Below are 105,166 nucleotides of genomic sequence, written 5' to 3'. Positions count from 1 at the left end.
CCTAGTTTTTGATCCCAGATGACCCATATTCGAACTCGACTGCGATGACTGGTATCACACTGACACAAGTATATAGGTCATATAATTATTTTTTTGGTTATGATGGTAGAGGAAAAAACCAGGTGCCTAACCAGGATGTCTTCCTCCATGAAAGAATTCTATAACCAAAGTGAAATTTTGAACCCACAGCAGTGGGAGGCAGTGATAAACCTACAGCACTGGGGGGCAGTGATATGGAGCAAGGGACTATTTCACAATTGAGGTCAGCACTAATTACATCGAAGTTCAACCCGAAGTATTGAACATACTTGCTTTTATCCTGTTTTTTCACCCACCAACTCTTCCCTTCTGCATAACAATGTGTACACTACACATATATACAATGTACATAGCTTAGGGGCCTCAAGTTTCATTTTTCACCCTTCTTTTACACACAATATGGTTCCTGGGCAGACTGAATTGCTTAGGGAGCTTGGCTGCATTCACTTGTTTTAATGACCATATCTGTATCAGTACTGAAAATTCACCATAACTGTAGTAGACACCTCACCTTAACTATTTTTAGACTAGTGATTCTATGATCACCATTGCAACTCATTACCATTTCTCTTAATTAGTGTGAAGCAAAGACATATACAACAGAACTGCAGGTTCACATCAAATAAACCAGATTTAATATCTCCTAGACTTCTGTAGCAAAAGTATAGGTTAGATTTCATGGACCATGATTACTGTCAAAATATATTTCAATATATGCCCACAACAGCAAATTACATAAGACTTAATATTCTACTTACTGAGTAGACTACTTGTCCATTTTCTTGATTTCAACTCATTCAAGGGCCATAACTCCTTAGTGACAAACTCCTTACAAACTTGGCCAAGATGATAATTATGCCCATAATGGTTCTGACCATGTTTAATGATCACTGGATAAAAACTGCTTATCAAATGAAGCAGATACTGTCAATTTTCACAATTTTAAGTCTAACAGCTAAACAAGAGCCATAACTGAAGAGTGAAAGGGTCTACCCAACTGGTTGTTGAACTTGTCTGAGATATGATGCCCATAAACGATTAGACCAAGTTTGGTGCACACTAAGAACTTAGAGAGCGGACACTGTCAGAATTTACAATTTTGAGTAATTCAAGGGCCATAATTCCAGAAAGACTTAGAGGATCCAGCTAATAATCAAACATATCGGAAGTATTATGCCCATAAACATTGTGACAGATTTTGTTTAACATTGAACAAGAACTACTCAAGTGAGAAACGAAAACTTTTGTGGCCACCATTTGTGTGCCACTGTATGTATTCTATTCACAGGCATATAACAAGAGCTGTCCGTAAGACAGTGTGCTCGACTTTTCTCAGTACTTGACTCTGAATTAGAGCTTTGCCAGTAAACTTTAAACCAAAAATTCTCAGTTAAAAAGGGGCATAACTCTGTCAAAATTCAAATTTGCCTGTCACAGCCTCAGCTGCAGGCCTCCCTAAGAATAAACTTTGTTTGTGTGAAGAAGCCATCCAACTAGTTTATAGAATATAAATTCCTACGAGTGTCTGTTAGCTGACTGGCTTCCTCACATGAATGAACTATACACATAAAGGCTCAACATTTTCAGGCAACTTGTTCTAGTATATATATGACAGGGCTTGATACATTCTGTACTTTTGGTCTAAACACAGCAAGCATTGAAAAGAAGTTAAAACTATATGGTGTGATGAGATAGGAGTTTCCTGCATACAAAATCAATTGTCTTGACTGTAGTCACTAATAGATAAGTAAATACCATAAACGACATATTAAGTATGTCTTGATAAAATCTTGTTAGAAATTTCGAGGTATTACAAGTGTGGCATTGCTGCAGGAGAAAAAATTCAACTGAAAGCATTTTTCCAATGACAAAATCTTTAATATTCAGTACAGAATAGTGTACTTATTTCATTTTAAAAGTTCAATCACACTAAAATCTGCTACTCAACAACAAAAAGAGTCAAAATTATACATACTTCTAAGAAACAAACCCATATTTACAAAAATATATAACAACTTCCTTTAAAGAAAATAAACATTTTCCTCAAAGAAACTTTCGTAAAATAAACTAAATACTGTAAAATCATCCTTTCCTTTGGGGTAAGAATATTCATAGACTTTAGGTAAGTATTTTCTTAGATTTCGTGGTTGTGTCAATGTATGTATATATACTCCACCCACAGTCAACTGATGAGAAAAGTTTTTTTTTGACAAGTGCTACCTTCCATATGAAAATATTAAATAATAAGAATGTAAATCGGGTAAATTCTAAAGTTTCAGTAAGCTACCATAACAACAGTTGTAAAATTCATGGTAAAATAAATCCTGTTAAAAAAAAAAAGAAAAAAAAAAAAAGAGTCTTAGCCTTTAGCCTGCTGGCGGCAAGTGATACTGCCTTTGTGACCAATGCAGACCAAGATCAGCCTGCACAGACATGCAGGCTGATCATGGTCTGCACTATTCGCTATTCAGTCAGTAAATTTTCATTGAACACCCCTTCACATAATAAATGGTACTGCCAAAATTGAAAGATGGACAAGTTCATTATAGAAATTTAGCAGGGTAAGGGTTAAAATTTGCTAAAATTATAACAAAAATAATACATCTTATAGTGTAAAGCTAGCTAGCTGCACAAATTTCCAAAATAAGCAACTTAGTAAGTTTCATAAAAGTTTTATCTAAACATACCAGTAGATACTTAACATTTCACTAAAATAAAAGATTAAGAACAGTTCTGATTCATCAACTGATGGCAAAAATAACCAAGTGATGTGATATTTGCTCAACATGACTTACACAATTAAAAAAACTTGTATTTCCAGTACTGTAAACAGGGTTGGCATAAAAGCGGGAAATACTAGTTTTTACCAGGACAGCGGGAAATACAGGAAAATAGTGGGAAATACAAAAAAGTGGGTAATAGTGGGGAAAAGTCAACATCTCATTGTATGAGCAGAGACTTAAACAAATGTAATTCAGTTAACATGAAATATTTCTCTAAATTAAAAACAAATAATATAAATATTCTTTTTAAGCACTAAATGTACTAAAATCAAGTCCTAAACTTTTATTTCAAATGTTTTTTTTTTCTTTTTTGTTTACCAAAAATGCCTATTACTATTAAGAATCAGAGCATCACATTGAGATTTCAAGATTTCAAGATTTTATTTGTCATAATCAGTTACCTGTACAATGTATAGGTAATCTATTAGCCTGAAGCTGTATTTGTCTGACTGGTAATACAATGCTTAATCTAGCTTCAGCTCTGCTGATTTCTAACCATGGTCACTAATCGTGGTCTGACGGTATCTCACTCATATCACATAACCAGTTAGATTTTGTAAGTGAAAGGGTAAACATGAAGAGGTTCAAGCCAAATTGCAAATTTATTGAATTAATTTATATTAAAAAGTAAATTTTCATGCCAAAAATTTTCAAATATTGAGTATTTCCCACTATTTCCCACTTTTGTGAAATTTGGATCATTTCACGGGACAGGAATTACCGGGAAATACCTGTGGTAATTGCCGCCCCCGGGAAATACTTGCCAACCCTGACTGTAAATACCAGTCATAGTAAGTTCTAACGTTAATACGACTCCATTTGGAGATCAAACTCAAAATGCCACATTGCTCAATTATCAATACTTAATTTCAATCCAACCAGTCAAAAGACAAAGATTTCAGACTGATCTCCAAATTCAGTTTTACAACCCTGGACCTTGAACTCAGTATGTTTCTGTAGCTCTGGTCTACAAATAACTGAGGTCTAGTATCACATTCTCTCAGTCTGTAGTTTTGCTGAATTGAGCTGTTTCAGGTAACATATATAGCATACTTCTTTAATATCTGGTGTTTCTGATATATTACAAGTACAACAAAGAATTGAAAGAGGAAATTTTCAGCTGTCTAGTGATGCCAGAGTTAGTCAGGGTTTTCATTTAGAAAAAAAGAGTTACAAGTGGAAAGTATCATAGATTACTTTGTCTTTTATGTGCAGTATTTCATCAATTTAAGTCTTATTGTATACACTCTGTTTGGTGTAAATGATATAACTTCTTTAACAAGAGTGGCAAACTGTCTCAATATAACACAGCATATCACTTTTCACTTTTAAAATACTTTCATGAGCAGATTTCTCAATTTGAACTATTTCAAGAACCCTAACTCCAGAGCATAAAAGATTATCAACCTGTTTATCAAACCTAGCAAAATAATATGCTCATAAATATTCTGACCAAGTTTGAACACAGTCAATTTTCGCAATATCAAGCAACTAAAGGGCCGCACCTAAAAAACCTGTTACCTCTGGGACAATCTAGCTTATTTTCATTCTATGCCGTGATATTATGCCCTTAAACATTATGACCAAATTGGGTGAATATTGGTTAAGAACTGCTCCAGTTACTATGGCAGTGGACAACTTCAGTGGATGCTCTGTCCCACAGTAGGTGCCGATTACAAACACATTTATAAATAAAAATTACACTTTAAAGCGTGTTGATGGTAACACTGAATGTTTGTTTGTTAGCTTCAAAATCAATTCTTAAAGTTAACTGTATCGAGCATCATCACTCCAAGACAACTTCCTGTGCTTATAACACAGATAGATAGCTCATATGTAGTATGTACTGGCAGTTTTACAAGTCTGTATTCAAACAGAATGAGATTATTAGGGTAATTCTGGACAGCATACAAGTTTCAAAAACAACTTTACAATACATAAAAATTTCAACAATATACATTGTACTACTTTCTGAAAATGTCAATTATACAACAACAGAAAAATAACTCAAGATTAATATCTCTAATTAGTAAGACCATTCACTACCAAACTCAATACTGCATCCCGGTATAATCTGAATAAAGTATTTTTCAACTACAATGTGTCGGTAGGATGTCACAAAGGGTGTACCCCCACTGGTACATTTGTCACAAATAAGGGGCAATAATTCAAATGTTTGCAGTCTTAAGAGGGAATAGCCTCAACAAATATTTTTAATAAAGGATTCATTATTCCTGACCGTTTTTGAGCTTATGAACTATGAGCATCACAAACAAAAATTCCGTTATTTTGGCTATTTCAGGAGATAAGAACTCTGTACTTAGTGCTAAAATCACAAGATTGCCCAGTGTGCAAGGTCACATCATGATAAAGACTCGAACAAGGTTTAATGAATTTACATCAAATACTTTTTCAGCTATGTGGGTCACAAAGTGAAAATGTGCATTTTTACTATTTCAGGGGCCATAACTCTGGAAAAAGGGGACCCGAGCCAGACGGAAAATTAGGAGGTGTGCAATTCATATGATAATAAAGACTCGTGCAAGGTCTCATCAATTTGTATGAAATACTTTTTGAGCTAGGTGAGTCACAAGGTGAAAATGTGCACTTTTTACTATTTCAGCGGCCGTAACTCTGGAAATAGGGGTAGGAGCCAGACGAAAACTAGGAGGTGTATAAGTTCATATCATGATAAAGACTCATGAATGCAAGGTTTCATCAATTTATATTAAAAACTCATGCAAAATTCATCAATTTTTATCAAATGCTTTTTGAGCTAGGCGCATCACAAACATTTTTCAGATGGACACAGACAAGACCAAATCTATAAGCAGTATTAAGCACCCCTCCACTGACTGGTGTGGGTACAAAAATTCAACTTCAGAAGTTTATTAATTCTACATATCTTTCTAATAAATCGCAATGCTGGAAACAAAGAAATGGAAACTGGGCAATTTATCACCGGTTTGACTTTTCATCTGCTCATAAACAAGTTTGCTATCACCTTGTCTGACAAAGTTTTGACGTCCAGGTGTTGTGCTTTGTGTTTTTTAGTGGGCAGTTAAAGCCTACTAGACATATCAATGTATTACACTAAGATTTGTTACAATTATTCCATCTTTTAGCTCTCTAAATAAGAAATCTAAGTAAAGCTCAGAAAAGCTTTTAGAATGAATCTGAGAAAAGTTTGACAGCTGGTAATTAATAATATATATCATATGAAATGTTATTAAAGGTTCCATTCCTGATCTACTAAAAATCACTAGTTTCACCACAATGATTTCACTCGATTGTGAACCTTTAATTAATTATTCTAAAAGCTATATTTTGTGAAAGTGTATTTCTCGTTCCTCTTCATGGCGCTAGGATCTTCTGAATTTCACATGCTTGGACAGCTGTCTTGTCATGCTTCAGCTTTGCTGTCACAATATTTAGCACTAGATATCAATTATCACAGATTATCTCCCTTGTTCAATCAGCCTCGTCCATTTCTGAGTCTTCGTAATCACTATCTTCTTGTTCAACAACTTCAACATTCTCATTAAAAAGTTCCCGTCTCAGTTCAACAACTCTAGAAGCCTGCAATGCAGATCAACTCATCATATAAATATAAACAATTGACAATAATGGATGACATTTTTTACTTGCTTAACTCATCTCAATAGTATCCATCATGCCAATGTTTGAAAAGTTAAACTTAAACAGTAATTGCCATGTGTAATGGTAGTTTTAAAAATTAAGTTTATTATTTTAATTCATCAGTCCCAAGAAAATAAGAATTTGGTAACAGCTAGCTTCCATCGATTGTTGCATAGAAACTGCTACTAATTATTTGTCGAATTTGCGATCATGTTTTTCCTGGGATTAAAGAATTATAAATATATACTTCTGTTTCCTGTGACTTACCATGTACAACAAGAAAAATAAGACTTCTAACAAACTTTTGAAATCTTCTCCCATTTTTAAAGATAAAATATAGTCTCCTCTTTGTAAATACAATTCGTAGTATTCATATTGATTACCGGACCTCTAGCCAGCCCTGTACAGGTCGTCTATTACCGGACCTCAAGACTCTGGGTCTGGTTATTTACTTATTTGACCCCTAGCCACTAGCTGCCTTATTTAATTTTACGTGTAGTATGTTTAGTCATATGCTTTCAATAACACAAAAAGCTACGTGAATGTCATGCGAATAACAAAAATTAATCTATGACAGTCATGCAGATAATGAAAATCACTGGCAAAACAGTAATGCGGACTGCCTCGGCCTAAATTGAAACGAAAAGTAAGTTTTTGTGTTACCAAAAATTACCGATTTTTCATATTTTTTATTATGATATATATGCACATGGAATTAAAATTGACAAAAATTGTATTTTACCTTTTTATTTGCATATTCATAGTACATGTTCCTCAATCCCTCAACAACTGCTAGTCTAAGGCGGAGTTTGTATCGAAACACTCTGTGATTGTTCTTTTTAGCACAGTTGTATCTTTTGTGAATGCTTTCCATTTTCCTGTTTAGTAAGTTTATTTGATTACATGCTTTTCTGAACCTAATTTCAGTCTGCTGTAATTCAGTTTTCATATCCGTGAGGCTCTCATTTTCCTGGCCCTGGGTCGGCCGTGTGCTTGTACTTGTCGAACGTGTGACGCGTCTTTCACTGCGTCTAGTCGCCATTTTGTCCGTTAGAAATGAAGATATAACAGTAAAGTTTCCGTTGGGATATCTATATCGCACGATCTTCTTTTGATTTTGTTATTTAGACACGAACTTGCTTCAGGACAAATTCAATCCGCCTTGTTGATCTTCACCTTGCTTATTTAATTGACTACTACCCCGCTTTCCCGATTGTTTGATAGTCACCGCACATTCATCGAAGGCAGGGAACCAAAATGACAGTCACACGTGACTTATCATGTTTTAGAGGAGCACAAAGGGGTGTGAATTACACATACATAGGTCTTAAGTGGTTCAATTCATTCCTTTTTAGGACAATCTAGATAAAAAGATAAAATGAAAACAACGTGCCAAACATTTTCGGGTGTGATGATAAAAATCTTATTAAAAGAGAAGTGTCAACTTTTTTCTTTAAAGTATTATTTGCAATACAACATGGTTTATCTAGCTATATATAGGGATATAGCTGTACATAGTTGAGTTAATAAAATTCTTCCTAATTCATGTAATTACAAAGTAAAACTTTTTGTGATCGGGGTGGTTGAGGCAGGATCCGCGGGTTGAGGTCATAAAATGAATAAAATGGTATTTAAAATAGTTGATTTTGCTGATTTGTTTTTAATTCTAACAAAAAAGATTAATTATTGATGCGTGATTAATTAATTAATTAATTAATTAATACGGGCCGTTTCGTGAGATAACCTTTACAGGCTTATTAATTAGTGGCATGCTTTTATAATTATCAAGTAATAAATAGTTTCTTCATCAAATTCTGCGTTATATAGGAAATTGGGAAGATACCCACTATCAGTAAAAGTATTTATTAGTGTCAACCCTACTGAAAGGGACAGCCAATTTGGCTTATGAGACACCTATATACATACATTGTACAGCATCACTTCCCGATTCCTATTTTTTAACGCCAGAGGCACCAGGCAGGTAGGCAATCAGTAACCATTATTTAACTAGCTAGCTCTTCAGTAACAAGACCCGCCTCTGACAGGGCTCGAACTTTCGGCCTCCCAATTGTGGAGCAGGTGCCTTATCCATTAGACCACCGCAGCTCGGTATATATATGTCTTACTATCATATATATAGTAAGACAGGTTAGATCTGAAAGTTATATGCTGAAAAGAATAGTAACTGTAATTTATCAAGCACTTTAAACGTCTTAAGATATTATGCTGACAATGATAATGCTAGCGCTATATGTTATGGATTTATTACAAAACTTTCATGAGGAATGAAGTATGGATAATTTCGTCTTCCATAAATATTAATATGTTTGTGCCTGATTTCGCACTAGACTTATAGACATGTAAAAGTAAAGTAAAGTGTTTGTTTTATTATAGTGTCACCTCTACTGAAAGGGCCAGCCAGTTTGGCTTATGAGACTCCTATACATACATTGAACAGCCTTACTTCCCGATTCCTACTTTTTAATGCCAGGCACCAGGCAGGTAGGCAATCGGTAACCATTATTTAACTAGCTGGCGACTTACCAACCGGTCTCTCTTCAGTAACAAGACCCACCTCTGACAGGGCTCCAGAACCTTCGACCTCCTGATTGCGGGCAGGTGCCTTATCCATTAGGCCACCGCAGCTCATGTATATAAAATTACGTTTCCTTCACACCAGCTATTGAAATTGGTCGACACAGAAATATAGACAGAAACGATAGAAAATGTACACTTTGTCAAAGCATCGGCCTTGAACCTGAGATGAGTATCATTTTGTTTTAATATGTCCAATGTGTGCCTTATTAAGAGCACAAAATATTCCTAGATATTACCACCGGCACCCAAATACATAGAAGAAGTTTAGTCTACTGTAGATGATATGTATATTTTATAGTAAGACTATCATATTTTATATGTACATGGTAGTAAAAGGATGTTATGAATCTGACATCTTATATCAGATTTGATTTGACAGGATGAATTTCTTTTAAATCACTTTAGAAGTACTATTTTAGTTGTTTTTAGCTTGACTCATCAAAGGAAGAAATAAATGAAAGTCTAAGAGAGGCGGTTGATATTTTCATCTAACGTTGGCGTTGGTTCTGCATTTTGTTGATATCAACTTTAAGAAATATGTCTTTGAAACTTAAGGAGGTAGGTTACCTTGTTACAAGGGTAAATTCAAATTAGTTGAACCGCAGCATCTTTTTGTATTTTGTGTAATATGAAGTTTTAACTGCTAAAATCTCAGTTTCGTTTGTCTCTGTCCCTTCAAGTTCAATTTTTATCCAGGTTTTAAGAACATGACCCTCCAAAGGTATTTCATATTGAAAGAAGAAGGAAAATACGGATATTTAACACTTTTCAGTGTATTTTAGTTTCATTTATATCCGTAGATATCAGCATAATCGCTAATTTTACTAGTATGCGCGTTAGCTTTCTAATATAAGCTTAAAATGTATATGTCGCGGGGCTCGTGTTTCCATGGTAACGCATTTTCTCTCATTTTTAAACAACTATGTATAAAATAGGGGTTTTCGACGGCTTCAGTGCCATTCTGTTAATGACCAACATGGAATATTTGGGTAATATTATCAGCAAAATACCAAGCACTATACATGGTACCCTATTTTTCTTAAAGTTTAAAGTAACCATGGCAACTGAGATGTTTAAAATGGCTCATATCTTGCTTTTTGTCGTAATTTTCTATAAAATAATATTGAATAAGATTATCTTTCTAGTTGATGTAGCTTTAAAACATATTATTTCTAACGTAAGTTATATTTTCGTGTTATCTGCATTTATTCAAACAAATTTCTAAGCTTAGAATACTTACAGCAGTACCCCTCGTCTGGCATTTTTCATGAAAAAATCGTTCAGCATGCTACTATTATTCTCATGGATATTGTTGAAATGAAAATAAAAAGCTGAAGCTGTGTTTCTTAAATAGACTAGTGTCAACGCTTTTGAATTTTACATTTAGATACATAGGTCACGGGCTTCGTTTCCATGGTAACATCAATTCAATTCAAGAAACCACAATTTTCTACTGATATTTGAACAATTTTAGATCTTAGTTTTAGTATATAAGTAACAAATTATCAACGGAACCTGAAAAATAGGTATTACAAATCAAACTGCTAGATTTTTTATTTGAAAATGGCCGTAACAAGTAACCTCTCACCGAACTATATTCCAAATAACATTGGTTACCATCATCCATTTTCTTACATTCCGCATAACATTTCAGTATAACTACATAAAAGAAGCAAACTATTGATTATTATTCAGAGTAAAAGACTCATAAAAAATATTTCAGCAAATAATGGTTATTTGAAAATAGTTTGAATAAAGAAAATGCACAGAATTACGTACTTTCAAGATAAAAGCTATAAATTTTGCGCGGTAACTGACACGTAACGTCATGACGTCAATGACGTCATTTTAAGGCATCATTGTTTTGAAGCGTTTCTGCGGCAATTTATTCATTATTTCTGCATTATTAAACAACAAAGCGTCAGATCGAAGACAGGTCTATGATTTGTTTTAGGAATAATGAATATACAAACACATTTAGTTTGTCGTAAACGTCGTCGTAAATCGTCACGTTAGCTTCCGGTTGGACATGCGCACATACAAATATGAAGGTAACCTACCTCCTTAATGCTAGTGAACCATCACTAAATGAGTAAGCAGACCATTAGGACCATAATCCTTCCATACAATTCGACAAAATTATGGCCTTTTATGTGTACTTAATGTGTCAGTCACACTACACCGTATAGCGTTAACGCACGCCAAACGAATAGAAAAATTGCGGCAGAAAGTTATCCGGTGACGAAAGGCATCCCCTGCTGCTGCTCGGTGCTCTCGCGATCGGTGTATGGGGCGCATAAAACGCACAATGACCGCAAGATTAACGCACACATATATATAGGACGAACAACGTTCAATTAACGGATATCACAGTAACGGACTTGTACCGCGTATAACGTAAGCGCAACGCATAAGAAACTGACCAAACGTTCTTGTCAGTTCTCGTCCGTTGAATATACGTTACATCCGTTGCATGTCCGGTAGTAGTCCGGCAGTGAATCAGGTCCACCGGAAAAGAACGGATGCGAACCGAACAAGAACGGATGCGAACCGGACAAGTACAGAATAGGGAACGCACGATTAACGAACAAAACTCATATCAGCGCATTGCTACCGTACATCTAACGGATAACTTGTCCGGTGATGTACGTTCTAAATTTTGAACATGCTCAAAACCTTCAACCGGATGGAATGAACGTCGCCGGACAAGTAGCGCAGGCGCCGCATGAGAAGCGGAAAAGAAACGCATGCGAACGGACAGGAACGGATTGTAGGGATAACGCATGTTTTTTCGTGTTATAACGTCTGCAGAATCCCGAGGGATTGGTTGGTGCCCTAGCCCGTTTGGGCGAGGGTACCAACGTATCCCGAGGGATTCTGCAAATGTTATAACACGAAATGAACATGCGCTAACGCTGTTCTAGCATAAAAGCGTAAAAACTGATAAATGAATACAACGTCACTCAATGTCATTAAATTTCCACGAAATGCGCGGGAATGTCTGAGTTGTTTTTTTACGTTGACGTCATTTCGTTTTGAATTATCCGTTTTGGGGCCGAATGACGTTTATGAACATTCTAGCATAAAACTGCTGTTCTTGTCTCTTTTCGGGGGTGTTTTAACAGGAGAGAAAACGTGTGTTAACAGAGAGATTCTCGCGCTCGCGTGCTGTTATAACACCTTTTTATATATGCGTTCCGTGGCAAAGCGGAAACGTCATTCGGCCCCAAAACGGATAATTCAAAACGAAATGACGTCAACGTAAAAAATAACTCAGACATTCCCGCGCGTTTCATGGAAATTTAATGACGCTGAAAGACATTGTATTCATTTATCAGTTTTTACGCGTTTTATGCTAGAATAGCGTTAAGGCATGTTCATTTCGTGTTATAACATTTGCAGAATCCCTCGGGATACGTTGGTACCCTCGCCCTATCGGGCTCGGGCACCAACAAATCCCTCGGGATTCTGCAGATGTTATAACACGAAAAAACATGCGTTATCCCTACATTTTGTTATACGTAGGTCGTCCGTTAACGCTATACGGTGTAAAACGTCACATCAATCTTCTTGAATACCCTAGAAGCAATAGTTTTGATTTTTACAAGCAAAGCCAAGGTAGCGCCTCTCGGATCTCGATTTATAAATACCTTTTTCCAGTTGTCAAGAAATTGATCGGTTCACAACATATTTTTTATTTTATTTTATTTTGTAAAATGTTTTAGAAATAAAATGACCTATAGGCCTATAGTATAAATAACAGCTATATTAAATAAAGTAAGCTATGCTTACCCGTCTCTTGTAATTCTGTTAAGAATGGCATATGTATTTTAATAAGATTTTATTATGTTTTATTTGACATACATAAAGAAACTATTGAATTGAATTGAATATGTTAAAATTCACTCAATTGTTAAAATGCTGCAAATGTTAAAGTGTTGAATAAATCGGCTTTGTTGTGTAAAAAAAGTCTTTAAGCTAAGATCAAATGAAGTGAATTCATTGCAATAGATTATATATCTTTTGCCTGCATAAGTTTATTGTTATTATTTGGTATTATTTATTACATTACTGCGTGCATGTATGATTTTATTTGTATGTTACGATGAACTGTAAATGTTCAAGTTAGATATAATAAAATGTCTGTTCCGTTCTGTTCTGTTCTGTTATATACGGCAAATCAAATTCCACCATATTTTACAAATGAATGTTATTTGTATTGTCATGGCATTGTCACACTCGTGACACTTGTTAATCTTCAGTCGAATTCTTTAAGTATTGTACTTGCAGGTTTCAACATGATTACTGTCAGATTCAAAATACACAAAATAATCAGCTTCTAAAGAACGCCACTTTGAACTATTAAAAGTCGAAATTTAGAAAACTGAAACAGTCCATTTTATAAAAAGGAGATAGTTTTGTTGTGTTTCTGTAATATTTGTTTCCGTATGAAAACATACACATACAATAATAAGCTCAATGGTGAAAAAAATATGTCGATTTAAATTCAGACAGGTAATGTCAAACAGGTTATTGCAGTAAAACGTCTGATTTGGCTATATTTTACTGGTTCTGCATGTTTTGTTGTTGTTGTTTTTTTCTCACTAAAGCCGATGTATTTATTGACATATATTGTTAACTTATTGCAGGAATTGTCTTAAGTGCTATTAATAACTTATTCCGAAATCGCAAAGCTTTTATTAAACGCTTACAAATGAAAGAAAAGTGGAATTATGCGCATTTTTCAAGTAAATATCTCAGAATTTTCAAATTTCATAAATCTTAACTAATACATTTGTTTTTCTAAGTCTTCTAAAATGTAAAAAACTAACCCTAAAAAGCTTAATCCCCTGTTAAAAGTTTCGAACAACTGGCCCCTGGACACGATTGATTCTGTCTTTGAAACCAGTGTAGATCATCAGCAGTCTGGGTCCAGTTGTTCGAAACTTTAACAGGCGATTAAGCTAACGGTTGATTAACATTTAGAGTTATATTTCGGCATTTCAGATGACTTTGAAAAACAAATGTATGAGGTAAGAATTATGAACAATGAAAACTCTTTACAATAAAATAAAAACATCATACCTGTGTTTCTCACCAAGTCTAGTACGTATTTTTAATCAAATTTAACCGCACTCTTCGCTATTTAGTCGGTGTCTTTTGATAAGCACCCCTTTCAAACAGTTAATGGTACTGTTTAATTGAAGATGGACAAATTCATTATAGATATAGAATTTAGCAGGGTTAGGGTTAAATAAAGTTGCGAAATATCTTTATGCTCACCATAATGTGTGACACAATACCTGCCACAGCTGAAATGCATGCTTTATACCTGAACATAAATAAAGGTCATTATTCCTGAATCAAATGATCGATTACCCTGGGAATCTTTGGTTCTTTGCTTCATTAAGGACATATTTTGACAGTTATTTCTAAACTTCTATGAAGTTGTCAAACTGAAAGGGCGCAATAAAACTGACTACAGCCGGACAAGGATGCTGCACTGTATTTACCTTAAAATGCAAAATTATCTTTACACAATTTAACAAATGAAATGTTTGCCCTATAATCAAGGAAACTGACAAATGTAAGATGGCACTGGCAGGGAGCTTAAACTTGCATACAAGTATCATTTAATCTTCTTACTTGCGACTATAACCATTTTTAAGCAGGTGTTAGTATCAAAATGGCTTTCATAAGAATGAGAAATTCTCTTCCAACGCACCCAAATATTGAACTTAACGCTTTTAAAGGTCTAACAAACTACAAAAGAAGAAAACGCAGCTAAGCAAAAGGCTTAAGGACGCTCGGTTTAATGAAGCCCCACATGCTTTTAAAAGCGGAATCCTGTTGAATAGAAACATTGAGTGGGCTTCGTGCATCCAAAGGATTAGAAAATATAGGCGGATTTACAATGCTATCGGTTGCTAAGATTTTTACCGGATCTTTTTATTTTAATGCGCATGCGCTCTTTACGTGTGACAAAAACTTTTACAAAACAACTACGAAACATCGTTTCTGGTGACCCGGAACCTTGAATATATTATGTATAAGTCTAGATAAAATCACACTTGCAACAATAATGTGAAATTAGGAAAGATGTAATTAAAAGATGCAAGACTTCCTTGTTTATAAATTTAGTTGGTGCTAAGCTTAAAACTGACACTGACACAGCAGACTATGTTGCTATTATTTGAAACTGAGTATACATAAAATTGCTTTTCTTTCTATCTAAATCGTTCCTATTCGATTCGTTACTTCTACTGACATTTTACTGAAACGCAGATATGTAGGTGTGGAGATGGGACAACATATGCTTTGCCTCTTCATATTTGGGCCTCGACATTTCTATCATTAAGAAAAAGAAAACATCAGTGAGTTCAGTTACAGGCAGTACAATGCTACTGTAACTGTCACAAAACAACAACATGTTAAAGGTAATTTTTACGTGTTAAAAGTGGTATAATGTAACACAGTCTCGCAAACTTTAAAAAACAAAATATAATTTAGATTTAGGTGGAATGAGCCCAAGTTGAACATAAAGGATTCCGTTTTGACATTCTGTTAAATACAGAATTCAGTATATTCCCGATTCAATGCGTGTTTTACGTTTTTCATATTTCTGTGACTATTTTCTGCCAACAACCTTCAAACACTTTCGAAAATTGGAGCAATCCTAGATTCAAACTAAAATGTCTCCATAGGACACGGATGTCCCTACTATGTACTGTTACTTTATAATTTGAATGTCCATGCAAAAAAAAAGAGTTATAGAGCGGACAGTAAAAACAAGAGCTGTCTGATGACAGCGCGCTCGACTATTGAAAGGCTTGTCAATAAAATAGATTTTATAAATAGTACTGTTACAACTGTGACACAGCACCAAGATCTAACTACTCCTTTAAATATGATGAAACTGATATAGTTTTTGTTTGAAAATGTATACCGTATTTTAAGAAACAATGACGAAGTGGCTTTCCGTAGACTATAAGGATCTTACATGCCTGCCTGTGTAAGGCGGGGTTATCCCTACCCGAGGGACAGTGTGGAATGGAAAACCGAGCGTTAGCGAGGTTTTTTATCCATGCTGTCCCGAGGGTAGGGAAAACAGCTGTCTTACACAGGCAGACATGTTAGATCATTTTTCTTGCCTATCATGTTCAAAATAGATCGTGGAGACAAATAGGTTTGGGTATTTCCTGACATTATTTATAAAGTTTATGACGTCACAGTGGTACCAGTACTATGTGACGTCACCTTAGTGCACGCTATTTTAGACAAGGTTTTTCCCTAGGGAAAGACAGGAATATCTATCCCCGGTGCGTGCTCGGATAAATGTATACTTTCCCCGCTAGGTAGGCAAGAATATAAGGATCTTACATGCCTGCCTGTGTAAGACGGGGGTTTCCGTACCCGAGGGACGTGCTGGGAATTTGTCTAAAATAGCGTGCACTAAGGTGACGTCACATAGTACTGGTACCACTGTGACGACGTCATAAACTTTATAAATAATGTCAGGAAATACCCAAACCTATTTGTCTCCACGATCTATTTTGAACATGATAGGCAAGAAAAATGATCTAACATGTCTGCCTGTGTAAGACAGCTGTTTTCCCTACCCTCGGGACAGCATGGATAAAAAACCTCGCTAACGCTCGGTTTTCCCTTCCACACTGTCCCTCGGGTAGGGAAAACCCCGTCTTACACAGGCAGGCATGTAAGATCCTTATAGTCTACGGAAAGCCACTTCGTCATTGTTTCTTAAAATACGGTATACATTTTCAGACAAAAACTATAGACCTCCATATATGTAGAGTTTCATTGTTTATTAAAGTCTCATCAAAGTAGGTCTACACAAATCATGTTAAAATCCTATATAAATACATGTACTTTTTAGTAAAGTTATAAGAGACTACTAAAACATAATATAATACTATCACAGTTTTCAATAATTATAACACATTTAAAATAATAATAATTCAAATTAAAATCCACTTTAGGCCTACATATATATACATATATGTATACATGCATGCATACATACTTATGTATTTATACATATTAACCCAGAATTAGAATTACAAGAGGGATTTGGTATGTAATAAATATTACACAAAATGTAGGCCTACTACATGTTACAGATATGTACATGTATATGTAAGAAATAAACTAATTCAAATCATTTGAAAAAATGAAAAAAGTACAGGTTATCAAATTGTCTGACATCAGTCTGACATTGCCTTTTCATACACAATAAAACAAATCTCAAACATTTTCCGTTTGTTGCATACGCCATAAGGCTGTACGGCAAAATGAGCCGAACGCTATACCACTATTAACGATATTCCACAAATTCCTATTACCGATGAAAATTAATAGTCAACAGTATACAAACATTATTATTTTTCAGAAAAGTATCTTATCTCATGTTGAATAAAGAATTCTAATATGCTTTTCTCTGTTAAAACACTCTTACGCTAAAATGACGTCACGTTAACGTGCGGTGACGTCAATGTTTTTGTTGCGACCAAGAAAGAACGCTACTATATATTTAAGGTATTGTTTTGATCAGTTGTTTATTTAAGAAATAGTTCATAGCAAAAGAGTGCTTTAACACTTTTTATACACTCGGGCTGTAATACGTCGTACAAATAATTTTACTCGGGCTGTGCCCTCGTTAAATTATTACGCCCGACGTATAACCGCCCATCGTGTAAAACACTCTTTTGCTATGAATTATTTCTTAAATAAACAACTGATCAAAACAATACTTTAAATCCTTGTCAGTTTTCTGGATAATTGACATCTTTATTTTTATACCATTGAATGATAAAATATGAGCTTCACTCCATAATTGTCTGGGAAAATGCCAGAATCTGAAATGGAATTAAACAACTTACAAAACACAGGAACATGAGTTGTGATTCATTCATAATATCATCAAAAATTTGAGAAAACTTAAGATGACATATTATTATATTTTTTTAGCATTTTTATTGCTTTTTCATTTTCATGTTCTAAGACATGGGAGTAAAGCTCCTCGACCTGTTTAACAATTTTATCCAGAACCATATTCTCAAAGAGACCTTCGTGGCCAAGTGCTTAAGGTCACTAAAATAAGATAAGATAACAACTTTATTTTCTGAAGGTTACATACTAAGTGTACAAATACAAATATTATTCAACTTATTTCCAGTATGGCCTTCAATTAAGTTCATATACATTCATACATTTACACAATCATACAGTCAATTTATAATCAAACATTTAACAAAAATACACATACATGTATCAGAATTACTTAAATGTTTCTTCGACAGCCACGTCTCAAATTACAGAAGTCTTTAAAAAAACATAATATACACAAATTATAAGTATAACAGTACATGTTTTTAAAAGAAGTCTAGAATTTGATTGTCACAATCCCCGCACACGGGAATTTGAAACTCGCCAGGTTTTACATTAAAATACATATGTAACAATACGTACATGTATATAACAGAAAAGTTGCCATAATTTGTAACCGCATATTAAAGTTAGATAAAGTTATCCAAACAATAACTGACTGTGATTGACTCTTATCCATGCGAGTTGGAAACCTCGCTCCAGGTGTATAATTCATTCTCCTTTCCATGAAGGCATCCAACTGGCTTACGGAAGGTCGGTGGTTCTACCTAGATCGGCGGCCCGTGTTTCCACCATTGTAAAAGCTGGAAAAGTTGACTTTGACATAAACTTGGTCGATGTGACTCGAAACTCGTGTGAAACGTACAAACAAACAAATCCATCTACACTTAAATAAAATGCTAAAATACTTCACTAGAAATGGTATGAATAATGGTCATTTTTTATATAAGAACAGTATTTTTAAGGACATCCAATGTCCATCCTTTCACAAAAATATTTTATTTCTAGATTTTTTACTTTAAACGTATAAAATCCTCTTCAGATGTGTTTAATTTAGCTAATTGTATGTTTTCATAAGTAGTATATGATTGTTCATATTTTCATATATGAAATTTGGGTTTAGTAAGGCCTCTACGTTTTAACAAATGGGTCATTTAATGGTATATATATTTCATTGATTTCTCTTTTATTTCTCTAATTATTTATTATACTATCAATGCCTGATGGCACATTCGTTGTTTTAAATTTTTATCGCAAACAGGGTACGCCTACTTCTCCAGAAATAATTTTTCGTTGTTCATGCGAAATGAACGACAGAAAGGATCGGCAATTCATGTTTAATTTGCCGATCCTATTCTGTCGTTCATTTCGCATGAACACCGAAAAAATAGTTTCATTTCTTATATTTACATAATATTTCCTTTCCATTTTTAAACAAGATAATATTATCAATTGCACATATTTTGTGGCATTTAACATTAAAATCTGCTTCCCGGCCATTCTGTTCAACACACAGAATAACTGCGACGTCATCTAAGGAACATTCTCCCTGACTATACGCGGACGTCGTCAAAACAGCGGTCGGTCATCACTAAGCAGCGGTGACGTAAATTTAGCGCCTTTCCTTTTGCTGTTCATATGAAATGAACGTCATAATGTTCACTGGAAAAGAATAGGGCGAATGTAAATATAGAGCATTATACGCCTTTTGTGTGTTTCAGTTAAATACATCTATATGCTAAGTACTATCATCAACTATCATCTACAATGACAGTAGGGTCGAAGCGACGGATGTGACTTTTCAATACATTTCGGAGCATCATTGTAACGATTTAATCTGCTTATTTCTCTTTCATTTGCAATAACATCGCCAGTAACCAAATTCATGAAAGCAGTTGCTTCGAAAACTGCATTACCCGGAACCGTTTCAAACGTTATTTGATAATGCACTATTTCCGGAAGTAAGGTATCGCTAAGATCTGGAACACGACCATCAACATCTCGACTTTTCTTGAACCGCAATACATGTCTATCAGTTTCAAAAGAAACAGATTTAATAATCTTCCGGAGTGACAACAGATGGCAAAAAGAAGTAAACCCTCGCAAAATATTGTTGATGCGTGATATAATTGTCTTCACTGAAGATAGGACGTCTGGATCGGAAACGGAAACAACTTTCGATTTCAGACATGCGCACCAATGTGTCTCAATTGCAGCGTCGGCGCACGTCCTGTCTTTTGGTATCGGTGAAAACAAAGAATATACTGTTCTATTAATTTCAGATTTGGTGCTTGATTCGCCGATTATATCCAAGAGAGTTTCGTGTATATCTGATGGTACAACAAGTCGTTTTGTGTTGTTTAGAAAAGTTTTAAACTTGGTAGGGAATTTTGTTTGGAAAGCTGGAGGAACAAATACACCAAAATACGGCATTCTTTCTTCTAATTTACCCTGCTCGGTCATGCGAATAGATCCATACCGTGTACCATGATCACTCATAACTATAAGAAATGTTTTATCAAGAATGTTTTTACCTCTAAGATATTCAAGGAACGCGACATTTTCTTCGTCTGAGAGTATTGCAGGATTATTATTGCTATGAGTGTATTCGGAGAAAAATCCAAAAGTAAAGAAGTTTTTGTCGCTGTTAGTATCTAGCCCTTCTTTAAGCCAGTCGAGGTAAACCTGGTGTCTTGTTCTAGAACCTAAGCAATATCTGTTAAAATGAGGATAAATAGGAGCGGCTGCAAGATAAAACGGGCGCATGTAATGATTAACGGGCTGATCCTTGAATCCCAGCATCCTAAAATTGAATGTGCCGATATCTGCAAGGTCCTCTGCCCATTGTGTTACGTAGCCTTTCTTTTCGTACTGTTTCCAAACAAAATCTAACAATTCATCAACATGTCTTGCCCCCGACTTCCCTCTTCTCACTTCCGGTATTTCTGTTTCCCGTTTCCCCGTTAACAAGGGCAATAACGCTTGCGTGGTACCATCTCCTACAATGTTGTAACCTTCAAGCAGGGAACCACCCAGTATCTCCGTAAAATATGTATGAGTCTTTGGAAGCAAACGCATAAACATTTGTCGAGAGAGTGAGTCAAAACCAAAAATTAATACATTGTATCTATCGGAAGTTGGTGTAACTTCCGGTAGTATTCTGTTTGTTGTTGGTGCTATGCATGCATGGATGTTTGCATATTTATTTCCATCTGCAGATTTACACGAAACTTTGAATGCATCAGAGACAAGTGCGCTTCCATTCAGCATAGGTACGATGGGTTTTAAAGTTCTAAATGTGTCATTTGAGTTCACTATTGGTACGTATGCACATGTTATCTCTCCATATTTATCCACTGCACGCCTCGAAATGTAAAATTTACCACTTCCGGTGTATACCCAATCCGTGTCCTCGGTGCATTTGACTGGTTCCACCTTTTCAAAATAAGTTTCGAATTCTTTACTCCATAGCGGCAAATTTGGATGAACACATGCCTGAAATTTGGAACCTATTAAACTCCTCATGTACTCCCCTTTAACCTTGACCTTTGAAGCATAAAGATACTTTTGCATAAAACTGGGTTTTCTGGTTCCGTGACGCGTATGGAATGTGATGAATATGTTTATTGCAACATAAATGAGAATGGTACCTATCACAAATAGAGCAATACAGCGCCTCTTATGCGTTTTCACTAAATATCTCATCATCTTTAAACTGTTGTGTGGTTATCTCCTTATCTGAAAAACAAAAGAAAAATAAGTGAGAACACTCAAGTAAAACACTTGTTATGAAAATACGTATATGGACTGCAAATGTTTGTAGATAGGTTTATAGACAGATTCGTGAATATGAAAAAATACTGTTTTCCGCCCCACCCCACCCATACGCAACCTGGATGTAGAAGAAACAGTAAATTGACATAAAATACAACGGTTAATGGGGCTTTGAAACCGTACTTACAAAGGATGATGCGTCAATTATTTTCAGGCGATACAATGTACATGTACATAGTAAAATGAAAAAGATGCGAACAGTTAGGTTCACGAATTTACAAAGATGATGCGTCAATTATTTTCAGGCGATACAATGTACTTAGTAAAATGAAAAAGATGCGAAAAATTAGGTGCACGAACTGCTGAATTTGATACAAAAAAAAAACAGCTTACTCAAATACCTATTAAATATATGTATCCATTTAAATCTCTTTTCTAAAATTCATCTTTTCTTAAGGACGGAGAGAATTCTAAGAACAACAGAGATATTGATTACAGTGGTCCTACAGTATTCAATGCATGCAGTTTCCCAATCGATGATTCTCTCTTGTCAGAGTTTTCGTGGAAAAACATCTCGATGCGTTACCATGGAAACTAATCTTAAACGTTAGAAAACGTATTATATCCCTTTTTTCCATTGCGTGCTTTTGGCAATACTACCACTATATTTGATACGCTTTCCATTCAAAAGAACAATTAAATTTTCGATTTGTCATAAGAATATTAGATTTATATTTAGTGAGTGGGAGCGGTCCAATCACTATTACTTAATTGAAAAAGTTAGACCAATGTGTCAAGAATGGAATAACTTGCCGAATCAGTAGGTATGGTAGCAACAAGACCCCATGCTCCGACATAATTCTGCTCTCCATATTAACACGATTAAATTAATTCGCAAGAAACCGGTTACCCAAAGTCGTCACTGTATACCAGACATTTAAAACAACAAATGTCCAAAACAACCAGCCTGCCATCTTGTATGGTCCATCTCCGACGAAGAAAAGCTCCACTGTATTATAATTACTCTGTTTTACATCGATCGGCACGACCTTTTCTAGTGTCACTGGTCTTCCTTCAATGATATCGCCAATTTCTACCGTCTCTGGATTTATCTAATAGCTCAAACGTATTACTCAACTTTTCTACACCTTTTTTATTTTTAAAAACGCGTATGAAGCTTTATCGCTCGTTGTTTCTAAAAATTCGTTTACTATGTGTGATGTGCTATTAATATTCCCGCGTTTTGTCACGACAAATCGCCTGCAATAGTTGCAAATCTTTTATCACGACAATTGCCATATCTTCACATTGTGCACGATTAAAACTGTATTCATTTCCTGTCAGACAGGTTTGTACGCATTCATTTTTATACAGTTGATACTACCTCGCTCTATGTCTATGGTTTTTTTTTGTTGTTTTTTTAATTTCAGCAATACAGTTACATTTCCTATGATGATGGCACATGTACTGCAATATAATTACTTTTCATTTCAACAGAAAAACTTGACAAGTTTGCCATATTTCTCACGTTTTTAGTTATTCAGACAAAAAGCTGTGGCTTTTTTTCGGGCGTTGCACTTATTTTTCATAAATGAGTAGATTGTATGTATATGTGTGAACATTCCTTATACTGAAACTTGTTACAATGTGAACGAAATACGACGACTGCATGCTTCTTCTTCCCTGTTGGTGAAACATAGTCAGCACTTTACCTGGTACCCCGTCATTTCCTTGATTACCAGCTGATTGCTGAAGGGTATCTCCTTTGCTCGTTCAGTATGATTTCTGTGTTTTTAGGCGTTATCCCTGCAATTGATATGCAATTTATTTGTACATACTTATATGAGATACCATAAATAAGATGTAGAATGAACTAGGTATTTATTTAGCTGAACCATATCGCTATTCGCATGTCAGAATAGCAACAGCATTTACAACAACACACTGACATGAGGCAGAATGACCTATATATAATATGTATGTAAAGCGTATTATGTATAGACACATACCCCGAACAATTTTACTATTAAAATATTTGTGCTAAACGACTTTTGTCTAACGCGACCAGCGACCGCTGATTTTCGGCAAAATTGACTGACCTTTTTTGGTTAAGCGACCGCTAAAATTTAACTATGTCCATATTAAATCATCTTTACATCAAACACTGCCGCCGATTAATTATGAGAACGTGTTGACACGTAATCCTCGATTGAAAAAGGTGAGAAATGTAAGTAACATCTGATGGAATCCCGCAATCACTGCATAATTATTAGCAAGAGACCGATATGACCAATCAAATTCGTCGTTGTTTTTAAGGTCCGCCCATTTTTTTTCCAATAATAACTTGACCTTGATAAATAAGGAAAATCGCATATCGTGTTATACATGTATTGTAAGCTGTCCTGTGTGTAATTGATTGATCTTGAATATGTCTAAACGGAAAGTTAACGTTGGATGATAGAGCTCGTGTGTTGGAATTAAGTAAGAACAAAAGTGCTCATAAATTGGCTGAAGAAATGGGCGTCGGAAAACCCAGATCAAAACATTCTGATACGGAAAGCAGATTCAGGTGATCGTAAACGTGCGAGGAGAGTAACTAACTGTTCAAGAGGATGTAAACAATTTGGTATATGAGTGGTTTAAGGACGTGACTGCTAGGAGAATGCCCGTGTCTGGGCCTATCTTGTGCACTCGAGCTCTTCAGTTCGCGAATGTTCTTGGGGACATTAACTTTAAGGCATCGACGGGATGGCTTGCTTCGTTCTTGAAACGTAATAACATTCTGTGAAATTCAGCTGATTTTACCGAAGTAAAACACACACTTTATTACATTTTAAAGTTTTATTGATGTATGTAAATATTTCATGCATATGTTAATCTTTATTATGAAACACTTGCATAAAATGAAGAGAATTTCAAACTATTAAATTGATATGAATAACATGTATTTTATCTGCATCCTTACCCAATGTGTCTCTTACATACACCACGTGAAAACTTAAGTCCAATTTATTTTGCCCAATTTCCGTACTTTGTCCTAAGAGACCGTTGTCTTAAGAGACCACTTTTTGCCTGTCCCTTGGGTGGTCTCTTAACACAAGATTGACTGTATATTCACAAAATATGAATATTTTCTATCCTGCCAAGTTCCAAACATAGCCCATCCATCATCACTAAAATCTGTAAGAAGATAGAAAAGCAACCAAGCTACAACAAGAGTCTAACTAAACGTGCACTTCCTCTCACGTCCCATAGAACCGGCTTAAGCGGAATTTTATTACAAAGAGTGAGTGAACTCCATCATAACAAAAGCACTAAAGAACCTAAAAATTCATTGGGTTAGTTAATGTACGGGGAGGCATTTTTTACGATCGCCACACGGCACTTTAAAACTAATGATATGGTAGTTATAAAGTCTATAAGAAGATCCTCTGGAAGCATAGAACATATTCAAGCAAAATAATAGTATATTACGTGTCAGCTGGACGGCGAGGATAGAACCGGGGCCAGAACGAATGACAGCTGGACGGCTGGGATAGAACGAAAAGACCATAACAAGTCAGTGTTATAAAGCAGACACAGAATTATAAAGTCATCGGCTGATCACTACCTACATCCCTGAAATGTGTTCTCCGTATTGCGTCCATAAAGTAGAGATTCCTTCGGGTGTAGAAAATATGGAGCAAACATATGCGCTTTAAAGATGACCTGCAAGAGGCCTAAGTGGCCGTGTTGCTTTGAACACGTGCCTTTCAGCCGCCGTGTGTTTGAAATGAAACTTTGCTCGAGTTGTAGAATTCTTTCAAGTGAGAAAGCCATCCAGCTGGCTTACGGAAGGTCGGTGGACCTATCAAAGAACCTGCCTATGCCGGTAATAATGCTTCCCGGCCTCCAACATTAAACATTGTGCTGATTTGACTAATTATAACAGAAGCCGCTATACTATTCCTGTATCTTAATCTTTTATTTCTGTATCAAATTTTTTGTGATAACTGTATACGAAATAACTAGAAAATAAGAGACAGACAGATCAGTACATTTGTTTGATGAAACAAAAATTGTTTTGAGAAAATTACGCCAGCAACAAAAGCTGGTAGAGAAGGCAGTGCCCTCGACTATTTCTATGCTCCATCGTGAAATAGGGCATATCAGAGGCATCTAGAACTATCACTGGAATCATCAATACCTTTAGTGCAAAAGTAATATAAACAAAAAGTTTGAATCAAATCGATTTAGTAATAGGAGACACAGCAGATTGGAAGTGCGTACAAATTAACCTAAAATTTAAAGTGAAATAATTTTGAATATTTCAGCCCGAGTTAAGAACTTTGTGCCGTGTAACGGCAATGATTATAAATGAAAACTATTTAAAGTTCAGATCAAATCCATTCGGTAGTAACATATAGAAATGAATTCATTCGTCATGAAAATGTGTAAAAACAATAATTGGATATTGTGAGTAACAAGGGGGCATAATTTATGAAATATTGGCACCAGACCTTGTGCCGTATGGTACGGATGATGATTATGTAGAATGTTATTTAGATCTGTTTGTAAAACACGTATGACCCAAATGATGGATCGTCCCATTTTCAGACCCGGGATCACTATAACCTTGACCTTCGACCTATTAACCACCCAAAAAGGGTCATCAGCTTTATAAGCCCAATCATGTAATGAAGGTTGAAGATGCTGGATGAAGGCGATCTCAATTTATTGAATGGAAACTGTTTTTAAGGGTCAAGCCCGTGACCTTGACCTTGACTTACTAATTTACTTCATAAGCCTAATCGTGCTTTACAGTTTGAAGATTCTTGGACAAATGGTTCTCAAATTATTGAGGGGAAACTCTTTTTAATGTTCAGGTCCCTGTGACCTTTTACTTTTGACCCAAGAATATAGGGGTCATTTACTTCATCAGCCAAATCATGATATAAAGTTTGAAGGTTCTAGGTCAGTTGGTTCTCAGTTATTAGGTGGAAAAGTTTTGAAGGTTTAGGTGCCTGTAACCTTGACATTGACCCCCAAAATGGGGTCATCTTTTTTCTAAACACAATCATGTTTTCATGTTTGAAGGTTCAAGTTATTTGGCAGAAACCGTTTCCAAGGTTCCGACCTATGACCATGACCTTGACCTTTGACATGAAAATAATTATGAAAATCTTCCAAGTGGTTTATAACACAAAGTAAAGACGTTACTTGACCTTTGACTCCAAGTGTCTCCTTTACCTTGGACCAAGTGACCTGGGTTGTGTGCTCTGCATATCCTTTTGACAAGATAAATATTTGATACTACAAAATGTATGAAAATCTTCCAGTTGGTTTCGATTTTATGGAGCTCATACAGAGTTAAGCTATTTGTCTTTTGACCTGTAAGTGTGACCTTGACCTTGGACCTAGAGACTGGGGTTTGCACTCTGCATGTTGTCTTGGTGAGTTTTTTTTAATTTTATGACTGAAGCAAGTTTAATGAAAATTTTCCAAGCAGTAGAGATGAGAGGACACACCAGACATGGATGGACAAGCTTGAATCCAATATAGTTGTATCTGGGGAATAGTAACTGAGATAAAGTGGAAGTGCACCAAAACATGGGGGTGCCAGCAGCAAGGTATGCAAGATAGCTCTGTTTATACTTCCTATAATAAGACACCGTTTGCTCTTCAGTCAGTAAAATTTTCCGTGAACACCTCTTCGAATAATAAATGGTATTGCACAAAGTGAGTGATAGACCAGTCCATTTTAGAAATTTAGCATGGTAAAGGTTAACCCAGGTGATCTTATAGGAGTTTCATGAGAATTAGATCATGTAAAGAAAGGAAAAACTATAAATGCAGCTTAATATATTTATTGATAAAATATACATCTCATTCTGACCTACAAATATGGGTGTAACACTGAAACATTTAAGTTTACAGATTATCATTAATCATTATTAATAACAAACACAACAATCTAAATCTCAAAAATTCGGCAAACATGTAATATAAGGTTTCCGTCATTCAAATTTACAGTTCCAACAATTACATGTTTCACAACAACTATTGTTTCTTTTTTCTAATACGATGATACAGTAGTTAGTTTATCTCACTATAAACACCATGCATGATTGCGAAAATCTCCAGCAGGACCTATATAAATTAGAACTGTAAAAAAAGACCTGGTCCTTAGAGTTTAATCTGATAAGTAATTAGGAAATCAAACGAGCACCGCCTGTGGGTGCCAGTGCTGGGCAATATGCAAGAAAAGAGCTATAGTTCTTGACCTTCTAGCTCATCTTAACTGATGACAATAAATGTTTGAAGTTTCAAAGCTGTAAGTATTCAAAACTAGAAATACATTCTGCATGCCCACAGGCAGAATGCTGAGCCTGCCAGCACCTTTGGCCTCCAAGTGTGACCTTGACCTTAGACCTAGGGACTTGGTTCTTGAGCATGGCACTCCCTCTCATAATGGTGAATATTCATGCCAAGTTACATCAAAATCCCACCATGCATGAAGAAGAAATGCTCCGGACAAACTTCAATATGACCTCCAACTGTGACCTTGACCTTTGAGATAGGAACATGGGATTTGCACATGACACTCCTCCTTACTGAGGTAAACATTCATGCCAAATATAAACAAGATTGGTCCTTGCATGTCAAAGTTATGGTCCGGACAAACTTCAATTTGACCTTTGACCTCCAACTGTGACCTTGACCTTTGAGATAGAACAATGGGGTTTGCACACGACACTTCTTCTCATTAAGGTAAACATTCATGCCAAATATAAACAAGATTGGTCCAAGGTCCAGACAAAATTGGGCGTCCGCACATACACCGACCCGCCAAGTGACGACTATATCGAGCTCAATGCAAGCGGGCTCGACAAAAAGTGAACTTAATAAAAAAGAAAAGCAACCCATAATTCTGATAAAATGCAAGAGAGAGCTATGGTTCTTGACCTACTCACTAATATAATGATAACAAGAGATCACAGAGTGATCTTGGCGCCCAACATTGAGCCATTTTGAATGTTCCAAATTTCAAGACTAGCTCAAGGTCAAAATCAAGGTCAAATTTCATTTTGGTACACAACACTGTGCATGTGGTCCATGCATGTGGTCCAAATTTGAAAGCTGTAGCTTGAGAAATGTGAAAGTAGGTCACTAGATTAATTTCAAGGACAAAGTTCATTTCGGTATACAAAACTATGCATGCGCTTCAAATTTGGAGGCTGTAGCTCGAGAAATGTGAAAGTAGGTACTAGGTAAAATCAATGTCAATCAATTCAGAACACAAAAATATGCATGTGGTCCAAATTTGAAGCCTGTAGCTTCAGAAATGTTAATATAGTCACTAGGTCAAAATCAAGGTCAAATTTCATTTCGGAACACCAAACTATGCCTGTGGTCTAAATATGAAGCCTGTACCTTCAAAAATGTGAAAATAGGTCACTAGGTCAATGTCAAGGCCAAAGTATTTTTTTCGGTACACAAAACTATGCATGTGGTCCAAATTTGAAGGCTGTGGCTTGAGAAATGTGAAAGTAGGCCACTAGGTCAAAGGGGGGGGGGGGGTCCCAGTTAAGTGTCTGCGCAAAATGTTTTTTGATTTTCTTTATATTTTATGACAATATACCTACATGTATTAAGTTTCATTCACAAGTGTTACTGTTATCCGTTTTGACTTACTTTTAAAGAAATTCACATTTAAAGTGGGTGGGGTAATTTGACATGTAACCAGCCAGGAACACAATTTCCGTTGTTTTTTTTGAAAATGGTTCAAACTTTTTACCTGGAACTTTCATAATAAAATAACTATGCAATGGACATTTACACAACATGTTGCGTTTTAAATTGTCTTGAATACCTTTTCAACACAGAGCCACAAAGTGGCCTGATCAAATTTACTGATTTTCAATGGACAAACTTCACCAAAAATCTAAAACATTTTTTATTAGTTGAGCTATTCAGGTGTTATTTTCAGCAGATATTGTAAGCTAAATAAACATTAAAATGACAGTATATCAGTACACTCTTTTTAATACTGGAAGGGTGGTACATTCTCAAACAGGGAAAAGTGGGTGGGGTAAATAAACATTCGAAGCAACACTATTATTGGAACAAAAATTCTGCAGTTGTTAAGAAATGGCCTCAGATTGTCTACTACCCTCTTAATTGTATTAAATACAGCCATGGGTGATAAACTTAAACACAAATTTGTCCACAATATACATGTGTGTCATGGAAAAAAGCATAGACCTTGAACATGAAATGTAGACAAACAAAATTAACCCTGAAAGCTCAAGATACTTAACAAACAAAAAGTTTTGCCTGAGGCAGCATATTATTAGGAATGGTATTGTTAAAGTTGAGATTAAATTTTCTGCATTTGTTATTTCAATGTAGTTTAGAATATACATGGATATAGGTCTTCTAACTGGTAACTTTTACATTTACATTTTAAAGTTTTATTGATGTATGTAAATATTTCATGCATATGTTAATCTTTATTATGAAACACTTGCATAAAATGAAGAGAATTTCAAACTATTAAATTGATATGAATAACATGTATTTTATCTGCATCCTTACCCAATGTGTCTCTTACATACACCACGTGAAAACTTAAGTCCAATTTATTTTGCCCAATTTCCGTACTTTGTCCTAAGAGACCGTTGTCTTAAGAGACCACTTTTTGCCTGTCCCTTGGGTGGTCTCTTAACACAAGATTGACTGTATATTCACAAAATATGAATATTTTCTATCCTGCCAAGTTCCAAACATAGCCCATCCATCATCACTAAAATCTGTAAGAAGATAGAAAAGCAACCAAGCTACAACAAGAGTCTAACTAAACGTGCACTTCCTCTCACGTCCCATAGAACCGGCTTAAGCGGAATTTTATTACAAAGAGTGAGTGAACTCCATCATAACAAAAGCACTAAAGAACCTAAAAATTCATTGGGTTAGTTAATGTACGGGGAGGCATTTTTTACGATCGCCACACGGCACTTTAAAACTAATGATATGGTAGTTATAAAGTCTATAAGAAGATCCTCTGGAAGCATAGAACATATTCAAGCAAAATAATAGTATATTACGTGTCAGCTGGACGGCGAGGATAGAACCGGGGCCAGAACGAATGACAGCTGGACGGCTGGGATAGAACGAAAAGACCATAACAAGTCAGTGTTATAAAGCAGACACAGAATTATAAAGTCATCGGCTGATCACTACCTACATCCCTGAAATGTGTTCTCCGTATTGCGTCCATAAAGTAGAGATTCCTTCGGGTGTAGAAAATATGGAGCAAACATATGCGCTTTAAAGATGACCTGCAAGAGGCCTAAGTGGCCGTGTTGCTTTGAACACGTGCCTTTCAGCCGCCGTGTGTTTGAAATGAAACTTTGCTCGAGTTGTAGAATTCTTTCAAGTGAGAAAGCCATCCAGCTGGCTTACGGAAGGTCGGTGGACCTATCAAAGAACCTGCCTATGCCGGTAATAATGCTTCCCGGCCTCCAACATTAAACATTGTGCTGATTTGACTAATTATAACAGAAGCCGCTATACTATTCCTGTATCTTAATCTTTTATTTCTGTATCAAATGTTTGTGATAACTGTATACGAAATAACTAGAAAATAAGAGACAGACAGATCAGTACATTTGTTTGATGAAACAAAAATTGTTTTGAGAAAATTACGCCAGCAACAAAAGCTGGTAGAGAAGGCAGTGCCCTCGACTATTTCTATGCTCCATCGTGAAATAGGGCATATCAGAGGCATCTAGAACTATCACTGGAATCATCAATACCTTTAGTGCAAAAGTAATATAAACAAAAAGTTTGAATCAAATCGATTTAGTAATAGGAGACACAGCAGATTGGAAGTGCGTACAAATTAACCTAAAATTTAAAGTGAAATAATTTTGAATATTTCAGCCCGAGTTAAGAACTTTGTGCCGTGTAACGGCAATGATTATAAATGAAAACTATTTAAAGTTCAGATCAAATCCATTCGGTAGTAACATATAGAAATGAATTCATTCGTCATGAAAATGTGTAAAAACAATAATTGGATATTGTGAGTAACAAGGGGGCATAATTTATGAAATATTGGCACCAGACCTTGTGCCGTATGGTACGGATGATGATTATGTAGAATGTTATTTAGATCTGTTTGTAAAACACGTATGACCCAAATGATGGATCGTCCCATTTTCAGACCCGGGATCACTATAACCTTGACCTTCGACCTATTAACCACCCAAAAAGGGTCATCAGCTTTATAAGCCCAATCATGTAATGAAGGTTGAAGATGCTGGATGAAGGCGATCTCAATTTATTGAATGGAAACTGTTTTTAAGGGTCAAGCCCGTGACCTTGACCTTTGACTTACTAATTTACTTCATAAGCCTAATCGTGCTTTACAGTTTGAAGATTCTTGGACAAATGGTTCTCAAATTATTGAGGGGAAACTCTTTTTAATGTTCAGGTCCCTGTGACCTTGACTTTTGACCTAAGAATATAGGGGTCATTTACTTCATCAGCCAAATCATGATATAAAGTTTGAAGGTTCTAGGTCAGTTGGTTCTCAAGTTATTAGGTGGAAAAGTTTTGAAGGTTTAGGTGCCTGTAACCTTGACATTGACCCCCAAAATGGGGTCATCTTTTTTCTAAACACAATCATGTTTTCATGTTTGAAGGTTCAAGTTATTTGGCAGAAACCGTTTCCAAGGTTCCGACCTATGACCATGACCTTGACCTTTGACATGAAAATAATTATGAAAATCTTCCAAGTGGTTTATAACACAAAGTAAAGACGTTACTTGACCTTTGACTCCAAGTGTCTCCTTTACCTTGGACCAAGTGACCTGGGTTGTGTGCTCTGCATATCCTTTTGACAAGATAAATATTTGATACTACAAAATGTATGAAAATCTTCCAGTTGGTTTCGATTTTATGGAGCTCATACAGAGTTAAGCTATTTGTCTTTTGACCTGTAAGTGTGACCTTGACCTTGGACCTAGAGACTGGGGTTTGCACTCTGCATGTTGTCTTGGTGAGCTTTTTTAATTTTATGACTGAAGCAAGTTTAATGAAAATTTTCCAAGCAGTAGAGATGAGAGGACACACCAGACATGGATGGACAAGCTTGAATCCAATATAGTTGTATCTGGGGGAATAGTAACTGAGATAAAGTGGAAGTGCACCAAAACATGGGGGTGCCAGCAGCAAGGTATGCAAGATAGCTCTGTTTATACTTCCTATAATAAGACACCGTTTGCTCTTCAGTCAGTAAAATTTTCCGTGAACACCTCTTCGAATAATAAATGGTATTGCACAAAGTGAGTGATAGACCAGTCCATTTTAGAAATTTAGCATGGTAAAGGTTAACCCAGGTGATCTTATAGGAGTTTCATGAGAATTAGATCATGTAAAGAAAGGAAAAACTATAAATGCAGCTTAATATATTTATTGATAAAATATACATCTCATTCTGACCTACAAATATGGGTGTAACACTGAAACATTTAAGTTTACAGATTATCATTAATCATTATTAATAACAAACACAACAATCTAAATCTCAAAAATTCGGCAAACATGTAATATAAGGTTTCCGTCATTCAAATTTACAGTTCCAACAATTACATGTTTCACAACAACTATTGTTTCTTTTTTCTAATACGATGATACAGTAGTTAGTTTATCTCACTATAAACACCATGCATGATTGCGAAAATCTCCAGCAGGACCTATATAAATTAGAACTGTGAAAAAAGACCTGGTCCTTAGAGTTTAATCCTGATAAGTAATTAGGAAATCAAACGAGCACCGCCTGTGGGTGCCAGTGCTGGGCAATATGCAAGAAAAGAGCTATAGTTCTTGACCTTCTAGCTCATCTTAACTGATGACAATAAATGTTTGAAGTTTCAAAGCTGTAAGTATTCAAAACTAGAAATACATTCTGCATGCCCACAGGCAGAATGCTGAGCCTGCCAGCACCTTTGGCCTCCAAGTGTGACCTTGACCTTAGACCTAGGGACTTGGTTCTTGAGCATGGCACTCCCTCTCATAATGGTGAATATTCATGCCAAGTTACATCAAAATCCCACCATGCATGAAGAAGAAATGCTCCGGACAAACTTCAATATGACCTCCAACTGTGACCTTGACCTTTGAGATAGGAACATGGGATTTGCACATGACACTCCTCCTTACTGAGGTAAACATTCATGCCAAATATAAACAAGATTGGTCCTTGCATGTCAAAGTTATGGTCCGGACAACTTCAATTTGACCTTTGACCTCCAACTGTGACCTTGACCTTTGAGATAGAACAATGGGGTTTGCACACGACACTTCTTCTCATTAAGGTAAACATTCATGCCAAATATAAACAAGATTGGTCCAAGGTCCAGACAAAATTGGGCGTCCGCACATACACCGACCCGCCAAGTGACGACTATATCGAGCTCACCGCAAGCGGGCTCGACAAAAAGTGAACTTAATAATAAAAAATAAAAAAAAACTCTCCCCATAATTCTGACAAAATGCAAGAGAGAGCTATGGTTCTTGACCTACTCACTAATATAATGATAACAAGAGATCACAGAGTGATCTTGGCGCCCAACATTGAGCCATTTTTGAATGTTCCAAATTTCAAGACTAGCTCAAGGTCAAAATCAAGGTCAAATTTCATTTTGGTACACAACACTGTGCATGTGGTCCATGCATGTGGTCCAAATTTGAAAGCTGTAGCTTGAGAAATGTGAAAGTAGGTCACTAGATTAATTTCAAGGACAAAGTTCATTTCGGTATACAAAACTATGCATGCGCTTCAAATTTGGAGGCTGTAGCTCGAGAAATGTGAAAGTAGGTACTAGGTAAAAATCAATGTCAATCAATTCAGAACACAAAAATATGCATGTGGTCCAAATTTGAAGCCTGTAGCTTCAGAAATGTTAATATAGTCACTAGGTCAAAATCAAGGTCAAATTTCATTTCGGAACACCAAACTATGCCTGTGGTCTAAATATGAAGCCTGTACCTTCAAAAATGTGAAAATAGGTCACTAGGTCAATGTCAAGGCCAAAGTATTTTTTTCGGTACACAAAACTATGCATGTGGTCCAAATTTGAAGGCTGTGGCTTGAGAAATGTGAAAGTAGGCCACTAGGTCAAAGGGGGGGGGGGGGTCCCAGTTAAGTGTCTGCGCAAAATGTTTTTTGATTTTCTTTATATTTTATGACAATATACCTACATGTATTAAGTTTCATTCACAAGTGTTACTGTTATCCGTTTTGACTTACTTTTAAAGAAATTCACATTTAAAGTGGGTGGGGTAATTTGACATGTAACCAGCCAGGAACACAATTTCCGTTGTTTTTTTTGAAAATGGTTCAAACTTTTTACCTGGAACTTTCATAATAAAATAACTATGCAATGGACATTTACACAACATGTTGCGTTTTAAATTGTCTTGAATACCTTTTCAACACAGAGCCACAAAGTGGCCTGATCAAATTTACTGATTTTCAATGGACAAACTTCACCAAAAATCTAAAACATTTTTTATTAGTTGAGCTATTCAGGTGTTATTTTCAGCAGATATTGTAAGCTAAATAAACATTAAAATGACAGTATATCAGTACACTCTTTTTAATACTGGAAGGGTGGTACATTCTCAAACAGGGAAAAAGTGGGTGGGGTAAATAAACATTCGAAGCAACACTATTATTGGAACAAAAATTCTGCAGTTGTTAAGAAATGGCCTCAGATTGTCTACTACCCTCTTAATTGTATTAAATACAGCCATGGGTGATAAACTTAAACACAAATTTGTCCACAATATACATGTGTGTCATGGAAAAAAGCATAGACCTTGAACATGAAATGTAGACAAACAAAATTAACCCTGAAAGCTCAAGATACTTAACAAACAAAAAGTTTTGCCTGAGGCAGCATATTATTAGGAATGGTATTGTTAAAGTTGAGATTAAATTTTCTGCATTTGTTATTTCAATGTAGTTTAGAATATACATGGATATAGGTCTTCTAACTGGTAACTTTGACAGTCTCTTTTAGGTAGCCTTAGTGCTGGTAGTTTTAATATTCTATCTGGTTTGTCAATAGCAGCATATAATACAGTACAGGCACTGCTGTCAGTGGTCATTTACCTGAATGTACATAACACATTGATCGTTAATTTCTAGACAGAAACATAAATCTTCAAGTACTTTTGTTATAGAAGGAACAAATACTTATACATGTAATTGCATTAAATGTACTTTGACACTGTTAGTTCTAAGAAGGAACCCATCAAGTAAGTTCAAGGAAGGAACAAACACATTATCTACACTTGTTCCAAAGCAGGAACATACAGCAATCTAGGTATTGTTAGTTCCAGGTAGGGACATATACCAGTTGCACTCAATAAGCCACTATAAGTTCCAGAAAGTGTATCACCCAAGGCTGTATTTAACAAGAGCTCGTCGAACACAAAATGCCCCCCTTGATGCATTTAGTAATTGCACAAGGAACAGAAATTATATGCTCACTGTAAACAAAAGTTCTACCATTCTGGTTTAATCTGACCTTGACCTTTAACCTATTAACCTAACAAGAGATTACAGAGTGATCTTGGCACCATCCACTGAGCCATTTTTGAAGGTTCCAAATTTCAAAACTAGCTCAAGGTCAAAATCAAGGTCAAATTTCATTTCGGTACAAAACAATGTGTATGTGGTCCAAATTTGAAAGCTGTAGTTTGAGAAATGTGAAAGTAGGTCACTAGATCAATGTCAAGGTCAAAGTTCATTTCGGTAGACAGAACTATGCATGTGCTTCAAATTTGGAGGCTGTAGCTTGAGAAATGTGAAAGTAGGTAATAGGTAAAAATCAATGTCAAATTTCAATTCAGAACACAAAAATATGCATGCGGTCCAAATTTGAAGCCTATAGCTTCAGAAATGTGAAAGTAGGTCACTAGGTCAATTTCAAGATCAAAGTTCATTTCGGTACACAAAAGTATGCATGTGGTTCAAATTTGAAGGCTGCATCTTGAGAAATGTGAAAGTAGGTCACTAGGTCAAAATCAAGGTCAAATTTTATTTCGGAACACAAAACTATGCAAGTGGTCCGAATTTGAAGCCTGTACCTTCAGAAATGTGAAAGTAGGTCACTAGGTCAATCTCAAGATCAAGGTTCATTTCAGTACACAAAAACTATGCTTGCGGTTCAAATTTGAAGGCTGTAGCTTGAGAAATGTGAAAGTAGGTCACTAGGTCAAAATCAAGGTCAAATATTATTTTGGAACAAAAACCTATGCATGTGGTCTTAATTTGAAGCCTGTACCTTCAAAAATGTGAAAGTAGGTCACTAGGTCAATAACAAGGTGAAAGTTTGTTTCAGCACACAAACCTATGCATGTGGTCCAAATTTCAAGGCTGTAGCTACAAAATGTGAAAGTAGGTCACTAGGTCAAGATCAAGGTCAACTCATGTCAAGGTTCATCTTGCCACTCAAAACTATACATGTGGTCCAAATCTGAATGATGTAAGTTATGGACATGAAGATTCTAAGTTTTTCCCTATATAAGTCTATATGAACCATGTGGCCCCTGGGACGGGGCCATATTTGACCCTAGAGGGATAATTTGAACAAACTTGGTTAAGAACCACTAGATGATGCTACATTACAAAATATATAAGCCATAGTCTTTGTGGTTTGGACAAGAAGATTTTCAAAGTTTTTCCCTATATAAGTCTATGTGAACCATGGGCGGAGCCATGTGACCCCCAGGGCGGAACCCTAGGGGAATAATTTGAACAACCTTAGTAGAGGACTACTAGATGATGTCATATACAAAATATCAAAGCCCTAGGCCCTGTGGTTATGGACAAGAGGTTTTTCAAAAAATTTTCCTATATAAGTCTATATAAACCATGTGACCCCCAGGGTGGGGCCATATTTGACCCCAGGGAAATAATCTGAACAATTTTGGTAGTGGACCACTAGATTTTGCTACATACCAAATATCAAAGCCCTAGGCCCTATGGTTTTGGACAAGAAGATCAGAAACCGTTTAACTGTTCCTGGCCGATGTGACATTGACCTTTTACCTAATGACCTCAAAATCAATAGGGGTCATCTGCTGGTCATGGCTAACCTAACTATCGATTTTCCTGACACTAGGCCCAAGCGTTCTTAATTTATTGCCCTGAAACCATTTTACTGTTCCTGGTCACTGTGACCTTGACCTTTGACATACTGAACTCAAAATCAATAGGGGTCATCTGCTGGTCATGACCAACCTCCCTATCAATTTTCATGACCCTAGGCCTAAGCGTTCTTGAGTTATCATCCGGAAACCGCTTCACTGTTCAGGGTCACTGTGACCTTGACCTTTAATATACTGACCTCAAAATCAATAGGGGTCATCTGCTGGTCATGACCAACCTCCCCATCAACTTTCATGATCCTAGGCCCAAGTGTTCTTGAGTTATCATCCGGAAACCGGTTAACTATTCAGGGTCACTGTGACCTTGACCTTTGACATACAGACCTCAAAATCAATAGGGGTCATCTGCTGGTGATGACCAACCTCCCTATCAACTTTCATGATCCTAGGCCCAAGCGTTCTTGAGTTATCATCCGGAAACGGATTGGTCTACATTCCGACCGACATCTGCAAAACAATATACCCCTCCTTCTTCGAAGGGGGGCATAATAAAACTAGAATGTGTCTGTAGGACACATAGTGTGTCCCCACTGGTACATTTGTCACAAATAAGGGGCAATAATTCAATGATTCATGTTTGCAGGTTTTAGGGGATATAGCCTCAACAAACATTTTATACAAAGGGTTCATTATTCTAGGCCATATACCTCTTGAGCTATGAGCATCACAAACAAAACATCCACTATTTTGGCTATTTCAAGGGCCATAACTCTGTAATAAGCGCTAAGGTTCTCAAGAAGAATGCCAAGTGTGCAAGGTCACATCATAATCAAGACTCATGCAGTGCTTCATGAATTTACATCAAACTTTCTGAGCTAGGCACGTCATTAGGTGAAAATGTGCATTTTGAACCATTTCAGGGGCCATAACTCCAGAAATAGGGGACAGAGTCAGACGACAAATAGGAGGTGCACAAGTTCATATCATGATAAAGACTCATGCATGGTTTCATCAATTTATATGAAATACTTTCTGAGCTAGGCGCACATGGTGAAAATGTGCATTATGACTATTTCAGGGACCATAACTCTAGAAATAGGGGGCGGAGTCAGGGGAAAAGTAGGAGATGCTCAAGTTCATATCAGGAGAATGATTCATGCAAGGTTTCATCAATTTATATGAAATACTTTTGCGCTATCCACATCACAACGTGAAAATGTGCATTTTTGACTATTTCAGGGGCCAAAACTCTGGAAAAAGGGTGTAGAGACCGTAGAAAAATAAATGATGCGCAAGTTCATATCATGGTTAAGATTCATGCAAGGTTTCATCAATCTATATCAAATACTTTCTGAGCTAGGCGTGTCACAAGGTGAAAATATGTGTTTTTGGCTATGTCAGGGGCCATAACTCTGGAAATAAGGGACAGAGCCAGACAAAAAATAGAAGGTACGCAAGTACATATCATGACAAAGACTATTTTATCAATTTATATCAAATACTTTTTGAGCTAGGTGCGTCAAGAACTTCGGGCGACGGACTGACGCTCAGACAAGACCAAATCCATGTGCCTCCACCACTCATAGGGGCATAATTAAGATAGTAGCAGATAATCTGAGGCCATTTCTTGAACTGCAAAGTTCTTATTCCTATAGCTGTGTTGCTTCGAATGTTTAGCTTCGCATGTTTATTTACCCCACCCACTTTTCCCTAGTTTGAGAGTGTACCACTCTTCCAATATTAATTAGAGTGTACTGATAAATTGTCATTTTAATGTTTATTTAGCTTACAATATCTGCTGAAAATAACACCTGAATATCTCCACTAATAAAATATGTTTTAGATTTTTGGTGAAGTTCGTCCATTGAAAATCAGTAAATTTTGATTAGGCCACTTTGTGGTTCTGTGTTGAAAAAAGTATTCAAGACAATTTAAAATGTTGTGTAAATGTCCATTGCATAGTTATTTTATCACGAAAGTTCCAGGTAAAAAGTTTGAACCATTTTTAAAAAAGCGGCATAGATTGTGTTCCTGGCTGGTTACATGTCAAATTACCTCACCCACTTTAAATGTGAATTTCTATAAAAGTAAGTCAAAACTGATAACAGTAACACTTGTGAATGAAACTTTATACATGTAGGTATATTGTCATAAAATATAAAGAAAATCAAAAAACATTTTGCGCAGACACCTAACTGGGACCTCCCCCCCTTTTCATTTCTGAACACAGAACTATGTATGTGGTCCAAATTTCAAGCCTGTACCTTCAAAAATGTGACAGTAGGTCTCTAGGTCAATGTCAAGGTCAAAGTTTTTTTTTGGTGCACAAAACTATGCATGTGGTCCAAATTTGAAGGCTGTAGCTACAGTAATGTGAAAGTAGGTCAAAATCAAGGTCAACTCATGTCAAGGTTCATCTTGCCACTCAAAACTATACATGTGGTCCAAATTTGAATGTTGTAGGTTATTGGCAAGAAGATTTTAAAAACTTTTCCCTATATAAGTCTATATGAACCATGTGACACCCAGGGCGGGGCCATATTTGACCCTAGGGGGATAATTTGAACAAACTTGGTAGAGAATCACTAGATGTTGCTACATTACAAATATCAAAGCCCTAGGCTTTGTGGTTTGGACAAGAAGATTTTCAAAGTTTTTCCCTATACAAGTCTATGTAAACCATGTGACCCCCAGGGCGGGGCCATATTTGACCATAGGGGAATAATTTGAACAATCTTAGTAAAAGACCACTAGATGATGCTACATACTAAATATCAAAGCCCTAGGCTATGTGGTTTTGGACAAGAAGATTTTCAAAGTTTTTCCCTATACAAATCTATATGTAAATTATAAAAATAAACAAAGGGCCATAACTCACTCAAAAATTGTTAAATCAGTCTGATTTTCAGGGGGACACAACTAGGGTACCAATACATTATTCTGACAAAGTTTGGTCAAAATCTCCCCAGTAGTTTCTGAGGAGATGCGATAACGAGAAATTGTAAACGGACGGACGCACGTCCGACCGAAATGAAAGAGAGGGCCGTTTCTTTTGTTAATTTCTTTTGTTTGAATAGGGGGCCCTGACCCTTTAATCTATTGTTAACGGATTGAATCTATTGTTCTCTTTACTGTTAGATGGCCCTCTCTTTCATTTCAGTTGCCCAGACAGACTGTCTGACCACGGACGCAGAGTGATTTGAATAGCCGACCATCTGATGATGGTGGGCTAATAAACATGTCTACAAAGTTTCAAAGCTATAGCTCTTAGAGAATTCAAGAAAAGTGGACCTAATTAAAAAGGAATTAAAATTTTGTAAGAACATAAGGGGCCATAATTCTGATAAAATGCATATAAGACTTATGGCTCTTGGCCTACATACTCAACTAATGATGAACAAGTCTGCAAAGTTTCAAAGCCAGTGTTCTTATAGTATTCAAGTAAAGTGGACTAAAATAAAAATTTTAACCAAGAAATTAAAACTTTCTAAGTATAAAAGGGCCATAATTCCTACAAAATGCATGTTAGAGCTATGGTTCTTGGTCTACCTATTCATCTAATAATGATAAAAAGTGTGCAAAGTTTCAAAATCTGTAGCTCTGATAGTTTTTAGGAATAAGTGAACCTAAACAAAAATTTTAACCAAGAAAATCAAATTCTTGAAGTACCAAATGGGCCATAATTCTGGCAAAATGCTTATCAGAGTTATGGGTTTTGGCCTATGTATGCTTTCTCTATCCAACAAAGAGGACAAGCTTAGTAGCAGAGTTACTTAAAAATTGTAGAAATATGTTTTTTAATAGATCTATGTTTTACAAAATTGTCCAATCGCATAAAACGTAATGAACTGAAGAACATAATTATTTCCTTTTTTTCTGAGAAAATATATCTGCGTTCCAATTATATGAATAAAACAAGATGACCATGATGGTCCTGAATCGCTCACCTCTTCCCACATGACCCAGTTTTAAGTATGACGTCGTTTTTTCTATTATTTGACATAGTGACCTAGTTTTTGAGCTCATGTGACCCAGTTTTGAACTTGACCTAGATATTATCAAGATAAAAATTCTGACCAATTTTCATGAAGATTCATTGAAAAATATGGTCTCTAGAGAGGTCACAAGGTTTTTCTATTATTTGACCTATTGACCTAGTTTTCGAAGGTACGTGATTCTGTTTTGAACTTTACCTAGATATCATCAAGGTGAACATTCTCACTAATTTTCATGAAGATCTCATGAAAAATATGGCCTCTAGAGAGGTCAAAAGATTTTAATAATTTTAGACCTACTGACTTAGTTTTTGTCCGCAGCTGACCCAGTTTCAAACTTGACCTAGATATCATCAAGATGAACATTCAGACCAACTTTCATACAGATCCCATGAAAAGTATGGCCTCTAGAGAGGTCACAAGGTTTTTTTATAATTTGACCTACTGACCTAGTTTTTTAAGGCACGTGACCTAGTTTCAAATCTGACCTAGATATCATCAAGGTGAACATTCTGACCAATTTTTATGGAGATCCATTCACAAGTATGGCCTCTAGAGAGGTCACAAGGTTTTTCTATTTTTAGACCTACTGACCTAGTTTTTGACCGCACATGACCCTGTTTCGAAATTGACCTAGATATCATCAAGATGAACATTCAGACCAATTTTCATACAGATCCCATGAAAAATATGGCCTTCAGAGAGGTCACAAGGTTTTTCTATTATTTGACCTACTGACCTAGTTTTTGACGGCACGTGACCCAGTTTCAAACTTGACCTAGATATCATCAAGGTGAACGTTCTGACCAATTTTCATGAAGATCTTGTGAAATATATGGCCTCTAGAGAGGTCACAAGGTTTTTCTATTTTTAGACCTACTGACCTAGTTTTTGAAGGCACGTGACCCAGTTTCGAACTTGACCTAGATATCATCAAGGAGAACATTCTGACCAATTTTCATGAAGATCTTTTAAATATATGGCCTCTAGAGAGGTCACAAGGTTTTTCTATTTTTAGACCTACTGACCTAGTTTTTGATGGCACGTGACCCAGTTTCGAACTTGACCTAGATATCATCAAGATGAACATTCTGACCAACTTTCATAAAGATCCCATGAAAAATGTGACCTCTAGAGTGGTCACAAGCAAAAGTTTACGGACGCACGCACGCACTGGCGGACGACGGACACCACGCGATCACAAAAGCTCACCTTGTCACTTTGTGTCAGGTGAGCTAAAAAAAGCGGGCACATCTTCAACAGTGAAAATTTGGCAATAATGAATAATTATCAAACATGTCTTTCATTCTTTTTAAACAGCATTGAAATATTTTATCAGATGTTTCACAAACTAAATTCTTTAACAGTTTAACTTAGTAAGTTATTTGCATAATTTATTATATTATTTAAAGATCAAACATTCTTAAAAGCACACCATTCACACTTTGAAAAATCTCTGCTACTTTGTCAGCATAAAAACTGGTAACTAGGCATTGAGGACATTCATTCTAACTGGTACACTTTAACAAGAGCTGTCACAGGAGACAGCGCGCTCGACTATTTCAATGCTGGATGGTGAAACTGGGCACATCTGAGAGTTGGAGCTGTCACTACCGTGTTTAATGACTCCAGTAAGAATGAAGATATTGGACAATAGCTTGAGTCCGTGTCAAAAGTATTAAGTAATAAGAGAAATAAAGAACATTAAATAAGTATAATTCTAAGCAAAAAGGGGGATAATTCATGAAATATTGGTGCAAGAGTGTTTTTTACACCTTGTGTCATATGATGTGGGTGATAAGGCAGAACAACTATTTTAAGTTTGAATCAAATTCGTATAGTAATAACTGAGATAGAGTAAAAGAGTGCATCACAACTTAAACCTGAAATTCTAAGTAAACAAGGGGGGGGGGGGGGGGGGGGGAATGAATCATGAAATATTGGTGCAAGAGTTACGAACCTTGTGTCATATGATGTGACTGATGATGTTGAATAACTATTTCAAGTTAAAATCAAATCCATTTAGTAATAACTGAGACAAGAGATCACAGAGTGATCTTGGCGCCCACCAATCTGCCATTTTTGAGTGTTCCAAATTTCAAGACTTATTGACTAGCTCAAGGTCAAATTTCATTTCCGTACACAACACTGTGCATGTGGTCCAAATTCGAAAGCTGTAGCTTGAGAAATGTGAAAGTAGGTCACTAGATCAATTTCAAGGACAAAGTTCTTTGTACACAAAACTATGCATGTGCATCAAGTTTGAAGGCTGTAGTTTGAGAAATTTGAAAGTAGGTCACTAGGTCAATCTTAAGGTCAAAGTTTATTTCGGTACACAAAACTATGCAAGTGGTCCAAATTTGAAGGCTGTAGCTTGAGAAATGTGAAAGTAGGTCACTAGGTCAAAATCAAGGTCATATTACACTTCAAAACACAAATCTATGCATGTGGTCCAAATTTAAAGCCTGTACCTTGAAAAATGTGAAAGTAGGTCACTAGGTCAATGTCAAGGTCATAGTTTGTTTTGGTACACAATCCTATGCATGTGGTCTAAATTTGAAGCCTGTAGCTACAGAAATGTGAAAGTAGGTCACTAGGTCAATCTTAAGGTCAAAGTTCATTTCGGTACACAAAACTATGCAAGTGTTCCAAATTTGAAGGCTGTAGCTCGAGAAATGTGAAAGTAGGTCACTAGGTCAAAATCAAGGTCAAATTTTATTTGGGAATACAGAACTATGCATGTGGTCCAAATTTAAAGCCTGTACCTTCAAAAATGTGAAAGTATGTCACTAGGTCAATGTAAAGGTCAAAGTTTGTTTCGGTACACAAAACTATGCATGTGGTCCAAATTTGAAGGCTGTAGCTACAGAAATGTGAAAGTAGGTCACTAGGTCAAAATCAAGGTCAACTCATGTCAAGGTTCATCTTGCCACTCAAAACTATACATGTGGTCCAAATTTGAATGTTGTAGGTTATTGACGAGAAAATTTTAAAAGCTTTTCCCTATATAAGTCTATATGAACCATGTGACACCCAGGGCGGGGCCATATTTGACCCTAGGGGGAAAATTTGAACAAACTTGGTAGAGAACCACTAGATGATGCTACATTACAAATGCCAAAGCCCTAGGCTTTGTGGTTTGGACAAGAAGATTTTCAAAGTTTTTCCCTATATAAATCTATGTAAACCATGTGACCCCCAGGGCGGGGCCATATTTGACCCTAGGGGGATAATTTGAACAATCTCAATAGAAGACCACTAGATAATGTCACATACAAAATATCAAAGCCCTAGGCCCTGTGGATCTGAACAAGAGGTTTTTCAAAGTTTTTCCCTATATAAGTCTATATAAACCATGTGACCCCCGGGGCGGGGCCATATTAGACCCCAGGGAAATAATTTGAATCATCTTGGTACAGGACCACTAGATGATGCTTCATACCAAATATCAAAGCCCTAGGCTCTGTGCTTTTGGAGGAGAAGATTTTCAAAGTTTTTCCCTTATATAAAGCTATGTAAATTATAGAAATAAATAAAGGGCCATAACTCACTAAAAATTGTTGAACCAGTCTGATTTTTAGGGGGACACAACTAGGGTACCAATACATCATTGTGACAAAGTTTAGTCAAAATTCCCCATGGTAGTTTCTGAGGAGAAGCGATAACGAGAAATTGTTAACGGACGGAAGAACGACAGACCACGGACGTAGAGTGATTTGAATAGCCCACCATCTGATGATGGTGGGCTTATAAAGTGAAAGAAGTGCATCAAAATTTTAACCTGAAATTCTAAGTAAAAGGGGGCATAATTCATGAAATATTGGTACCAGAGTTATGGACCTTGAGTCATATGATGTGGCTGTTAAGGTGGAACAACTATTTTAAGTTTGAATCAAATCTATTTAGTATTAACTGAGACAGATTGAAAGTGCATCAAAACTTTAACCTGAAATTCTAAGTAAAAAGGGGAATAATTCATGAAATATTGATGCAAGAGTTATGGCCCTTGTGTCATATGATGTGAGCGATAATGTTGAATAACTATTTTAAGTTTGAATCAAATCCATTTAGTAATAACTGAGATAAGAGTGAAAGTGCATCAAAACTTTAACCTGAAATTCTAAGTAAAAAGGGGAGATAATTCATGAAATATTGGTCTGAGAGTTATGGTCCTTATACCATATGATGTGGGTGATGATGAGGAATAACTATTTTAAGTTTGAAACAAATTCATCAAGTAATTACAGAGATAAAGTGAAAGTGCATCAAAACTTCAACCCAAGTGAGGACGCGGAAGGACGTCGATGCCAGGTCGAGTAGGACAGCTCTCCATACTTCATATAGTCAAGCTAAAAATGTAAGCTTAGTACATTGTACTTTTCATAGAAAATGTTTCTAATAATTTATAAACACTTGAGAACTAAACAGGGGAGCCCCTGGGTGGGTAATCTTCAGCTGCCCTTCCTACGCTGCAATGCTGGCTTCAACATACTTGCAGACTGAAGATTTTTAAAATATAGAACTTTCAAAGATTCTTCAAAAACATTTTTTTGAATATACAAAAAACGTATTTTATTGAAAGTGTCGAGATTTATGACATGTAAGTTTTCAGGTAAGATTTTACACTCTGTCTGCATACAGGACATTGCTTTAGTGGTTTTCCACATGGTTCACATGAAATGAAATGTCCACATGGTGTGAAGGTGATCTCAATGTCCAGCTCCATACAGATCTTACATAGTCTTTGATCCTTCAACTGCTGATATTCGTCTTCTATTGAAGAAGCACCTGAAAATAAACAATTACCCCACCATTGTCACCTAAGAACAGTCTGAATATTTAACAAGGACCTGTCAAATTCATATTCACACACTACTCATAAAGATTATAAATCAAGGGTAAAGACTCTTTTAAACAAGAGTGCCAGACTGTCACAAAATACGCCCGTCTAAATATTTAGTTACCTATCATAAAAAGATTTCGAGTAATTCAAGGGCCATAATCCAAGTCTGGTGAAGATCGGATGAAAACTGTTCGACATAGAGGGCGGACAAGGATAAATTCGCAGATTTCGAGTAAAACAAGGGCCATAATCCAATAGTGCCCAGGGCAATTTGGCTGGTTATTGAACTTGGCAGAGATATTATGCCCACAAACATTGTTAGCAAGTTTGGTGAAGATCGGATGAGAACTGTTAGACTTCAGACTTTCGGACGCCGACCGTCCACCCGCCGCGGGTGTTCACATAATTATAAATATGCCCCGCTTTTTCAGACAGGTGTATCAAACAAGAGGACCATGATGGTCCTGAATCGCTCACCTCTTCCCACATGACCCAGTTTTGAGTATGACGTCGTTTTTTCTATTATTTGACATAGTGACCTAGTTTTTGAGCTCATGTGACCCAGTTTTGAACTTGACCTAGATATTATCAAGATAAAAATGCTGACCAATTTTCATGAAGATCCATTGAAAAATATGGTCTCTAGAGAGGTCACCAGGTTTTTCTATTATTTGATCTATTGACCTAGTTTTCGAAGGTACATGACCCTGTTTTGACCTTTACCTAGATATCATCAAGGTGAACATTCTCACTAATTTTCATGAAGATTTCATGAAAAATATGGCCTCTAGAGAGGTCACAAGGTTTTTCTATTTTTATACCTACTGGCCTAGTTTTTGACTGCACGTGACCCAGTTTCTAAACTGACCTAGATATCATCAAGGTGAACATTCAGATCAATTTTTATAAAGATCCATTGAAAAATATGGCCTCTAGAGAGGTCAAAAGATTTCATAATTTTAGACCTACTGACCTAGTTTTTGACCGCAGTTGACCCAATTTCAAACTTGACCTAGATATCATCAAGATGAACACTCAGACCAACTTTCATACAGATCCCATGAAAAGTATGGCCTCTAGAGAGGTCACAAGGTTTTTTTATTATCTGACCTACTGACCTAGTTTTTTCGGCACATGACCCACTTTCAAACATGACCTAGATATCATCAAGGTGAACATTCTGACCAATTTTCATGAAGATCCATTCAAGGGTATGGCCTCTAGAGAGGTCACAAGGTTTTTCTATTTCAAGACCTACTGACCTAGTTTTTGATCGCAGTTGACCCAGTTTCAAACCTGACCTAGATATCATCAAAATGAACATTCAGACCAACTTTCATACAGATCCCATGAAAAATATGGCCTCTAGAGAGGTTACAAGGTTTTTTCATTATTTGACCTACTGACCTACTTTTTGTGGGCACGTAACCCACTTTCAAACTTGACCTAGATATCATCAAGATGAACATTCTGACCAATTTTTATGGAGATCCATTCACAAGTATGGCCTCTAGAGAGGTCACAAGGTTTTTCTATTTTTAGACCTACTGACCTAGTTTTTGACCGCACATGACCCTGTTTCAAACTTGACCTAGATATCATCAAGATGAACATTCAGACCAACTTTCATACAGATCCCACGAAAAATATGGCCTTTAGAGAGGTCATAAGGTTTTTCTATTATTTGACCTACTGACCTAGGTTTTGAAGGCACGTGAACCATTTTCGAACCTGACCTAGATATCATCAAGATGAACATTCAGACCAACTTTTATATAGATCCCATGAAAAATATGGCCTCTAGAGAGGTCACATGGTTTTTCTATTATTTGACCTACTGACCTAGTTTTTGAAGGCACGTGACCCACTTTCGAACTTGAACTAGATATCATCAAGGTGAACACTCTGACCAATTTTCATGAAGATCTCATGAAATATATGGCCTCTAGAGAGGTCACAAGGTTTTTCTATTTTTAGACCTACTGACCTAGTTTTTGAACGCACGTGACCCAGTTTCGAAATTGACCTAGATATCATCAAGATGAACATTCAGACCAACTTTCATACAGATCCCATAAAAAATATGGCCTCTAGAGAGGTCACAAGGTTTTTCTATTATTTGACCTACTGACCTAGTTTTTGAAGGCAAGTGACTCAGTTTCGAACTTGACCTAGATATCATCAAGATGAACATTCTGACCAATTTTCATGAAGATCTTGTGAAATATATGGCCTCTAGAGAGGTCACAAGGTTTTTCTATTTTTAGACCTGCTGACCTAGTTTTTGAAGGGACGTGACCCAGTTTCGAACTTGACCTAGATATCACCAAGGTGAACGTTCTGACCAATTTTCATGAAGATCTTGTGAAATATATGGCCTCTAGAGAGGTCACAAGGTTTTTCTATTTTTAGACCTACTGACCTAGTTTTTGATGGCACGTGACCCAGTTTCGAACTTGACCTAGATATCATCAAGATGAACATTCTGACCAATTTTCATGAAGATCTTGTGAAATATATGGCCTCTAGAGAGGTCACAAGGTTTTTCTATTTTTAGACCTGCTGACCTAGTTTTTGAAGGGACGTGACCCAGTTTCGAACTTGACCTAGATATCATCAAGATGAACATTCTGACCAACTTTCATAAAGATCCCACAAAAAATGTGACCTCTAGAGTGGTCACAAGCAAAAGTTTACGGACGCACGGACGGACGACGGACACCGCACGATCACAAAAGCTCACCTTGTCACTTTGTGACAGGTGAGCTAAAAATAAGATTTAAGGTATCACAAACCAAAGAGAAATTCAAATTAGATACGGCTGATTTAACTGTAAAATATAAGTTAAGGAAATGAGGACATATTCCCAATATTTACATGAAGTTGGAACATTCTTTCCATGTTTTGAGGTCTGAGAACACCCAGCAGCTCCTGTTTGACTGGAGATATCCTTGGAAACAGTTTCCTGCTGGCACCTTTCTCTTTCTACAGCATCTATTAGTTCATTCAAATCTGTCATTTCAGCTCCTGCAAAACAATATATATGACAGGATCTCTGAGATAAATGTGGACAATACTTATGAACAAACAAGAGCTTTTTGTAAAACACATAAGCCCAAAATACCTTAACAAGAGGGCCATGATGGCCATATGGTGCTCGCCTGAGTCTAGTTGCTTGCTTGAACATATTTCTTTGCTAAAGCTTCAAAAACAAAACAAGAGGGTCATGATGACCCTGAATCGCTCACCTGAGTAACATGAGCCACACGTTTATAATGGCAAACTGATGCTAAAATATTAGAAAGTAGTTCAGTAGGTCACATTCATGGTCACTGAAAGTCAGTTTTAAGATCCGTGTGCAAAACTGTACATGTCATCCAAATTTCAAGGCTGTATTTTAAAAAACAAGGAAGTAGGTCAGAAGGTCAAGGTCACAGTCAAGTGACCCCTAATTGCTTGGGGTCATCAGGTAATTATAATTAAATAGTCAAGGAAATATGATCTCATAATTTTTGAAGTTTTAATATTCCTATATACTTCATATACATGTATTACAATGCTGGGGTATGGTTGTTTAATGGAGTGTCACTAAGTCTTGATTCAGCATGGAACACAACACACCAACGGGAAATTATTTATATTTATTTATTTTAAAATCTGTCTCCTTTGCTTTAGAAATTTTGTACTTGTGTTTTAACTTTAAGTTCAGTCATATTTAACAATTATCACACTAATTAAAATTTGTATTTGTATTCATATAGTACTTTTATCCTGGCCTACTCTATGACCTTATTTCCAGTCTTCGACAGAATACTGCAAAATGTCCTTTCGTGAGCATTTGACCCGACTGGCTTCACAAAGACTATGAAAGACACTGCTTCCACAGGTATTGCAGTAGAACTTCCTCTGTCTGTATTCTGAGGGTCCATTTCCTCTTTCCACAACATCTAATATGTTACTGCACTGTTTTGATAAAAGGTTTTCCATGTCTTCTTTTGCAGCCAAATACATGATTTCAAGGGTTTTCACAGAGTCTATGAGTTTTTTATTTTCCTGTGTAAGTTGATCAATTTGTGTGTTGATTTCCTTTTGTCTGTTTATGAATATATCCTTTGGTGCACTATGTTGTTTCATTAAGTTAAGAGTTTTTTGGTCCCATATTTGCTAATTCTGCATTGTCTATGTTGTAGAAGGGCATGAGAGAGCACATTGCTGATTTTAAAATGTCTACTCGCTCTTCTTGTGATGACTTGTTTTGTCCTGAAATGAAAACTTGATGAGGCTTCATAAAGTTTTTAAGTTGACTTACTTGTGGTTTTGTTTGTATTTTCACAGAGCCTGTATTATAGCAGTATGTTGCATAATGTCCGTATCCTCTGCAGATAGAGCAGATTCTGGTCAATGCCTTACAAAATGGATTATTTCCATGGTCACTTCCACTTCTTCTACATTCTTGATTGACACGTTCTAGCTGTGTTGATGAAAATGGAATATTCCATGGTAGTCTTCTGGAAGTCAGATTCTGTGATTTTAAAATTCTCTTAATTTTCGTGTTTGTTGGGGAATACTCGCTTATTTGCTGTTGAGGCATTAAGATCGTTGCAACAGCTAAAAAGTGTTGCACCCTGTTTCTATCACCAAACTTAAACAACGCTGGGTTATGATTGTTTAATGGAGTGTCACTAAGTCTTGATTCAGCATGGAACACAACACACCAACGGGAAATTATTTATATTTTATTTCAAAATCTGTCACTAAGTTTTACTAACAATATATAGCAAGTCTAACAGTTATCAGAGTAACAATATTATTTTATGCAAGTGTATCCAAATTTTAAGTATATTTATTTTTGAGAATATATCCAGATGTACATCACAAAGTTTGATCACTAAGTCCAGTCTTGTTCTTTTTTTGTCTATGATTTTGCCAAGCTTTTATACAGAAGATATAGCTTGAAGGCTGTCACAAAGTTTGATCACTAAGTCCAGTCTTGTTCTTACCTCCCAGTGATCTATGAAAACAATATCTTACCTCCCTGTGTCCTATGTGAACAATATTTTTCCTCCCTGTGTTCTATGTGAACAATATCTTATCTCCCTGTGTTCTATGTGAACAATATCGTACCTCCCTGTGTTCTATGTAAACAATATCTTACCTCCCTGTGTTCTATGTGAACAATTTCTTATCTCCCTTTTATCTAATAAGTATGTGAACAATACCTTACCTCCCTGTGATCTGTGAACAATATCTCACCTCCCTGTGTTCTATGTGAACAATAGCTTACCTCCCTGTGTTCTATGTGAACAATAGCTTACCTCCCTGTGTTCTATGTGAACAATAGCTTACCTCCCTGTGTTCTATGTGAACAATTTCTTCCCTCCCTGTGTTTATGTGAACAATATCTTACCTCCCTGTGCTTTATGTGAACAATATCTTGCCTCCCTGTGATCTATGTGAACAATATCTTATCACCCTGTGTTCTATGTGAACAATATCTTTCCTTCGTGTTCTACATGTATGTAAACAATATCTTATCTCCCTGTGATCTATGAAAACAATATCTTACCTCCCTGTGTTCTATGTAAACTATATCTTACCTCCCAGTGATTTATGAAAACAATACCTTACCTCCCTGTGTTCTATGTGAACAATATTTTTCCTCCCTGTGTTCTATGTGAACAATATCTTACCTCCCTGTGCTCTATGTGAACAATATCTTACCAACCTGTGTTCTATGTGAACAATTTCTTATCTCCCTGTGTTCTATGTGAACAATAGCTTACCTCCCTGTGTTCTATGTGAACAATATCTTACCTCCCTGTGTTCTATGTGAATAATAGCTTACCCCCTGTGTTCTTTGTGAACAATATCTTACCTCCCTGTGATCTGTGAACAATATCTCACCTCCCTGTGTTCTATGTGAACAATATCGTACCTCCCTGTGTTCTATGTGAACAATAGCTTACCTCCATGTGTTCTATGTGAACAATAACTTACCTCACTGTGTTCTATGTGAACAATATCTTACCTTCCCATGTTCTATGTGAACAATAGCTTACCTCACTGTGTATTCTGTGAACAATACCTTACCTCCCCGTGCTCTATGTGAACAATAGCTTATCTCCCTGTGTTCTATATGAACAATATCTTCCCTCCCTGTGTTCTATGTGAACAATAGCTTACCTCCCTGTGTTCTTTGTGAACAATATCTTGCCTCCCTGTGATCTATGTGAACAATATCTTATCACCCTGTGTTCTATGTAAACAATATCTTTCCTCCGTGTTCTACATGTATGTAAACAATATCTTATCTCCCTGTGATCTATGAAAACAATATCTTACCTCCCTGTGTTCTATGTAAACTATATCTTACCTACCAGTGATTTATGAAAACAATACCTTACCTCCCTGTGTTCTATGTGAACATAATTTTTCCTCCCTGTGTTCTATGTGAACAATATCTTATCTCCCTGTGTTCTATGTGAACAATATCTTACCTCCCTGTGTTCTATGTAAACAATATCTTACCTCCCTGTGATCTATGAAAACAATATCTTACCTCTCTGTGTTCTATGTGAACAATATTTTTCCTCCCTGTGTTCTTTGTAAACAATATCTTACCTCCATGTGATCTATGTGAACAATATCTTACCTCCCTGTGATCTATATGAACAGTATCTTACCTCAATGTGATCTATATGAACAATATCTTACCCCCATGTGATCTATGTGCACAATATATTACCTCCCTGTGATCTATGTGAACAATATCTTACCTCCATGTGATCTATGTGAACAATATCTTACCTCCCTGTGATCTGTGAAAACACTTTCTTACCTTTCTGTGTTTTATGTGAGCAATATATTTCCTCCCAAACAATATCATACCTCCATGTGATTTCTTTCCTCGCTATGATCTACGTTAAGAATATCTTACCTCCCTGTGCTCTATGTTGCAGTACAACAGTGTTCACAAGCTTTTTATCATACCCCATGCTTAACACTTGCTTTATTTTCTCAGAACTGAAATATCAATTTGAAGAACACTAATTAAGGGTTTACACATAGATCACAAAAATCCTAATATACACAACTGCCGAATAGAAAAAAACCTTCTCATATTCATTTTAGAAAGGAAACCATGCTGGCATGCTTATTCAAGTACCATTGCTTGTTTTAAGTCAAAGTGAAAGCTACCAAGGCCAATATTTAATTCTCGAAGCTAAAACATATCTTAGTCAAACAATACTTTAATTTTTGTCAAAGTTTTTTTCAGTTACCCCAAAACAACATATTATCATTCATCTAAAACATCAAATAATATTTTTCTTGATCTTTGATGGATGGAGCTTGCATTAAAACTGTCTTGTTGTTATGGTGTATTTTTGTGCCAAGCAGTCCTGGGATAAACATAGCAAGTGTTGGTAATCAGTTTTTATTGATTATATTTGTAAAGAATATCACTGTATCAGACATATTTATGATTACATGTAATCCTATTATAACTGATTACATCAGAAATCAAAGGTAACCATGCCTACTTACTGACTACATTTCTATTATGTTCATCATTTCTTACATGTTCAAAAAATGTAACCAGCTAATATAAACTTTGCAAAAATGTTTTTCCTTTTTAACTCTGCTATGAAGTATATGGACAGTTATCCTACTTGCCCTGCTGTCAGCATCTGCTTGGTTAAAGTTTTGATTCAATTTTTCTTTATCTTTGTTATTACTTAATGGACTTGCTTCCAACCACATGACACTGGTAACCACACTTTCTGTCACTGAATGGTCATATATTACTTGCTGATTAAGTAAACTTTTATTGTACCTTTTTCTTTAAGGCATAAAAAATAGAAAAAATAACTTTGGTGGAAATAGAAATAGCAAAATCGGGCATTCGATTATACAAAAAGATGAATATAAATGGGCTGCAATCAGATCTTACAGGGTACTTAAGTCAGATTGTTGCCACGATGTTACAGACAAAATTTGGTATAATTCTGACCAGTAATCTCAGAGGAGAGGATATTTATGTAACTTGTGGATGATGGACACTGGATTACTATCTACATAATGTATACTAATAGCTTTCAGTTCTGATGAGCTAAAAATGCTCTTAATGTATAGGTGCTGTTTTATCAGATGTTATTAAGCTTATAATAAACATGTTTAACTGGGAAATTAAACTACACTGGTCTTTTCAGTAGGGCTGTGTTTTATGTACTGACAATATGGTAAGGTCAATGACCTATCACATAACTTTGGAAGACAATAACAACAGTTAAAAGCACACTCCAAATGTTTACAAAGACATTATCAACATCTGAGAGTAAGAAATCTAAAACAAAATATTTTTTTGTCTTGAAGTTTAGGATACCAGGCCCTTAACTTCTAGATGTTTGCCCCTTACCAAGACAAACTCTTAAGTGAAGTTTGATGGTAAAATGGGCAGTAGTTCAGAAGATATAGTGGTATTGAGAAGATTTCTATAAAACCTGATGCCAAAAGCTTGCTGAGTACAATGACCCTCCTTATTCTTCAAATTGCCAAGCTAAAACAGAAGTAAAAATCCCAAGATAATTGAAAATACAAACATGAGGGTCAAGATGACCCTGAATCGCTCACCTGAGTAATATGAGCCAAATGTTTCAAACGGCAAACTGACGCTAAAATATTAGAAAGTAGGTCAGTAGGTCACATTCATGGTCACTGAAAGACAGTTTTAAGATTGGTGTGCAAAACTGTACATGTCATCCAAATTTCAAGACTGTATCTTAAACAAGAGGGCCATGAAGGCCCTGTATCACTCACTTGACCTATTGATCTAAAGATCATCAAGATAGTTTCATTATGATATGGTCATAAATGTGGCCTCTAAAGTGTTAACTAACTTTTCCTTTGATTTGATCTGGTGACCTAGTTTTTGAACCCACATGACCCAGATTCGAACTTGGCCTAAAGATCATCAAGATTAACATTCTGACTAAGTTTCATGAAGATACAGTCATAAATGTGTCCTCTAGAGTGTTAACAATCTTTTCCTTTGATTTGACCTGGTGACCTAGTTTTTGACCCCACATGACCCAGATTCGAACTTGACCTTAGAAGATCAAGATTAACATTCTGACCAAGTTTCATGAAGATACAGTCATAAATGTGGCCTCTACAGTGTTAACAAGCTTTTCCTTTGATTTGACTCGGTGAGCTAGTTTTTGACCCCGGATGACCAAATATCGAACTCGTCCAAGATTTTATTAAGGGTAACATTCTGACCAAGTTTCATGAAAATTGGGCCAAAACTGTGAACTCTAGAGTGTTAACAAGCTTTTCCCATAGTTTTTGACCCCACCTGACCCAGATCTGAGCATGACCTATAGATCATCATGATTAACATTCTGACCAAGTTTCATTAAGATATGGTCATAAATGTGGCCTCTAGAGTGTTAACTAGCTTTTCCTTTGATTTGACCTGGTGATCTAGTTTTTGACCCTACATGACCCAGATTCAAACTGGACTTTGAGATCATCATGAGTAACATTCTGACCAAGATTCATGAAGATACAGTCATAAACCTTTACAGTGTTAACAAGCTGTTCCTTTGATTTGACCTGGTGACCTAGTTTTTGACCCCAGATGACCCAATATCGTTTTCATCCAAGATTTTATTGAGGGTAACATTCTGACCAAGTTTCATTAATATTGGACCAAAATTGTGACCTCTAGAGTGTTAACAAGCTTTTCCTTTGATTTGACCTGGTGACCTAGTTTTTTAACCCCAGATGACCCAATATCAAATTTGTCCAAGATTTTACTGAGGGTAACATTCTGACCAAGTTTCATTAAGACTGGGCCAAAATTGTGACCTCTAGAGTGTTAATAAACTTTTCCTTTCATTTGACCTGGTGACCTAGTTTTTGACCCCAGATGACCCAATATCGAACTCGTCCAAGATTTTTATAAGGGTAACATTCTTACCAAGTTTCATTAAGATTAGGTCAAAATTGTGACCTCTAGAGTGTTAACAAATTGTTGACGACGGACGACTGACACAGGGCGATCACAAAAGCTCACCTTGAGCACTTTGTGCTCAGGTGAGGTAAAAACAAGAGTGCCAGAATGTCTCAATAAAAGCCCGTCATAGCTAATTACTTTACAACAGTACCTGCATTTGCAAATGGAATTTTAATTCTGTGGTTGTGTTGTAAATCTTGGAGAGCATCATTTTGAAATGACTGAATTGGAAATGAATTACTATCATCTGATCATATGGTTCAATTTTTAATAATTCAAGAGCCATAACTATAAAGACACTGACCCAAAGTAAAAGTGGTCTCGAATTTTCCCTACGGCCAATAATAAACAAGAGGGCCATGAAGGCCATGTATCGCCCACCTGACCTAGGAATCATCAAGATTAACATTCTGACCAAATTTCATTAAGATATGGTCATACATGTGGCCTCTAGAGTGTTAACTACCTTTTTCTTTGATTTGACCTGGTGACCTAGTTTTTAAACCTACATGACCCAGATTCAAACTGGACCTTCAGATCATCAAGATTAAAATTCTGACCAAGTTTCATGAAGATACAGTCATAAATGTGGCCTCTACAGTGTTAACAAGCTTTTCCTTTGATTTGACCTGGTGACTTAGTTTTTGATCCCAGATGACCCAATATCGAACTTGTCCAAGATTTTATTGAGGGTAACATTCTGACCAAGTTTCATTAAGATTGGGCCAAAACTGTGACCTCTAGAGTGTTAACTAGCTTTTTCTTTGATTTGACCCGGTGACCTAGTTTTTGACCCAATCAGACCCAGATTCAAACTTGACCTAAAGATAATCAAGATTAACATTCTGACTAAGTTTCATGAAGATACAGTCATAAATGTGGCCTCTAGAGTGTTAACAAGCTTTTCCTTTGATTTGACCTAGTGACCTAGTTTTTGACCCCAGATGACCCAATATTGAACTCATCCAAGATTTTATTGAGGGTAACATTCTGACCAAGTTTCATTAAGATTGGGCCAAAATTGTGACCTCTTGAGTGTTAACAAGCTTTTCCTTTGATTTGACCTGGTGACCTAGTTTTTGACCCCGGATGACCAAATATCGAACTCGTCCAAGATTTTATTGAGGGTAACATTCTGACCAAGTTTCATGAAAATTGGGCCAAAACTGTGAACTCTAGAGTGTTAACAAGCTTTTCCTTTGATTTGACCTGGTGACCTAGTTTTTGACCCCAGATGACCCAATATCAAACTCGTCCACGATTTTATTGAGGGTAACATTCTGACCAAGTTTCATTAAGATTGGGCCAAAATTGTGACCTCTAGAGTGTTAACAGTCAAATTGTTGATGACGGTGGACAGGGTGTGTGTGTGGTGTTGGTGACAGGATACTAAAGGGCAAAAAACTAAACGAAAGACAAGAGGGCAATGATGGCCCTACATCGCTCACCTGAGTTTAGTTGCTTGCTTGAACAGTTAAAAGTTTCTACTAAATAAATGTGTAAACCATTTGGACAAACTTGATAAAGATCCATGACAGGACACTACTGACCAAGTTTTGTGTAATTCTAACCAGATTTTTCGAGATAAGCATTGAAATCTGTATGAAAAATTATACATTCGGCACAAATTTCTTTGCTAAAGCTTCAAAAACAAAAAGGTAGGTGAGTAGGTCATGGTAAAGATAATTCAGGATAACTACTGAAATCTGTACGAACAAGGCAATCGGTAACACCGATGGATGCTCCCCGAAGCAAATATCAGAAAAGAAGGCCATGATGGCCCTATATCGCTCACCTGTTACCATTGCATTTGAGGACAAGAAGGTCCTCAGAAAAAATATCTAAGTCCAAAGGACAGGAACAACAAAGGGAAGAAATTTAACCAAAAAGAAAAAAAAAATCTTATAAGGTATAGATATGTCAAAATACACCTAAAAATTGGAGGTACCATCCATGTTGTACCACAGAAACGTGGTCCGTTTTTTCCCTACGGCCAATAATAAAAAAGTTACTAAAAATAAGCTATTTATAGTAACGTAAAAGGGAAGTAATAACAAGAGGGCCATGATGACCCTATATCGCTCACCTGTTATCATTGCACTTGAGGACAAGAAGGTCCTCAGAAAAAATATCTAAGTCCAAAGGACAGGAACAACAAAGGGAAGAAATTTAACCAAAAAAAAAATCTTACAAGGTATAGATATGTTAAAATACACCTAAAAATTGGAGGTACCATCCATGTTGTACCACAGACAACTGGTCTCGTGTTTTCCCTACGGCCAATAATAAAAAAGTTACTAAAAATAAGTTATTTATAGTAACGTAAAAGGGAAGTAATAAAAAAAACAAGCAAATTCGATGAATTGGTATCCCCCGCCGAAAGGGTTTGTGGTGAGGAATGGCAAAAAGATATATCCGGCAAAAAGTTAAGGATGTTAATAAGAAGCAAATAATTTCATTAGTCAAAATCAATTTAACAGAAAACAAATGTTTAATTAAAGAGTACATAATAAATGTATGATACTTTGATCCTGACTAAAGAATTTATTTTGAATGGGATATGCTTACTGTAATAAGCTTAGCTTTTAAAATTAAATGCAGTTAATTGAAATGTGAGCTTGAAGTTTAATTGGAATGAAATATTGTCTTTGAGTGGTTTGGCACCAGGTGTTGCTGTTTTACATGTACATTTGAACTTAAAAGATCAGATGTCCTTAAAAGAACACAGGTAAGATATCTTGAACATGGCTGAGGGCAAGGTTTGTGCAGTCACAACTTAACATGTTGAAGGTTTGAACATTTAAAAAAAAAAAAAAAAAAAGGAATGGAAATATATATATCTATATATAGATATATGTATATATTTATTTTTTAGGGGGGGGGGGGGGGGTGCAGGGGAACGGGAGAGGAAACAAAATTTCACATGCTGATTATAAATATTGATTGAAAATTAAAAATGAAAAAAAAAAGGTAAAAGGGTGAAGTTGGAGGGTGGGGGGGGGGGGGGTCAGAGGATGCATGATCTAAGGGCCATAACTCTGGTGTTACTTGGGCAATCTGTCTGAAACTTGATGGGCCCCATAACCTCATAGTGGTGAACATGTATATGAAGTTTGTTTGAAAAAAATCTAAAATAAGGAATGAATTTTTTTTTGGGGGGGGGGGGGGGAGGTGTCGGGGGATAGGGGGGGAGGTGTGTGATCAAGCTAAGGGGTTGACAGGTGTGGGGTACACAACTTCACATGTTTACAATAAATGTTCATGGAAAAGAATGAAAGAAATTTAATGAAATTCTACCAAATGGTAAGTTTGTTATGTACAAATATGTGGATTTTTATACAATTAAAGGGCAATAACTCTTAATTTATAAATAAATCCAAATGAAATTGTGTGTACACAACCACATTATGGTGATCTAAATTCTGTTTAAGTTTCAAAGTTCTAGGTCAAATATATCAAAAGTTATGATGCAGAAATTGCTATATTTATAGTACCCTATATAGTTAACACTAGAAACTTCTAAGGGCCATAACTCTGGTGTTACTTGGGCAATCTGACTGAAACTTGACGGGCCGCAAGAACTCATTGTGGTGAACATGTATATGATGTTTTAAATAAATATTCCCAACCATTTCCTAGATATGGCTCCGGACGGACGGACGGACGGAAAGACGGAAGGACGGACGGAAAGACGGACGGACGGACGGACAACGCCAAAACTACATCCCTCCGACTTTTGTCGGGGGATAAAAAATATTGTAAGTGGACAAAAGAAGGATCTACCAAATAAATCTGTTGACATAAATGAAATTTCAGATCAGTATCTTCATTAGTTATGGAGATATAACAATTTTAATTTGAAATAAAGGGAGGTAATTTGACATAAAATCAGTCCATAGTTACCTACCCTGATTGTCTCAGTCCAACTAATAACAATAATGAAATTTCAAATAAGTCCTGTAAGTACTTACTGATATAAATCCATTTTGATTACAATCAGGGGAGGTAATCAGATATAAAATAACAGGAACCTATGATTGGATCTGATTTGTCATGGAATCCAAGATTTATTGTTGTTGAAGATATTTTGGAAGTTTGTATCAAATAAAACCATAAATGAAGTCTCTATATGGCTGCAAAAGCCAAAATAGCCAATTTTGGACCTTTAAGGGGCCATAACTCTGGAACCCATGATGGAAACTGGCCAGTTGAGGAAAGGAAGCAAGATCTTGTGGTGATACAAGTTGTGTGCAAGTTTTGTTAAAATCAAATCATAAATGAAGCTGCTATTGTGCAGACAAGGTCAAAATAGCTAATTTTGGCCCTATCAGGGGCCATAACTCTGGAACCCATAAAGGGATCTGGCCAGTTCAAGAAAGGAACCGAGATTTTATGGTGGTACAAGTTGTGTGCAAGTTTGATAAAAATCAAATCATTAATAAAGCTGCTATTGTGCAGACAAGGTCTAAATAGCTAATTTTGGCCCTTTCAGGGGCCATAACTCTGGAACCCATAATGGGATCTGGCCAGTTCAAGAAAGGAACCGTGATCTTATGGTGATACAAGTTGTGTGCAAGTTTGGTTAAAATAAAATCATAAATGAAACCACTATGGTGCAGACAAGAAATTGTTGACGCACGCACGGACGGACAACGGACGAAGGGTGATCACAAAAGCTCACCTTGTCACTATGTGACAGGTGAGCTAAAAAAAAAATATATTGTAAGTGAACAAAAGAAGGATCTGCCAAATAAATCTGTTGACATAAATGAAATTTCAGATCAGTATCTTCATTAGTTATGGAGATATACCCATTTTAATTTGAAATAAAGGGAGGTAATTTGATATAAAATCAGTCCATAGTTATCTACCCTGATTGTCTCAGTCCAACTTATAACAATAATGAAATTTCAAATAAGTCCTATTTAAGTACTTACTGAAATAAATCCATTTTGATTACAATCAGGGGAGGTAATCAGATATAAAATAACTCTGGAACCTATGATTGGATCTGATTTGTCATGGAATCCAAGATTTATTGTTGTTGAAGATATTTTGGAAGTTTGTATCAAATAAAACCATAAATGAAGTCTCTATATGGCTGCAAAAGCCGAAATAGCCAATTTTAGACCTTTAAGGGGCCATAACTCTGGAATCCATGATGGAATCTGGCCAGTTGAAGAAAGGAAGCAAGATCTTGTGGTGATACAAGTTGTATGCAAGTTTGGTTAAAATCAAATCATAAATGAAGCTGCTATTGTGCAGACAAGGTCAAAATAGCTAATTCTGGCCCTTTCATGGGCCATCACTCTGGAACCCATGATGGAATCTGGCCAATTGAAGAAAGGAAGCAAGATCTTGTGGTGATACAAGTTGTGTGCAAGTTTGGTTAAAATCAAATCATAAATGAAGCTGCTATTGTGCAGACAAGGTCAAAACAGCTATGTCTGGCCCTTTCAGGGGCCATCACTCTGGAACCCATAAAGGAATCTCGCCAGTTCAAGAAAGGAACCAAGATCTTATGGTGATACAAGTTGTGTGCAAGTTTGGTTAAAATCAAATCATAAATGAAGCTGCTATTGTGTAGACAAGGTGAAAATAGCTAATTCTGGCCATTTCAGGGGCCACAGCTCTGGAATCCATAATGGAATCTGGCCAGTTCAAGAAAGGAATCAAGATCTTATGGTGATACAAGTTGTGTGCCAGTTTGGTAAAAATCAAATCATAAATAAAGTTGCTATTGTGCAGAGAAGGCCAAAACAGCTAATTTTGGCCCTTTCAGGGGCCATAACTCTGGAACCCATAATGGGATCTGGCCAGTTCAAGAAAGAAATCGTGATCTTATGGTGATACAAGTTGTGTGAAAGTTTGATTAAAATAAAATCATAAATGAAACCACTATCGTGCAGACAAGAAATTGTTGACGCACGGACGGACGACGGACGAAGGGTGATCACAAAAGCTCACCTTGTCACTATGTGACAGGTGAGCTAAAAAGAGGGGCAATTCAAGAACAGGGTCATATAGAGTAATGGTTCTTAGTTACTGCACTTCCTCTCAAAGACCTTGTCAAATGATAAATGTGTCAAGTAAAAAGTCAATTCTTTAATATATAGTTTTCAAGAAGTTATTCTCCAGATAATCTTTTATTCATAAGGAAGATAATAGAAACAGGGTGACCTAGAGTTATTGTTTATACATACTGCACTCTCCTCTCAATCTATAAGAATTTAAAGTTTGAAGAAAGTATCTCTTATAGTTAAGGAGAGATGCTCTGGACAAACTTTTTAACACAAAGGAAGGTAATCAAAAATGAGACCAGCTAGAGTTATGGTTCTTAGTTACTGCACTTCCTCTCATTGCCCTTTATAAATGTGTGAAGTATTGAGTCAATCATTTAAATACGTTTCAAGTAATACACTGGAAAAAGTTTTCATACATAAAGGTGGATAATTCAAAAACAGGGTTAGCTAGAGTTATTGTTCTTTGACAATGCACTCTTTCTCACTGATTTCAATCAATATGTAAAGTATTAAGTTAATCCCTCAAATTTTATTTATTTTATTTTGTTGGGTTTAACGGTGCACAGACACAATTATAGGTCATATGGCGACTTTCCAGCTTTGATGGTGGAGGAAGACTCCTCAAATACATTTCAAGTTATGTTCTGAACAGCTTTTTCACGTAAGGGGAGATAATTCGAAAACTGGGTCAGCTTGACTTATGTTTCTTTGACACTGCACATCCTCTAACTGACCTCTATCTACATGTAACAAGAATTTATAACAGAGTTACCAACCTCCCCCACCTAAGGACATTTTTCACAAAACATACTGCATGCCAATACAGCATCTTGGCATGAACAAACAAGAGGACCATGATGGTCCTGAATCGCTCACCTCTTCCCACATGACCCAGTTTTGAGTATGACGTCGTTTTTTCTATTATTTGACATAGTGACCTAGTTTTTGAGCTCATGTGACCCAGTTTTGAAGTTGACCTAGATATTATCAAGATAAAAATTCTGACCAATTTTCATTAAGATCCATTGAAAAATATGGTCTCTAGAGAGGTCACAAGGTTTGTCTATTATTTGACCTATTGGCCTAGTTTTGAAGGTATGTGACCCTGTTTTGAACTTTACCTAGATATCATCAAGGTGAACATTCTCACTAATTTTCATGAAGATCTCATGAAAAATATGGCCTCTAGAGAGGTCACAAGGTTTTTCTATTTTTATACCTACTGGCCTAGTTTTTGACCGCACGACCCAGTTTCGAAATGACCTAGATATCATCAAGGTGAACATTCAGATCAATTTTCATGAAGATCCATTGAAAAATATGGCCTCTAGAGAGGTCAAAAGATTTTTCTAATTTTAGACCTACTGACCTAGTTTTTGACCGCAGTTGACCCAGTTTCAAACCTGACCTAGATATCATCAAGATGAACATTCAGACCAAATTTCATACAGATCCCATGAAAAGGATGGCCTCTAGAGAGGTCACAAGGTTTTTTTTATTATCTAACCTACTGACCTAGTTTTTTATGGCACGTGACCCAGTTTCAAATTTGAACTAGATATCATCAAGGTGAACATTCTGACCAATTTTCATGAAGATCCATTCAAGGGTATGGCCTCTAGAGAGGTCACAAGGTTTTTCTATTTCAAGACCTACTGACCTAGTTTTGGATCGCAGTTGACCCAGTTTCAAACTTGACCTATATATCATCAAGATAAATATTCAGACCAACATTCATACAGATCCCATGAAAAATATGGCCTCTAGAGAGGTCACAACGTTTTTTCATTATTTGACCTACTGACCTACTTTTTGATGGCACGTAACCCACTTTCGAACTTGACCTAGATATCATCAAGCTAAACATTCTGATTAATTTTTATGGAGATCCATTCACAAGTATGGCCTCTAGAGAGGTCACAAGGTTTTTCTATTTTTAGACCTACTGACCTAGTTTTTGACCGCACATGACCCTGTTTTGAACCTGACCTAGATATCATCAAGATGAACATTCAGACCAACTTTCATACAGATCCCATGAAAAATATGGCCTTTAGAGAGATCACAAGGTTTTTCTATTATTTGACCTACTGACCTAGTTTTTGAGGGCATGTGACCCACTTTTAAACTTGTCCTAGATATCATCAAGATGAACATTCAGACCAACTTTCATACAGATCCCATGAAAAATATGGCCTCTAGAGAGGTCACAAGGTTTTTCTATTATTTGACCTACTGACCTAGTTTCTGATGGCACGTGACCCACTTTCGAACTTGACCTAGATATCATTAAGGTGAACATTCTGACCAATTTTCATGAAGGTCTCATGAAATATATGGCCTCTAGAGAGGTCACAAGGTTTTTCTATTTTTAGACCTACTGACCTTGTTTTTGACCGCACGTGACCCAGTTTCGAACTTGACCTAGATATCATCAAGATGAACATTCAGACCAATTGTCATAAAGATCCCATGAAAAATATGGCCTTTAGAGAGGTCACAAGGTTTTTCTATTATTTGACCTATTGACCTAGTTTTTGATGGCATGTGACCCAGTTTCGAACTTGACTTAGATATCATTAAGGTGAACATTCTGACCAATTTTCATGAAGATCTTGTGAAATATATGGCCTCTAGAGAGGTTACAAGGTTTTTCTATTTTTAGACCTACTGACCTAGTTTTTGATGGCACGTGACCCAGTTTCGACACTGACCTAGATAACATCAAGGTGAACATTCTGACCAATTTTCATGAAGATCTTGTGAAATATATGGCCTCTAGAGAGGTCACAAGGTTTTTCTATTTTTAGACCTACTGACCTAGTTTTTGACGGCACGTGACCCAGTTTCGAACTTGACCTAGATATCATCAAGATGAACATTCTGACCAACTTTCATAAAGATCCCATGAAAAATGTGACCTCTAGAATGGTCACAAGCAAAAGTTTACGGATGGACGGACGCACGGACGGACCACGGACGCCGCACGATCACAAAAGCTCACCTTGTCACTTTGTGACAGGTGAGCTAAAAATGTGACCTCTAGAGTGGTCACAAGCAAAAGTTTACGGACGCACGCATGGACGACGGACGATGCGCGATCACAAAAGCTCACCTTGTCACTTTGTGACAGGTGAGCTAAAAATAACAAGAGTGTCAGGATGTCACAATATACGCCCGTCATGTAGATGTTACAGTAAAACATATTCTGTATAAGTTTGGTAGACAGTAAGCCAAAACAATGATATATCCAATTCTAACAACCAGTTTAAAAAGTTTCAAGAATAAGCTATTTATAGTAGCAACAAAGGGAAGTAAGTTTTGTTTTTCTAAGACCACAAAAAAAACTCTTTACCAGAAAGAGATACCTTAAAATACACCTTAAACTTGAAATTAAGTAACATCTATGTTGTACCACAGAAAAGTAGTCTTGATTTTTCCCTACGGTCAATTATAAAAAAGTTACAATTTAAGTTATTTATAGTCACAACAAAAGGAAGTTAATCTTGAAAAAAAATATTCTAAGTCCACACAATAATCCTTACAACAGAAAAGTGGTCTCGATTTTTCCCTACGGCCAGTAATAAAACGGTTACAATATAAGCTATTTATAGTACCAACAAAGGGAAGTAATTCTAAATTAGGGACCTGGTTCTTGCGCATGACAATCCGTCTCATGATGGTGAACAATTGTGCCAAGTTACATCAAAATATCTCCATGCATGAAATAGAAATGCTCCGGAAAAAGTCATTCTTGTATCTGATATTTGACCTCTTAGTGTGACCTTGACCTTAGAGCTAGGGGTCTTGATCTTGCGCATGACACGTCGTCTCTGTCACAAATTGACATACGGGCCTTATTTTATATGTATTGTAAATGCAGGTATTGCATCATCTTTTTGTAAATTTTTGAGTTATTGAGGTAAATGTCAGGATGATTTATTAAATTTTTCAGACTTTTGTAAATTATTTCGAAAGAGGAATCTAAAATGTTTCGTTTATATAAGATGTAAAATTTGTACTGAAATTTGTAACATGATATTTATAAAGTACTTTGTTTCAAAAACTTATGTCAACATTTCGTTATTATGGAACGCCATTACTGCATTGTATTGTTATGTATAAATCTATATGGCAAGTCTAGTACCATGTATCTAATATATTGTAATTTGTAATTGTGTGCCAGTCTATAGCACATCTAATTAATGTCCGTTGTAGTGTATGGCATTTGATATTATATGGATGCCAACTATCATATAACGTTTGATTTATATTGAATTTTGTTAATTTGTAGTTGTAAATAATAGCTGCAGTTTATCATGTCCGTATCTATAATGTTTCATCATATACTTTTCATATCTTTTTCATACTTTAACTTTAGTCTTTTAAGTAAGTAATCTTTGTAATAATGGAAGTAATAAGTGACGTATTTTAATCATGTGACGTTTGAACTTAGTAGCACATATATTTTGTATAAGTAGCACGTATTATTTATGGGAGCCTACGGAGGTATGGTGTACCCAAAGGAGCAGTTTTATGCCCTGATTTATTTGTTTTGCTATGGTGCTTACCATATGTTATATATTTTAGCTTCTTCCGCCAGACGATTTTTCCTGGTGATGTCATAACCCGGAAGTACAATGCCCAAGGTTCACTTGTCTTCACTCGCCTGGATGTGATATTCCCAGTGCAGAGCTTTCGTCCCATGGTTGTGCCGTAAACCGCAAAGACGATGATTTTTGTTATCCTCTGAAGTCAGCTCAGGGATGCAATCACCTACCACCATAGGGAGCCAATACGGAATTAACGTATTCACGGTTTAAAGGGACTGGATTTTGAGATATGTTTTGTTTGTGCTACTTAAAGTTCACAATTACATTAAAGACCTGTGTCACGTCAGATTAGAATGGACTATAAGAACTTTTGTATCTAGAGATACTGAACTTTTTTTTTTTCTTTCTTATAATCAGTTTTTTCTTTTCTTTTCATATCTATTCATTGTTAATAATCATCTTATGTAAATAAATTTGTAAATATTGTAAAGGGTGTTGATTTGTTCTGATGGTTACTGTCGCCGGTACGGCCTTTCCTGTCACAGTCTCATTATGGGGAACATTTGTACCAAGTAATTTCAAAATCCCTTGATGAATGGCAGTTATGAACCGGACACGAAACAGAACCTGTTAATCTTTGACCTCTAAGTGTAACCTTGACCTTGGAGCTAGGGGTCTGGGTCTTGTGCATGACATGTCCTCTCAATATGGTGAACATTTGTACCAAGTAATTTCAAAATCCCTTCATGGATGGCAGAGTTATGGACTGGACACAAAACAGACCCTGTTAACCTTTGACCTCTAAGTGTGACCTTGACCTTGGAGATAGGGGTCTGGGTCTTGTGCATGACATGTCCTCTCAATATGGTGAACATTTATGTCAAATTATTTCAAAATTCCTTGATGGATGGAAGAGTTATGGACCGGACACGAAGTGTAACGGACGGAAGGAAGGACAGAAGGACGCAGCCTATTTCTAAATCCCCATTTTTCTTCGAAAAAGGCGGGACATAAAAACAAGGACAAATATCAAACAGGGACTGCCATGTTCCAAAAACGCAGCCTCCCCAAAACGAAACCCACAGCAAGCAGACATGCACACTACAAACACACTCACACACTCGCATACAAGTATAAAGTCAATCCCTTTCATAGGTTTGCACTCAGTCAGACCCCGGAGAAACGTTTTATATAAAGGGAGGTAATTCAAAAACGGGGTAAGCTAGAGTTACAGGTCTTGGTTACTGATCTTCCTTTCAATAACCTCTATATTTCCGTAAAGAACCAAGTCATTCCTTCTTATAGTTTTCAAGTTATGCTCTGGACAACCATTTTTTCACATAAGGGGATATAATTCAACAAGAGTGCAAGAATGTCGCAATATATGCCCGTCGCAGCAAATTAGCAAATAGCACCTGTATTTGCAAATGGAATCTTCAATTTTGCAATTGTTTAGTAATTATTGTAATTCTTTTGTTTTTCTAAGTCCACAAAAAAACTCCTTACCAAGTAGAGATACCTTAAAATACACCTAAAATCTGAAAGTAACAACTATGTTGTACCACAGAAAAGTGGTCTTGGTTTTTTCCTACGGTCAAAGTTACAATATAGGTTATTTATAACTAAGGGAAGTTAAAAAAAAAAAAAAAAAAAAAAAAAAAAATCAAAAAAAATTTTTGTAAGTCCACACAAAAATCCTTACCCGGTAGAGAAAGGTCAAAATACACCTCAACACTGGATGTTATATGCATGTTGTACTACAGAAAAGTGGTCTTGATTTTTCCCTACAACTAGTAATGAAAAAGTTGCAATATGAGCTATCTATAGTAACAACAAAGGGAAGTAATTCTAAAGAAGGGACCTGCGCATGACACTCCATCTCATGATGGTGTACAATTGTGCCAAGTAACATCAAAATCCCTCTATGCATGAAGAAGATATGGTTCGGACAAAGTTTTCATTCTTGTATACTTTGACCTTTTCGTGTGACCTTGACCTTAGATCTAGGGACCTGGTTCTTGCGCATGACACTCCGTCTCATGATGGTAAACAAATGTGCCAAGTTCCATCAAAATCCCTCCATGCATAAAGAAGAAATGCTCCGGACAAAGTTTTCATTCTTGTATCCTTTGACCTCAAAGTGTGACCTTGACCTTAGACCTACGGACCTGGTTCTTGCGCATGACATTCCGTCTCATGATGGTGAACAATTGTGCCAAGTTAAATCAAAATCCCTCCATACATGAAGAAGAAATGCTCCGGACAAAGTCTGTGGGTGCCGCCCGCCCGTCAGGGGCATTCCCATAATACGTCCCGTTTTTCAAACGTGCATATAAAAACAAATATATCTACTGGAACATAAGACAAAGTATTGCATGAATATTGGGAGCAAATGTTCACTCCAACAACTGACAGTTGCAGTGGCAATACAGAAGTCCCCTACCGGTGAAATAAATTGTGACCTTGACCTTTGACCATGGGTCAACCATGGCACATGTGGCCAACACATAGTCTAATTATGGGGAACATTTTTAAATTAAACAAGAGTGCCAGAATGTCACAATATACGCCCATCACAGCAAGTTTCTTTACTCTAGCACCTGTATTTGCAAATGGAATTTTACTTTTGTGGTTGTTTAGTAATCATTTAAGTCATTTGTTTTCCTAAGTCCACAAAAAAACTCCTTACCAGGAAGAGATACCTTAAAATACACCTAAAATTTGAAAGTAACATCTATGTTGTACCACAGAAAAGTGGTGTTGTTTTTTCCCTACGGTCAATTATAAAAAAATTACAATATAAGTTATTTACAGTAACAACTAAGGGAAGATAACCTTAAAAAAAAAAAAATCCATAAAAAAATTGTTAGTCCACACAAAAATCTTTACCAGGTAGAGATTGGTCAAAATACACCTCATAATTGGATGCAGCATGCATGTTGTACTACAGAAAAATGGTCTCGATTTTTCCCTACGACTAGTAATGAAAAAGTTACAATATAAGCTATTTATAGTAACAACAAAGGGAAGTAATTCTAAACAAAGGAACTGCGCATGACACTTCCTCTCATGATGGTGTATAATTGTGCCAAGTTACATCCAAATCCCTCCATGCATGAAGAAGAAATACTTCGGACAGTAATTCTTGTATCTGACCTTTGGCCTCTAAGTGTGACCTTGACCTTTGACCTAGGGACCTGGTTCTTGCGCAAGATACTCCGCCTCATGGTGGTGAATATTTGTGCAAAGTTATATCAAAATCTCTCTATGCATGAAGAAGAAATGCTCCGGACAAGGTTTTCATTCTTGTATCCTTTGACCTCTAAGTGTGACCTTGACCTTAGACCTAGGGACCTGGTTCTTGCGCATGACACTCCGCCTCGTAGTGGTGAACATTTGTGCCAAGTTATATCGAAATCCCTCCATGCATGAAGAAGATATGCTCCGGACAAAGTCATTCTTGAATTTGACCTTTGACCTCTAAGTGTGACCTTGACCTTAGAACTAGGGACCTGGTTTTTGCGCATGACACTCCGTCTCATGATGGTGAACAACTGTGCCAAGTTTCATCAAAATCCCTTCATGCATGTAGAAGATATGCTCCGGACAAAGTCTGTGGACGCCGCCCGCCCGCCCGCCAGGGGCGTTCCCATAATACGTCCCGTTTTTCAAACGGGCGTAAAAAACGGGCATATAAAAATGGAGTCAGCTAGAGTTATGGTTCTTGTCACTGCACTTCCTCTTGTTGACCTCTACCATTATTGTATCAAGTCAATCCCTTTCATAATTTTGGACTTAGGCTCTGGACAAGCTTTTTACAACAAGGCAGTCTGGGAGACAGTTATATCCCCCGCCGCTGTTAAGGATAGTGAATTGGTTTATGGTATTGTGTGGAAGCATTGACGTTGTTAAGTATATTTCATAGTCCATATATGACGACATCAATGAATTTTAAAATCCTTCAAGGGGTTTAGGAGATAACGAGTAGACACAAAATGCAAAGCCCAAACCCTGACCTTGAGCCAACATAGCTGACTCATGTCTTCTGCACATCTCCTTGATGAGGTGATCGTTTGAACCAAGTTTCATGAAAATCCTTCAAGGGGTTTAGGAGATATACAGCTCAAACCTTTGACCTTGAGTTATGACCTTGACTTTGAGCTGACATGGCTGACTCGTGAGTTCTGCTCATCGTCTTGATGAGGTGATCATTTGACCCAAGTTTCATGAAAATCCTTTAAGGGATTTAGTAGATAAAGAGCACACTTAACAAGTTGCAACATGTCCAGAACACGACAGCTTGCATCATCACTAAGACGTCCCTGAAGGAGATCCATTGGTTGCCAGTGAAATACAGGGTGACCCACATCTTCAAGGCTTTACACAATCAGTCCCCTGCCTATATAAGCGATATGATAGAAGTGTATAAACCGGTCAGAAACCTAAGATCACAAGACACGCTGTCACTGGTTATGCCAAAAACTAAAACCACGATGTATGGCAATCGCAGCTTTTAGTTCACTGCTCCAAAGCTTTGGAACTCCTTTCCCATCAAGATCAGGGCAGCTCACCTGCTAGCTGCTTTCAAAAGCCTGTTAAAAACCACTTTTTTGTACAACATTTCGTTAACTGACCCATACATTTTTTTTTCTGTTCATAAAACAGCGTAAAACAGTATTTTATCCTAGGGTCACTTAAATACTTCTAAATATGCATGTATATTTGTCTTGTTTTATCTATATGTTTAACATTCATGATTTTTTTCAATGTGGAATGCATTTTTTGTTTGTGTTGATCTGAGCGTATTTGTTTGCATTGTTTGCAATTTACTCTGTAAGCACTTTTGAACGTGTACATGTGCATGAAAAGAGTGCTATATAAATGTAGTATAATAATAATAATAATAACAGTAGAGAGCAGACATAAAATTGGAGGCTCAAATCTTTTGACCTTGAGTTGTGACCTTGACCTTGACCTTGAGCCGACATGGCTGACTCTGCATATCGTCTTGATGAGGTGATCATTTCACCAAAGTTTCATGAAAATCCTTCAAGGGCTTTAGGAGATACAGACCAGACACAAAATGAAAGGCTCAAAACTTTGACCTTGAGCGGACTGGGCTGACTCATGAGTTTTGCACATCGTCCTGATGAGGTAATCATTTGACCCAAGTTTCATGAAAATCCTTACAGATGGAAGCACAGGTGGAGACCATTCTTCGTGGCGGGGGATTAAAAAGTGAGATATTTTTTAACAAGAGGACCATGATGGTCCTGAATTGCTCACCTCTTCCCACATGACCCAGTTTTGAGTATGACGTCGTTTTTCCTATTACTTGACATAGTGACCTAGTTTTTGATCTCATGTGACCCAGTTTTGAACTTGACCTAGATATTATCAAGATAAAAATTCTGACCAATTTTCATGAAGATCCATTGAAAAATATGGTCTCTAGAGAGGTCACAAGGTTTTTCTATTATTTGACCTATTGACCTAGTTTTCAAAGGTACGTGACCCTGTTTTGAATTTTATCTAGATATCATCAAGGTGAACATTCTCACTAATTTTCATGAAGATCTCATGAAAAATATAGCCTCTAGAGAGGTCAAAAGATTTTTCTAATTTTAGACCTACTGACCTAGTTTTTGACCGCAGTTTCGAACTTGACCTAGATATCATCAAGATGAACATTCAGACCAACTTTCATACAGATCCCATGAAAAGTATGGCCTCTAGAGAGGTCACAGGGTTTTTTTTTTTATTTGACCTACTGACCTAGTTTTTGATGGCACGTGACCCACTTTCGAATTTGACCTAGATATCATCAAGGTGAACATTCTGACCAATTTTCATGAAGATCCATTTAAAGGTATGGCCTCTAGAGAGGTCACAAGGTTTTTCTATTTCAAGACCTACTGACCTAGTTTTTGATCGCAGTTGACCCAGTTTCACACTTGACCTATATATCATCAAGATAAACATTCAGACTAACTTTCATACAGATCCCATGAAAAATATGGCCTCTAGAGAGGTCACGTTTTTTCATTATTTGACCTACTGACCTACTTTTTGATGGCACGTGACCCACTTTCGAAATTGACCTAGATATCATCAAGATGAAAATTCTGATCAATTTTTATGGAGATCCATTCACAAGTGTGGCCTCTAGAGAGGTCACAAGGTTTTTCTATCTTTAGACCTACTGACCTAGTTTTTGACCGCACATGACCCTGTTTCGAACTTGACCTAGATATCATCAAGATGAACATTCAGACCAACTTTCATACAGTTCCCATGAAAAATATGGCCTTTAGAGAGGTCACAAGGTTTTTCTATTATTTGACCTACTGACCTAGTTTTTGAAGGCATGTGACCCACTTTCAAACTTGATCTAGATATCATCAAGATGAACATTCAGACCAACTTTCATACAGATCCCATGAAAAATATGGCCTCTAGAGAGGTCTCAAGGTTTTTCTATTATTTGACCTATTGACCTAGTTTTTGAAGGCATGTGACCCACTTTCGAACTATCCTAGATATCATCAAGGTGAATATTCTGACCATTTTTCATGAAGATCTCATGAAATATATGGCCTCTAGAGAGGTCACAAGGTTTTTCTATTTTTAGACCTACTGACCTAGTTTTTGACCGCACGTGACCCAGTTTCAAACTTGACCTAGATATCATCAAGATGAACATTCAGACCAATTTTCAAACAGATCCCATGAAAAATATGGCCTTTAGAGAGGTCACAAGGTTTTTCTATTATATGACCTACTGACCTAGTTTTTGAGGGCACGTGACCCAGTTACGAATTTGACCTAGATATCATTAAGGTGAACGTTCTGACCAATCTTCATGAAGATCTTGTGAAATATATGGCCTCTAGAGAGGTCACAAGATTTTTCTATTATTAGACCTACTGACCTAGTTTTTGAAGGCACGTGACCCAGTTTCGAACTTGACCTAGATATCATCAAGGTGAACATTCTAACCAATTTTCATGAAGATCTTGTGAAATATATGGCCTCTAGAGAGGTCACAAGGTTGTTTTTTTTTAGACCTACTGACCTAGTTTTTGACCGCACGTGACCCAGTTTCAAACTTGACCTAGATATCATCAAGATGAACATTCTGACCAACTTTCATAAAGATCCCACAAAAAATGTGACCTCTATAGTGTTCACAAGCAAAAGTTTACGGACGCACGGACGAAGGACACCGCGCGATCACAAAAGCTCACCTTGTCACTTTGTGACAGGTGAGCTAAAAATAGGACCACCTAGAGTTATGGTTCCTTACCACTGTACTTCCTCTCAATGAGCTCTATCATTGTGTGAAGTTACAACTTAGTACCGTCAAAACATTTTGAGTTATTCTCCAGACAAGAAGTGTGATGGATGGACGGATAGATGGATGGACTGACAAGGTGGCCACTATATGTTCCCCCCACAAAAAATGCAGCCCCTATTGCATACACACAATTTTTCTTTGATTTGACCAGGTGACCTAGTTTTTGACCCTAGATGACTCATATTCCAACTTGACCTAGATTTCATCAAGAAGATCATTCTGATCAAATTTCATGAATATCCATTGAAAAATGCAGCCCAATTGTACATACAGAGTTTTCCTTTGACTTGACCAGGTGACCTGGTTTTTGACCACTGAGGACCTATACGTGAACTTGACCTAGATTTCATCAAGACATTCTAATCAAATTCCACCAATATTCAGTGAAAATAGCAGCCCCTATTGCATACACAATGTTTTTCTTTGATTTGACCAGGTGACCCATATTCCAACTTGACCTAGATTTCATCAAGAAAAACATTCTGATCAAATTTCATGAAGATCCAGTGTAAAATGTTGCCCCTATTGCATACACAAGGTTTTTCTTTGATTTGACCTAGTGACCTAGTTTTTGACCCCAGATGACCACTATTCGAACTTAATCTATATTTCATCAAGGCAATCATTCTGATCAAATTTAATGAAGATCAGGTAAAAAATGCAGCCTCTATTGCATACAAAAGCTAAGTGTGAACAGACGACAGACGACGGACATCCAGCGATCACAATACCTCACCTAAAAAGACATACATTTTTTCTTTTCTCTTGGGATGTGGGGGATGGTTAATGTGGGGGTGTAATGTAGATTGTTGCAGTTTGTCCCATTACCATCTGCCTATATTCCAAGTTCTGGAATTGCCAGTCCAGAAAAAAACCTCTGTTGTCTTTTGACTTTTCAAGTGTTACTTTGACCTTTGAGTTAGGGTAAGACAGGGGATAGTATGTAACTCTTCATCATGAAGTTTATCCCTCTTGAATTCATGTGTACATTAGAGTCAGGACTCACATTACCATATAACTACATTAATATTTATTATTAACTGCTGATAACAAATGAAATCAAATTCAAACACAAAGATAAACCTGCTTTGTACCTGTCATCATTGAGTGATGCAATATTTTTGTTTCCATCTTTCATTAATCTCTTCACTGCTTCAGTACGATTTTCAGGATCAGACAGGTGCCCTCTGTCAGAAGTCCTCTCATCTTCATGTCCACCTTGACTGGAAGGACTCTGAAGACTATGTCCTCGTTTCTGGCACATGCGACCTACGACCTGTACCTCTTTCTCCACCTCGGGCTCAGCAAAGACTTGGATATATCCCTTCTTGTCCACCTCTGCCTGCTGATTTACAGCTACCGTTAGACATCTATTCAAATGTATTTCATAGGGCTTTCCTTTTGGGACTAGTGCATCACAAATGTAACATGCCTCTACCTCCCTGAAAATGTGCATCAATATTGGATAACAATGTTATGGCTGATTGAAATACATTTTGATCATTATATATTATAAGTATCAATAATACATCAATACACGTGTACACGACAGTAAATGTTCATCTACAAAACAGTAAAATGACATATCATATTGTTTAAGTATTTAATTCACTTGGTGCATTGATATACATATAGAAGTCATGGTGAAAGTAACAAGCGCTGGTGGAGGACAACAACACCCAACTAGTCAACAGCTTTGTTAACTGAATGAATATAAAAGCCAAAAAGGGGCAAAATTTTGTAACAAGAGCTCGGCCAAGCGTGGCAATATATGCCCGAAAAGTTATATCAGAGAAGGAGGGAAAGTAAGATTTAAAGAAAAGGCTTTGCTTTTTTATGTAACTCTTCATCAGGAAGTTTTTCCCTCTTCAATTCATGTGTTCGTTAGAGTCAGTTTTATAAGCTGCTGACTAACATTTAAGAAATAAAATGATTTTTTTCGGTGTTCATGCGAAATGAACGACAGAATAGGATCAGCAAATCCATGAATTGCGCTAGCGATTCATGTTTAATTTGCCGATCCTATTCTGTCGTTCATTTCGCATGAACACTGAAAAAAATAGTTTCATTTCTTATATTTATATTATATTTCCTTACCATTTGTAAACAAGATAATATTATAAACTGCACATATTTAGTGCCATTTAACATTAAAATCAGCTTCTCGGACATTCTGCTCACCAGACGGAACAACTGCGATGTCATCTAAGGAACGTTCTCCCTGACTATATGTGGACGTCGTCAAAACAGCCGTCGGTTATCACTAAGCAGTGATGACGTAACATTCACGCCTTTCCTTTTGCTGTTCATACGAAATGAACGTCACAATTTTTAATGGAAAAGAATAGGGCGAATGTAAATATTACCATATAACTACATTTACATTAATTATTAATTATGTACTGATAACAAATGAAATCAAATTCAAACACAAAGATAAACCTGCTTTGTACCTGTCATCATTTACAGATGCAATATTTTTGTTTCCATCTTTCATTAATCTCTTCACTGCTTCAGTACGATTTTCCACTTCTGCAGGATCAGACAGGTGCCCTCTGTCAGAAGTTCTCTCATCTTCATGTCCACCTTGACTGGAAGGACTCTGAAGACCACGTTCTCGTTTCTGACGCTTGCGACCTATGACCTGTACCTCTTTCTCCACCTCGGGCTCAGCAATGACTTGATTATATCCCTTCTTGTCCACCTCTGCCTGCTGATGTGCAGCTATCATCAGACATCTATTCAAATGTATCTTGTAAGGCTTTCCTTTTGGGACTTGTGCATCACAAATATAACATGCCTCTACCTCCCTGAAAATGTGCATCAATATTGGATAACAATTTTATGACTGATTGAAATACATTTTGATATATATAAATAGGTAGGTATCGATAATACATCAATACACATGTACACACTATAAGTGACAAATGACAGTAAATGTTCATCTACAAAACAGTAAAATGACATATTATATTGTTTAAGTATTTAATTCACTTGGTGCATTGATATACATACCGCAACATGCTTATAGAAGTCATGGTGAAAGTAAAAATAGCTGGCAGAGGGCAACAACGCCCAATTGTTCAATGGGTCAGGATTGTCTAATTGAATTTAATAGTCGAAAAAGGAGCACAATTTTGTAACAAGAGCTCGGCCAAGCGGGGCAATATATGTCTGAAAGGTTATATCAGAGGAGAAAGGAAGCAAGATTTAAAGAAAAAGCATATTTAAAGTTGTTCTTTTTTTGGTGGGGAATGTGAGGGGATGGGAGGGGAGAGGGAGAAGGGTGAGTGTGTGCTGTGCTGGTGACAGAAGACAGTTTACTAAATAGCAAGAACCTTGACGGGAAAAAAAAACAAGAGGCCCAAATGGGCCTAAGTTGCTCACCTGAGGCAGCCGTTGACCTAATTAGATCTTCCTTGTGACAAAGTATTAAATTTAGAAGAAAAAAAAAAAAAAAAAAAAAAAAAAAAAATTAGACCTTTGATCTACTGACCTCAAAATCACTAGGGTTCATCTGCTGGTCATGATCAATCTCCCTATGTAGTTTCATGATCCTCAGCCCAAGCGTTCTCAAGTAATTGTCCGGAAACGGTTCAAATGTTCTGGGTCACTCTGACCTTTGATCTTTTGAACTCAAAATCAATAGGGATCATATGCTGGACATGGCCAACCTCCCTATTAAGTTTCGTGATCCTAGGCCCAAGCATTCTGAAGTTATTGTCCTAAAACCTTTTCAATGTTCCAGGTCACTGTGACCTTGACCTGTGACCTAAAATCATTAAGGGTCATCTGCTGGTCATGACCAACCTCCCTATTCTCAAGTTATCATCCGGAAACCATTTAACTGTTTCATGTCATTGTGACCTTGACCTTTGACCTACTAACCTCAAAGTTGAACTTGACCTATATTTTATCATATTACACCTGAGTACCAAAATCTATTACCCTAGGCCCAAGCGTTCTCAAGTTATCATCCGGAAACCGTTTAAATGTTCCGGGTCACTGTGACCTTGACCTTTGACCTACTGACCTCAAAGTCGAACTTGACCTATATTTTATCATATTACACCTGAGTACCAAAATCTATTACGCTAGGACCAAGCGTTCTCAAGTTATCATCTGGAAACCGTTTAAATGTTCCGGGTCATTGTGACCTTGACCTTTGACCTACTGATCTTAAAGTCAAACTTGACCTGTATTTCATGATGTTACACCTGTGTACCAAAATTTATGATCCTAGGCCCAAGGGTTCTCAAGTAATCATCTGGAAACTGTTTAACTGTTCAGGGTCACTGTGACCTTGACCTTTGACCTACTGATCTCAAAGTCCAACTTGACCTGTATTTTCTGATGTTACACCTGTGTACCAAAAATTATTAAAATCTGTCAAGCCTTTCATGAGTTATTGTCCGGAAACTATGAAAACCAACGGACCGACAGACCAACACTCTCACTCTTATATATAAAAAAAATAAGATTAAAAAAAAATTAAAAAAAAAATAAAAAAAAATTAAAAAATAAAATGAAAAATTAAAAAAACAAGAGGGCCAAGATGGCCCTAGGTCGCTCACCTAAAAAACACTCCATAACAGTGTAAAACATGTTTGACCTAGTGATTTCATGGAAACAAATATTCTGACCAATTTTCATTAAGATTGGACCAAAAAATTGGTCTCTTGCGATAAAACAAGCATTTTCTTAGATATGACCTAGTTTTTGACCCTAGATGACCCATGTTCAAACTCGACCTAGATTTTATCAAGGCAATCATTCTGACCAAAATTCATGAAGATCAACTGAAAAATACAGCCTCTATCACATACAGAAGTTTTTTCTTTGATTTGACCAAGTGACCTAGTTTTTGACCTCAGATGACCCATATTCAAATTCGACCTAGACTTCATTAAGGCAATCAACCTGACCAAATTTCATAAATATCAACTGAAAAAAACAGTCTCTATCGCATACACAAGATTTTTCTTTAATTTGACCTAGTGATGACCCATTTTCGAAATCAGCCTAGATTTTATCAAGGTAATCATTCTGGCTAAATTTCATGAAGATCAGTTGAAAAAGACAGCCTCTATTGCATACACAAGGTTTTTCTTTGATTTGACCTAGTGACCTAGTTTTTGACCCCAGATGTCCCATTTTCGAACTTGGTCTAAATTTCATCAAGGCAATCATTCTGACCAAAATTCATGAAGATCAATTGAAAAATACAGCCTCTATCGCATACACAAGGTTTTTACGTGATATGACCTAGTGACCTAGTTTTTGACCCCAGATGACCCATTTTCGAACTCGGCCTAGATTTCATCAAGGTAATCATTCTGACTAAAATTCATGAAGATCAATTGAAAAATACCGCCTCCATCGCATACACAAGGTTTTTCTTTGATTTGACCTATTGACCTAGTTTTTGACCCGAGATGACCCATTTTCGAACTCGGCCTAGATTTCATCAAGGCAATCATTCTGACCAAAATTCATGAAGATCAATTGAAAAATACAGTCTCTATCGCATACACAAGGTTTTTCTTTGATTTGACCTAGTGACCTAGTTTTTGACCCATTTACGAACTCGGCCTAGATTTCATCAAGGTTATCATTCTGACCATTATTCATGAAGAAGAATTGAAAAATACAGCCTCTATCGCATACACAAGGTTTTTCTTTGATTTGACCTAGTGACATAGTTTTTGACCCGAGATGACCCATTTTCGAACTCGGCTTAGATTTCATCAAGGTTATCATTCTGACCAATATTCATGAAGATTAATTGAAAAATACCACCTCTATCGCATACACAAGGTTTTCTTTGATTTGACCTAGTGACCTAGTTTTTTGACCCGAGATGACCCATTTTCGAACTCGGCCTAGATTTCATCAAAGTTATCATTCTGACCAATATTCATGAAGGTTAAATGAAAAATACAGCCTCTATCGCATACACAAGGTTTTTCTTTGATTTGACCTAGTGACCTAGTTTTTGACCCGAGATGACCCATTTTCGAACTTGGCCTAGATTTCATCAAGGTTATCATTCTGACCAATATTCATGAAGATTAATTGAAAAATACAGCCCCTATCGCATACACAAGCTAAATGTTGACAGACGACGGACGACAGACGACGGACGACGGACGCCGGACATCGAGCGATCAGAAAAACTCACCTGAGCATTGCTCAGGTGAGCTAAAAAGTGAAAAAGTTTTTCCTATAATTCTATGTAAAACCAGTGAGCCCAAGGCCGGGGCCAATTTTGACCCCAAGGGCATGATTTGAAAAAAAACTTGGTAATGGGCCACTACATAATGCTGCATGCCAAATATCTAAGACCAGGACATAACGGTTTTAGACAAGAAGATTTTTAAACAAGAGTGCCGGACTGTCACAAAATACGCCTGTCTAAATATTCAGTTACGTATCATAAAGGTAATAATATTGATGTTGTATGCCTTGTTAACCCAAAAAAAGAGTAAGAAGGAATCAAGGTATTTGTGAGGTTCCATGTGGGATGGAATTGACAATCGGATCAAAACTGTTTGAATGGACAAGGCTAATTTCGCAGATTTCGAGTAATTCAAGGGTCATAATCCAAGAGTGCCATGGGCGATTTGGGTGGTTATCGAACTTGGCCGAGATATTATGCCCACAAACATTGTCACCAAGTTTGGTGAAGATCGGATGAAAACTATTCGACTTTGAGAGCGGACAAGGCTAAATTTGCAGTTTTTCGAGTAATTCAAGGGCCATAATCCAAGAGTGCCTGGGGTGATTTGGCTGGTTATCGAACTTGGCCGAGATATTATGCCAACAAATATTGTCAGCAAGTTAAAAATGGTGAAGATCGGATGAAAACTGTTCAACTTAGAGAGCGGACATGCTTTTGGACGCCGACCGCTGCCCACTCACCCGTCACGGGTGTTCAGATAATATGCCCCGCTCTTTCAGAGACAGGCGTATAAAAAGTATCTAATTCATGCTTATTCAAGAGAATTAATCCTTACTCAGTAGAACAGTACACTGTTTAGAAGTTTTCTCCCTCATTCAAAATGAATTATTACAGTTTAACTAGTTGTTTTCTATTTTTAGCTCTAGCGGCCCCTAAAAGGGGCCAAGTGCCCCATTTGAAACAAGAGGACCATGATGGTCCTGAATCGCTCACCTCTTCCCACATGACCCAGTTTTGATTATGACGTCGTTTTTTTCTATTATTTGACATAGTGACCTAGTTTTTGAGCTCATGTGACCCAGTTTTGAACTTGACCTAGATATTATCAAGATAAAAATTCTGACCAATTTTCATGAAGATCCATTGAAATATATGGTCTCTAGAGAGGTCAAAAGACTTTAATAATTTTAGACCTACTGACCTAGTTTTTGACCGCAGTTGACCCAGTTTCAAACTTGACCTAGATATCATCAAGATGAACATTCAGACCAACTTTCATACAGATCCCATGAAAAGTATGGCCTCTAGAGAGGTCACAAGGTTTTTTTATTATTTGACCTACTGACCTAGATTTTTATGGCACGTGACCCAGTTTCAGATCTGACCTAGATATCATCAAGGTGAACATTCTGACCAATTCTTATGGAGACCCATTCACAAGTATGGTCTCTAGAGAGGTCACAAGGTTTTTCTATTTTTAGACCTAATGACCTAGTTTTTTTGACCGCACATGACCCTGTTTCGAACTTGACCTAGATATCATCAAGATGAACATTCAGACCAATTTTCATACAGACCCATGAAAAATATGGCCTTTAGAGAGGTCACAAAGGTTTTTCTATTATTTGACCTACTGACCTAGTTTTTGACCGAAACGTGACCCACTTTCAAACTTCACCTAGATATCATCAAGGTGAACATTCTGACTAATTTTCATGAAGATCTCATGAAATATATGGCCTCTAGAGAGGTCACAAGGTTTTTCTATTTTTAGACCTACTGACCTAGTTTTTGACCGCACATGACCCAGTTTAGAACTTGACCCAGATATCATCAAGATAAACATTCAGACCAATTTTCATACAGATCCCATTAAAAATATGGCCTCTAGGGAGGTCACAAGGTTTTTCTATTATTTGACCTACTGACCTAATTTTTGATGGCACATGACCCAGTTTCGAACTTGACCTAGATATTATCAAGGTGAACGTTCTGACCAATTTTCATGAAGATCTTGTGAAATATATGGCCTCTAGAGAGGTCACAAGGTTTTTCTATTTTTAGACCTACTGACCTAGTTTTTGAAGGCATGTGACCCAGTTTCAAACCTGACCTAGATATCATCAAGATGAACATTCTGACCAAGTTTCATGAAGATCTTGTGAAATATATGGCCTCTAGAGAGGTCACAAGGTTTTTCTATTTTTAGACCTACTGACCTAGTTTTTGAAGGCACGTGACCCAGTTTCGAACTTGACCTAGATATCATCAAGATGAATATTCTGACCAACTTTCATAAAGATCCCATGAAAAATGTGACCTCTAGAGTGGTCACAAGCAAAAGTTTACGGACGGACGCACGCACGGACGGACGCACGGACGGACGACGGAAGACGGACACCGCACGATCACAAAAGCTCACCTTGTCACTTTGTGACAGGTGAGCTAAAAATTTGGGAGAGGACCATATAATTATGCTACAGACAAAATTTAATGCAGATCAATCAAGCAATTGATGAGAAGACTTTTAAAGGTATTTTCACCTCTGGCAACCCCTAAGAGAAGCCAAGTGCCATCATTTGAACAAACTTGGGACAGGACCATATAATGATGCTACAGACCAAGTTTGATGAAGATCCATTAAGCGGTTCACGATAAGAAGCTGTTTAAAGGTATTTCTATTTTTAGATCTAGCAGCCCCTAAAAGGGACAGAGTGCCCCCATTTGAACAAATTTGGGAAAGGACCTCATAATGATGCTCAAACAGTCCAAGTTTGATGAAGATCCACGAAGCGGTTCATAATAAGAAGTTGTTTAAATGTATTTCTATTTTCAGCTCTAGCGGCCCCTAAAAGGGGCCAAGTGCCCCCATTTGAACAAATTTGGGAGAGGACTTTATAATGATGAAGATCTATTCAGCGATTCATGAAAGGAAGTCGTTTAAAGTTTTTGCTATTTTCAGCTCTAGCCACCCCTAAAAGGGGCGAAGTGCCCCCATTTGAACAAACTTGATAGAAGACCTTGCCAGGATGCTACAGATTAAATTTGGTGTTATTCTGACCAGTAGTTTCAGACCCTGACCTTTGACCTACCACCCTGGTTCATGTACTCTGCATATCGTCTCATTACCACCTACTAACACCCCAAGTTTATAGATAAACATTCTTACCAAGTTTCATGAAGAAAATGTCATAAATAAGGCCTTTAGTGCTAACAAGCTTTTCCTTAGATTTGAGTGGGTGACCTAGTTTTTGACACCACATGATCCAGTTTTGAACTTGGCCTAGGAATCATCAAGATAAACATTCTGACCAAGTTTCATGAAGATAGGGTCATAAATGTGGCCTCAAGTGTTCACAAGCTTTTCCTTTGATTTGACTGAGTGACCTACTTTTTGACCCCATACGATCCATTTTGAGCTTGGCATAGGAATCATCAAGATAAACATTCTGACCAAGTTTCAGGAAGATAGAGTCATAAATGTGGCCTCTAGGGTGTTAACAAGCTTTTCCTTCAGTTTGACCTGATGACCTAGTTTTTGACCCCACATGACCCAGTTTCTAACTTGACCTAGTACCATCAAGATAAACATTATGTGCAAGTTTGTATCAAATCAATTGCATAAATGAAACCTTTATATGGCTGAAAGGGCTCTAGAACCCAAGAAGGAATCTAGCCGGTTTCTAAAAGGAATTGAGATCATATTGTGACTTAAGTTGTGTGTAAATGTGGTTAAAATCAAATGTAAAATGTCACTTCTATCGTGTTCACAAGGTAAAAATTAAATTTTGGCTCTTTCGGGGGTCAATCAGGGGCTGTAACTCCAGAACCTATAATTGGATCTAATGGATTCATCATAGAATCCAAGATCTATTGTTGTTAAAGACGTTTTGCAAGTTTGTATCAAATTCAACTAGAAATAAAGTCTGTATATGGCTGCAAAAGCCAAAATAGCAAATTTTGGCCCTTTAAGGGGCCGTTACTCTGGAAACCATGATGGGATCTGGCCAGTTTTCGAAAGGAACCGAGATATTATATTATGCCAATACAAGTTGTTTGCAAGTTTGATTAAAATCAATTGCGAAATGTGGTCTCTATCATGTTCACAAGCCAAAATAGCAAATATTGGCCCTTTAAGAGGCCATTACTATGGAACCCATGAAGGGATCTGGCCAGGTTTCGAAAAGAACAGAGATATTATGCCAATACAAGTTGTGTGCAAGTTTGATTAAAATCAATTGCAAAATGTGGTTTATATTGTATTCACAAGAAATTGTGGGCGGACGATGAACAGAGTCAGACGACAGACAAAGGGTGATCACAAAAGCCCACCTTCACAGTAGGCTAAAAATGAATGTTACTATAAACTTGACCTTTATCATTACTTCAACTGTGCTTGATTTTATATGGAATCTTCTCTGATTTCATTTGAAGAAAAATTATCTTATTTTAGAAATAATTTTCAAAGGATCAGAGTTTTTCCTGACCCAGCATAGGATGCTGTCAACATATCATTGTATTGTCAGTATTTTTTCAAATAATATATGGATACAAACTTTTCTATCAATGACAGCCTTACTCTACAGTCATCTTGTCTCTGTTCACAGGAAATCATTATCAAAGGCATGATTATATCACTGGAAATCATTATCACTGGCATGATTATATCACTGGAAATCATTATCACGGGTAAGACTATATCACAGGAAATCATTATCACAGGCATGACTGTATCACAGGAAATCATTATCACAGGCATGACTATATCACTGGAAATCATTACCACAGGCATGCCTATATCACAGGAAAAAAATCATTATCACTGGCATGACTATATCATTGGAAATTATCATAGGCATGACTAAATCGCAGGAAATCATTATCACTGGCATAACTGTATCACCGAAAATTATCACAGGCATGACTATATCACAGGAAATCATTATCACAGGCATGACTATATCACAGGAAATCATTATCACAGCCATGACTATATCACAGGAAATCATTATCACAGCCATGACTATATCACCGGAAATCATTATAACAGCCATTACTATATCACCGGAAATCATTAGCGCAGCCATGACTATATCACTGGAAATCATTAGCATAGCCATGACTTTATCATCGGAAATCATTATCACTGGCGTGACTATATCACAGGAAATCATTATCACAGGTGTGACTATATCATCTGCAATCATTATTGCAGGTGTGACTAAATCACTGGAAATCATCACTGCGGGCGTGACTATATCATCGAAAACCATTACTGCAGGTGTAACTATATCACCGGAAATTATTATTGCAGGTGTGACTATATAACAGGAAATAAATTTTGCAGGCCTCACTATATCACAGGCATGACTAAATATAATCAAAGGCCTGAATGGCCTGAGTCGGCTAATGATTGATGTACTGACAGTATAGTCTACCAGTTTCAGTTTGTTTTTAGTTTTTTTCTTAAAATTTCATAACACAGCTCGATATTTACCCAAAATATTATATCCGGATACGATTACACTTTTCTCCAGTTTGAGCAATATATTTTACAAATTGTGATGATACGAAGACATTTAGCAGCAATTGGCAGTATCTGACATTGAAGTTTACGGTTAAATTACCTCTTATTTAAATCTTTTCATAAAAAAGTTGTTTCGTTTCGTGAAAGCAGCCAAACATAGACGATCTACTTTCGATTTCAAAAACTACAAGAAAATACGATTTAATCATTTTAATGTTTCGCCGATTTGTTTATTTCTCGAAAAATAAGAATTAAAATCATTTTTAATATCAGTAGTAACTAAACAAACCAGTAAGAGCTTCTTCTTCCGATAATTTATCCGTTTACTGACTGCAAAATTCAACCCACGCAAAGTTTATAGAAATCATACGATGCGTGTTTACGTTCAATGTGGGAGAATTAAGGCTGATCGGCTATGTTACCTAACGCATCCAGACGATTCCCGATTTGTTTTTAAAAAAGCATTGTGTGCGTTTCTGTAATTTTATATACGTTTTATTCGCTTAGAAATTATTAGACATGCGTACTTGCATTATTTCTATACGTAATTTACGCTAATACGCATCTTATCTGGAGCCCTGTGGAACTATTTTTTGTCTTTCGCTGGATGTTACCCAAGCTTTGTAAGCCTGCGCAATTCTTAAAATGCACATTTATGCTTAATGAGTTACATTCGAGTATTGCACAATAACAAGTCATAAATATGACAGATTACATCGTATATTGGTCATAGCAAAGGGAATTGACACAACTTAACTTCATTCATGCAGTGAACTGTTTGAAGTTTGAGAAATCTAATGGAACTACATCCCTTCACTGTGTTATTTGGTCCATTTAGAGAATCGCTGGATAGCAAGGACTCGTCAAAAGGCTTTCAGCCTTTAGCCGACTCAATAATGACTATATCATAGGAAATCACTATCACAGCCATGACTATATCAATTCAACACTCATAAAGTATGATGCTACTGGGAGAAATCCCAATCAAAACCACATGTGCCAAACTTTATTTGCTGAATTACATTTTAATACAGTTTGATGATGCTAGGTCAAGTACTTTTTGAGAACGCATGAAACAAATCTTGTCATCAGGCTGACAACAATAGCTCTTCTATCTAAACAATTCTGTCAAGCTCAAAATTTACATCAAATATGAGAACTTTCTACCATCACTATAAAATAGTATGGTTTCAGCCAACAGAATATACATGCCTGGATCTACTGGCTGATCTAGGCCTACTTCTGCTGACTGACCTTTTTTTGTTTATTGAACTACTTCTAGATCGACGTCTTGACCGACTTTCAGATCATGACCTACTTCTGGACTGTGACTTTGACTTGAATACAGAGTTGTCGTCACTATCACTATCTTAAGCCAATATCTTGGGTCTCTTGGTAACATGACATGTCTCAATATTACTATCACTATCATAAGCCAATAACCTGGGTCTCTTGGTAACATGACATGTCTCAATATCACTATCACTATCATAAGCCAATAACCTGGGTCTCTTGGTAACACGACACATCTCAATATCACTATCACTATCACTAAAAATGTCACAAAATAACTGTTATAAACATGTAACTCAAAAAAAAAAAAATATGTTTGCTGTCTATGTAAGATGACACATACAGTTGATTAAAGTGCAAATGAAAGCAAACATTTCTCATTTCGTCATACATTGTCCTCAAACATATTGTGCACTAAATATTTTCGCTATAAAGATGACAATGTAGACATGTGTGAAGTTTTAAAGCATCAATTTGGTCCAATTTTTTCTTAGACATCCCAACTTTTTCTGAATGCCAAGGGGGAGTTTTTGCATTCCCAAGTGGGAGATTGAGGTATTCAAGTGGGAGATTTAATACTGCGGTATTTACGTTCGCAGTATTACTTAACGAAAGCTTTTAATACATACATAGGTACTAAAACACATGTAAAGTGCAAAACATCTCTTTCGCACTCCTGATAAAAAAATAATAACTTACATGCAATGCTGCAGCTAATGATAATAGTTTATTTGCACTTATAATATCACTTGTCATTACTCTTCACATACATGTTCATTTTAAGTTTATTAAGCATTTTCAAGTCCTGAAATGTTAGTATCTAACTAGTCACCACTCTTCAACTCTTTGTTGTAACTTATGCATGCCTTCTTTGCAAAATTTGATAATTAAAAACTCCACTGAGAATTAAACCTGCACTCATATTTCTTTTGTGGGGAACAATTTAAGCTCGATCCCCAGGTGAATTTTTACATTTTAGCATGGCAAACAATGCAACTGTTAGAACAGCCAAAACAAAATGTACAGAGTTAAAAAGAATACAAGTTTAGGGAATAGAAAATCAACTGTTTGATTCTCATCCCCGCCCACCCATATCTAAAACCCCTAATCCCAATTTTTTCATTGTTTAAAATCCGAATATCCAAAATAGTATGTCCGGATACTGTTACGCCGCTTTTGTAAACATTGCCCGAATCCCCAGTTTAAAGGATGTGTTTGACAAATTGTGATGATGCAAAGACAGTTTAACAGCATTTGACAGTATCTGATATTACAATTTATTATAAACTTTCCTCTTATTAAAATGATTTAGAAGAAATGTTTATCAAACATCGGCAGGCTGACACCGTGACAACCTACTTTCGATTTCAAAAACTAGCTAGCTAAATTTTATTGTGATTGATTTTTATTGATTAAAATTAAATATCTGTTGTCTGGATATCAATTTCGGTTGTGACATCAATCAATACCTGTCTTTGTTATATCATATAATAAACACCTATCAACAGGGGTAGACACATGTGAAACAAGAGCTCGTAGAACATGAAATGCCCCCTTGATGCATTCAGTAATAATAATAATGACGTATTTATTTATAGTGGATAACATATTTGGCTAAGCCAATTTACAATATGGTCCACATATACATGGCTATACACAAACATGAATAACTGCACAAGGAACAGAAATTATTTAGTCACTGTACACTGGAGTTCCCAAGCATTCTTGAGTTATCATTTGGAAACTGTTTAACTGTTCTGGGTCATTGTGACCTTGACCTTTGATCTACAGACCTCAATCAATAGGAGTCATCTGCTGGTCATGATCAACCTCCTTATTAAGTTTCGTGATCCTAGGCCCAAGCGTTCTCAAGTTATCTTCCGGCAACTGTTAATCTGTTCTGAGTCTCTGTGACTATGACCTACCGACCTCAAAATCAATAGAGGTCATCTGCTGGTCATGACCTACCTCCCTATAAACTTTCATGATCCTAAGCTAAAGCGTTCTTGAGTTATCATCCGGAAAACGATTGTTTATGGACCGACCGACTGACATCTGCAAAACAATATACCCCTCCTTCTTCGAAGAGGTAGATAAATATATGAAAACTGTTGTTTACAAACTCTCGTTGTCAGTGATATCAGATTAATGTAAAGGAGTCGATAATTTCTTTGCTTTTTCAAATCAGGAGATTTGGTCTTCTTATTGGGGTGATGGGGTTTCACACCCAGAATCAGGTGAAACCCAACGGGATCGGGAGAGTTGGGATGTCTAAGTTACTTAGAAACCAGCTTCCATCCAAAAAATTTTGTGTGACCTGAATGCCAAATCCTTTGTAAAGGCGACAACAATAGTTCTATAAATTGAAGATTTTCAAATACAGTCCAACTTTGTTTGCTTGAACTCGGATAATTCGAATACTACCCTCCGTTCGAACTCCTCCTCAGGTCCCGGCAAATTTCCTATATAATGTGTATTGTTCCGACACTCGAGAAACCGACAACTCAAACTAATTTTGCCTGTCCCATCGAGTTCAAGTGAAAGAAGTTTGGCTGTAGTCTATCTCAAATGCTGACATTGATGAACAATGCACAACGCACAATAAGGGATATAGGGCTACTACAATACCTAGTCTGAGCACAAATCAAAGGTTATAACTAGGTCTCTTTCTGTTAACTTCCTCTCACTGTCATCTTTTATTGTGTCAAACAATAATCAACAAGAGTGCCGCCAAGCGGGGCAATATACGCCCAAAAGGTTACACCAGAGGATGGGAGCAAAATTTAAAGAACTTGACTGTTTAAGCCCAAAGGACAGGAACAACAAAAAGAAGAAATGCCAAAAAAAATATTCTAAGTCCACAAAAAAATTCTTACCAGGTAAAGTTGTCAAAATACACCTAAAAATTGGATGTACCATCCATGTTGTACCACAGAAAAGATGTCTCGGATTTTCCCTAAGGCCAATAATAAAAAAGTTTCAAAATAAGCTATTTATAGTAACAAAAAAGGGAAGTAATACAAAAATAAATTATTGTAAGAGAACAAACAAGAGGACCATGATGGTCCTGAATCGCTCACCTGTCTCCACATGACCCAATTTTCATGAAGATCCATTGAAAAATATGGCTTCTAGAGAGGTCACAAGGTTTTTCTATTATTTGACCTAATGACCTAGTTTTTGAGGCACATGACCCAGTTTTGAACTTGACCTAGATATTATCAAGGTGAACATTCTCACCATTTTCATGGAGATCTCATGAAGAATAAGGCCTCTAGAGAGGTCACAAGGTTTTTCTGTTTTTACACCTACTGATCTAGTTTTGAACACACATGACCCAGTTTCAAACTTGACCTAGATATCATCAAGGTGAACATTCAGACAAATTTTCATGAAGATCCATTGAAAAATATGGCCTCTATAGTGGTCAAAAGGTTTTTCTATTTTTAGACCAACTGACCTAGTTTTTGAACGCAGTTTACCCAGTTTCGAACTTGGACTTAGATATCATCAAGATGAATACTCAGACCAACTTTCATACAGATCCCATGAAAAATATGGCCTCTAGAGAGGTCACAAGGTTTTTTTATTATTTGACCTACTGACCTAGTTTTTGATGGCATGTGACCCAGTTTCGAACTTGACCGACCTAGATATCATCAATTTGAACACTCTGACCAATTTTCATGAAGATCTATTGAAAAATATGGCCTCTTGAGAGGTCACAATGTTTTTCTATTTTTAGACCTACTGACCTAGTTTTTGACCGCAGTTGACCCAGTTTCGAATTTGACCTAGATATCATCAAGATGAACATTCAGACCAACTTTCATACAGATCCCATGAAAAATATGGCCTCTAGAGAGGTCACAAGGTTTTTCTATTATTTGACCTACTGACCTACTTTTTGGCACATGACCCAGTTTCGAACTTGACCTAGATATCATCAAGGTGAACATTCTGACCTAATTTCATGAAGATCCATTGAAAAGTACGGCCTCTAGAGAGGTCACAAGGTTTTTCTATTTTTAGACCTACTGACCTAGTTTTTGACCGCAGTTGACCCAGTTTCGAACTTGACCTAGATATCATCAAGATGAACATTCAGACCAACTTTCATACAGATCCCATGAAAAATGTGGCCTCTAGAGAGGTCACAAGGTTTTTCTATTATTTGAACTACTGACCTAGTTTTTGAAGGCATATGACCCAGTTTCGAACTTGACCTAGATATCATCAAGGTGAACATCCTGACCAATTTTCATGAAGATCCATTGAAAAGTACGGCCTCTAGAGAGGTCACAAGGTTTTTCTATTTTTAGATCTACTGACCTAGTTTTTGATCGCAGTTGACCCAGTTTCGAACTTGACCTAGATATCATTAAGATGAATATTCAAACCAACTTTCATACAGATCCTATGAAAAATATGGCCTCTAGAGTGGTCACAAGCAAAAGTTTACGGACGGACGCACGGACGACGGACGCCCCGCGATCACAAAAGCTCACCTTGTCACTTTTGCTCTGAATTAGAGCTTTGCCAGTAAAAAAATTGCAAGTTAAAAAGGGACATAACTCTGTCAAAATTATAATCAGAGTTATGGGAATTGTGTCTCCTAGTGTAGACTTAGATAGTAAATAACTATTTAGAGTTTCAAGTCAAAAGCTTTAATAGTAACAGAAATATTTGACTTTTAACAAAAAATTCTTAGTTAAAAAGGGGCATAACTCTGTCAAAATTCAAATCAGAGTTATGGGGATTGTGTCTCCTGGTGTAGACTGTGATTGTAAATAAGTATTTTAAGTTTCAAGTCAAAAGCTTTGATAGTAACAGAGATATTTGACTTTATCGAAATCTTTAACCAAAAATGCTAAGTTAAAAAGGGGCATAATTCTGTCAAAATTATAATCAGAGTTATGGGAATTGTGTCTCCTTGTGTAGACTGTGATTGTAAACAACTATTTTGAGTTTTAAATGAAAAGCTTTAATAGTAACAGAGATATTTGACTTTTATCAATTTAAAAAAAAAAAATCTAAGTTAAAAAGGGGCATAATTCTGTCAAAATTCAATCAGAGTTATGGGGATTGTTTCTCTTGGTGTAAACTTTGATGGTAAATAAGTATTTTAAGTTTCAAGTCAATAGCTTTGATAGTAACAGAGATATTTGTCTTTATCAAAAACTTTAACCAAAATTTCTAAGTTAAAAAGGGGCATAATTCTGTCAAAATTCAAAATAGAGTTATGGGAATAGTTTCTCCTGGTGTAGACTTTGATAGTAAATAACTATTTTAAGTTTCAAGTCAATAGCTTTGATAGTAACAGAGATATTTGACTTTATCAAAAACTTTAACCAACGCCGACGCCGACGCCGGGGCGAGTGCAATAGCTCTACTTTTTCTTCGAAAAGTCGAGCTAAAAAGGGGTCTGCTAAATAAAAACAAGAGCACTGCAATGCAGAGCAATATACACAAAGCAAAGTCATATATGACCTTTGACCCCTATGTGTGACCTTGACCTTGAAGCGAGTCATCCAAAACATGCGCTGTGTACGTCGCCTCAGTGTGGTGAACATTTGTGCCAAGTTTCTTTGAAATCCTTCAAGCAGTTCAAGAGTTACAGAGCGGACACAGCAAAGTCATATATGACCTTTCGCTCCTAAGTTGAAGCTAGTCATCCAAAACAAGCACTCTGTACGTCGCCTCAGTGTGGTGAACATTTGTGCCAAGTTTCTTTGAAATCCTTCAAGCAGTTCAAGAGTTACAGAGCGGACACGAAACACACTCATATGACCTTTCACCCCTAAGTGTGACCTTGGCCTTGAAGGTAGTCATCCGAAACAAGCGCTCTGCACGTCGTCTCCATGTGGTGAACATTTGTGTCAAGTTTCTTTGAAATCCTTCAAGGGATTCAAGAGTTACAGAGCGGACACGTAATTGCTAACGGACGGACGGACGGACAGACGGACACCGGCGTCATAACATAATACATCCCTTCGGGCGTATAAAAATTCCTCTCTGTATAGAAATATCTTTCAGGAGGGAAAGGATTGACAAAACAATATCACGCCAAACTCCTTTGTTTTGCATTAATAAAACTGGCTTTATTTTCTTGTATGAACATATTCTTATTGTCTTACCATTCAATATTTGTTGCCGTATGAACACTTCTGGTGTTAAAATGAAACTGATTTTGTCTGTGACTTACACCACTGTTTTGACTACTGCCGGCACCTCCACCTCGCTGGCCTGAACCTATAAATGAATGTTGAATTGTTAAACAGTTGCATTTTATAGCATTCTACTAGCCGACTCAGGCTTCCATTCAGTTACTATTTTGTTGACTTGACCAAATAAACTGAAAACTGAAAATTAAAACAAAGTAGCCAACCTTCCTGGCTTAAGGACATTTTGCACGAGACATATACAACCTTATTCTTAACAACTTTGAGCCTCAATCTTGCACAAAACACTTTGATTTGTCTTAATTTTGATTTGTTTCTCTGTTATCTTACATGCAAAACCTTATCTTAATACCCCTTAACATGCTAAATTTCTATAACGAACTTGTCCATCTTTCAATTTGAACAGTCCAATTAACTGTTAAAAGGGGTGCATACCAAACAGATACTGACTGAATGGGGAATAGTCAAGGTCATGATCAGATTGCAGACTGGATGTGCAGGCTGACCATGATCTACACTGGTCTTAAAGGTGGAATCCATCATGTCCAGCTATACGATAAAGGTTAACAGAACAAATAAACAAAGGTTTTTTTCCTATTTTTAAGGCCTATAAAGAGGCCAAGCAGAACCATTTGCATGAACTTGATGCCTCATACAAACTGGTGAAGGTCCATTAAGTAGTTCATGTGAAGAAGTTGTTTAAATTATTTTTTCTTTAGCTCTGATGGAACCTCTAAAGTGCCAAGCAAAATCCTATGAATGAATGTATGAGAGGTAGATACAAGGATATGAAGGACCAAGTTAGGTGAAAATCCACCATGGAGTTCACAAGAAAAAGTCTTCTCTATTCTTAGCTCTATCAGCCCCAAGCAGAATCATTTGAGCAGCCTTTAGAGAGGTCTATACAAAGACGCTACGGATCACATTTCGTGAATCTTCATAAAATGGTTCAAGAGAAGAAGATGTTTAAAGGTATTTCTATTTCTAAGTGAAATCATCTGAACAAACTGCAGTGCAGTCCCCAGGATGTTACAAACAAAGTACATGTATGGTGTTATTCTGACCAGTGATTCAGATGAGAAGATGTTTAAAAACAAGAGCTAACAAGAGCTTGTAGAACACGAAATGCCCCCTTGATGCATTCAGTAAATGCAAAAGGAACAGAAATTATTTGGTAACTGCACTGGACATTTGACCTACTGACCTCAAATCAATAATTATGGGCCATATACCAGTCATAAGTGACCTCCAGATCAAATGTGATATTAGACCAAAGCATTCTCTAGTTATCTGGCAAAAAAAGTTCTACTGTTCTGGGTCAATGTGACCTTGACTTTTGACCTACTGACCTTAAAATCAATAGGGGTCATCTGATGGTCACGATCAACCTCCCTAATAAGTTTCGTGATCCTAGGCCCAAGCGTTCTCAAGTTATCATCCGGAAATGGTTTAGCAATGTGACCTTGACCTCTGACCTACTGACCTCCAAATCAGTAGGGGTCATCTTCTGGTCATGATCAACCTCCCTATCAAGTTTCATGATCCTAGGCCAAAGCGTTCTCAAGTTATCGTCCGGAAATGGTTTTTAACTATTCCTGGTTGCTGTGACCTTGACCTTTGACCTACTGATCTCAAAATCGTTAAGGGTTATCTACTGTTCATGACCAACCTCCCTATTAAGTTTCCTGATATTAGACCCAAGCATTCTCAAGTTATCATCCAGAAACTGTTTAACTGTTCCGGGTCACTGTGACCTTGACCTTTGACCTACTGAACTCAAAATCATTAGGGGTCACCTGCTGGTCATGACCAACCTGCCTATCAACTTTCATGATCCTAGGCCTAAGCGTTCTTGAGTTATCATCCGGAAATCGTTTAACCGTTCCAGGTCACCGTGACCTTGACTTTTGACCTACTGATTTCAAAATCAATACGGGTCATCTGCTGGTTATGACCAACTTCTCTATCAACTTTCATAATCCTTGGCCCAAGCGTTCTTGAGTTATCATCTGGAAACAGATCGGTCTACATACCGACCAACATACCGACCGACCGACATCTGCAAGACAATATACCCCTCCTTCTTCGAAGGGGGGCATAATAACAGGAAGAAACTGTCATACTTTTTCTAGCTTTAGGTTTTGGCGGTGCAGGAGACTGGACTGGTGTAGTGCTGGCTTGACTTGTATCCATGGGACTTGGTTTAACCTCATCATTACCATCTGTTGGCTCCATTTTAGGAGTGGTAACAACAGCAGAATCAACATTTGGTATCTCTTGTGTTACATCTGTCATTCCTGGCTTAACCTAAAATATATCAGCCATATATTAGCTTTCAATTTCATCATATCAAACCATTACAACATCCAATTTCTCTACCACATTTTTTTTCAGAACTCAGCAGAATTTTTTGTATTTCTACATACAAGAGACAGGAGGATAGCGTATCTGCCACTGATCCTACAGACCAAATCAAGCCAAGGTCACTTCCACTTCCACCCAACATCAGGATGAAGACACAATTCTTTTCTGTATGTACAAAAACGTATCAGATACTGACAGAAGTAAAGAAAACAAGAGCTCATAGAACACGAAATGCCCCCCTTCATGCATTCAGTAATTGCACAAGGAACAGAAATTATTTGGTCAATGTACACAAAAGTTCTACTGTTCTGGGTCAATGTGACCTTGACCTTTGACCTATTGACCTCAAAACTAATAGGGGTCATCTGCTGGTCATGACCAACCTCCCTGTCAACTTTCATGATCCTAGGCCCAAGCATTCTCAAGTAATCGTCCAGAAATGGTTTAAATGTTTCGGGTCACTGTGACCTTGACCTTTGGCCTACTGGCCTCAAAATCAAAAGGGGTTATCTGCTGGTCATGACCAACCTCCCAATCAACTTTCATGATCTTAGGCCCAAGCATTCTTGACTTATCATCAGGAAACCGTTTAACTGTTCTGAGTCAGTGTGACCTTGACCTTTGACCTACTGACCTCAAAATCAATAGGGATCATCTGCTGATCATGATAAACTTCCCTATCAAGTTTTGTGATCCTAGGCCCAAGCATTCTCAAGTTATCATCAAGAAACAGTTAAACTGTTCCGGATCAATGTGACCTTGACCTTTGACCTACCGACCTCAAATCAATAGGGGTCATCTGCTGGTCATGATAAACCTCCCTATCATCTTTACAACTGGCATCCTTGTACATGTACCGAGTGTGTCAAACTGACTAGTGTTCAGTCCTATATTCATCTGGTTTGGATTTCCAGACATATTCATCTGTACAAAATAATTCAATCAAGTATTTATGATGGAAAAAAAAATGCCCGATTCTCAAAACATGCATGAAATTATTTTGTTTAAAAAAAACTAGAGCTATCACTAAAGGTGATGAATGTAACCCCCGCATGCACTGACACAGTACATTGCAATTTGACGCACACAAGATTGCGTAATTATGTGGACTGTATGTATATAGACTGTATGTTTACAGTATAGTAACAAAAAACAAAGTCCCATAACTATGCAGAATATTTATCTAAAAGAACGTAACATGCACCATGCACAACTAGGGTTGGTACTGATCACTTGTGTGAAGTTTCATTAAATTGAGTGCAAGGGTTCGGTAGATTAGGCACGCACAAGATTGCATATGCAGACTGTATGTACATAGTATGTTAACAAGAAACAAAGTCCCATAACTCTTCAATTTTTGTCACTGAATGAACCTAACATGCCCCATAACTCTGCATCTTTTTTTTCTGAAAGAACCTAACATGCCCCATGCACAACTACTGTTGTTACTGATCACTTGTGTGAAGTCTCATTAAATTGTGTCAAGGGGATGAGGAGAGGTGGTGCGCACAAGATTGTGTCTATGTATATAGTATAGTAACAAAAAACAAAGTCCCATAACTCTGCAATTTTTTTTTTCTGAAAGGACCTAACATGCCCCATGCACAACTACTGTTGGTACTGATCACTTGTGTGAAGTTTCATTAAATTGTGTCAAGGGGATGCGGAGAGATGGTGCGCACAAGACTGCGTCTACGGACGGACAGACAGACAGACGGACGTTCCTACATATGTGGCTACTCTTTTGTTCTCTCTATTGTTCTTTTAGCCAGGTAAGAGAAAAATAGCCACATAAAAGGCTTACGGAATGAATGACGTCAAAGAAAAAGTACAGTTACCTATTGTTCCTATAGCCACCCAAGTATGCAAATGTGAGCTCAGACGGACAGACAGACAGACAACCTGAAACCAGTATACCCCGCCCCCCCCCCCCCCCCCCCTTACAACTTTGTTGTCAGGGGGTACAAAAACACAGGCAGTCAGTCCTTTCTAAAATTAAATAACTTTTTTGATGACTGCTTTTCACAGCAAATAAGTAGCAGTGGCTCTTGGCATTAAATGGAGAACAAAATGGCAGTTCTTCAAGCAAAATGGTATTTATCTTTTCGTATGATATACTGTCCTCAAAATATTTAGAATATGTACATACCAAAGGTGGTGTAGACCTAGGATGTGGTGCCTGCATCCCTGGCATCCTTGGGCCTACATTCGGCGTCACCATATTTGGCTGATTTCCAAATGAGTCATTGCCGGTACCTGGCAAGCCAATAGTTGACAATGGATTGGACATAGGACCATCTGCAATACAAAACAGGAGTCATTACATGTTATCTTATCATTTAACTTTAAAACTGCTATTCATGCAATCGTTTCTAATGAAGACAAAGCTAATAATGTCAAGTGAATATAAAATTTCTAGTTTGCCATCAACACTGGTATTAGTTTATAAGGGGGGGATGAATAATTTTATATCAAACATCATGTAAATGAAAATGTTCAATTTCTGACTTCCGAGTTGAACGATGAATACATTACCACTAGACTAATACTCCATATTCTTATGTAAGTTATATAAACATGACTTTAACTTACTGGTTTGTGGTCTGATTCCAGCACCAATTGTATCACCAGGTAACTGTTGCTTCAGAAGTTCTCGGCGCTGTTTTCTCTTCTCTTCAATTTCCTTCTGAATTTTGTAAATTTTCTCCGCCAGGAAGATGTAATACTCCTTCTAAAATACATGTTTATATTACAACAATATACATCACAAAATCCATTTTACAAAACATGTAGAAACTAGAGGTTTGCCAATAGGACACAGTACCTCCCACTTCCAGTCACTGTACATGGTTTGATGACTCTATGTGAAATATTTTTAACAACAAACTTTTAAGCACTTTATGTGTATCTTACCATATCTCTAGTCTAGCTGTGTGAAATCCCAAAGAGAACACCAGGTGAACAACTTCACATGATATATCACAATCTTCTAATGCTTTTAATGTTTTATGAATCTAGGTCAAGTACATTTTGAGATACATGGGACACAAACTTTTATGCCCTTAATGCATTTTTTTTTTACTAAGTCGAGGGTCATCACTTTGGTCCTGCGGAGTGGAATGAAAACAAAAACCCAGGTGCGAACTTCACACACTGAATAATATTCCTATTAAGTTTCATAACCCTTGTCAAATATGTTTAATGATAATTATGTGGGACACAAATTTTCATGACCTTTTAAGCACATTTCTGACTAAGTCAAGGTCGATAACTCTGATCTGGTGCACAACTTGACATGCTGAATAAAATTCCTATAATGTTTCATAAATCTAGGTCAAAAACTTTTTTAGATACACAAACTGTTAGGCCCTTTTAATGCATATTTTTGAGTAAGTCAAGGGCTATAACTCTTGTCAGCTGTGTGAATTCCCAATTAAAACAACAGGTGCACAACTTCACATCTGAATAACAATCCTGTGTGGTTTAATGGCTCTGGGTCAAATACTTTTTGAGATATGCACAATACACTTTTACAATATTTTGCAGTTACAAGCCCAGGACAAACTTAGTAATGGCACAACACCCAGCAACACTGCTTAGGTTATAATTGCATAAATTACATCATGTAGAAAAACTGGGCATTACCCATCAAACATCACTAGACATTAAAATGCTCTACAAAAATTCTAGGATTATGCACAAAATTGTCTAAAATATATGAAAACTATTTACCCTGCTATTGGCCGTTTCATACATATTGCCTTCAACTTTTCTTGCATATGCTACCAAATTGCTCATCCTTCTGTCTTTCAAAGCAGCTGGATCCAGTTTGGGGAAAATGGCCTGCACCCTACATATGCAATCAAATCTTTAAATTTGTTAAAATTCAGAGGCTTTCATCTAGCCTTATGAAGGTAACAGCAATCTGACATTAAAATGGATCCTTTAATACTGTAAATATTGTTTAAGTCATAAAACTGTAAAAAGTACCAGAAAATCTTTTTAAATGATCATGTTGCTGGTATGTTGGCAAATACTGCATCTTCAGTTTTCAGGATAACATTTTCAAACCATATGACTACAGTAAACCTTGAAATAATTTTGCATTTCCTTTCAGGTTAGCAATACTGGCGTGATAGATAGTACTTGTAAATTCTAAAACAGTTGCAAAATCATCGCTAGCTAAATACAATGCTGTGATATCATTACCGACCCGAAAATGTCAATGAAAAAATGTGAAATCCTGATATTTCCAGTTTTTAGATTTTACACCTTTTACACCTTAGATTTTATCCTTATTTAGGAAAATAAGGAACTATAAAAGCAACATATAACATATATATCTGAAAGGACCATTAAAAAAACAAGAGCTGTCTCCATAGGATGACAAATGCCCCCGATGGCACTTTGAATGAATAGTTATGGCCGATGTTAGAGTTTAGGACCTTTGACCTACGGACCTGGGTCTTGCGCGCAACACGTCGTCTTACTGTGGTACACATTCATGCCCAATAATTTTAAAATCCATGCATGAATGACAAAGATATGGACCGGACACGCTCATCAATGCACTATCATGAAAAATGACCTTTAACGTCTAAGTGTGACCTTGACCTTTGAGCTACGGACCTGGGTCTTGCGCGCGACACGTCGTCTTACTGTGGTACACATTCATCTCAAGTTATTTGAAAATCCATCCATCGATGACAAAGATATGGACCGGACACGAAAATTGCGGACAGACTGACAGACCGACAGACGGTTCAAAAACTATATGCCCCATTTCGGGGGCACAAAAAGATAAGGATCCTTCAACATTATTATCAAATTCAACATCCTTAAACAAAAGAATGAGGCAATTTCTGTAGTCAACTTACAACTTATAGACAAAATGGTTCCTCGAGTCTTGTGTGATACTCTGGTGCCATTCTTTCGTTCCTTGGTTTGTCTGGGCAATATTCTGCAGACCATCATTACCGGACAATGCACTGCTTGTGTTCAATATAAAATTCATCGGGTTGTTCTGGTTACTCAACAACTGACTGGCTGTGTTTTGACCTGCCGTATTCAGTCCTAAATTCACTGCAATCACAACAATAAATAACATTTCAAAATCAAGAGGAATAACATCATTTGATTTTTATAATTTGAATGATATAAATTGCATTTTATTAAATTTTTCTACTGACCTTTATTTACTCAAAGTACTGATAGTACAGTACTGATGGAAGGTGATCTTTGTAAGTATGTGTATGAAAAGAATCCATTCAAAATATGGCACAAGCGCCAACAGCGCTTGGATAGTTAGAAACCCAATACATATACTTAGGTCACCAGGCACTTTATCATGCAATATCACCAGGCATAGGTATGTTTTTGACAACACAGAAAATGACGTCACTCGACCTTCAGCTATATCCGGAAGTAAAGAAAATGAAAGTAGACAGGCTTAACTTGAAAACGAAAGTCGCATTTGCATTGGTCAATAGTCAGGGGTTGCATGCAGGGGTCACTCCGTCAAAATTTATGCGCGTGGACTTCTTTTTTCTTTTGCCAATGGGGAGTCAATTTTCAGCACTTTCTGACACTTTGAAATTAACTGCGATTCAGCATGACATGTAAGCGTTTCGTCTACGAATAAATATTTGAACTTGGAATAAACACAAATCTGACAGGGGTCCGTAACGGAGCAAGGGTATATGGAGATTTATGGACCTTCGTCAAATCATTCAAAAGGTCCTTTTTGATGTTGTCTGAAAGTGTCAGTATATGTCTCGGATGTAAGATATTTCCGTATTTGAGAGCTGCAGACCTAGACATTTAAGAAATTATTTTAGGCCACACCAAATCAATTTCTTGGTCATCGGTATCCCCCATTTCCAATTTATTTATTTTATTTTTTTTTTTTTTAAAAATATATCAACTTTTCTGTAGCTCCCTTTTACTGTGGCTTATCTCAACAGACTTATAAAATGCGATTTCGGCTTACATAACCTGGATGAGGATTCATCAGTGTCCTAACAGTACAAAGATTTATTGCCCATTGAACAAGTCAGTGTTATGCCATTACCACTGACCACAAGGTAATAAATGAGGCTCCAGCCAGATGTTGAGCTGAGAGAAAATAAACTCTGCTGCTCCATTAACAAGATACAAGTTTTATGTGCATATTAAACTAGATTTTGTTTTCTTTAAGAAATGTGCAAAAGTGGAGAATAAAATGTATGGGTAATTCATATATAAGTTTGCAATTTTATTAATAAGATCAACATGAAAGTGTATTTACATATTTCCCATCATTGTTTCTGAAACATTTATTACAGAATTTGACTGCCTAAGATAGTAAAATGGAATTTAAAACACCGGCAAAACTGGTAGCAAGAATCCAGTTGACACCTACAAGCTATAAGAAAGCACTGTGTATCATGTGTGGCTTAGCGTTATTGGTTACGATGACAGGAAAATTTATTTATCCCCGCGGCGGTCCGGGGTTCGATTTTTTTTCTTGATTTGGAACTTTTAAAATATTTTAGAAACAACAAGAGCTGTCTCCATAGGATGACATATGCCCCCGATGGCACTTTGAATGAGTAGTTATGGCCGATATTAGAGTTTAGGACCTTTGACCTACGGAGCTGGGTCTTGCGCGCGACACGTCGTCTTACTGTGCCACACATTCATGCGTAGTTATTTTAAAATCCATGCATGAATGACAAAGATATGGACCGGACACGCCCATCAATGCACTATCATGAAAAATGCCTTAAACGTCTAAGTGTGACCTTGACCTTTGAGCTAAGGACCTGGGTCTTGCGCGCGACACGTCGTCTTACTGTGGTACACATTCATGCCAAGTTATTTGAAAATCCATCCATGGTTGACAAAGATAGGGACCGGGCACGCCCATCAATGCACTATCCTTTAATGTCTAAGTGTGACCTTGACCTTTGAGCTACGGACCTGGGTCTTGCGCGCGACACGTCGTCTTACTGTGGTACACATTCATGCCAAGTTATTTGAAAATCCATCCATCGGTGACAAAGATATGGACCGGACACGCCCATCAATGCACTATCCTTTAATGTCTAAGTGTGACCTTGACCTTTGAGCTACGGACCTGGGTCTTGCGCGGGACATGTCGTCTTACTGTGATACACATTCATGCCAAGTTATTTGAAAATCGATCCATCGATGACAAAGATATGGACCGGACATGAAAATTGCGGACAGACTGACAGACCGACAGACGGGCAGACGGTTCAAAAACTATATGCCTCCCTTCGGGGGCATAAAAATTGATATTCTAGTATTCATAATATGACCAAGCTTCAATTTGAAAGAAAGATTATTTTTAGCCGAATCTGGAGGCATTGCTGCTTTAATGTTTGAAAGTATCAATAGGTCTAACTGTATGAAAACTTATGAAAATTTAAATGAAGACATGAATCATTATTGTAACAAGAGCTACAAGTCAGTTTATTTTTAGAAAGTTATATTTATTGGGAAAAACCCACTAGCCATTAAACATGAAATATGTTTTGAAAGCTGATGAACAATTTCCGTCAAAGAAATTTGGATATAATAAAATAAAATATTTGTGAATATTTTGAGCCGTGCCATAGAAAATTATTTGTGTTGGGTTTACGCCGTTTCTCAACAACCTTGTCACGGCGGTTTGCTTACACAACCTGTTTTTATACTTTTTAACCAGTAGGTACTCTCCGTAAGAAATTTACATCTTTCCCACTTCATGCAGTGCTGTAGGAAGTCGGGCCCGAACTAACATCTCCAGATTCTGGAGAAAACTGCATTTAGTTATTTATGAAACAGCTGAAACGGGCTTAAACTTAATACGGAAAAAAAACAACAACAAAAAAACAAGACTATTTAATAACGCTACAAGCCGTAAAATAAAGGCTGCAAATAAATTAATAAATTCCACAAACAGACAATATGAACTTGGTTGGAAAATGCGAGAAAAAGACATGTTTAAAGTTCCTTAAACTTCCTAATTTTCTTAGCACTGTAGCGTAAATATGAACCCGGTAGTCAAGGAGTTTTGTTATCTTATTCTATTCAAAAACATCTCGGGATCATTTTCATAAAATTTCTAAAAATCTATGGAGGAGAGAACGAGCAGTAAAATGTTTAATAAAAAGTATCATTTTTATTCATTACGTTTTTTTTTGTGTGTGAAACATGCATTCAGGCACACAAGTGTGACAATAAAAATCGGAAAGAAATCGGAGAATTGCTAACAAAATTGAAGAACGCTTAAAATGAAATTTTTGTTGTTGTTTGTATTTTTCCCTAAATCTCATGTGAAAAAGATGGTAGGGGAAAATTGAAGACAATACAGCGAAAACAAAGTCGGAGACCCCGCATTTTATCTCTCATTTTACAGTAAAATAAATTTGTATTATGAGTTCAGTTTTTTCTTAATTCTATGGAATGGGTTTTACACATTACTTAGTCATTCTGTTCGAAAATAATAATTTCGTAGAAAGATTTTGGCATGGTCTTTGCATAAAGTAAGAATTCCTTCGGCGAATAGTCGGAGGTAACATATTTGAAAATTACATCACCGTATAGGTTTCAACGGTCCTGTTATAATAAATGAAATAAATTTCTTTGTGATTGAAATGGGCGCCCGAAACTAAATTAATCGCTGTAAAAACAGCAACGTCAAAACTATTTAGGCTAAAACGTGTGTTTTCGATGCCATTTGCGTAAAAAAGTGTGCATTTGACCTTTTCAATAACTGTATATCGGGTGAAGATCAGCTTTTGCTATTAATTAAACAAGTTATTAAGGATGCAACTTGTGTTTGAAATTCCCGCTCATTACACCTGTCAATAAACTACAGACACAGCGGTTGGTCAGCTATCGTAAGACATTACGATAAGTAAATACTTAAGTA

The 105,166-nt window shown here is 36.7% G+C and overlaps 3 protein-coding genes across 3 annotated transcripts; all 3 read right to left on the bottom strand.

The window, feature by feature from the left end:
• Positions 1 to 5,939: 5,939 nt before the first annotated feature.
• On the bottom strand, positions 5,940 to 7,662 carry LOC123553738 (uncharacterized). The gene is made up of 2 exons (XM_045343342.2): positions 7,204 to 7,662; positions 5,940 to 6,401 (listed from the first exon to the last, which is right to left on the bottom strand). Exons 1-2 carry the CDS (start codon positions 7,501 to 7,503, stop codon positions 6,294 to 6,296), a joined length of 408 nt encoding a protein of 135 aa, XP_045199277.1. The 5' UTR covers positions 7,504 to 7,662; the 3' UTR covers positions 5,940 to 6,293.
• A 10,117-nt stretch (positions 7,663 to 17,779) lies between these two features.
• On the bottom strand, positions 17,780 to 21,714 carry LOC123553739 (uncharacterized). Its single transcript, XM_045343343.2, has one exon. The coding sequence runs from the start codon at positions 21,672 to 21,674 to the stop codon at positions 19,725 to 19,727; it is 1,950 nt and encodes a 649-aa protein (XP_045199278.1). The 5' UTR covers positions 21,675 to 21,714; the 3' UTR covers positions 17,780 to 19,724.
• Positions 21,715 to 43,837: 22,123 nt separating this feature from the next.
• On the bottom strand, positions 43,838 to 101,427 carry LOC123555189 (uncharacterized). Its single transcript, XM_053548841.1, has 11 exons — positions 101,124 to 101,427; positions 99,979 to 100,096; positions 98,839 to 98,977; positions 98,396 to 98,544; positions 96,006 to 96,189; positions 93,838 to 93,952; positions 77,150 to 77,506; positions 75,791 to 76,138; positions 53,683 to 53,768; positions 49,623 to 49,772; positions 43,838 to 46,690 (listed from the first exon to the last, which is right to left on the bottom strand). Exons 1-11 carry the CDS (start codon positions 101,351 to 101,353, stop codon positions 46,494 to 46,496), a joined length of 2,073 nt encoding a protein of 690 aa, XP_053404816.1. The 5' UTR covers positions 101,354 to 101,427; the 3' UTR covers positions 43,838 to 46,493.
• Positions 101,428 to 105,166: the final 3,739 nt, after the last annotated feature.

This window comes from Mercenaria mercenaria, chromosome 7, assembly GCF_021730395.1.
Source record: "Mercenaria mercenaria strain notata chromosome 7, MADL_Memer_1, whole genome shotgun sequence".
NCBI classification, from domain to species: Eukaryota; Metazoa; Mollusca; class Bivalvia; order Venerida; family Veneridae; genus Mercenaria; species Mercenaria mercenaria.
This window is presented reverse-complemented; position numbering and strand designations above follow the sequence as displayed.

Bases quoted from the DNA above. Each gene is read 5' to 3' on its own strand.
- LOC123553738 (XM_045343342.2), bottom strand. From the start codon at position 7,503: ATGGCGACTAGACGCAGTGAAAGACGCGTCACACGTTCGACAAGTACA. The intron at 6,402-7,203 runs GTAAAATACAAT...TCTGCATTGCAG, and splicing joins ATGAATATGCAAATAAAAAG to GCTTCTAGAGTTGTTGAACT.
- LOC123555189 (XM_053548841.1), bottom strand. From the start codon at position 101,353: ATGTTATTTATTGTTGTGATTGCAGTGAATTTAGGACTGAATACGGCA. The intron at 98,545-98,838 runs GTAAGTTAAAGT...TTTGTATTGCAG, and splicing joins TGGAATCAGACCACAAACCA to ATGGTCCTATGTCCAATCCA. The intron at 96,190-98,395 runs GTATGTACATAT...GATATATTTTAG, and splicing joins CTAGGTCTACACCACCTTTG to GTTAAGCCAGGAATGACAGA.
- LOC123553739 (XM_045343343.2), bottom strand. From the start codon at position 21,674: ATGATGAGATATTTAGTGAAAACGCATAAGAGGCGCTGTATTGCTCTA.